At 33.4% G+C, this 120,225-nt stretch overlaps 14 protein-coding genes, 1 long non-coding RNA gene and 1 pseudogene across 23 annotated transcripts; 11 read left to right on the plus strand and 5 right to left on the minus strand.

Moving 5' to 3' along the window:
* The first annotated feature begins 1,736 nt into the window (after positions 1-1,736).
* LOC114421595 (F-box protein SKIP14-like) lies at positions 1,737-5,559 on the plus strand. The gene is made up of 2 exons (XM_028387606.1): positions 1,737-3,290; positions 4,372-5,559. The coding sequence occupies exons 1-2, from the start codon at positions 2,469-2,471 to the stop codon at positions 4,903-4,905; spliced, it is 1,356 nt and encodes a 451-aa protein (XP_028243407.1). The 5' UTR covers positions 1,737-2,468; the 3' UTR covers positions 4,906-5,559.
* Positions 5,560-7,106: 1,547 nt separating this feature from the next.
* Positions 7,107-9,572, plus strand: LOC114421885 (annotated as a pseudogene).
* Positions 9,573-10,561: 989 nt separating this feature from the next.
* LOC114421596 lies at positions 10,562-12,492 on the minus strand. The gene is made up of 2 exons (XM_028387607.1): positions 12,392-12,492; positions 10,562-11,714 (listed from the first exon to the last, which is right to left on the minus strand). Exon 2 carries the CDS (start codon positions 11,690-11,692, stop codon positions 10,742-10,744), a length of 951 nt encoding a protein of 316 aa, XP_028243408.1. The 5' UTR covers positions 11,693-11,714; positions 12,392-12,492; the 3' UTR covers positions 10,562-10,741.
* Positions 12,493-25,405: 12,913 nt separating this feature from the next.
* LOC114421597 (putative ABC transporter C family member 15) lies at positions 25,406-32,071 on the plus strand. Its single transcript, XM_028387608.1, has 11 exons — positions 25,406-25,589; positions 25,728-26,635; positions 26,765-28,194; positions 28,309-28,395; positions 28,485-29,078; positions 29,180-29,344; positions 29,548-29,842; positions 30,226-30,746; positions 30,829-30,892; positions 31,022-31,261; positions 31,480-32,071. Exons 2-11 carry the CDS (start codon positions 25,783-25,785, stop codon positions 31,596-31,598), a joined length of 4,368 nt encoding a protein of 1,455 aa, XP_028243409.1. The 5' UTR covers positions 25,406-25,589; positions 25,728-25,782; the 3' UTR covers positions 31,599-32,071.
* Positions 32,072-32,627: 556 nt separating this feature from the next.
* On the minus strand, positions 32,628-36,077 carry LOC114421598. Its single transcript, XR_003668553.1, has 4 exons — positions 35,822-36,077; positions 35,582-35,702; positions 34,208-35,473; positions 32,628-34,131 (listed from the first exon to the last, which is right to left on the minus strand). It is a non-coding gene; the product is annotated as an uncharacterized LOC114421598 (long non-coding RNA).
* A 2,803-nt stretch (positions 36,078-38,880) lies between these two features.
* Positions 38,881-42,280, plus strand: LOC114421599. Its single transcript, XM_028387610.1, has 2 exons — positions 38,881-39,991; positions 40,855-42,280. Exons 1-2 carry the CDS (start codon positions 39,269-39,271, stop codon positions 42,160-42,162), a joined length of 2,031 nt encoding a protein of 676 aa, XP_028243411.1. The 5' UTR covers positions 38,881-39,268; the 3' UTR covers positions 42,163-42,280.
* A 2,019-nt stretch (positions 42,281-44,299) lies between these two features.
* Positions 44,300-46,503, plus strand: LOC114422616 (lysine histidine transporter-like 2). Its single transcript, XM_028389066.1, has 7 exons — positions 44,300-44,471; positions 44,588-44,971; positions 45,080-45,473; positions 45,861-45,966; positions 46,069-46,160; positions 46,255-46,323; positions 46,405-46,503. Exons 1-7 carry the CDS (start codon positions 44,419-44,421, stop codon positions 46,501-46,503), a joined length of 1,197 nt encoding a protein of 398 aa, XP_028244867.1. The 5' UTR covers positions 44,300-44,418.
* A 5,370-nt stretch (positions 46,504-51,873) lies between these two features.
* LOC114421600 (probable zinc transporter protein DDB_G0291141) lies at positions 51,874-54,730 on the plus strand. Its single transcript, XM_028387611.1, has one exon. It carries the CDS (start codon positions 51,961-51,963, stop codon positions 54,415-54,417), a length of 2,457 nt encoding a protein of 818 aa, XP_028243412.1. The 5' UTR covers positions 51,874-51,960; the 3' UTR covers positions 54,418-54,730.
* A 925-nt stretch (positions 54,731-55,655) lies between these two features.
* Positions 55,656-58,758, minus strand: LOC114424403 (3-oxoacyl-[acyl-carrier-protein] reductase 4-like). The gene is made up of 10 exons (XM_028391241.1): positions 58,405-58,758; positions 58,264-58,317; positions 57,460-57,540; positions 57,322-57,367; positions 57,131-57,225; positions 57,031-57,063; positions 56,597-56,731; positions 56,421-56,514; positions 56,226-56,308; positions 55,656-56,037 (listed from the first exon to the last, which is right to left on the minus strand). Exons 1-10 carry the CDS (start codon positions 58,648-58,650, stop codon positions 56,005-56,007), a joined length of 900 nt encoding a protein of 299 aa, XP_028247042.1. The 5' UTR covers positions 58,651-58,758; the 3' UTR covers positions 55,656-56,004.
* Positions 58,759-63,870: 5,112 nt separating this feature from the next.
* On the plus strand, positions 63,871-70,385 carry LOC114421601 (PHD finger protein rhinoceros-like). 6 transcript variants are annotated; one of them, XM_028387613.1, is made up of 9 exons: positions 63,871-63,888; positions 64,010-64,121; positions 64,355-64,433; positions 64,699-64,942; positions 65,052-65,160; positions 65,389-65,509; positions 65,640-66,386; positions 66,738-68,661; positions 69,552-70,385. In XM_028387613.1, exons 4-9 carry the CDS (start codon positions 64,747-64,749, stop codon positions 69,983-69,985), a joined length of 3,531 nt encoding a protein of 1,176 aa, XP_028243414.1. In that variant the 5' UTR covers positions 63,871-63,888; positions 64,010-64,121; positions 64,355-64,433; positions 64,699-64,746; the 3' UTR covers positions 69,986-70,385. The 6 variants fall into 6 exon arrangements, with proteins under 6 accessions (XP_028243414.1, XP_028243417.1, XP_028243413.1 ...); XM_028387616.1 differs by lacking the exon at positions 63,871-63,888 and having other exon boundaries at positions 63,934-64,121; positions 64,666-64,942; XM_028387612.1 differs by lacking the exon at positions 63,871-63,888 and having other exon boundaries at positions 63,934-64,121.
* Positions 70,386-77,637: 7,252 nt separating this feature from the next.
* On the plus strand, positions 77,638-85,574 carry LOC114423082 (ATP-dependent DNA helicase Q-like 5). Its single transcript, XM_028389696.1, has 19 exons — positions 77,638-78,729; positions 79,310-79,363; positions 79,565-79,677; positions 79,754-79,966; positions 80,117-80,195; positions 80,455-80,508; positions 80,605-80,679; positions 80,870-80,923; positions 81,391-81,435; positions 81,522-81,616; positions 81,692-81,821; positions 82,634-82,732; positions 82,950-83,005; positions 83,259-83,361; positions 83,551-83,679; positions 83,984-84,153; positions 84,271-84,295; positions 84,405-84,520; positions 84,861-85,574. Exons 1-19 carry the CDS (start codon positions 77,713-77,715, stop codon positions 84,946-84,948), a joined length of 2,715 nt encoding a protein of 904 aa, XP_028245497.1. The 5' UTR covers positions 77,638-77,712; the 3' UTR covers positions 84,949-85,574.
* Positions 85,575-86,254: 680 nt separating this feature from the next.
* LOC114424508 (uncharacterized membrane protein YuiD-like) lies at positions 86,255-88,677 on the plus strand. The gene is made up of 5 exons (XM_028391366.1): positions 86,255-86,529; positions 87,032-87,188; positions 87,460-87,510; positions 87,734-87,826; positions 88,376-88,677. The coding sequence occupies exons 1-5, from the start codon at positions 86,432-86,434 to the stop codon at positions 88,442-88,444; spliced, it is 468 nt and encodes a 155-aa protein (XP_028247167.1). The 5' UTR covers positions 86,255-86,431; the 3' UTR covers positions 88,445-88,677.
* Positions 88,678-93,805: 5,128 nt separating this feature from the next.
* LOC114423062 lies at positions 93,806-97,182 on the plus strand. 3 transcript variants are annotated; one of them, XM_028389670.1, is made up of 4 exons: positions 93,806-94,032; positions 94,525-95,416; positions 95,932-96,013; positions 96,847-97,182. In XM_028389670.1, the coding sequence occupies exons 2-4, from the start codon at positions 94,611-94,613 to the stop codon at positions 97,060-97,062; spliced, it is 1,104 nt and encodes a 367-aa protein (XP_028245471.1). In that variant the 5' UTR covers positions 93,806-94,032; positions 94,525-94,610; the 3' UTR covers positions 97,063-97,182. The 3 variants fall into 3 exon arrangements, with proteins under 3 accessions (XP_028245471.1, XP_028245472.1, XP_028245473.1); XM_028389671.1 differs by lacking the exon at positions 93,806-94,032 and adding an exon at positions 94,065-94,164; XM_028389672.1 differs by lacking the exon at positions 93,806-94,032 and adding an exon at positions 94,188-94,279.
* A 3,639-nt stretch (positions 97,183-100,821) lies between these two features.
* On the plus strand, positions 100,822-108,009 carry LOC114421602 (cyclin-dependent kinase G-2). Of its 2 annotated transcripts, XM_028387619.1 has the most exons (8): positions 100,825-102,947; positions 103,379-103,514; positions 103,646-103,734; positions 103,922-104,033; positions 104,117-104,223; positions 104,399-104,983; positions 106,115-106,205; positions 107,219-108,009. In XM_028387619.1, exons 1-6 carry the CDS (start codon positions 101,254-101,256, stop codon positions 104,496-104,498), a joined length of 2,238 nt encoding a protein of 745 aa, XP_028243420.1. In that variant the 5' UTR covers positions 100,825-101,253; the 3' UTR covers positions 104,499-104,983; positions 106,115-106,205; positions 107,219-108,009. The 2 variants fall into 2 exon arrangements, with proteins under 2 accessions (XP_028243421.1, XP_028243420.1); XM_028387620.1 differs by lacking the exons at positions 104,399-104,983; positions 106,115-106,205; positions 107,219-108,009 and adding an exon at positions 103,814-103,838 and having other exon boundaries at positions 100,822-102,947.
* A 1,589-nt stretch (positions 108,010-109,598) lies between these two features.
* Positions 109,599-113,250, minus strand: LOC114421603. Its single transcript, XM_028387621.1, has 4 exons — positions 112,587-113,250; positions 111,559-111,990; positions 111,147-111,456; positions 109,599-110,127 (listed from the first exon to the last, which is right to left on the minus strand). The coding sequence occupies exons 1-4, from the start codon at positions 113,112-113,114 to the stop codon at positions 109,997-109,999; spliced, it is 1,401 nt and encodes a 466-aa protein (XP_028243422.1). The 5' UTR covers positions 113,115-113,250; the 3' UTR covers positions 109,599-109,996.
* A 1,107-nt stretch (positions 113,251-114,357) lies between these two features.
* On the minus strand, positions 114,358-119,476 carry LOC114421604 (lipoxygenase 6, chloroplastic). The gene is made up of 9 exons (XM_028387622.1): positions 118,995-119,476; positions 117,745-118,022; positions 117,218-117,455; positions 116,773-117,105; positions 116,602-116,687; positions 116,252-116,359; positions 115,859-116,160; positions 115,418-115,684; positions 114,358-115,257 (listed from the first exon to the last, which is right to left on the minus strand). Exons 1-9 carry the CDS (start codon positions 119,386-119,388, stop codon positions 114,498-114,500), a joined length of 2,766 nt encoding a protein of 921 aa, XP_028243423.1. The 5' UTR covers positions 119,389-119,476; the 3' UTR covers positions 114,358-114,497.
* Positions 119,477-120,225: the final 749 nt, after the last annotated feature.

Here is a 120,225-nt window from a genome sequence, read left to right on the forward strand (position 1 = left end):
ATTTTTTTATTAAAAATAGGTTTAATAATATATTATCAAATTTTCTGAAAAAGATAAAACTAAATAACAGTGTTTTTTTAATTTACAATATCAAAATGAACGTTTATTTTTATTCATGATATCATTTTGAGTAAACAATTTTAAACAAACTTTGTGTCCACTGAGATTAAGGCGGAACCTCACATCACCCAGGATATTTTAAAAAAAAATACTATTACTTAATAAATTGAATTCAAATATTTTAGATAAATAACATGCCTTGTTAATGGATAGAGATTTTATTTTTTATGATCCAATTTTCGTTTTCGAAATATTTTAATGTACGAATACAATTATACAAATTTCGCAGAAACAATAATTTCAAATTTAAATCATGATAATTATGGAAAGAAAATTAAAGACGTATCATTTATACTGAAAACCACGAATATTTTCTTTTTACTATTTAGGATTATTCTTTATTTTTTTAATTGTTTCATGTCGTTTACCAAAGATAACATAAAAAATTAATTGATTTTTCCATAAAAAAATAATTGATTTGATTCATTTCAACTTACTAATTTACTAAATGCAGTCAATGCGTTCTTGTAATATTTTATTTAAATTTTAAAATGACACATTGAACGATTCTTTTGTAACTCATTTAATATTAACTTTGTAAAAGTGAAGTTTAAAGATTATGTATAATTTATAAGATATTCGGAGCAAGAATAATATTAAATTTAATTGATATTAAATTTAAAATATTGACAAAATTCAATCCAATAAAGATAATAGTAACAGTAATAATCATATCAGTCCTTTTAACTGTAAATTTATGTTATTTTGTTTGCCATTAAGAAATAAGAAGATATTATTTAAAAAATTTATTTTTGACCTTTTTATAACTTTATTAAGTAAAACAAAAGAACATCATTAACTGCAATTGTTACCGTTGTAACTATTTAATAAAAATATATTAAATATCTTTTGTATTAAATTTCAACATTAAGTTGGCCATTGGAGATCTTTTTTTAACACCATTATGGCAATATCCTATTTCAAAATTAACAAATTAATACATATTTCATCGGTTTATTTTTATATATTTATATTCATTTATTTATTACTAAAAAGACTAAACCAATGACAGTTGTATGCACAAAATATTAAAACATTTTTTATTCATATAAAAAAGTACATTCAACAAATATGCAGCACGCAGTAAGAGGAATCCATTTACCGTTACAAAAATCAAGTTAGAAATTTTTAAAAACATTAAATATCATTTCACAAATAACTACTAGTACAAAATAAAATATCATTTCACAAGATTTCACAATTTACACATTTCAATCAATTATGAACCATTTTTTTTTAATGATTATCTTTATTAGATCCTTTAAGGATATATTTTTATCCATATAAAATTTGAATTTAAGAAATAGAAAAGAAATTATAAAAAAAAAAGAGTTAAAGAAAAGAAAAGTAAGAAAGAAAGAAAAAGATCAGGAGAAGCGTGAAGGCAGGTAGAAGAAGAGAGGTATTCCTTCTCCCGCCACATACCATAGAGATGCAAAGAAAGTGTCTAAGCACTTTCATTTTGGCGCCACGTGTTCCCTCCCCCACACCCTTCGAAATCTCCCCGTATTACATTCCACAATTTCACCGTTACCCTCTCTCTTTCTCATTTTTATTTTGGGCCCCAAATTTCTTTCTTTCTTTCTTTTTTATTCCTCATAGTAATATTTCTTTTGTGTATATATTATATTCGTTTTCAATCTCTCTCTCTCTCTCTCGCTCGCTACCGCGAACTCGATCGGCATCCATCGGCACCCACCCGAGGAGAAACGCGATTCCCTTTTCCCTTCGCAACTCCTTCTTCAGGATTCCAATTTCATCCCTATAAGCTTTCTTTCTTATTTTCAATTTAGGGTTTCTCTCATTATTCCTCTTTTCTTATTTCATCTTCTTCGGTTTCTTTTCGCACGCAAATTCTTTCGTTCTTCTCCTTTTTCCGTCCTTATCTTATCTCCTTTTTTCCCTTCCCCTTTGAATCCTCAGGCCTATCGGTTGTTGACGAGACAAAAAAAAAAAAGACAAAAAAAGAAGAGAGTAGGGATTTCGATTTGTAATTTTATTTTTTGTTCTGTGGATATATTCGATTCTATTTTTCGTCCTCTGATTATATTCTAGCTGTTTTTCTAGGGAAATTATTGTCAATTGGGTTATTCACAAGAAACTCTGTGAAGTTTTTGGTGCGTCGTTTTAGTTTGCCATCCGAAATTGAGGGTTTTCTTGTTAGATCTCTGCCGGTCTCACACCTTTTTTCTGTTGTTTTTTTTTTTTTTAGGTTTTCATATTTTTTTCCTTTTCTTCTTGTATTGTTTTGTTTTTTGAGAAGGAAAAAAAAAGGGTCTCGAAAAAAAAATTAGGGTTTGTTTATTGGTTTAGGGTTGTGTACATAGATAAGTAGATAGATACATGCGATGGCGTTGAATTTCTCGCATCGACCGATTTTTTCTGAGGATAATTTGGTTTCGCCGATGAGGATGGGGATTCCAGAGAAGAGTGTTGTTGAGAATTGCTTTGATTATGGGAGAGATAGGAGTGGTGGTGGTGCGAGCCACGATGACATTCTCGATCTTTTGCCGTCGGATCCCTTCGGCATGGACATCAGCACCACCGTCACGGCCATCACCGGGTGGCTCGAGGATTTGGAGATTGTTGATTATGGTGGGTACCGTAGGGATGAGCTTGGGGCGAGTGATGGCAATTACCAGCTTTTTGCTGGGTTGAATTTTATTTGGAACAATGCTATGAGATTCCATGCCTCATGTGTTGAGGAGAAGAGAGGGTTTGGCGAGAGCTGTTCTGTGAGAAATGATGGGGCTGCTGCTGCATCGAACAATTTTGGGTTTGGATCTGTTAATAATTATGATGAAGTGTCGGGTTTGCCTGCTACTAGCGGGTCTGGTGATGTTGTGAGACGGGGTGGAGGAGGAGGCGGGGGTGATGAGCTTGCTCCTCACCCGGCCTTGAGTTTTTCTCTTGGTTACCTGGGTTTGTCTGATCTGCTTGTTGTTGAAAGGGTGTGTAAATCTTTACATTCCACGGTTCGTGGGGATCCGCTTTTGTGGAGGAGTATTCATGTGGATCAGCCTTTGAACGAGAGGATTACTGATGATGTTCTTTTGCAATTGACCAACAGGGCTCAAGGTCATCTCCAGTGCTTGAGCCTGGTCGAGTGTACCAGGATAACAGATGATGGTTTGAAGCGGATTCTTGAAGGCAATCCCAAGTTAACCAAGGTGAGCATGCATTAGCAATCTGTGTCTGTTGGTGAATTTCAAATTGAAACTTGGTTAATCTAAAGTATGCAAATGTGGTTATATGTGCAATTAATTTGGATCACGTTAGCTGGTGCTGTTGTTTTATTTGGATTAAATGTCGAATTTTTTTATTTTTTTTTACAGCAGGATGAAACTGTCTTTTGGGCATTAGTTAAGGAATCAATCGTGAGAAGTTTTTACGAGTGTTATTAGTGCACCTTGACTGTTATTTTCAACACACTTGGGGCACTTGTTGAAATAATTTTCAATGTGGTTCCTGATAATAATTTTTTATTTATTCACTTTTTTACCCTTAGGGCACTTGTTTGCTCGACTCTTTTTTTATATAGTTTAGAATGTCTGTAGATTATGTGCAAAATATTTGACATTTATACCATCGTAATTCATAAGTATTTATTTCTGGATTTCTTTTTCTGTCTTCCATTACAGAAAATCAATTTGGGGTTATTTTAGAGGTATGTAGGTATATGGAATGCTTATTTTTGTAAAAAATAATTAAGCAGTATATGCTTGACTCCAACTGTATGAATATGTTGGTAATTTGCCTACCTAACTGTTCTAATATTCTATTGGTTGGCTATTTGTATCAATTAATGCATTGGTGGAAAAGGTGCTATACTTTTTTGTGGCTTGTATAGGAAGTAAACCCCCTATTTGAAGGGTATTCATGAAATAAAAATTAATCATTGATCTAGTTGGGGCAAATTAATTCTTCAACTTATATAAAAAAATATAATTAACTCTTCACCTGTCAACTTTGATTCATGCTAGCTTCTTTTACTGCTTTGATGCCATTCAGGTTAAATAATTCTTATGAATTTTACAGATATTGGATCGTTAAAGTAATTTTGACGATGTTTGTTATAATTTCATGTATGATGTGATTTATTGTTGGTCTGCTTGATAATTCCTGGCTTGTGTCTACTTTTATTGCATTAACTTCTCTGAGCATTGAATACTTTTGTGCTCAGCACAGATTCAGATTTTATTTTGTGTCCATATTTTACTACTAAGTAATTTTTTTCACAAAATTATGCAGTTGAGTGTTCCAGGATGTACAAGACTCAGTATTGAGGGTATTGTGACTATTTTAAAAGCTTACAACTCTATGGATACCCAAGGGGTGAAGCATTTACACATAGGTGGTCTTTATGGTGTTACACAAAAGCATTTTGAAGAGCTGAGGTTCTTGTTGGGGGCTGATAGTCCGCTGCTCCCACACTCTCACAAATCACACTATTATCGCAGGGGAAACTTGTACCTGTCCTGTGATGATGATCAAGCCATAGATATTGAAGTTTGTCCACGATGCCAGAATTTGAGGCTTGTATATGATTGTCCGGCAGAGAGTTGTCAAGGGGTGGAGCACACTACTCAGGTGTGCAGGGCATGCACTCTATGCATACCCAGGTGTAGCCAGTGTGGTCGCTGCATCAATGACAGTGAATATGAGGAAACATTTTGTCTGGAATTGCTTTGTTCTTCTTGTTCTAAGCAGCTAGTCAAATGTTCAGAAAGGGGAGATAGGAAGATTGGGTCAGATAAATCCGTTGTTATTCATGAGCAAAACTAGGGTTTTTGTCATAGTATCCCATGGAAGTCTTTGTGAGAAAAAGGTCCCTGATGGAAGTCATATGAAATGTTGGGTGCTGTTGGAGTTGTGTGACATTCTGTATTTTGTCTCTCGGAAGTAGGATTCTTTCGGGGATTGTCCTGTTGGTAGAGAAAGTGGGAAATGACTTCATTTTTGTGTTTCTTGCAGCTACTAGAGTGTAATCTGCAGGAACCAGATGTTACCATGATTATTATTGATCACCTACTGCATACTATGGATTTTCAGTTATGTGGCACGTTGTGATTATGAGGTTATGAGGGCTGCAGTCCGGATGTTGTGCTTTTCAACATCACATTCAAATAATATTTGTGATTGGCTTTTATGCATGCATAACCAGTTTGAACACTCTGATCATTTAGACTTGTGTTACTTCTTCATTAGCTGTATTGATAAATTCACTCTTGCCAGGTTGTGGTGTATGTACTCTGTTTATTTTTTATTTTTGCCATCCTTGGAGGAGAAAATAAGGAAAGTGGTATTATGATGTGTTCAAATATCCATGTTGATGTCACTTTTAGCTCTAGCTTGTATCAAGTGAAATTCATTTATGGTGGACTTGGACCTTAAAAAAATGAATACAATTTATTATCTACTTGGGTATTTTCTGGGAAATCCGTTTCTGTTCTTATTTTTCCTGCTCGTTATTGAAAGACTGTTTCCTTTTTATGTTGGTCTCTATTGTCTCTTAAACAAAAGTGGATGAATGATTTTATATTTTGATTATAGAAGTCTAACCTGTTGGGTAATAGTGTTGGACATCTTAAAAAATGGAATGATTCATGTGTTTACATGAATCCTGTGATTATTTTCTATCTAATTTGCATTCATACTGTCTAGAATTTCTCTTATAATTACAATCGTTTAGCGTATACTTGCCTTCTAAGAAAGTTATTCTTCCCCGTTCAGTTAAATTTAGAAAGATGTTACAATTTTTCAAGCATATGAAAACTTGGAGTACGATATTACATTCTTAGTATACTTGTCTTCTAAGAAAGTTATTCTTCCCTGTTCGGTTAAATTTAGAAAATGTTGCAATTTTTCAAGCATATGAAAACTTGGAGAGTACGATATTACATTTTTAAAAAGCTAGTAGCTTTCTGCTGCTTGGGGAATTGGAGAAACTAAGGCATAACACAAATGAAAAGGTGTGGTAAAAGTCATTCAAAAATCATAAATTAAGTCTTTGTTGCCTTGTCCTGATTGTAAAGCTTTAGGGAGGGAGGATTACTATGAATGTGCTTGCTTTCACGTTCAAACCACCTAAAACCCCATTTGCGTTAAAAAATGACCTCAAGTTTTGGTCGCAAACTGAGTTTTGATTCCTTACGCTTAGAAGCAACATTTTGTTATTCAAACATTCACAAATGGCTTATGTGTTTATTAACAAAAGTACCCCTATAATTTAGTATCACTACAAAAAAAGTGCTTTTGGTGACATTTTTCATTGAAAGTGTTGCTATTGTACTTTTGCGACATTTTACTAAATGTAGGATAATGTTTAAGTTGATAAAGCCTTTTAGCAAAAAAATTGCATATTAATTGCAACATTTTGAAAATGCTACCAATCTAGCATTTTGTAACATTTAAAACATGTTGGCAAGTTATTGTAACATTTAGAAAAATGCTTCTTGTAACATTTTAAAAAGGTTGCCAAGAAGTTTTTTTTTTGGAGGTTGCGAAGAAGTTATTGCAATATTTATAAAATTATTTTTGTAACATTTTAAAAATGCTGCTAAGTTATTGAACATTTATACAAATGTTGCAAAGCTATTGTAACATGATAGTGTACATAGTAGAAGGTTCAACTGCTGGCTTATTCTTGCACTCTCCATTCTACACATGAAAGTTGTATAAAAATATATATCAGACTATCGAAGTAAATATGATTTTCAATGAGAAAATATTGATCTATTGTAGTGTATACTTTTTGTCTAAGAATAATGAAAAAAGGAAAGAGTACAACCCACAAGTGTTTGTACGTTATAAATACATATCAATTCATCTGTTATTGTTAATTAGAATAGAAATAAAAAAATATACACAGACACAACCAATTTTTGGCATGGAGTCATGGATAAAAAATATACATATGAATTTGATCCTAATTGAGCATGTAAACATTCCCTGATTCAGAGTAAACGTAAAAGAGGAAGAATGTTTAGTCATAGCATTTTCATTAAGATTTTCTTATTTCACACTCAGTTTAATCATAGCAATTTCATTAAGCTTTTCTTATTCCCTAACACTTTGGCTTCAGTTACTTCTCATAGTAAGAAAAATGTTTTCTCTCATTGAGCAACCACAGCCATCAAGGACTCAAGCTGAGGAGAACAATGAGCACTCTCAGAAAATCACCCTTGGGTTGGTGTTGGATGGTGACTTTCCATTGCTGAAACCACCTTCTTCACATGATGGATTAATAGTCCCTGATATCAATTCAAATGGTCGTTCCTTCAGGTATTCATTAAATTGTATTGTTACATTTTTATATATTAGTTCTTTTCATATAATTCCATGCAAAGTGGCGTTCAAGTAAGACAAATTTTTTCTCTCTCTAAAAACTAGAAATTATTATGGTGAAAGCGAGAGGCATAAATCTGTGAAGGAATTCTACCGACAACAACACATAGGGCAAACTTATGAATTTGTAAGCAAGTTTAATTTCAACAATAATGTCAAAGAATTTTGTATTTATGTGTATTTCAGTATGGTATTATCAACTATCAAAACTTTAAACTTAATGTCATACACAAATTAATATTTACAATAACTTCTTAGGTAATATTCTTATACGTAACTAACTTATTGCAGGCTAAGAAGATGAGGGAGGAGTATGGGAAATTGAATAGAGTGGAAATGAGTATACGGGAATGTTGTGAGATCCTTGATAAAATTGTGGATGCCAGTGATTCCGATTAAGAAAAATCTCAAATTCAACATGCCCTGCAAACAGCTGAAGCTGCTAGAAAGGACTACCCTAATGAAGATTGGTTACATTTGACTGCTCTCATTCATGGTATTCATCACATATATGATCTTTTTTAAATACTAATTCTTAATTATTTATATTGATTTCACTTATTTACATTAGTGTTTCAAAGAGGCAGAATTTCAAAATAAAAAAATGAGAATTATTTTATCTTAAAGTAATATTGATAATGACTTGATTGTTTTCATTGGTTTACAGATCTTGGAAAGGTTCTTCTCCTTCCAAGCTTTGGTGGACTTCCTCAATGGACTGTTGTTGGTGAGAGTTGTCCACTAATTAATCCTATTCGTGATTGACCTTTCAACTAATTTTCTTGACTATATAAATGGACTTCATACAAATCAAAATTTATGAAAATCATATGATTACCATGTCAATGATTCACCAATATAGTTAGAATGACAATATATATATATAATTTTTATGATTTGAAAATAAAATTAAAGTAGATTTGTCACTAGCTCAATTACCATGCATTGCCTGCTTTTGAAGCAAGAAATTGATCAATTTATCATTTTATAGGTTCTAGGAGATTCGTTTTCTCTTGGTTGTGCTTTTCAGGAAGCAAATACTCACTTTAAGGTATGTACTAAATACTATTTTTCTCAATAAAAGAAACCTTGTATATGGCAAATATTTGTGATTATATATTCAGCTCACCAATATTTCTTTGAATTAATTATAGTACTTCGAGGGCAACCCAGATGGCAAAAATCCAGCTTATAATACAGAAAAAAAAAGGGCTATATGCCACAGGATTAGGACTGGACAATGTAATAATGTCGTGGGGACATGATGAGTACATGTATTTGGTGAGTCTATATAAACATGCAAATATTGATCTTGATGTTATAAAAAAATTGAGACAAAAATAATGTTATAGATTATTCATGATCTAATTTATGCACTTAACAACGCATTGAAATCTATATATGCAGGTTGCTAAGGGAAACACCACCACTTTACCTTCCGAGGCATTGTTCCTTATCCGATAACACTCTTTTCATCGTGCGTATTTTTACCAAGCTCTACTATGAACTAATATAACCATTCTCAAATGTATTTAACAATATATATAATCTTGCAGCTTTATACCAGACAGGAGCATACAAAGGCCATAGAGGATGTTAAGAACTTCAAGTGGCAAGAAATATTTCAGTAAGCTAATTATTTTTGCTTTAGGTTTTAGCATATCAATGTATATCTTGTCTTCACCTTAATTTACATATATAACGGAACTGATTACGTTTCTTATAAATTATGCAATATAAAACACAGCAAGTATGTTCTCTACAGCAAGAGCAATGTGCGAATTGATGTTGAAAAAGTTAAGCCATATTATATGTCGCTCATTGAGAAGGTGGGCATGAAAAACTTTTCAGATGCATGTATCTTAAGTTATATATTGTTCAATAGAAATAAACCTCCTTTCTCTGCTATTTTTTGTACTCATTTTTCTTTCTTGTGTTTGCAGTATTTTCCCCAAAGCTCAAATGGTAAAGACAACAGAAAGTGGAGATGAAGTGCAGGGACTAATGAGTAAGAGATTTTCGGTTTAGTTGTTTTCCTTGTACATATTTGCTTTGCCTCCATGGAATGAATAAGACTTCTAGAAGAGCTTTCTTCTAGTACCAAAATTAACCTTTATTTGCTTCTTTTTAAACTGTTTGCTTAAGGAATGAAATGAAAGTATATCGTTCAGAATGATTCCTGTGTTTACATGTATCCTGTGATTATTTTTTATCTAATTTGCATACATACTGTTTAGTATTTCTCTTATAATTAACAGCCGTTTAGCGTATACTTGCCTCCTAAGAAAGTTATTCTTCCTGCTCGGTTAAATTTAGAAAGATGCTACAATTATTCAAGCATATGAAAACATGGAAAGTACGATATTACATTCTTAAAAAGCTAGTTGCTTAATTTCTGCTGCTCGGGGAAATGGAGAAACCAAGGCATAGCATAAATGAAAAGGTGTGGTAAAAGTCATTCAAAAACTAAGGGATGGGTTTTTGCAAGATTTTAAAAAGTATAAATAGAGTATTTGTAAAATTGTTCTAGAGGTAAAATATCTCACTTCAAGTAAAAATGAATAAGTGTGGCTCTATATTTTGAATATCTAATCTATTGAATGTATCAGATAAGTTTTTATTTATTTGAAAAACTAAAGAGAATAAAAACTGTTGAGGTGGGTGTAAAATAACTAAGAAAAAATTGAGAATTGAACCACATTGAGAGACGACCAAAATGCTATTGTGGTAAAGAAAGAACGAAGATTATAATTATAACTTAGTTATATGCATCTCAATTCGCACATTTAATATAAGTTGATGCTGCTTCAAATAGATTTATCATTTTTAGTCATGTACTTGTGCACGGAGCATGTTTTTCCTTTTTCTAGTAGACATGCATGTCAATTTAATCTCTTTTTTTCGATAACAGTCAAATTAATCTTTTCACCAGTTTATCTTGAGGGTATTTTTTGTTTAAAAAATATTTTTTAAATTACATTGCTTTCAAAACGAAAATTTTCAAAAATATAAAAACCACTTTCAATTTTTTTTTCAGAAAAATAAAATAAAAAACAAAAAACCAATCAACTATATCACAAAAGCTTCACCTAGAAACGTCTAAGAGTGTAAAATGCCAGTTAGCTTTGAAGAACACTGTACAAATGCTGTTAGCTTTGAATACAATAGGGCGCCAAAGGCAGTAGCTAAAGCACCAAATCCGTCTCAGAAAGCAACTAACACATTGGGAAATGAAAATGTTTTGGATACAAAATGAATGCATAGTGAACTCTAATCAGCTATAAAATTCAACATGGCCTGCAAGTTCTCTGCAAAATAGCTTTGTTTCCTGAGCTAATTTTATACTTTTAGCAATTGCTACCCCTGTCTTTTGGTGAGTAGATGCAGGCTTATATGATTTCACCTCTTCTTCACGACCCAGAAGTAGAGCTTCCCTTGCCGGAACCACATTTTCCCACCAAAACTCGCGTAGCATATCATGTATCAAGTTCCAATACTCACGCTCCCTAAGCACGCGAAATATAGTACTTCCGTTTGGCGTCCAACAATACAAATCAACCCATTCACAATCCATTATTTCCATCTGGCCCTGAACTTGAGGCATGTAGTAGAAAGGCATTTTCGACCAAGGCAAGCCAGCCTCAGGTTTGCCCTTGTTATATGGACACTTGACTTCCAGTATCCCAAGTTGTGGAGGGCACCCAAGAACACCGTCAGGGGAGGCACCAAGCCAATCACAAGACTGCTTTGAATGAACAGCAAACCCCATTGAGCTCACCTCATTACCTGTGATCTTTTTATATTGTTCTACAGCTACTGCTTCTTTGAGTGTTCCCCATGCCATGGCATTATTTGCTCCCATGATTTGTGCCTCTGATGCAAACACTTTCTCTTGCCAGAGCTCAGGGCGACGACTCCCTTTCCAGAAGCCCAACGCAGTGCCAAATGTGCTGGTAGTAAGTTTGTCCTTGCGAAGGGCAAACCACTCCTCTGACCGTTGGGGGACATCGGCAAGCGAAAGATTGGAAGCCAAAACTTGAAAGGAAGGGGAATTAACAATTATAGGGTCAACTGAAGATATAAATGGTGAGGCACATATGGTAAAATTTCTCAAGATTCCTTTTGCATGCTTCCTCTTGGGAGATGATGATACACATGTTGTCCGGAGAATACCACTGAATCTAGTCATGTTGGAACAAGTTGCTGCTGACATTGTCATCTCCATTCATTCAAAATTTCTGAAGTACCTGACAGAAATTGTATGACAATAGCCACCAAGTAAGTTGGATGAGATAAGTTCTATAAAAATTGAAGTACACAATTTGATTTCAAACTTATGGGAGAAGTTTAAGTTTAATTCGTTTTATCTTCTTATTTTCTTCTCGTATGTAAGTTTTTACAAATTCAAACAAGGCCTAAATTGAAAGAGGAACAACAACACAACACTGCGTAAACTATGGAACATTTGGTACACTAGCTGCTGTTCTCATACTCACTCACAATCACACAACACAAAATAGAAATGCCAAATTTTTCCACATAAAATATACATTTACTTCTGCTCAGCTAAAAAGCACTTTTGTTATAATCAGTACAAAACAAAGGTATTGTTCTGATTTTATAATTCATCAATTCAGGTTCTCCACAGACCTGCCTAAACTGACCCACCCAAATACCCTAATTCGCTTAAAGATTAAAATCCTCAACCATGGAAAGCAGAACCATGATAGAGAAAACAATTTCAACTTCACAACTAAAGCAAAAGCGGATAATTAAAAAAAAGAAAAAAGAATCAGAGACGGAACGAACGATAACGATAATAATGAAAATACATTTCTCATTTGTAAACATACACAAAAAAAAAAAAAAAAAAAACAGATTTTCGTGGATGCTAACGTAAACCTAATGAAACGAACAAGAGTACCTAGGATTCGTCGAGGTGTAGAAATCCTAGGAATGAGTTGCAGAGTAGAGTTGAGTTTCTTTTCAGCTGCGAGCGATAAAATGAATGAAGTATGAAGCAAAGAATTAAACGATACAGTACAAATATCAATTCAATCGGTGTTCTCTTCCTTCGTTTGGGCCAACAGTAAGGGCTTTTGGAAATTGCTATAGCCACTCCTCTTTTATACTAATCACACTTCCTAGGCTTTTTCCATTGGTGTAGGCCCATTAGTCTGGGACCGAAAAAAAGTTGTTAGTAATTTCACTAATTTGGAGTCAATAATGGTTAGTCCTGGACCCAAAGAAGAAGAAAAATTGTCACTTTGCAATTTTAATGGCTTTTGACAAAAATGGTTAGTAATTTGGTTAAATAAACAATATGATTTTACCCTGATTAGAGACTATGGGACATCTCTATGATTTGGGTCTTTTTTTTTAGTATTTTGGTTCATGTTTAAATTTGTTCTCCCTGCAAAAGATTTTTTTGAGTATTAAGAAAAATCAAGGTTGGAATAATCTGAGCTAGCTAGTGTTTCATAGGTAGAAAATATCGGGGCAAAATAAATTTTATCATTTTTGAACTTGAGTTGTTTTTCAAAACTTAATACGGAAAATTTGAAGTACGTAATTAATCCTCTTGCATTTGAGGCGAACTATAATCATTAAATCTGAAACAAAACTATTAAGAGCATACATGAGTCTTTGCACAAAGTCTTGGAAGAGAGAGAGAGAGATGTACCATGATAGAGCTTTGACATAAATAAAGCAAAGAGGGAAATACTATATGATCATGGTGGAAAGAAGATTATGTAGAAATTTTTCGTTGATTAAAACAAAAAGAAAACATTTCTCCCTCTAATCCTATTTATAAAATTCAATTACCTAATGTAGTATAATAAAAGAAAATGATTAATTTAATTGATCATGTTTTAATTTTTTTTATTGTTGTCATTAATACTCATTTTTCTCTTTATCCTAATTTTTTTCTATTATAACCTCTCGATTAACTAAATATATTTTAGAATTAAATATATCTTAGTCTGAAAATAATTAATATAAAAAATATAATAAAATGACAAAAAAATCAAACAACACTTTTAATTTGAGTGTTGCAGATAGGACAAAAAGTAATATCATATTATCCTTAAGAGTTAAATCTATATCGGGGGTGGGGTTTCTCTTCTTTTGCATCCTTAAGTTATATACAAATGAAAGCTTCAATTGTCCTGAACCATAAATTACTTGCATTAAACAATATTGAATAGTGACACACAATTAAGCTTGGTGCAACGGCTGATGACAGATGTTGTCTTGAGGTTCAATTTCAAGCTTAAGAGACAGAGGGAGCTAAAAAATATTATCGCTCAATTTTGAGGTAACTTTCTGTGCAACTAAATAAGAGGATATAAAAATTAACTTTCTTTTTTTTTTTTTTCCCAAACAACTTACAAAATCTTCTCATTTTATGCTTTTATTCTTTTCTTTCATTTTTTTTCTTTTCATTTTCTCTCCTTAATCCATATAACATAAGGTTTGAAAGAAATTAAATTAAACCTTAAAATATATTTATATGAAATTTATGTATAAAAGTTGATTCTTTAAGATCTATTTAGAGAGGTTGTGAGTTTTTTTATATTTTTTATTTTTAAATATAATTTTTAAAATGAAATTAAAATGATTTTTAACTTAATTTTAAAAAATATTTATTTTCAAAATTAAGAAGAAAATAATTAGTGAATTTGACTTTTAATTTTTAAAAAAATACACTTCACAATGATCCTCTAAATCATCGTCATTGTTACTATCAACATTGACAATATCATTATCGTCATAACTAATAATGTTATCAGTATAATTTATCATGACTTGTGTCATTGTTACTATTATCATTGTTACTAATATTGTCATCATTATTAGATAAATTAGATAAATAGATAAATTTATATGAATCATTTTTTTTTTGTTAAATATAAAAATGAGTAGATTATGAAAATATTATAGTCTATGGTTAAAACACAATTTCATATGAAAAAAATCATATTTTAAAATATGACTTTCAAACGTTACAATTCTTTTTAAAATACGACTTTTCTGTATATTATAGTATTTTCAAAATCTACTCATTCATAATTTTTTTAAATTAACCTATTCACTTAAATTTATCTTATTATTGTCATAATATACTACAAACATGTCTTCTTCTCTAACAAAACAAACACATCCTTAATCAATTTTTTTTTAAAAAAAAATGAGTTTATTTTTAAATTAATAATTAAAAAAAGTAAAAATAATTTGTAAAAACTAAAAAACTGACTATAATTTAAAAACTTTTAAAGTTATAACTAAAAATCCCGGAGCTTGTAGAGTCTAGTCAGTGAATTTGCGTAAATTTAGACTAAGGTGCTATTCAATATTTACTCTCCAATCCTCTGATTCTGTGGACATTGTGACCCCATTCCATTCCATTTGGCTGAGTCTGCAAACCGAAAACCAAATAGGACAAGAGTAATTATGCATTTGGATTCTAATGACTAATGACTAATAATGCTTCGTCTTCCTCTTTCATCCCACATGCCTCCAAGTCATGATGTGACAATACTTCAATTAATGACAACATTCTGCTTCTCATTTGCTAATAATCCTTGGCCTAGCAGTAAATGTTTTGGTCGGGATTTGAATATTTAATCAACTAATCAACACAATAAATTATGCTCATCTATATATTAGATTTCACCAAAAAAAAAACTTAAATTATTTTTAAAGTTAATAAATATTTTCAACATTACTCCTAACAAAACAGTTTCATATATGCTTCACAAACTCTAGTCCCTTTTTTTCGAAAATGAAATTCATAAACTTAAAATAACTTTTAATAATTTTTGCGTTAAATCAAAAAATTTATGTCGAATAATTTTATAATTAAAACATCTAAACATAAATTATATTATTTCAAAATTTTCTTTTAAACACACACTTCAAAATCAATTTCACAAAATCAATTTAATTTAAAATTAAGTTTGTCAGCAATCATTTAAGTATGTACTGGTTGAGGATATCCTTGGTGCAAATAAAAAGCATCTATATGTTTATCTTTAAATTATATTTTCTTATGATTATCTTTAAATTATATAATCTTACTAATAAAGTTAAGAGTAAATAACATATTATAAAACAATAAATTAACAAAAAAATCTTTTAAGAGTATATATAAAACTTTTTGGAGAGACCTTAAATGATTCGGTGGGTTAAATTTTCATTCCTTATTATTATTTTTTTAATTTGCCTTTAACTAACCACGCCCAAGAAGACAATGAATTGAAAATTGGTTATAATAATTTTTAAACAATGCAAAATAATTTTGTAACTTTCAAAGGGAGCAAGATGGTTCTTACAGTTTTATTTTAAGAAATAAATAAAATTAATAAGAACAGAATTATAAATAAAAGTTTTTTTAAAAAAATATATAAATAAAAGTTGCCGTCTGTTAATGTTTCCCCAAATATTCCAAGAGCATCCAACGAATGAGTAGTAGCCGGTAATGTAAAAAAGTTTCATTAAAAACAAAAAACGGTAACGTCAAAATTAACTCAAGTATTTTAGTCGCCTTAATTTATATTAACACATGCAAAGTGCAAACTTCTCTCATTTTGATTTTTGACTCAACTGAAGTCGCAACTCGCAAGGCAAAAGTAAGAGTAATCGACAATCATTTGAAGTGAATTGTAACTAAAAAAATAAATGAACAACATGCAAGTGAGCTCATTGATAATTAAAAAGTGTAAAATTCAACAGAACAACAGAAAAAACAAATAAATTAAAGAGGGGGCCTACTTTAATTTTACCTAATGACCACATGGGTCATATGGGTAAAAAATATTAGAAAGGTCAAAATATTAGTCTAAAGACATGCTCTTATAGATCAAACAAGATTAATATGTTTTCACTATAATAAATAAATAAATAAAAAGTTTGATTTTTTTATACATTGAAAACAAGGGGCAATTAGCTAGGGTGGTCAAGGAATGAAATTTGAGTTTAATGGACAATTTTTTTCAGTAAAAAAATCAAATCAAATTAATTTTAAATTGTTTTAACTGATTTGATTTTATATCTAAATAGTCAAATTTAAAAATTAATTCAAAATTGAACTTATTTTAAAAAATTGATTCTAAACTAAACTAATTTTTAATTCATTTTAAAATAGTTTTAAGAATCAAATCAGTTTTCAATTTATTTTTAAATTATTTTTTTCAAATAAAAATACATTTAAATAAAAATCAATTCCATTAATGAAACTGATTTTATAAAAATAATTTGATTAACTGAATTGATTTTATAAAATAATAAACTTATTTTTTCTTAAATTAATTAAAAAAATCAATTTGATTTAAGTTATGTTATAATCCGATTCAATCCCATTGAGTTATTTTAACACGCGTGAAAGGCTATTGAAACAGTTAAATAGTTTTATAATAGGGAGTTGTTTGTTTATTAGTTTGTCTCTATGTGATTTTAAATTAAAATTTATCTAGGTATATGTGTTTGTATAGTTGTCCTTTATGATATTATCTCCTTCATCTGTTCATCAACCCTTCTTCTCTTCCTGCGTCACTGTTCTGTGTCGTGCACCGATGCACGGTGACACTACAATTCTTTACATCCCCTTCTCCTCCACCCAAATTCTGCCTGCCATCCCCACCTTCTTTGACGGCCTCTCAGCCATCACTGCATCGCTAGTATGAAGTCAACAACTTCACAAAATTGAAGTCTCATGGTTTTCTTCTTCGCCTAGGCCCAAGGCAATGTAAAAAAAAAAAAGGACACCCAAACAATAACAAATGAAAGGGAAATCATAAGGAAGATGTAATTATTACATAGGAGACCCAAAGCACATGCTTCTACTATCCACGGCTTTCAACCACCACACACAACCAATCAACACCAAAACTCTCCCTTTCAAATCCATTATCCGTCGATCTTGGGTGTCTAATTCACAATGATTTCTGTCCCTTTTAAAGTTGTTAAAACTACGTTATTTTTAGAGTTGTATTAATATTCAATTATAAAAATATTAATATAACTTTCAAAATAAGATTATTTTAAAAGGACAGTGAAAAAACAATTTGAAAAGAAATAATAAATAAATTAGATTCGAACAAAACAATCATAAAAAAAAATGAAGAACAATACTATCTTTTTAATTGATTAATGGCAAAACAGTCCTTCTCTATTAAAATATTAAAATATTCAGCATATTAAATAATTATTAATACCAGAAAAAACTTAAGGTAAATTTTTTTTTATGCATTGTACACAAGGAATAAAACTTCTCCACCACAGTCTATACTTGAAAACAAATATATATCTATTTTGTTGATAATTAAACTTTGTCAAGTCATTAAGTTAACGGATTTTAAAAAAAAAATCATTACCTAAACCAAAAGTGATTTGGGTTTGATTTAAACACTATGAAAACCTAGTTGCACCCAATCGAAGTTAAGGGCTAAAGGACATAGCAGTTCCATGTGTGGCCTTGACCCTCCTTTAATCTTGTCTTAAAAAATTTGTTACATGAATGAACTCATTGCGTTTAAGTTATTGTCCATTTTGTCTCTTGTATGCCTTCACAATTATCCTTTGAAAGACATCTTTGTAGGCTAAGGGAAAAATGTTTATACCACCATGGACTTTTTGGAAACTAGAAGACTTCTACAGTTGCACATGTGGCTTAGACCTTCTTTCCTAGACTAATGTTTCACTCAAATTACTCAAATATGTTGTATTGTTAGGTTAGTCTCATTTGAGGTATTATTTACTTTGACTTTCACACTTCACATATTTGTTTAGGAAGTTTCATGTGTGACTCAAGACACATTAACACAAATGTTCTACTTAAGTTCAATAGTATTATTAAGATCATTTTGATATATTTTTTTTTACTCTCATGAGTCTTCATGATTTTGTCTCTTAAAAGACTTCATGGGTTAAGAGGAGGTTGTTTTTCAATTGTCTTTGAACTTAATGTTTATTCAACCTAAGACATTTTAATGGGATGGAATAATGACCTCCTAGTCCAAGTTAAATAGCTAGAGGGCTTATCAATCATCCCAAGTGTGATGTTGGTCTTCTTTCTGAAACTAATGTTTCATTTAAATATGTTACATTATTAAATTTAACACATTTGAAATATTGTATGTTCTTTTCTTTTATATATATATATATATATATATATATATATATGTATATATATATATAAAATGAGTCTTCCCACAATTGTATCTCTTAAAAGGTTTGTGATTTAAGAGAGAGAAATACTTATAAACTATCAATATATGTAACTTAAATTCATATTTAATATAAAACTGTTTTGGTAGTATTTCGAGTCTGAAGTCCTTATTTTATATTATTTCATCATGTTAACACGACGATGCCAAAAGTTTCCAAATATGGTTGCAACAACCTCTAGTGGTCCAATGGCACTTCTCCCCAATAACAAAGGACAATAGGATTAGGATGGCATCCTGTTCTCTAAGGTGCTTTCTTCCACAGATGGGGCTGTACATGGATAGCCAATATTCTAAATGCATGCATCGACTTTTCTTATTTGATTCTATTCTTGATACTACTTCTAATTTAATTATGATTATGTACTAATCCCGCTCGGATGATATATATCCTGAGACTTTGGCCCATTGTCATTTTTCTTACATTGGTTATTCTAAAAGTAGCCTTTTTTATGAACTATAAACATATATAATATGATTATTTTTTTCCTGATGAATATGATTTATTTTATATTTAAAGTTAAAATTTAAATTTTGAATCATTCACTCATATGAATCGTGTTAATTATTAATATGTGAGATTATAAATAAAGAAAACTTTCATAAACTTTACAAAACTTATTTATGGTCAATGTCATTTATTTTGGTATTCTTTTGAAAGTATTAGTAGGAAATTTGTGTCGTGACTGTAGTGGATCTTAATTCCTTGGTTGTTGAACTTTGGCATGAAATGATGGATTAGTGATTTTTGGCAAGTGGTGCAAAGATGGCTGGCATGATGACCATGGCCACTTTAATTGAAATGAGATTCCACAGCCACGGGGGATAGGAATCGCATTATATGAATATGAATTGAAAGATTCTGATCTGATACGTGAACTAACTGACTCAGCAAAATTCTTTTTTCCTTTAATCGAAAATCAAATCACGTGTTAGTGTGGTAGTGCATTGGCCCCACGAGACTCACACACAACAAGCGTAGGTAGCTGTTGTGCGCGACACACGTCAACGTCCAACAAACACATGCCTCGCTCGCTGCGAAGATAAGTTCACAACTAACGACGGTGTGAAATCCACACTGCCAAATCATCTCACGTACGTACATCGTGACATGGAATCATGGATAAAGATTGTAACGAGTAAACAACACCCCCTCTTTTTCTTCTACATTTTCATCTTTTCTTTTTAGTGTTTGCTCATTTTTTAACAGTTGATTTGCTAGTTGCTAGGACCGTGGCAGAATCTGCTAAGGATATTTGTCCCCGGTTTTGAGAATGGATTTGAATTTTGATACTATGTATATCATGACTTTTGTAGCCTACGCGCAAGTACATTTTTTAGAATAATATATATGATAACTTGTTCTTTTATAACTTGATCGTAAAAAATCATTTTATTTGCGAAAATAAGATTCCATATCTAGCTATTTGATAGCTACGTGACTTTGGTCTTCAAAATTAACTGTAACATGTAGCGCTGCCAATTACTCTTCTCTCAATCCATTCTGACATTATTTCAGGCATTGTTTGGATGCAGAAATAGAGAACATATATATTTTTATAAGCTTTTAACATTTGGTTTAAATTTTTTGGCGGGAAGAGATAGAGGGAGCTAAAATTTTGTCTCACTCAATTTTTGAGTTTTAACACCTTACAAGTTACAATTAAGAGATTTAGAAATGAGAGAATTTTGTATGTTAATTGGAATGAATTATTCTGAATTATATAAATTTATCTAACCATTTTAAATATATAACACTAAATTAATTTAAGTTTTCCTTCTCTTTTTTGCCCTGTCCCCATAAACTAAATAAGATATTTCAACAAGTGAAGGATGTGTGTCTTTTTGGTAAGAGGATGAGAGTGATATTTGTAGGGGCAATATTTAACTATTTGTAACACCAGCGGTGATGTATGAGCTGGATTGGTGCTAGCTAGTTACACTACATATATGGCTCACATGTGACATGCCATGTGAAATAATACGAATTCACTTTTTTTTTTGGGTACATAATACGAATTCTCCTTGAATTGTTTATAAAATAATAATGCAACTACAGCAGAATGTTTCTAAATAAACAGGTGAACATATTGATATACAGCAGGATTGGAATAAAATATGGTTAGTCTCACTGTCCCAATTACGGCCATATTTATTGAAAATGGACACTTTATCTTATCAAAATGAATACCTAACACATTAACCTACCTACGTCCAATTATAAATCGCTCCATATACATAGTCATGGAATATGGATGTCATGTATAAGACATTCTTCAAACGTGTGTTTAATAAAACCTTGCATAAATAAACAAAAGATAACCCCTAAAAGCATCAGTATCCGGGGACCGTAAGGCATGGATTCATAAGAAACCATGTGGCTAGTGTGATCAGTGATTTAAATTATTGCATAAAGAAAGCTTGTCCTTTTCGTCATGTTAAAGTTTTGTTTGTCAACTTTGCCCTCCACTCACCATTCATATATGATGATATATTGATATTGATACATACATTAATTAGATAAGATCCCCATACTGATCGAATCCATTGCCAAAAGGCTTCGGTCCAAAAGACTGACAGAATATCATGCTAGGGCACGTACTAGTACTACTTGCTTGTGAGTTTTTTCATTAAAGTTGTAATATATAAAAAGAAATTGATGGAGTGTGATTGACAGGAAGGGTCTAAGGATTAAAGGGAGCAAGGATGAGTTTGAATTCTTTCACTAACATTTTAATAAAAATTACAATTAATATTGACAAATAAAAAAATATAAAAAGAAATTATTATCATATACATATATAAAGAAATTTCAACATATGTTTTTTTAAATCAACTTTACAAAACTTAAAATAGATTTTTTTTTTTAATTTATAGGAATCAAAGATATAACAAGAGAGTTTATATCAACTTAGATATTCTACTCAACCAATTAAGTTAAAAACCAATTAAGTTAAATTTTGATAGTAAAATGGTTTACAACAACTCACACAAGATAATGGTGACAGAGTGAATATATAGATGTGGATTGAGTGGATGCTTTGTTTAGGGTTAAATAAGGTCATTATTAATATTATATTATTAAATAAATTATTAGGCCCGTGCCCTACACAGGCTAGGCCGAAATAGCCTAACTCAATTTAGGTTATGCTTTTCAGAGTTCAACTTGACCTGACTTGCAAGCCTAATGGGCTGGCCCATCGGGCCGAACTCATTTTGACTGCTCTAGTGGCTATGAGCTTGATCAAAGGTGTTCTGGTATTCCTTATTCCTTTAAGCTATTCCTTATTTCTTTGTAACTTGCGTTTGGGGATAGCAAGGTAGCTGATCATGAGTAACGTATCAAATTATAAACATGATTAATGCAAGTAGGATATCAATTGTGGTGATTCGGCTTTGAACGGTTGCGCCAGCACGCGGCTACTGGAAGATGTTCGGCCATCACGTGTTTCATAACATGGATCAAATAGCTTTTATGGTGGGTTTGGAATTAATACACGTGGGGATCGAGGAGGTTAAAACTTGAATGGTTGGCACATGATCGAGGTGGAGTGCATGTAACGAAGATGAGGGATTTTGGGTTATAGCTTTTTACCCAAATTATAGTACGTAGTACAACCTTATACAGAGGGATATATATGCTTTAAATGGTATGGTGGTTATCTGAATATTTCGGTGGTTGGTCACATTGTAAGCATCAAGTAGGTTTTCAGTTTAAATGCTTTTGGATTTTTTCATGTAAATGAATAATGGTTGGGTATCCCTTATAACCAATGCTAATACATACCAAGTGGAGGGTGTGCTTGACTTAATTTGGAGAAAAAGTAAAGTATTCTAATATTATGGATACATTGCGCAACAGTTGAAATTTAATTTTACCTCTTCGATTATAGTTTCCCACAACCTTCCAAGGGACGACGAAATTGACCAAAAATTCGGGTCCAGGCAACTTTCTCTGGTTGGCCTTTGCGATAAATTCTTCCCTTCTCTTTCACTTCACCCATAATGAGAATTACACGTCATTAAATATAAATATGGATGACGGCAATTTTTTTTATGACTTTTCTATACATGTTTGGTAGGGTGTAAGAGGAGAAATTAATTCTGAATGCTTTCGGGAGCGAAATCAGTTTTAACAAACGTCACGTTCTGCCGCTTTCACTAACAAAAATGCAAAGAAGTGGAAATAAAAAAGAAAAAGGAGTGCAGTGATGAGTAAATAATGTGTAAATGATTAATTAGTCTCTCAATTTGTATTTTTCTGTCTCTAAAATTAAGGAAAACATAAATAAGTCTGTCAAATATTTTAGGATTTTATTTAAGTTCTTAAAAATAGTTCTTCTTTTTTTCTCAGTTTTGTTCTTAGTCTAGGATTTAATTAATAAAAAACATAAATTTAAGAACTAAAATAAGAGAGAAAAAAAGAGTTCATTTCAAGGACTTCAATGAAACTCTAAAAGTTTCATGGACTTTATTTGAAATTTTTTAGTTTCAGGAACAAAAATGAAAGTGAGATAAAAATTTAAGCACTAAATTAGTCATTTATTCAATAAGTAATATGATAAAAAAAATTAGAAAAAAAATGAATATATGTTTTTATAAGAATGATTTGACTATGCTTCATAAAAAATAAAGAATGCTTTGACTAATTACCCAAACAGATTCAACTATTTTAAAAAACTGGTTTTGTATCAATACAAAGGAACGTGTGAGGGGTTCCAAATCTAAAACGAACGAGTACTAATCACAGAACAAATTATTCATATACAGAGTGAAATATTAATATAAAAAGTAATAAGTGGTAATTTAACTATATTTAAATCTAAATGTCTGTCAAGATTTTGTCCCCTTTTTACCCTAAATTAATATTTTCAATAATTTGACCCAAAGCATTTTATTGGAATAAACTCATTCAAATATTATTATATGTTAATATTATAATAGCACAGTTTAGCAGCAAGTATACAATAATAGTGTCGATTATTCACATGCTAGCTAGGAAATATCTCGTACAAGACTAAAAAAAATATAACAATTTTTTATTGCATAAAAATTGAGTGAATCAAAGTGAATTTGAGTCTTTTTAGTTCGCGACATATGTTCTTGATATTCAATTCTTATAGATAAAAAAATTATAAACATATATTTTTACAACTTAAATATGTTCTAAATTTCAATAAATATAATTCTATCAAATTTTAGTCTTTTGCAGAAAAAATGTTATTTTTAGAATCTTGACATTATTAATATTTTTTGTCTTATCATCAATTTTCAGTTAGTTTAGTGCTGACATAATTAAAAAAATTAAAAATATTAATTAAGATAATTAAGCTAACGAAAATATTTTAAATTAAGATAATTAAATTATTTTCAAGTGTGTAATTCAATTTACTAATATATTTATTATTTATATAAATAATATAATTTAGTTTTAATTTTTAATATATTATTAACAGTAATTTTTATTGTTTTCAATATTGTTCTTACATTTTAATTCACTAATTTATTATTAGTATTGTACTTTTTTTATAAAAATATAATTAACTTAGTCGTTTATAGTTTTATTTTAAATATATTACTGTTGATATTATTCTTAATTACACAATAATTATACCAATTTGACATAAATATATTATATTGTTAGTTGACTTATCTGCTCCAGGCATGCGGAATACACATACGTACGTACAAAATAATCTTTCAGCAAAGGTTGGTGGACTGGACAGAGATTCCGGTGATAGAGACCGTGGTTGTTTACAAATTACAAATTTCTAATTTGTTTTGAATATAATTACTGTAAAAGCTTTTTGATTCTATATTATATTTTTAAAGATTTATATTATATTCATATCTAAAACAAAGACTAGAATAGTAATAAAAATGGTCAAATTAAGCAACTGTTTAATTTGTTAAACTTATTCTATTTAATAACTTTTATAAACATTAAGTTTCATGAATTTAACAATTAATTAATAAGATTATTCATTTTTATCAAAAATAGTCAAAATTTCATTTACACATGAAATATATTTTTAAACTTGTTTCTGTGCAAGTTTTTCTTAGGATTCTAGAGCATTCAAGTATGTATGTGTAACTTAATCCTATTTGTTCTTGAATATATCCTCCTCTTACCTAATACACATTCAGCTATCCTCAAGGATGATTTCATTGAAACCTCACTTAGGTGTTATCCTCTGAATATGCATCCTAGACAATCACACTAGTAACACATAACATGTATTTGGGATAAGACTAGAATATTAATCTATGTTGTTCCGATAAGATTGATCGACACTTGAGTCATAGATCACGATAAATCATAATCAATAAATATAACTACAAACATATTTATCACTCAAATTCAAGATGGCTGGTCAAACAATTTCACATTAATTGATTTTTTTCATATTTATCACTCAAATAGTCTATTTAGATCAATAAGACACTTATAAAATATAAAAGATAAAATTTTCTTTACCATTATTTCACATCAATTAATAATAGATGCATTTCATAATAAATAAATATTAATGGTAATATGGAAAAGTTTAGATGAATCCTCACATCTAAAAAGGAAATCAAATGAGTTCCTTGGTTAGCCATTAGAACAACTTTCTTTGTTGATATCAATGATAACATTAGAAGTATTTAATTATATTCAAAGTTTGGTACGGGAATATGATTCTATACCGTTCTAGTCCTCGATCTGTCTATGTGTAATCGTCGTGACTCGTGATGCGTCTTGTGTGCTCCATATATAGTCTATGGTTTATCATCTCATCTCTGTCAGTATCCAGTGCCTACTACTTACTGTCCATCTACCGACTCTACCCTCAATCTCATCACTAACACTTGTAAATTCTCCCTTGGCTTCCTCCCTATTTCCATAGCAAGGTGTGCCAATGCTTTTCATTTTTTCAAAACATTATCATCCTATGCTTTCTTTTCCTTTGCTTTATCACTTCTCTTTTCACATTTCTTTTTATTAAAGTTATTCAACAAGGCATTTTTCTTTTTTTTAACATTCTACAGATTCTGGCCTTCTATTTTCTTCTTCATCATTACACCACCATCACTCAAAAGAAGCATGATGGCCGTTTTGGATGCTCTGTTGGGAACGGTCAATGTGGCATTCTTGTATGCCATTTTGATATGGCTTTTGGTGGATAGTTTGAGACAAAGCACTCGTAATAACCATGCTCGTGTTGTACTGCATTATTTCAAACGAGGAGGACCAATGGTTTTCGCTGTATTCACTGTTCTATCCTGTGCTGTTATTTCTGTTATGAACATTGCCCTTGCCTTTTACCAATACAGCTCTAGGAGAATAATCGGATTTAACTCTGTTTCCTTGGTTCTAACTTGGGTTTTGGCCACTATAGTTTCGTTTTATTCAATGAGGACTAAAGTGAGGGAGAACAAGAGGTTCAGGTTCCCTCTTGTTCTGATCCTATGGTGGTTTTTTGCTTGTATCATAGATGCACTATTGCTGTCTTCAAAGCTGGTAAAAAAATTTGAATCAATCAACTTGTGGTTTTTCTTGTCAAAGGATAACGTAGTAGATTCGGTTTCTTTGCCTTTGTTGGTACTTCTTTGTTTCAATGTGTGTGCAAGGGAAAACAGTGATTTGGAACAAGAACAGATGTTACTTCAAAAAGAGGAGGAATCTTCTATGGAGGAAGAAGACGAACAGGCCTTTACAAATGCAAGCATGTGGAGCAAACTTGCATTTCGATGGTTGAATCCCATTTTTAAAACGGGTCGGATTCAAAAACTTGAACTTGGTCACATTCCTCCTGTTCCTCCTTCTGAAACGGCAGAAAATGCTTCTTCAGTGTTGGAAGAATCACTTCGCAAACAGAAACTTAAAGGAGGTTCCTTGACAAAAGCTATTGCCTATTCTATATGGAAGTCCTTGGCCTTAAACGCAGTTTTAGCTGGTATATTTTATATTTTATTCAATATCACTACTACTGTTCCTCTTTGGTTTTTGTGTACCTTTATTCAAGTTTAGTCACTCATGTACAGTGTATTGATTACTAATTTATATATTTTGTTTGCACTTGTAGGTGTTAACACAGGTGCCTCTTATATAGGTCCCTTGTTGATAACAAATTTTGTGAATTTTTTACTGGGGGATAATGGTGATTCAAGCATCCAATATGGATTGGTTCTTGCATTTATTTTTTTCCTTGCAAAGACTGCGGAGTCACTGAGTCAAAGACAATGGTACTTTGGTGCTCAACGAATTGGAATCCGGGTGCGTGCGGCTCTTACATCTCTAATTTATAGCAAGTCCCTATTGATGAAGTGTGCTGGACCAACACAAGGTAAAATCATCAATTTGATTAATGTGGATGTTGAAAGAATTGGGGACTTCTGCTGGTACATTCATGGAGTTTGGTTGCTTCCAGTTCAGGTCATTTTGGCCTTGGTAATCTTATACATAAATCTGGGTGGTACTCCTTCTTTTGCTGCATTTGGTGTCACCATATTGGTCATGGTGTGTAACACACCTTTGGCCAATAAGCAAGAAGGTTTGCACTCCAAGATTATGGAAGCTAAGGATTCAAGAATTAAAGTGACATCAGAGACCATGAAAAACATTAGAATTCTAAAATTGCATTCATGGGAAACTTCATTCTTGCAGAAACTCCTCCAACTTAGGGAAACTGAGAGGAGGTGGCTGCAGAAATACCTCTATACATGCTCAGCAGTAGCCACACTATTCTGGACATCTCCAACTTTAGTTTCTGTTGTCACCTTTGGTGCTTGTATACTGGTGAAAACAGAACTGACGACAGCTACAGTACTCTCAGCTTTAGCGACCTTTCGTATTCTGCAGGAACCAATCTACAACTTACCGGAGCTTATCTCCATGATCATTCAAACAAAAGTCTCCGTTGATCGAATCCAGGAGTTCATTAAGGAAGACGATCAAAACCAATTCATAAACAGGCATAGTTCAAAGATTTCAGCAGTTGCTATTGAAATTAAGCCGGGCGAATATGTATGGGAAACAAATGATCAAACCCACAAGAATCCAACAATTCAAATTACAGGAAAGTTAGTGATAAAGAAAGGTCAGAAGGTAGCAATTTGTGGGTCAGTGGGGTCCGGTAAATCAAGTTTGATATGCTGTTTGCTTGGGGAGATTCCATTAGTTTCTGGGGCAGTAACCAAAGTCTATGGGACTAGAAGTTATGTGCCCCAAAGTCCATGGATTCAGTCTGGAACTGTAAGAGAGAATATATTGTTTGGCAAGCAAATGAAGAAGGACTTTTATGAAGATGTTTTGGATGGCTGTGCTTTGCACCAAGACATCAACATGTGGGGTGATGGAGATTTGAACCCGGTGGAGGAGAGGGGCATAAACTTGAGTGGTGGGCAGAAACAGCGGATTCAATTGGCAAGGGCTGTTTACAATGATTCTGATATTTATTTCCTTGATGATCCTTTTAGTGCTGTTGATGCTCATACCGGAACTCATTTGTTTAAGGTTAGTAGTGCTAATGATTGGTGCATGTGTTTTTTTTTTTTTTACTGATGCACTTTCTGATGTAATGTTTATTTCTTTCAATGAACTTTACCAAGAATTGGAAATTCTGTGCAGAAATGTCTCATGAAACTTTTATATGATAAAACGGTTGTTTATGCTACCCATCAACTGGAATTCTTGGAAGCTGCAGACCTCATTTTGGTAAGCTATTGTATTGAACACTAATCTTTAGCTGAAGAAATTTCTTTACAAGTGTTTTGGGCCTTCACTATTAAAATACTTTTTGGCAGGTAATGAAAGATGGAAAAATAGTGGAGTCAGGAAGCTATAAAGATCTTATAGCATGTCCCAACTCTGAACTTGTTCAACAAATGGCTGCTTATCAAGAAACATTACACCAAATAAATCCATGCCAAGAAGATGATTCTGCTAGCTGCAGACCCTGCCAAAAAAATCAAATTGAAGTTGCTGAAGAAAATATTCAAGAGATCATGGAGGATTGGGGAAGAAGTAAAGAAGAGGAAGCAGAGACGGGTAGAGTGAAATGGAGTGTTTACTCAACTTTTGTCATATCTGCTTATAAAGGAGTGCTTGTTCCGGTTATTCTTCTCTGCCAAATTCTCTTTCAAGTTATGCAGATGGGAAGCAATTATTGGATTTCATGGGCTACAGAGCAGAAAGGCAGGGTCAACAACAAACAGCTTATGGGAACATTTGCTCTTCTATCTTTTGGTGGCACCATCTTCATACTGGGAAGGACTGTTTTAATGGCAGCTGTTGCTGTGGAAACTGCTCAACGCCTTTTTCTTGGAATGATCACATCAGTTTTCAGGGCACCTGTTTCATTTTTTGACACCACACCTTCAAGCCGAATTATGAGTAGGGTCAGTTTCACTATTATTTCTTTATTTGATAGATTATTGCTATCTTTTGATTATTATCAGCTTTAATCAGATTTCAACCATTCTCTTCTTGATGATTACAGTCATCAACGGATCAAAGTACTGTAGACACAGACATACCATACAGATTAGCTGGACTAGTGTTTGCACTTATCCAGTTATTGAGTATCATTGTGCTAATGTCTCAAGTTGCATGGCAAGTCATTCTCCTCTTTTTTGTGGTGTTTGCAATTTCCATTTGGTATCAGGTAAGAACTGTATCAATCTTTGACAATGTACACAAACTAAATCATATCATTTTCCCGTCAAAGTCTTATCAGCATGAACTAAAAAGATAATAGCATTAGCTCGTGTCATGATGAATCCTCCTCTTGTCATAAACATTTGCATGTGCTAACTCTTGCATGGCTCGATCTAGTTTTCTAGTGATGAAGTTATTTGTTTTTTATAGGCTTATTACATCACAACAGCCAGGGAATTAGCCAGGATGGTTGGGATTCGAAAGGCACCAATCTTGCATCACTTCTCAGAATCAATTGCCGGGGCTGCTACAATCCGCTGTTTCAATCAAGAGAAACTATTCATGACCAAGCTTAAGGCTCTAATTGACGATTATTCTCGGGTAGCCTTTCACAATTTTGGCACCATGGAATGGCTGTCTGTCCGAATCAATTTCCTCTTCAATTTGGTCTTCTATTTTGTACTTGTCATCTTGGTTACTCTTCCAAGGTCTACCATTGATCCAAGTAAGCTCCTTCTTCCCCTATTCATCTTATCAGCAGTGGTAGCAGTTACATGCATGCGTGTGAGAACCACTTTTCTACTGCATTATTTTAAAAAGCTCTAAAGAAGGACTTACACATTATTGATTAAGCTTGGGTTACAACTTTAAAACCAAAAAAGAAAACTAATTTTGCAGAAAAGTAGCTTGTTTGTATTAGATCCTTCTGGTTGTAACTGTGATGCCATGATACTCACATACTAGTGGTACTTTAAGATTGATGCATGTGGCAGTACTCAGTAATTGACATATGCTTCTCTTTCCTCTCTCACCAGTCTCCGTAATTCCCACTAACAAGATCCACTAACGAGTATATGGAAATGCTAAGTTGCTTCTTCTGATTTTCAGGCTTGGCGGGTTTGGTAGCTACTTATGGTTTGAACTTGAATGTCCTTCAGGCTTGGGTGATATGGAATCTTTGCAATGTTGAGAACAAAATGATATCAGTTGAGAGAATATTGCAGTTCTCTAGCATACCAAGTGAAGCGCCATTAATTATTCAAGATTGCAGACCTGAACCAGAGTGGCCAAAGGAGGGAAAAGTTGAACTACGTAACCTTCATATACGGTATGACCCTGCTGCTCCTATGGTCCTCAAAGGTGTCACTTGTGTCTTCCCCGCACAAAAGAAAATTGGTGTAGTAGGCAGGACAGGGAGTGGAAAATCTACTCTGGTGCAAGCCCTCTTTCGAGTGGTGGAGCCTTTGGAAGGATGTATACTTATTGATGGTGTAGATATTTCCAAGATTGGTCTGCAAGATTTAAGATCTAAGCTTGGTATAATTCCTCAGGATCCAACCTTGTTTCTAGGTACTGTAAGGACTAACTTGGATCCACTAGAACAACATGCTGATCAAGAACTTTGGGAGGTTAGCATTAGCAGTTAACATTAACACACTTTCTTGAAAATGCCAATGTTTATCTTATTAATGAGAGAACAACTATTTTCAGGTTCTCAGCAAGTGCCATCTTGCTGAAATAGTGAGGCGGGATCCAAGACTTCTTGATGCACCAGGTATAAATATTTTTGTTGAAAAATTGCGTCATTCAGGAGTATAACTTTAATAACCGTCCAACTCCACAGTTCTGATGCTTTTCCACCCCAATGCTGTTATTGATATGAAATATTCTTTCACTGATGTAGTGGCCGAGAATGGAGAGAATTGGAGTGTTGGACAAAGGCAGCTTGTATGCCTTGCTAGGTTACTACTGAAGAAAAGAAGAATTTTGGTCCTAGATGAGGCAACTGCATCAATTGACACAGCCACTGACAATTTAATTCAGAAGACAATTAGGGAAGAAACAAATGGATGTACAGTTATTACAGTAGCGCATAGAATTCCTACAGTTATTGATAATGATCGGGTTTTGGTCCTTGATGAAGGTATGTACTTCAATATATGTGGTCATACCATTAATGATAATGAAAACATTATCTCAGATTGAAGGTTATCTTCCAAAAGAATTTAATGAGGAGGCGGGGAACTAAAAATGAGTATTATGTTAGGTTCAATTTATTAAACTTGATGTTTTAAAGTATGGTAGCTTATTATTGCAACCGTTTGTGTAAGTTGCTGAGCACTACTATTTTGACTTGTACAGGGACAATTGTAGAGTATGATGAACCAGCTCAATTGCTGCAGAACAATTCTTCTTCATTCTCAAAGTTAGTCTCAGAATTTTTGAGGAGATCATCCCAAAGTAGCTTCCAGAAAAGATAGACAATGAGGACAGGCATAAGATATTTTCAGGAGGATAGTATAGCAGTGACAGACCACCATACTGTACATAGAGAAAAGTTAGGCCCAATGCTGAGCAGAATTGGTTCCGGCATTGGACCACAACTCAAGAAACACTGACTGATTACATTAGCAACTTAAGGATTAAGGTTAACATATATTTGGGGCTCCTGATGATCATAGTATATTCTTAGTTGCTGTTCTACTGTCAAGAACTTGACTGATTCTCTAACCAAATTTTCCTTTTCCAAAGAAATATGTACGTCAATATGGGACTTCACCTCACTTGTACTCCAACATTAGGTTTTGCAATTGATTATTGTTTAGATATTCGTGCAAAAGCAACGAAATATTGGAATTTTGATCAGTTCCAGTTTTAGAGCTTTCGCTAACATTTAAGAGCTCTTTGAATTTAAGAGCCCTGGAGGAGGCATAGCAGATCTTTTGTTGTTCTATATTCATTTATTTTAAGGCTTGAACAGGCTCCAAGACACCATTATCGTCAAAATATTAAAGGGTAGTACTTAAAAAATGACGTAACTTTTATATTTTAATCTTAATTATTAATGTAAGATTTTGATGTAATATTTAATGATTCATATTTACTTCACTTAGTCTCAAAAAAAAAAAAGAAGAGAAAATCTGTCACTTGATGCATCCGCCCAAGTGTGAAAAAATAAGAATAAGAATTAATTTTATAGTTTAAATATGTTTTAATTCCCGGTGCAAAATCTATTTTTATGATTTGTTCCTTGCATAAAAAAAATAGCAGGTAAAAATGATTAATGGATTAAGGAAATGATAACAATTATATATGGGGGGAAAACTGTGCATTTGTTCACGAATTCTTTGTGCAAAAAGATGCATTCAAGGGGTAGGAGATTTCTGATATGCCAAATGCAAACTTTACATACAAAAGACATTTAACTATTTAAGATATTCCAAATCCAAACTTTAACTAAAAGAGACAATTACAGCACTGCAAGTGCAATACCAAGTTATCTAATCACATCACCAAAAGAAAGAGCACCTGCAATGTGCATGTGCATGTGCATTTACAGCAACTGAAACAAAACCATCCTCTGGTGCATTTACATATTGAAAACACACCAAATAAAAAAACCAAGTTCTCTAATCACACCACCAATATAGAAATGGCACCAACTGTGCCCATGTACATAATGAAATCAAACCAAATTGCAAAAAAATAAATGTCTTTGAAATAACTTGAAATGTTGTAGTCTTCAACCATTGCTTGCAGTTTGCACTTGTAGGTGTTAACACAGGTGTTTCCAATAAAGACCCCTTGATGATCACAATTTTTTGGCAGATTTGTTGTCCTTCGTCTTTTCATTGATTCAAACTCTCTCTTCAATATGAGAAGCCTAACAGATTTGACCTTATTATTGCTGTCAAATCCATTTTGGATCTTGTCCCACATCTATTTAGGTGTTTCCAAGTCTTTGATTTTGGTGAAAATATGATTTCCAAGTCCTGAATGCAAGCAAGTGATAGTTTTATCCTTCTTTAGCTTCTGTTTGTCATAATCATTCATCTAACTCTAAGCAATAGTAGGATTTTCTCTCAATGGTAGTGGATCAACAACAGGGATTACAACGTTGCATAAGCTTTGAGATCTTAAGGGAAAAAAAACTTTATCTTCACAACTCAAATGTGATAGTTTTCACAATTAAACATTAGAGGATGAAGAATTGTCTGAAGTGAACATATTTTCACCACAACTGCCTGGAAATTGGATCACTTAGTAGTGTTTGCACTAAACCTCACTGTGTTTAGCGCTCAATCAAAAATTTGCCTCACTGACCATAAGAAATAAACTATGAAACCACTGTTGGAAATATTTAGTAAAATAAAATATAGAAATATAGGAACTTGCAGATAAGATAGAGATTAAAATTGAATTTAATAATTGCTATTGAAATTCATAAAACGAGAATGCATATGTATAGGCACATTCAATTTGAAATTCCTAAAAGATATAATCTGCTATCAGATTTATTTGAAATTACATTAACTAATTGAGACAAAATATAAAAGATAAAATCTGCAACAAAACAAAAATTCTATCTGAATTTATTCGAAAATCAAATTTCAAATAAGGCAAAATCTCATATCTCTAACAAAATCATACAATTTTATAGTCATAAATCTTTGCATGTGCTAATTCTTGCATGACTCAATCTAGTATTATAATGATGAAGTTATTTATTTTTGCAGGCTTATTACATCACAATAACCATGGAATTAGCCAGAATGGTAGGGATTCGAAAGGCGCCAATCTTGCATCACTTCTCAGAATAAATGCTGGGGCTGCCACAATCCGCTGTTTCAATCAAGAGAAACTATTCTTGACCAAGGTTAAGGCTCTAATTGACGATCATTCTCAGGTAGCCTTTCACAATTTTGGCACCATGGAATGGTTGTCTGTCCGAATCAAATTCCTCTTCAATTTGATCTGCCTAACTAATTCAGTAAGATGACACTTGCTGAGAACCTGAAAAGAGTAGTTCTTTCAGTAATAAGATAAACATTGGTATTTTTAAGAAAGTGTTGTGACTACTAATGCTAACCTCCCAAAGTTCTTGATCTGCATGGTGTTCCAGAGGATCCAAGTTAGTCCTTACAGTACCTAGAAACAAGGTTATACCAAGCTTACATCTCAAAACTTGCAGACCAATCTTGGAAATATCAACACCATCAATAAGTATACATCGTTCATAAGGGTCCACCACTTGAAAGAGGGCTTGCACCAGCGTAGATTTTCCATTCCCTGTCCTGTCTACTATACCAATTTTCTTTTGTCCTGGGAAGATACAAGTGACACCTTTGAGGACCATAGGAGCAGCAGGGTCATTCTGTATATGAAGGTTATGAAGTTCAACTTTTCCCTCCTTTGGCCACTCTGGTTCAGGCCTGCAATCTTGAATGGTAGACCTTGGCAAAGTAACGAAGATGGCACAAGAACAAAATACAAGACCATATTGAAGAGGAAATTGATTCGGACAGAAAACCATTCCAAGGTGCCAAAATTGTAAAAGGCCACCTGAGAATAATCATCAATTAGAGCCTTGACTTTGATCAAGAATAGTTGCTCTTGATTGAAACAGTGGATTGTGGAAGCCCCAACAATTGATTCTGAGAAGTGTTGCAAGATTGGTGCCTTTCAAATCCCTGCCATTCTGGCTAATTCCCTGGCTGTTGTGAGGTAATAAGCCTGAAAAAATAAATAACTTCATCACTAGAATACTAGATTGAGTCATGCAGAGATTTATGACAAGATGAGGCTTCATCATGACATGAGCTGACCCTATCATCTTTTCAGTTCATTATGATAAGATTTTGACAGATATTGGTCCCATAACCTTCAAAACTGCCAGAAACGACTAATAACTACGCCAAAACCAAACGTGAATCCATTCCATTTGAAATGCAAAATTACGCCAACCCTGTAAAGTCATAAAGAAGCACAGAACAGTATTGTATTCAGAAACCCTCCCCACTCCCACTAGTCCGATGGCAAGCCAAAAACTATTTCTTTTTTACATGAGAATTGAGATGCTGTCCAGGTAGCTTACAGCCTTACATGTTTATCTCTACTCTCTAGAGTAGATAAGCTAAATGGTTCTCTCAACAAGACCAGAGGGATCAAACTATTATTGATCAAAATATGAAAATGACATCATAGTAAAAGAAATTACATTGCATGTAATATGACTATAGGCTGCAACCAACCCCTACCAGACTACCACCCCAACCAAAGAAGATAACGACACACCTGAGCCAACAAATAATTACCTCTTTCTGGAGTAACAGTTGTTCCATCTCATTTTTCTCTCCTATCAACAAATCAACCAAATAATTTAACAAATAATAATTCAAACTTCCATAATCATATATTAATAACAATGATAAAAATATTAAAATGATAGAATATGTAAACTAACCTCTTCATCTGTCGAATGTCCATGTCCACGTGTCCCCAGTGTTCCAGTTGGGTAAACTTCTAAAACCTTGAGAGTTCAGACTCAACTTCTGTCAGTTCTGTGTTCCCATCCTTTTAGATACCTAAATCAAACACAAGTTCAACTATGTTATAATCTGATAAGAGAAAAACACAAGTTCATTGATTAGAAAATTTGTAGCAGTAAGATCGTGCATCTATGACGTCACAAGCAAATGCCTACCATAAAATACGGAATTGCGGAAACCTTTTGTTTTCCCTCACTCTGATCCTCTTTGAATAGAACAAGCCACGGACACAGAGTCCAAACTCATATCAAGAATGCTAAATTGCCACACTTGCTTTTGTCTAACTCACTCATTTACTCAGTTGAACCTTATAAAGAAGAAATCAAAAAGCAGAATCTGCAAAATGTTAATGGCGTATTCAATGATTGAATATAACGTTGTATAAAGATGGCACAGGCACTGGTTTCTGACACATATAATAAGCCATTGACTATATTTGCGGCTCACGTCATGGACGGGACGATACAATGATTCAAGCAGTTATTTTCACAACTATATCCATACCAATTTTTTTTTTTTTTAGGGGATATCATACCAATTAATCATCTCCATTTTGAGGCATAATTGTCTTTTTATTATGAAAAAAATATTGAAATGTAATACATATACAATAATTTATATAATAATAAATTTTTACAACATTTCATTTTGTCTATCTCTCCTTAATGATTATGACATGTAATAAATAATAAATAATTATGGGAGATAGACAAAAAAAATTGTTATTATACAAATTGTTGTACATATAATATTTCTCAAAAATATATTTTATAATATATCAGCAGATTTTAATGGACTGTTTTCTATATAAAAAAATACATTTCTGTATAAAACATCTAAACATTTTAATAGTGTTTTCTTTTACTTTTAATTAGTGTCTCGTTAATAATTAACTCCTCTAACTTTGGCCACCTTTTATTTTTGAAGCGCTAGCCAACTTTCATTTTCCCCATTGTCTCTGTCACTGTATCTCATTATTGAAACCATTGAGTTACAACTTTTCACTGTTTGCACTAGCAAGAATGGTGTGTAGACAGTACTGTACACAACCAAATCTATTATATACTACCGTAATAAAAATAAAAATAAAAATAAAAATAAAAACCTATTATATACACTAGAATGGTATACAATGGCAGTCCTTGCATATGTCAATAAATCAATTATATAACTGTTATATTGTTAGGTATCTTTATCGTTATAGTGAGTTTTTTTGTCTATAATGAAAAATATTTTTGTATAATATGTATCAGCAGATTTTAAACTTCTTATTTTCCCCGTTGTCTCTGACTATTGGTGTATCTCGTTGTTGCATTGAAATCGTCAATGAGTTACACTGTCATGCTATCTTTCCAAATTCTTTTTCTTATTTATATTCATCTAACAAAACAAAATGTCACTATTTATTTTAAATTAATTTATATATATTAACTTTTTTACGGTTTGAAAACCAATAGAATCAATTAAAATACAGTATGTAAAAAAGAATAGAATAAATTCTATTGACTAGCACGAAAACCTATTGCCTCAAAACTAACCATCACAACAAATTAAAATCGAAACAGTTATCAAAATTTAAGGAAATTATAGAAACATAAGTATTGAACCTCACGTCACCTGCCTATTGGCTAACAACAAAAGACTTTGACAAAACAGGCCAGGACAACAAACATCAAAAGCAATAAAGCCTCAATTATTAGGAACAAACAAGCCTGGAAATAATGTATTCAATGTCTTCCTCTTGTAATTACTGCACTTCTTGTTTTTTTTTTTTGATAAAAAAAATGTAATCAAATGTCTTAATAATAAAAGAAGTAAAAGATTATTCATTAGTTAGTAGTACAATGAAGAGTAGTAAAACCTTTTGTAGTCGCAAGCGACATTCTACGGGTCTGCTGCGTTTCTTCCGTTTTCATCGAGTTTGAGAGAATATAATCAGTGTGGGCCGTCTTCTTTATCTTTTGTGTCATTCAATCCCAAGGAGAATGTCCATAATGCAGGCCAACCTATAGTAATTGGTTTAGACGCACCAAAGGAAAAAAAAAAGAGTAATTAACTAATATACGTAGAACTTTATTTCTTTAAATTATATCAATAGTTTAAACAAACAAGGTAATCGTATTTAAATATTGACCATCATAAGAAATCTTCAAGGTTCAGGATACTAATTTTGTGAGCAGAACAAAAAAAAAAGATAGAGAACTTTATCTCTTTTGTAATAAATTTCTCTTAATTTGTACAAGATCGCATAAAGATTTTCTTCCGCTAAATTCATATGCAATTTAACTTGTAACAAAAAAGTATGTAATTTAACAACTTTTTAAATCGAATTTGCTTTACTCCTCTAATATTTATACAATATTTTTCTAACTAGCAAGTGTATTAGACGAACAGTCAATAAATATTTTTCAGTAAAAAAAAAAGTATATTTTACAGGAGGCAGTACATGCTAAATGCCATCTCTTTGGCATGTATAAGTCATGCCATTTGAGTCTAAGATGGGTACGTACCAAGAAAGGGCAACCATATCAATGATATCATTACATAAACAGTAAGATGTGCATAATTATAAATGTCACAATTATATGCTAAATGTCATAATTATTAAACATTATTGTTGTTATCTTTTTTAATACGACATGCATGCATTCCATTTAGCATATACACAGACAAAATGGTTAAAGTCCCTTTCTTTGTTCCCTCCCATCTTTCCCAAACAAGCCTCAAGGCGTAAAACTCACGTTATTATGTCCCTAGCGGCATCTCTATTTCTGGTGTGCAAAACTCACGCTCCAAATGTTGAACACCACAAAACTTAATAATGGCTACCAAATTTCAGAGCATGCCGATAAATTTTGATGTCCAAGTCTTGAAAATCAATTATGTACGGAAGGCAAAATTGCGCCGCCTTAATTAAAACGAAGAAGTAACAACAACAAAATTTGTGCCCCCTCTAAATCTCATTTTAATGTGCCCAGCTAAACGTGTGCTCCATGTCCCACTACAAATGATGACACGATCCTTGAAATTTCCCAAGTGAATATGAAAGCAACCTCCAGCATTGTGGGGTCTACGGAATTTTCAATAATTTTAATAAAAATATCATCTTTGGCTGTGATCTCACGCATCAGAGAATCTCAATCATTCTAAGCCTTCTTTTTAACTTTTCCTAAGTGCGTGGCCTCCCTCACAAATCCTATCTAGTGGCCATTTTCCTTTTGTCATCTAACACATTGCCATAACAGTTTATAGTTGTTGCTATCTCTTTTTCTTCCCTTGAGCGTTTTGCTTTGCCACCCTTCAGCCAGAACACTGTTTAAGTTCATGTCATGTTGGCCAACTTCGGATTCCAACTTTTGTTTCCTTGTACTTCACTGTTTACTAGGTTAATTAATCTCACTTCCTAGAATTTTCATTTTTCAACAACTTTTAGTCCAAGAGAATAAGCATATATTCTGTTAGTGGTGTGTGCTTTCACTTTTTGCTTTTATGACGGGTCTGATAGGCATCTTTTCACTGCTGTTTTGCAACTAGAATTGAACAAAGTGGTAGTGAGTGTCCTTTGTTGTAAAAGGGTCATCTCTAAAAGTACTACTACTACTATGCCTCCTTCACAATTCCCTCTTCGTTGGGAGAGCACAGGAGACCGATGGTGGTATGCATCTCCAATTGATTATGCTGCTGCAAATGGCCTCTATGATCTGGTCACTGAGCTTCTCCACCTTGACACCAACCTCCTCATTAAGCTCACTTCCCTTCGTCGAATTCGCCGCCTAGAAGCCGTGTGGGACAACGAGTCCAAGTTTGAGGATGTTGCCAGGTGCCGGTCCAAGGTTGCAAGGAATCTTATGATTGAGTGTGAGACAGGAAGAGGGCATAAGCATAACTCTCTCATCCTTGCAGGCTATGGTGGATGGCTTCTCTACACTGCTGCTTCGGCCGGGGATGTGGACTTTGTTCTTGAGTTGTTGGGGAGAGACCCTCTTTTGGTGTTTGGTGAGGGAGAGTATGGTGTCACTGATATGTTTTATGCTGCAGCCAGGGGAAAGAACTGTGAGGTCTTTAAGCTGCTGCTTCGTTCTGCTCTTTCAAGAAAGGAGTGCCTTGGTGGAAGTGAAGCAGAATTGGAAGAGAAGTTGGATGAGGGTTCTAAGGTTTTCAAGAGGGATGTGATGAATAGGGCCATCCATGCTGCTGCCAGGGGAGGGAATTGGGAAATACTGAAGCAGATTCTAGCAAGTGTTTCTGTTTCTCAGGTTTTGTCTTATAGAGATTCACAAGGATGTACTGTCTTGCATGCAGCAGCTGCAAGAGGCCAAGTTGAGGTGAGGCTCATTACTTAAGAGTGTGTTGGTTTTATGTAAATTCCACTTTCCAAGGCACATTTGAACTCCAATTCCACTCTTATGGATCATTGGCATTCAACATGAGTAAGAGCATGTTTGGAAATCCATTACTAAATTACATTTGAGGTAAAAGTAATTTTGCCGATGGACCGGGACCCTTGTTTTTGCATTCATTTTGCTTTTGTCTGTTGGATTTGCACTGGAACACGTGTCACAACATTTCCAACACCAAATCAAGCATGCACTAAATGGAAGTTCAAACACAACCCTTAGTAATTGGTGCATTTTTGGTTTAGGTGAAGATGTCCCAAATTATGATTTGGGCGAAAGTATCTTTTGCCTAAATCATGGTTTGGAGATTCTCAAAGAAAAACCAAAACACACTTTGAATGTGCTAGTAGAAAATTCGGAAGCCCTACTTGTTTAATGGTATTGTTATACTTAGAAGTCCTAAGGACAGAGATATTAGATCCTTAATAAATTATGGAAAAGCCTGGTTTATTTGGCCAGGGAGGCTTAATAACTACATAAGTAGAGTATGAAAAATGTTTATAGATACTACAGAACATCTAGTTCGTTCAATTATCAAGATTCACAATAGGTCAGGCTCCTCAAAGTTGTGAAATATAAAATATTTAGTGAACTGTTCAGATGGTACTACACACAATTGTGTGAATTCCTCTTTCAGTGATTCTCAATGCTTTATTCCAATCAGAGTTAAATGTTAAATATTTCTGGGGGCAGTTGATGCTACAAATGTTTTGTATGTCCAAACTTTTTGCATCTTCTTCACGGTCAATAAATTATTGTTACTTATTTTCATTATTTTAATGATGATGTAGGTGGTGAGAAATCTAATTGAATCCTATGATATCATCAACTCAGCTAATGCTCAAGGCAATACAGCATTACATGTGGCCTCTTACAGAGGTTACTTACCCGTGGTAGAGATTCTGATTGGAGCATCTCACTCGTTAGCAACGTTAACCAATCACTATGGAGATACTTTTCTTCACATGGCAGTGGTTGGTTTCAGAAGCCCTGGTTTCTGTAGACTGGACAAGCACACTGAGCTCATGAAGCAACTGACAAGTGAAAAAATTGTGAAAATGAAGGATATCATCAATGTCAGGAACAATGATGGAAGAACAGCTCTTCATGTTGCTGTGGTTCATAATATCCAATTTGATGTAGTGGAATTACTGATGTCTGTTCCATCAATTGATTTGAACATTTGCGATGCTGATGGGATGACACCTTTGGATCATCTTAGACAAAAATCACGATCAGTGTCTTCTGAAATCTTAATCAAGCAATTAATTTCAGCTGGAAGGATCTCTAATTATCAGGACTATGTGACAAGAAATGCCCTTGTTAAGCATCTTAGGACTCATGGTATTGGAGGCAGTCCTGGAACATCATTTAGAATACCAGATTCTGAGATATTGTTGTACACAGGCATTGAGAATTCATGTGATGACAATTATGATCAGGCAAGTGTAGAATCAAATTCATGGTCAAGTGAAATAAACAATTATGACTCGGCCAATTCGCCATGTAACAGCAAGTCTAGTTCTGTCAATTATGGGGCAAGGCACCTAAAGTTTCTGCTCCAAAGTTCTAGAAGAAGAGACACAAAAGAGGCAGCCTCAGATTTAGAAGATGATGTTTCTGTGAATTCTTTCAGCTCAAGGAACAACTTGGAAGACTTTCCAATTCCATTGAGGCAAAGATACTCAAAAATGTGTTCTCTTCCAAACAACAAAAGAACACTATCTATAAGGACTTATCTTCCAAGTCCTACAGCCAAAAAATATTTTCATGCAGGTCTAACGCAAGGCGTGATTAAGGTAAAGCCACAAGTGCCTCTACCTGTTCATTCAACATCTAATCTTTTTCAAAAACTATCTATCTCTTCTAATTCTACGAATAATAAGCAAAAACGTGTTGATATAATGGGACCCTCTTGCTCCAATCGACCAATGGATGGGGGTGGCACCCTACAGTTGAACTTTAAGCAGGGCACTTTCAATAGGAGATTGATGAACCGGTACTTTTCTTTTGGAGCACATGGCCAGGCTTTGGAAGATGCAAATAGCTGCACAATGTCAAATTGCAGTTCTAAGCATTTTAGTTCTTTAGTTGCATAAATGTTAAATAGGAGCTTCGAAAAAGTTTGGTTGATCACGTTTCAAAAGTTCATGTAGAATATGAAACAATAATAATTAATATTAATAATACTGATAATATATGTTCGGCGCTCAACTATACTTTGAAAGTCAACCGCCAAGTCCAAATTCGACTAGTAATGTTAGCCAATGCTTCTTAAGCTTTTATTGTCAGAATTTACCACTCAGCATGTAGTTGGTAAGTGTTTTTTGAAAATTCTCTAATAGTCTGATTTCTATCAAAAAGTTGTAAAAAAATTTTAAAAAAATAAAATTTAAAATAAACTCAACAAACTTGCATGTGTCTACCCTACCAAGTGTCATTTTCAAGCATAGTTCTCATGGTTGAGACTTTGGACCACACTATAAACCATATTAGAAATGCTTGCTACAATATCCGTAGCAGATGAAATCTTTTGGCAAAGACTAATAAGGTTTGAGGGAATGCAACTCAACCGCTGATATGTTTGGAGTAATAAGATTGATGTAGTGGTAAAAGGAGAATGTAGGGAATGGAGAAGATAAGGAGAGAAATATGGTGGATTTGATTTTCTGCTAATAAAAAGAAACTAACAATTAATAATTATATTTGTCAATAAAAAAAAAAAAAAAACTGCTGACATGGGGTGGGTATGAGAACTTTTGAGTTCTCTCCAGGGTTACTTTCTGTGTATCTTCAACCTGACATGGCAGCTACTGTATATCTAAGACTATAAGATAGTGCTTGTGATTTTGGGCATTTGGCCCATTCGGATAACAATTCTTTTTATTAAATTAGAAGTAATTAATAAAATTATAATTGTTAATTTAATTAATAATTATAAACAAACTTAAAAAATATGTTATAAGATTTTTTATATAAGTTTTATTTTTTGTTTTATAGATAAAAATATATTTTGATAAGTATAGTTTTAATTTCTAAGTTAATTTTAAATTTATACCATTTTACTTTAAAGATTAAAAATTAAAATAAAGTATAAATAATTTAACAATTCAAATAATAATACTAGTAATATTTTTGTTAAGAAAATAAAAAATATTAAATATTATAGATAAAATATAAAATAAAAATAACAAATTATGAAGTGAGTGTATGTTAAAACTTAAAAATAATCTTATAAATTAATTAAAAAATTATAGACTAAAAAAATAACAAAACATGTATCATCTTCTATTATTAGATAGAAAAACAGCACAGAGCAAGATTATAGACCAGAATAGGTAAAATGCACTGCAAGCTCTGGCTAGCAAGAGAGGAATGGAAGGAGAGAAGAAATGGAAAAAAAAAGACTCAACGCAAATCTTATGCTTAGGGTGTATAAGTGAAATCGAGAGAAAGGGGAAGATATTTTCTCACTTGGAAGAAAAAATGACATTTTCAAATGTTAAGATTTCACTATTGATTCTCTTTAACATTCAAATGTTATTATAACTTCTCGTTTTATTAACGGTATTTAATAAAGGACTAAGATCTCTTCTGGTAAAATTTATTTGGAGAGGATATAATAAATACAAGAAAAAAGAGACATTAATCGATATAATAAATGATGTAACAATAAAAATGTAAAAAAAAAAGAGAGAGAGAGAGATTTAAAAAAAGAAGAAGATGAGAAAAAGGTGAAAGAGAAGTTGGATATACAACAATAATAACTCAGATTTGTTAAATCGCCTATATTATCCATCATGTCACAAAAGACAAATTCCTTTTATCCAATAAATAAATGAAAATTGTGTAATGTTTGTGTGAATTTATGGAGTATGAAAGTGTTCTACAAAGAGGCAACTCCTAATTAATAGAAGAACAGAAACAACACACGTGCTGATAATAAAAAAAAACATGAAAAATGCTCATAACTCGGAACTCTGACACTACAAATCGAAATGCATGTTTGAATGAGTAATATATTTAACGAGAAACTAGCTAGCAGAAGTAGATCCACCAAACATGCTAGATTTATAGTTATGTTTCAACTACCATGTACTTTACGGATTTTATGGGAAATGCGGGTTTAAATGTGTAAGACCCAGTTGTCCCAATTACAACTTACGCACATCAAACTAGTGCAAGACCTTTGAAGTACGTGGTTGGTTGGGTAGAAAGTAGAAGAAGTGAGCAAGATGGAAACTGAAACTGAAAATGCTAATGATGCTGATATAAAGGCCATTAATGATTGGCTTCCTGTCACTGCCTCCCGAAATGCCAAATGGTGGTACTCTGCCTTCCACAACATCACTGCCATGGTTGGTGCTGGTGTCCTCACCCTTCCTTATGCCATGTCTATGATGGGCTGGTACCTACATCCTCTTAAACTTTAAACTATGATTGTAACTTGTACCTAGTCACACTTTGAAAAATTGATGCTTTATATATGATATCAAATTAGCAACAATTGTGATGCATTAACAGGGGTCCGGGGACAGTTATACTGCTCTTGTCATGGATGATCACGTTGTTTACCCTATGGCAAATGGTTGAGATGCACGAAATGGTACCTGGTGTGAGATTCGATAGGTATCATGAATTGGGGCAGCATGCCTTTGGAGAGAAGTTGGGTCTCTACATTGTGATTCCTCAACAACTACTTGTTCAGGTTGGCACATGCATTGTATATATGGTCACAGGAGGAACATCGCTAAAGAAGTTTCATGACACGGTTTGCCCCTCGTGTCAAAACATTAGGACCTCCTATTGGATTGCTATCTTTGGTTTTGTAAACTTCGTCCTCTCTTTGTGCCCCAACTTCAACTCTATTTCTGCTGTCTCTTTTGCCGCAGCAGTCATGTCTATCGCGTAATCTAACTCCTCTCTACCCTTCAATTTTATGTTTATGCATGTTGTTGTTTTTGGGTGTACTAATTTGATCCTTTTGAAAATTCCTTACTATAATATTATGCATAGTTACTCAACCATTGCTTGGGTGGCTTCCATTGGCAAGGGAAAACTACCAGATGTGGACTATGGCTACAAAGCCCACAGCACTGCCGATGGTGTATTCAACTTCATGTTGGCCTTGGGAGAGGTGGCATTCTCCTATGCAGGTCACAATGTGGTTTTGGAAATCCAAGCAACAATACCTTCTACTCCTGAGAAACCTTCCAAGAAAGCCATGTGGAAAGGAGTTATATTTGCCTATTTAGGAGTCGCCTTTTGCTATCTCCCTGTGGCCTTCATTGGATATTATATATTTGGCAACTCTGTCCAGGATAATATCCTCATCACACTAGAAAAACCAACTTGGCTCATTGCTGCAGCCAACATGTTTGTTATTGTCCATGTTATTGGAGGCTATCAGGTCAATTTCAATTTTTTTAATAAAAAACAAGAGTTTGATTGTTCATTTTGTTTCTATGTTGCAACCACTTTCCCTTTAATTCATGTGGTTTAAAACATCTTATTTTGATTTTTTATATTATGAAAGGTCATTTGAAATGAATCTGGATTAAATGGTTATGTCACTTCATTTTAAATAGTGTTTAGTCAATATTTAACTAAAATGACCAAGAGGTAAAAGAAATTGTAATTATATGTATAAAAAATAAGATGTTTTAAATTATAAGTACTAAAAGAAAATAATTGTTGTAGCTATGTAACCAAAGGTAATTAAACTTTATAAAAAAATGTTACATTGTTATGTTATTGTGGTTTTTTATATCTCATTATTATAAGTTGCCAAAAATAGGTATTCTCAATGCCGGTGTTTGACATCATCGAAACCTTTTTGGTGAAGCATTTAAAGTTTTCTCCTTGTTTTACACTCCGCTTTGTTGCTCGCACTGTATTTGTAGGTACGTGATAGTTATGAACTTTGTCTTTAGTTTTGAGTTATTAATTATAAATAAATAAATAAATAAATAGATAGACATTGTATAACTGTCCTTTTATTTCAGCAATGTCAATGTTAATTGCCATATGCATCCCGTTCTTCGGTTCTCTTCTTGGATTTCTAGGAGGATTTGCCTTTGCCCCAACATCATACTTTGTAAGTATAAACAAGACATTTTTTATTTATTTATTTTTTCTTTTTAATTACCAAGCAAAGTTGCTCAATTAGTCATATATTATTTTTATTGCAGCTACCCTGTATCATCTGGCTTAAACTCTACAAACCAAAGAGATTTAGTTTGTCTTGGATAGTCAATTGGGTACGTTAACTGAGGTTTTGAAAATTCCTTCTCGTGTCTAGTAATTTTTTTAGACTAACTTATTTTATTACTACATTGCAGACATGCATTGTGCTTGGGATGCTATTGATGATACTAGCTCCAATTGGTTCGTTGAGAAAAATCATTGTTTCAGCGGCGAATTACAAGTTCTTTTCGTGAATTGTTTAGAAGGCTATTTATTTGATGATAGTTTTAGTTAGCCTAGATTCTAGTAATTCTTCAATTGTCTCTTTTATCCATTTGCTGACCTTTAACTGTTAAAAGGTACTAAGATAATAATTCTATGATACTAAGATGGAGTAAAATAGAACATAAAATATAATTAGATGAAAACAAGAGTTAAATACATTCGGAAGTAGACTTGTCTTGCACATAATTCAATAGAGTTAGAAATTTCGACAAGCAAACTGAAAAATATCCCTTTTATTACAAATCCGCTTCAGTTTGAGGTTGAACAGGAATGTCAATTAGCATATATAACATTCAACTTCCCAGATGTCAGAGAGCCCTTAGCTGAAGTTACATAAGATTTTCCTGGCTTTTGATGCCTTGACAGAGGATGGGAATTTACAAAATTCAAAAGCTCTAGTTAGTAGAATATGAACAGAACCTTGATTAATGTCATCCAAGCCTCTCGAGTTTATCTATTCCACAAGTGTAACAAATGAAAAAGTATTACAAGGTTAAATCTCATATAGGCCACAAGAATCAAAAACAGTAACGAATCAGATATCAACAAAAATCCGATGAACATGTCATACGTTACTTAAACTAAAGAGAACTGTATTACGATTTCCATATCAATCATTCCTATCAATACCATCAAACCCTTGTGGAAACTGGACATTGAAAACATTAATAAGATGACATCTCCAAGTGAGTCCCCCTATTATAAGATTGCCATAAATATTAACAACCGGTAAATAATAACTTTTTAAAGGTAATTACTGGCAATTACAACATTGTCATTGTCGTTAAAATTAAAGCTCATTTTGCCGTAGTCAATGGAGATTAATACAAGTGTTCCAACAAATATAAGGTTCTCATAATTATCAAAGAAGAAATGAAATTAAAATAGTTATTACAAATAACCTATTTTTATAATTTTAAAAAGTTAGATATTATCATATTTACGATCGATATCCCTAAAAAATGACGGTTTCACGATAACCAAATAAAAAAATCCAAAATGTTTATCACTAACACCCTATTTTGAAGAAAATATTTAATTTAGTAATATAATTAAATTAAAAAATAAGAAAATTCGTGTTATTTTTATTTCTTACCTAAATTATTTAACATTTTCGTTGCATAAGTTATTTAATATTGCTAAGTCAATATAAATATGAATAATATATATAATTCCCACAGCTTAACAGGCTAGTCCAATTTGAAGTGTCAACACTCAACAGCGAGATGGAATTCCCAATCAAATGTGGGGCTACAGGCTATTTACGAGGAAACGTAGTACATTTTTTTTCTTTCCAAAAGTGACTTATTTATGAGATGATTAAATTGATTATTTTAGAATGAATTAATAAAATAGTCATATATATATATATATATATTATAGAGTATTGGTTAAAGAATCAAAGCTAAAAAAATGTATATAAAAAATATTATCAACACATCTACCAAAATTTTCTGATAAAAAAAAATCTACCAAAATCTTTCAACTTATGTTTTTGAATAAAATAATTATTTTTTGATTTCTTAGAGTATGTTTGGTTTGCATTTTTATTTTCTATTTTTATTTCTTGTTTTTATTTTCAAAATATTATAATTCTGAAAACATGTTCGATTTGATTTCTTAAAAATTAGTTTAGGTATTTCATCTATTCAATAAGAATGTATGCATGCTCTGGAAAATTAATTTAGACATTTCAACAAACACCTTATCAACAACAAAAACCTTATTAACCCTAGTCCACAAGGCTATGCCGTCACCACCCTCCACTGTGCTATCGAATCAACCCCTGTTCGCCAGCGTTACACCTCACCACCAAGCAATTGAGGACGCCACGAAACCTACCCAGAAGGAAACAAAATCATTGAAGCCCCAACATAACCACTAGCTAGACTAATTTAGGTTGCAATAGAGTTTTGGTGTGATAGGTGACGGTGCACAACATTTTGATAGTAGAGGTTAGGTCGCCGACGTTTGGGCTGATGATTGTGGAGGACAGGACGGTGCAATTAGTTTGGATTGTGGTTTGGTGTTTGGAGGTGTGGGTGGTGGCCGTTTAAGGCATTGATAATGGAGTTTGGAAGTAGGTGGTGGTGTGTTGTGGACTGGTGATGATTTCAGGAGATAAATGTTGAAGGAGAAGAAGGTAGAGGAAAGGTGGATTCAGAGTACTAGAGATGAGACTGCTAGCGAAATTGGTAATAATTACGACTCATGCGACCACGTTTTCCTTTTAAAGAAAACATTAAAAACGACAAATTCTTATTTTCAGTTTTCAGTCTTTTCTTGAAAACGTTTTCACTGAAAATATTTTCAAAATTTAAAACAAACACATTTTCAAATGCATTTTCTATTTTTACTGAAAATGAAAACAAAAAATGGACAAACCAAACACCCTTAATTATTGTCCCTATAACACCCTTTAACAAAATATAAATATATCAGAAAAATATTGTTAACATTTATCTTATATGTAAATAGATTATATATATATATATATTACATTTACATGTTTAATTCATTTTTATATATGTCTATCGTCTTATTAATTTAGTATTTTTAATAGAGAGAGAAATATGTTAAATTATTCCTTAAATGATCAATCGTATTTAAAGCTGTCTAACCTAATACGTAACTCGCAGAATAAATAAATTATGTCCCAAGTTTGAAAAAGGAAATCAAAACGTTAAACAAGTTAGAGCTTAGATTATTTTTTTTACAGGAAGCTTAGATTTTTTTTAAAGAAAAGTTCTTATTGTCAAAAATTTGGACAAATATAATATTTTCGTATTCATGCTATAAATATATTTGCCCTAAGAAAATTATCTCGTCTATTTTTTTACAGGAATTATCTGGTCTATTTTAAAATTTAATATATAGACCTTTAAATAAACTTTTGAATTCAATATTTAAGAAAACCATGTCTCTGATTAAAAAGAATAAGCATGAAATTTGATAAATATATCAAGGATAAAAAGAAAAAAATATAAAAAATTTAAAATTAAAAGTTAGTATTTTAAAAATATTACTTCATTTTAAAAACGCTAAAAACTATAAAAAAAAAAGTTACTAAAAAACTTGTTATCTAAAACTCAAATGATTTTTTTAACTAGTAAAAAAACTAAAAATTAATTAAAATATATTATCGAAAATAATCAAAAGGTGCAAAGCTCTAATTATTAAATTTTGTATTCAATAATTTGTTTTTTATCCGTTTACTGAATAATTAGTTAATCGATTACCAAACAGTTTTACTATATTAAAATGAGTTTTGGGTATCTTTCATGGTTTGCATTTGGTTTGGAATAGAAGTTTTCGTAATATTATTGTCACTTTGATACTAAGGCTACAACTTAATCTTTTAATTAACGGTTATTGTAAATTATTACAATATGTTTAAAGCCATCCATAATATTCATAATTACATGGTTCATGTTTTGTGTGTGAGACAAACCAAATTATGCGGATGTACTATCAGGCTATCGGCTATATGCGGATTGAATTAATCTTTGTCTAAGTCACGTGTATTTCATGTGATGCCTTTTTTTTATTTATTTACTTACAATGTATTAAGAGCTGACTTTGTCTGGTTCATCTCCTCCTTCTAAATTTTAACTCTACCAAAAAAAATTTGCCTGTATAAATTTTCCTAAGGGGAGCTTCTAGGCCTTTAATTTTAATAAAATTCCATTAAAAAAATGATTATCAATGCAAAGTTACATAAATTCTATGGCACAAGTTCTCAAATTAGTTTACCACGGATCTGACAAGTAAAAAACTAAAAATGCAAAACCCACTAATTCGAATGTAAATATAGTTGTTTCCAAAATGATTCGGCAAGCTTCAAATATATTGACTTAAAATTTGAAGCCATAAATGAGTAATAATTTTTTTTTGGAATCATTTAACTTGCCCTCAAATTTATTTCAACAGGTTCTTTTAGTGTTAGTTAATCGCTTTAGTATGTGATGTATTGATTGTTTCTTTAGGATCTGATCTCGTGTTACAAGTATGATGTTGGTTTGCACGTTCAAAATTTAAAATATTTATCGTATTGTGTAACTATAATTAAATGCTTATTTATTAATTAGGAAATGTCTACTCCTATGTTATTAAGTATTGTGTCATTAATTTTAGTATAAAAAAAAAGTATATTGTGTCATGAATATGCAAAAGTTGAATTGTTATCCTTCAAGTAAAATTGGATGAATGATAAAGTTATAAGAGACGGGGGCTTAAAACCAGAGTTTGTCAATAAGGTTGACAAATTGATTAACAAGTTAAACAACAATAGTATTTTATTAATGAAGGAGGAATTTAGTGTCATTGTATGAAGTGCATGGAGACGGGTGAAACTCCACTTATAAATATGGCTTTAAACCATATTAATTGTTTTGGACCAGAGAAATTGTTCCATATATTGACTTAGGGGGGAATTCAAGTACTACTAGAGGTAAACGAGGATAATTTTATGTTGTTGCAACTTATGATCAAAAACACGTTTTGATCTAGTGTTATTGATAATGGTAAATTTAATTAAGAGAATAAACCTAATAAATAAGCTCATTATAATGATTTGTTAACGGATGCAAATCATGAGTTTCTTAAGTAATAATGTAAGTTTAATCTTAAATCTTGACTATAGATTATATGATCCAAATTTATTTATTTCACTTTTCTCTGCTTCCTCTATCAGCCATTGTCCAACATACGCAGATTAATCACAATTCAAGTGTAGTATTTACATTCTCTTAAAAAAAAAGTACACTATTTACATTACTTCTAATATAACAATTTGTAAAACCCAATAAGACTTTGTAAAAAAAAAAAACGCAATAATCCTGTGTAACATTCTAAATTGCCAGTAACACGACAATAACCAAACAAGGGTTTAGTGACTAAAGCGATTCTTTATCTTAGTGAGTCCTTGAGAAACCTCAAATTTGGTTTTGTTTGGGGTTTGTGCGAAGTTGGATCCAACGTAAAAATTGGACTCAGAATCTGTTTAAGGTCTGTCTCATCTGACAGTGGAAAGGATTATTGGGATTTCATATACACTTGTAATGACACCGCCTCGGAGAAGGAAATAGAGAAAGGGATATGTGTCCAGTTCTCCGATCCATCTAATCTTAATTCCCTACCAAAAATGACACATTGTAATAAATTTCAGGATGAAAAATAGATCATTTTTTTTTCAAGAATTAAAACCAAATTTTGGTTTAGTTACGGAAACTAAAAAAATATTTTAGCAAAAAAGAATATAATTATACTAGTTTTTAGTTTTTTTTTTTAAATAAAAAAAACTATATAAATATAATTTTATTCCTTATTTTGTTGGTTGTGCATAAAGCAACACTTGAGTGAGTTACACCTTGCAATATCCCCTCTTTTGCCCGTAGACTCGCAGTCCACCCTACCCCGCCGCCACCATGGCCGATAACGATCACTCCCACTCCCACCCTCACCACCACCACCACCACCACCACCACCGTCCTCATCGCCTCTCAGTGCCTCCGCGCAGCACCACATTCGGCGGCACTCCGGGAACCCAGCCCGCCTTCTGGTACTCCTCAAGCACAACCCCAACCCCAACCCCAACCCCCTCCAAAACCCGCCGTTCATTCTCCTTCCCGAAATCGAAATCGAAATCGAGATCCTCAGTCTTCCTCCTCCTCTTCTTCTCCCTCCGCTCCCTCTACTCCCTCCTTCCCTTCCTCCGCTCCTCTCCTTCCTTCTCCCTCTTCCCCTTCTCCTTCCTAGTCTCCCTCCTCTCCTTCTCCCTCACCCTCTCCTTCTCCCTCTTCTCTTCTTCCTCCACCTCCTCCAAAGACCCCTTTCTCCACCACAAACCCAAACACCCTCTTCTCTCACCATCCCTCACACCCTTCCAGCAGAGAATCTTGGTCACCAAATCAATCCTCCTTGCCCTCGTCTTCCTCCTCCGCTTCCAGGCCCTCCGCTACTGCGGCACCGCCTCCATGATCCTCGCCGAGTTAATGGGCTCCATCGCTGCCCGGCCCAGAAACCCTTACAGGCACAACCTCCGCGGCTTCCTCTCCCTCTCCCTCGGCCTCCTCCTGCTCTCCTTCGGCTGGGACCGGATCGAATGCTTCCCGTTCTCTCCCGCTTGCCTCACCCGCCGGATTTGGCCCTTGATCCTCCCTTTCGCCTCCGGCTTTCTCGCCCACTACCGGCTCGTGGACTCCGGGACTACTCTCAAACAGCTCGGCCGCAAACGGGTTCGGTTAATTACTCTCCTTTTCACTACTGTTATTCTATTTGTTCCCGCAGTTGTTAGTTTCTTCGTGTTTGAGACAGAAGAAGATAGTGTTGCCTTTGGGAATTTGGCGTGGCCATTGGTGAATACTGTTGTTTTCGGTGTGCTTTTGAGTGAGAGTTATAGTGGTGATGATAATGATGATGATGATAGTTTCGCGAGTTCGAGGGAGTTTCTGGTTACTTTTGTTTGCACTTTGGTGTTGGAGCTTTTTTATTTCCCTGAACTTTCCCTCTGGGGTTTGTTGCTTTGTGGTTTGTTGCTATATGTTGGTGTTAGAGACTTGGATCCTTTTCATTCTTCCAATGAAGGGGAGTTCTCGGGTGACATGATTATGAAGCCTATCAGACATGTTTTGAGCGAGAGGAAGTCGCGGAAGATTGCGCTTTTTCTTCTAATCAATGCTGGGTATATGGTTGTGGAGTTTGCTGCTGGGTTCATGAGCAATAGTCTTGGCCTGATATCGGATGCGTGCCACATGTTGTTTGATTGTGCTGCTTTGGCCATTGGGTTGTATGCATCGTATATATCTCGTTTGCCTGCAAATAATCACTATAACTATGGTAGAGGAAGATTTGAGGTTTTATCAGGGTATACTAATGCTGTGTTTCTGGTTCTTGTGGGAGCACTCATAGTGGTGGAGTCCTTTGAGAGGATATTGGATCCTCAGGAGATATCAACTAATAGCTTGTTGGTTGTCTCCATAGGAGGGCTTGTGGTCAATGTCATTGGCTTGATATTCTTTCATGAGGAGCATCATCATGCTCATGGCCATGTATTATCTGGATCATCATGCTCCCATTCGCACGCACACACGGAGTCGCATAGTCACCACACCCACCATGATCATGATCATGATCATCTGCATAGCCATGGTCACGAAACAACAATCCATGGAAGCAATCAAGAATATATATCAGTTTCAAGTGATTGCCGAGACGATTCATGCCCTGGTGATCATGGCCATCATCATAATCATAACCACTGTAGTCATGAGAGGAAGCATCATGGTGAGTGTCATGATCATGAAGACAAACACAGCATTCCGAGCTTTAAGCATCATGATGCTGCCGCCCACTGCCATGACCATGGTGAACATCATGATCAAACTGGGCACTCTTGTCATGAAGATGCTCCACTTGTTCGTAAAGAGCATGACCATCGCCATATTGATCACAATATGGAAGGGATATTTTTGCATGTTCTTGCTGACACCATGGGGAGTGTTGGTGTTGTTATATCTACCCTGTTGATTAAGTACAAGGGATGGCTTATTGCTGATCCTGCCTGCTCAATTTTTATTTCTATTTTAATTGTATCTTCTGTGATACCTTTGCTAAAAAATTCAGCAGAAGTTTTGCTCCAAAGAGTGCCAAGGGCGCATGAGCATGAGCTGAAGGATGCCTTAATTAATGTTTCGAAGATAAGGGGTGTTTATGGCATTCAAAAGTTTCATTCCTGGAACTTCACAAACACAGATGTAGTTGGTACGATGCATCTTCACGTGTCAACAGATACAGACAAGACATCCGCCAAGTCGCAGGTTTTGCATCTGTTACGTAATGCTGGAATCAAGGATGTAACCTTGCAGGTGGAATGTGTTGGATAATTTCTTTCAAAATAGTTTCATCTATGACTGTTGTTGCTAGTGAAGGTTGTCCAGAGATTACTGACATACACTGATTGGAACAGAAATTCAAATTTCCTTGTTATTGTCATACAGAATGCTTCATAATATTACCACATCAATATTTGTCTGTTTTAATTTGTGAAGGATGATGATTTTTTGTTTTGGACCTGTTTGTCAGGATCCCGCAAATAGCAAAGTTGTAACTTGTTTAGGATACAGTAATGTAAAGACACAAGCATAGCTTGTAGATTAATAACTTAAACAACTTTTAATGTTACGCATTTTTACCCTCTACCGTCTTTTTAACTTCTTTTTTTTAACAATTCTTAACTTTGCTATGAATTTAAATATAACTTAAACAACTATTAATGTTATACATCAATGCCATCTTCCATTCAAACTCGGGTCCATCAAACCTCGCTAAAACTAAGCCATCTTTTGCCGCCTACACTTTGCAGTCAATTTTGCACAACTTGGAGAGGGAGCCATCCTTTGAAATCCACAAACCTCGCAGGTTCACCAAGCTACCAAGAGGGAGAGCCCGAAATTTTTGGTTTTTTATTTCCTTTACCTCTCTGCCTCCAAGACATCCAATCCTTAGCGGGTAGGTAATTAGGGTTTTTATTTCCCTTTCTTAGAGGAAAAATTGAATTTGATTGCACTCATGCATTCATGTTGCAACCCTTATTTATCAATTCAGGAATTTTATCACTTTGCACTCAGATGAATTCTATTAAAAGATGTGCGTTGTCTTTGATTTTTCCCTAGAATTTTCTTGTAATTCTTAGTAGATGGTTTAATGTTCACATGATTGATGTTGATGCCATTGACAATGATGTTGAATCTTTGCCTAGGGTTTTTGTTCAGGTTTAATTTCATTTAAATTGAGTTCCTTTTGCAGACAACATACTTAAGGCACCAAGCATCTTACGCTCTCAAGTCTGGCATACAGTTTTGTAATGAGTCTAGAATGAACATGTCTTGATGAGGCTCTTATTCTAATCTCGAGAGTTGAAATTACTAAATGTGTTAAGGATACTATCATAATGCATTATATTTGAGATCATAGTTGGTCTAGATCCCATGTAAGCAAGCCTTTGGCAGGTTTTATCTAGTGTTATTAAAACCAATTAGTGTAGCTGATCGATTTAATTAACAGATCGGAAATACTATTGACCTAATGGTGTCGTCATTGAATCAATATTAAACCGGTGAAATTCGTTCCAGGCCCCCAGAAACATCAAATAATTATTCCGAAATGACCGCAAGCATCTCATCATTAGGGAAAGATAAGGCCCAAAATTGGTAAATTGCAGGAAATGTAAAATGTAATGTGACCCATAAGAGTCACCAAAATGCAGCAATATGTCGAATTCATCTCAAGAAGCAACCTGTTAAAAAGCTCAACTAAACTTCTACAATAAGTCACCACGTATTACTAGCTTGAGCATAAATCAGCATAGAACAAACTAGCACCATGACAGAAGTTGAAATTCTGTGGCCTTTGAGATGAACTGTGAAGTAAAGAAGTTCAAGTTGCTATATACGGAAACAGATTCCTGAGACTCACATTGCCAAACCTCCATCAATGGTGAACACCTGTTAGATAGAAATTATGGTTTATTCAAACACTTGATAGATTAATTGGACCAAAGAAAGTAAATAAAATCAGTTACAAAAGATTAAGATGATGTTAGGACAGGATATCATAATAAACTCATTTTTCATTTGAGCATGACTTGAATATTTAGAAAACCAACAGGGAAATAAATAAATAAATAAATGACCTGCCCAGTGATGTAATTGGCAGCAGGATTAAGAGCCAAGAATTCCACAAGTCCAGCAACTTCTTCTGGTTGGCCAAGTCTTCCTGAATCCAAGGTGAAAACAGTAAGCTATTGGCAACGTGTACATCTTCATCTTCAGTTATTTAAAAATCTCATCAAATGTGCTTTAGAGTTAACAATATTTTGGTCACTCACCTAAGGGGATTAATTCCAATCTTTTTTTCTCAATGCCTGGTCGTAGATTGGCAGTCATATCAGATGCAATAAACCCAGGGGCTACTGCATTAACCTGTAATGAAATGCCGAGTTTTAATTAAATCTACCAACTGATAATTAACTTGCCTCTTTGGATATCAGGACCAAAAAATTACAGTGATGTTTCTGCTAGCATATTCCCTGGCAGCACTTTTTGTGAGGCCAATTACCCCTGCCTTTGCAGCACTATAATTGGCTTGTCCAACATTGCCAACCTGACCAATAACTGATGTAATATTGATTATCCTTCCCTGCAAAAGTACCAAGTAAACTCTGATATGAATATTATAGAGCTTAATTCAGCAACCACTAGATGTCATTTTGCAAACCCGCAATGGGTTAATAGCTGAATGCAAAACTTTTTCAGAAATATAACCTAGTAGCTAATCAATAATAATAACAGTATAACATACTAACGTCTAGTAAATTACATAAAACATTGTTGTTAGCATAAAGAAATGATAAAGGAGAAAATGTTGAATTGACAAAAAGAAGTCCAATTAATGGCCAAAGAGTTCTCTGAGGTTGTATTTAAAGTGTGATGTGTCACCTTCTTTTTCATCGTCATAATCTTTGCTGCTGCCTGTAAAAAGCAAACCATCAGCTCCTATATTTTGAATTTGAAAGGAAAAAAAAAAAAACAGCTATACCTGCATGCAAAGAAAAACACCAGTGAGATTCAGATCAATAACTTCCTGCCATTGTGATTTCTTCATTCTCATTAACAAACCATCTCGAGTAATTCCTGAACCCATGATATTTATTTTAGTATGAAATCTTAAATTAAAATAAATAAAAAAGTAATAGCACAAGTGCTTAATTTATTATTTATCCAAGCTACCTGCATTGTTTACCAATACATCAACAGTTCCCCAAGCATCAACTGCCTGCGGATGAAGAATTGCACATACGAATTAATCACTTAACCAGGTAGAATAATTTCATCAGTCTAATAAATCAAAGTAAAATATTTGCTCACAGTTCTAATCATAGATTCCACATCGGCCTCATTTGAAACATCTCCCTCGAAGGTAAGAGCTTGTCCACCAAACGCCTCAATCTGAAAGTAATAATCAAATAAATTAATTAATGCAGTTTAGTCAATCAGCATAACCGAGCTAGCTAGCTTGAACACTTATAAATAACACCAATAAATAAGAGTTCATACGATCAGTAAGCATATAACAATCTACAAATCCGATCAAGCTCGTGGATCTATCAATATGACTCAAGTATAACAATGACCTCTCTAGCCAAGGTCAGTTATATGGATCACACACACCACTGAAACTCAGTCAAAGACTAAATTCATGCAATCTACTCTCTTTCACCATTGGAATGATCATACTTACCGTTCGCACCACTGTGTTTTCAGTAGTCTTCTTGTCTAAATTACCTTAACCGATTTTCTATCATATTTCCCTCAAACATGTTACTCTAGTATCTTCTTGTGTACTATCAATTTGTATCTTGTAATTTGTGTGTGGCCACACTTGCTCACAAAGCATGAGAATAAAAAGAACCACAAACATAGAGAGGAAGGAGAGATATAAGGTTGGTCCAATGGTTAGAGAACGAGAAGGGAGAGGAAAGAGGTCGCGGATTTGAATCCGCCAACGGATATTTCAAACAAAACTAACAAATTAACATTTACAGATATAAAAACACTAAAACAAAAAAATAATTTACAGATACAAAAATAAAAAATAAAAACACTAAATTTCAGGACCAAAAATGTATTTAAGAAAAAAAAATAGAAAGGAAGAAAGTTTATTGTAGGTACCAAGTTGGAAACCTCCTCAGCTTGCATGGATGACCTGGCATAGTTGACCAACACCTGTAATAATAAAGTAGTAACCATGCAAACCCAAATAAGTGAATGACATGATGATGCATGGTAGTAAGTAGTAAGGAACTAACTGACCTTGCATGGGGCTTTACCCAAGGAAAGTGCAATTGCACGGCCAATGCCTCTGGAGGCTCCAGTGACTACAACAACAGGTGCTTCCATGTTCTTCTGGCTTGCTTCAAGTTCAAGCTGTTCTGATGAGGGAAATGAACCATTTGAATTGGAACGCTGAAAAGCCAAAACCTCACTTGGTACTTTCCGGGCACGTCCGGGTCCTTTGGTTCGAAAAAAGAGTGAGTTTGGTCGGGCCAGAGAACCCATCTTACTTGATTTCTGAGATATTGCAATTTGCAAACACAATATTGAGACTCATTAATTTGTGTAGTTGCCACCTTAATGATACATGCAAGTTGGTCAGGCTACGTACGATTTAGAACACACCAAGAGGCAATTGAATTTAATAAGTTGCTCGTCACTTATTTCGGGGGGCAACAACAATATTCGTTAATGTCAATGTCCATTACTCCAGCAGCTCCTCATCACTCTATTTCAGAGTATTTAGAATTCAAGTTGTTCCTTTTCTTAACAAGGTTTAGATAATTTGCTAGGGGGGAAAACTTGTTGAAAGGCTAAAATTCAATGTTATTTTTAAAATCAAAACGATCATTAGAATAACGAAGATATGAATTCATCGTTTACTAATTCAATTATAGTTAAATTAATGATATTATATAATAATATAAAGTTATAAGAAATTAAGTTAGATAAAATTAAAGATTAATATAAACTAAACATATTATGTATTTTAAATAATGAAATTTGAATTAATAAATATATATATATTAAATGAATATCTTTATTATAAAAAAATATTCACTTATATATAATTTGAAAAGTAATATACTAAAGTAGTATACTAATAAATAATTCACATAATCGTTGAAAAGAAATGATAGGAAAATAGTGGATGGTAAAACTATGCCTCAGTAACCAAATAACATGTGATTTGATTCATGGGAAAGAAAGTTTTCAATTTAATTTTCTGTGAGAATAGGTGAACCAGTCTACTCGTTAAAAAAAAAAAACAATAACAATAAGTCTAAACTATTGAATCATTAATTAATTTTTATAATTCACCCAAAAAATTAATTAAAATTTATAGATTTTACCTGCTCTTGACTGGTATGTCCAAGTAGAATTTCAATTTTATGAACCATCCATGTATGTCACTAACTAATTAACCGGTTCATTAGACTACGGTATACTGATCCAATTTTTTAAATTATGCTCTATAACTATAGAAAACCAGAGAGCGAAGACCATTCAAATAGCTAGGGCATGTTATTCTACTCGATCAAAACAAAAAATTAAATATTTTTTCATTCCTTATAAATATATAATTATCCGCTTTTAGTTTCACAAAAGAAAAAGACATAATTTCTTTATAATCCCTTATTTATCAAATTGTGTTAAGTCTGGTCCTTATTTTTCACCAAAAACATCTCATTTTACCCTTTCTTTTATGAAAATAAAGATTACAGATGACACATTTTCATGAATAAAAAAAGAAACAATTATTTGTTAAGAAACTAAAAGAAAATATTATCTTTACATGGTGTAGTCAACAACTTATAATAATCATAGGGGTGTAGTCAACAACTAATAATAATCACCTAATTCTTTTTTAAAGCTAGAGGACATTTATTAATAGCTCATTGCCATTTAAGAAGTCCTTATGCACATTTCCATTTCCTTCTAGACATTCAACGAAGTGTGACACACATGAATACAAGTCTATAGCTATCATCGTTGTGCTTTTTTTTTTAGCACCGCAAATTATAGTTGGTACAAATAGAAAAGTTGGGCAACTATGGAAATTGGAACATTAGTGATGATCAAACCCATCACCAAAGTTTTCAACTTAAAAGGAATATTGAAAGGTCGCAGTTTCAAACTTTCATCTAAATCCATAGCGATACAAAGACTTTGAGTATAACAAAATTGCCATCAATGAAACAACTTATGCACAAGAATATCATTGTGGAAAAAAATCCTTTGTAGAAATCTTTTAAATATTCTGTTTTCTTGTTTTTCATAACATAATTTGATTTTTTTTCTCTCGAAACTTTAAATTAAAAATTATCTTTATTTTCATGCATGTTTTTTGACAGAATATTCATACGTACAAGTTAAAAAAACTAAAACTATTTTAAGAACAGTAAAGGAACTTATATTTTCTTAGATTAATTAAGAGCAGTCAAAGATTTTCAAAAGGAGCAAATTAATTTTAATTCCATGCTGATATTCAAGCAGCAAGTAGTTACTAACTACTAAGTGAAATGAAAAGACATTAGTGAAGTAAAGGAACTTATATTTTCTCAGAATTAAGATTATTTAATCTCTTTTTTTAAATCCTCATCTCAGACATTAAATAATAAATATTTGATATTAATGAAATAACACATATTTATCTATTACAAAATATCCATGGTTTAAGATCATTTACAATAATTAAAAGCATACATTAGTCTCAGTCTCAAGAAAATGTAATTATATTCCAAATTGACTTTAATTAAATTGCTTTATTTACTATCTCTTCAATAATTTATATGCTATATTATTCAGTAAAAATGCTCAATGATAACAATTCTTTTTTAAAATAATTAATATTTTAAAACAACAGATAATCTAAGGTGAAATGATTTTTTTATATGATAAATACTCAGGCATTGAAATTAAATTATGAGTCTCTCTAGCGAATATTCTAAATATGTTGGTTAAAAATATTTTAATTAAAAATAATTAAAATCACGTGAAAAATAATGATAGAAATATAGTAATAATACTTTCTGTAAAAAAATAGTAATAATACTTTATGGCTTATTTTTTCATTTTAATATTTCTAATAAATATTTTAAGATGCAAATCTCTTGGTCTTGATGCATCGTCATGCTATAACCGTTGAGCTAACCCTGTCGGGTTATTTAAAGGGACTGCTATGATAAATGGTACCAAGTCTAAATCATCAATGTAGTCATGATTCACGATAAAAGGAATATTAAATAAGAGAATAGGATATGTATTACAAAAAATATATGTACCAAAAATTAAAAAAAAAATTACATTATTATCTAATCACAATAAATATATATATATATATAATAAATTTATTAAATTTAATAACAAATATTATTTCTAGTGTAAATTTTTTAAAACTAACAATTAAAGCCAATTAAATTCACAAAATAATAATCAAGGCACTCTAATTCCGTTGTTGAATAATATGCACCAACTGTTATATAAAAATAATTGGTATCCAAGTTCAGTTGCTACAAATAAATAAAATAATCACAAAATAGCTTTTTGAAGGGCTTCTCCTTGTTCTCCTTTAAAAAAAAATAATAATTAAGATGCATTATAAATTTTTAAGTGAATAACAAATAAAAACAAAATCTTGTTTTGAAATTTAATGAATAAAAAAGAGAAAAAATAGGTTAAGAATTGATAGTAAAAAATGATTTTACACTCATTCAATAATAAAAATTATCATATATAATAAATTTTTTGACTTTAAATATATATGATATAAATTGTGATAGAAGAATAATACTTGTGATACGTACGATAAAAATTTATCATTACTTTAAGCAAAACAACTTCATATCAATACATATCAATATTATGATTTAAAAAAATGTGTATGATAAAAATTTGGTAGGTATACTTTTTAAATATTTGTTAGAAGTTTGAATGGAAACTCATACTTATGAAAAATATACATCATAGAAAATTAATTCTTTAAATAGATATAAATATTTTAAGAGCTTAGTCTAGTTTTTTTTCTTTCAGGGAAATGTCTTAACTTTATCCAAAAAAAAAATTAAATGCTGAAGATCTCCATCCTTATTCCTTAAGCTTTTCCTAAAGGGAAAAAATAGTTATTTTTATGCAAACAACAGTGAGAATCAAATTTAAATTTTCATGCATTTATTTAAAATTCTTCCTACTAGACTGACCCTTAGTGGATTGAAAAAACTAGTTTTATATAAAATTGGTAAGTTCCTCTTTAAAAATGGTGAATATTGTGCATTGGCATCTTGTTTTCTATGCCCTGTTGTATTTGATGGAAAAACAAATGCCCACGACCGTTGGCAGTGTTAAACGAGGCTTGGGAAAGTGTGTTTAGGACCAAAAACGAGATAGAGGCATAAAGCAATTGAAATCATTAGCATAGCTAGCCTTTTAAGTTTCCTTCACCACCAACCAATTAAAGTGACATGATTCGCTAATCTTCGCATTAGTGTACACAGCTAGCTATTGGTTAATGATAACTCAGTTGTTAAGTTGACTTTATCCCATGTTGCCCCCACACAACTCTTTTCTGTCTTCTTTCCTTTCCTCTCAAGTTTTTTCTTTCTTGGCCTTTTCGTTTGTCACCAATTCACGCACTATTTTATAAACATTATTTTCCTAGATAGAAACCTTAGGCCACAAATAAACTAATTAAGACGTATCAACTTGTTTAAAATGCCAACCTCACCAAAATGATGCCCTTGACCGTGATGGTTCAGTCCTCGTGAGATGGACTTTATTATACACATATTGGGTGTCTTATACAGTGTCTCAAGATTGTTAGTACATTATAAATTATGCTAATTCTAAATAGAGGAATCTTTATAAAACCCATATTATTTTGTCCATTAGTTGGAAGTTGAATTATAGAAGAATATTTCTAATACTATAGTATATTTTATTTTTCCTTTTAGGGTGTTCAACGAGTCAAAACTTATTGGTTGCTCTACGGATTTATGTAACGTACATTTACTGAATGTGATAAGAAATTTAATAGCTTAGTTCCAAAAATTGACCCCAATAAATTCCAACGGCATTAATATTACTTTTGGTCCGTTCATGCGATGAAGGGTTCAAAAGTTCAAACTTGGCTTCAATGTACTAGTACTAGTACTCCGTAGGCATTAACTGAACATCCATTACATAACCTTCGATCAACACAATTATAATACGGGTCTAGCTAATATAAGAATAAGTAATAAATATTTTTACGACATTGACATTAAAAGGAAAATATATTTATAGTAGAAATCATAAAATAACCCAAAAAGAATAACTAATCATAAAATTTACGTATTTTAATAAAAATATTTATTCTTTTAATTCTTAACTGATGTTTAGACACTTGATTAACATATTTGTCTCATAGTATTACTAGTTAATGTCGCATTCAATCCCATTTTTGTTGGCAATTAAAAAGGTAGAACACAGTTCATAAGAATAACAAGTGGAACTAAAAATTCAAGACATAAAAAATGGACTAATCAACATTTTAATTCTTATACGCAAGCACAAAATTGTGAAAATTAGAAAACATAAAAAAATGGAAATCATTGGGAATCTACGAGGCATTGGTAACGGCAAGAAAAAAAGAATGAAAAGGAAGCTGAAAAGAAAAGGTTAAGAGAAAGAAAAAAAATAAAGGGAAAGAATGCTTGCTGTTTAGCAAAAAACAACAAATAAAATTTTGAAAGGACAACAACAAAGGTTTTGGTTGAGTATTAATATTGTTATTCTCAAATTGCAGTGCAATATTCTTATTTTTTCAGAGCTGAAAAAAAAAAGAGAATTGTTTGAGGAGAGAGAATAATGGATTTTTTTTTTTTAGAGTTTGTTGGAACCGTTGGATCACCCTGGTTCTGATCTGTACTTTTGGTTGCTCTGAAGAAGCCATGAATGCTGCTGTATATCCGGGTGTCTGAGACAACATTCGTCGCATTGTAATTGGCATTTAAGCTCTATTTTTTTGTTTTTGTTTTTATTGTTATTTTTTGTATTTTAATCTTCGAACTTGGGTGAGAATTTTTGGTGAACCAAGTTTGGCTGTGTGCTTTGAACTTGACTTAATGGGTGCTCAAGCTTGAATTTTTCCATTTGAATTGGCTACCCTTATGGCCGGTGATGGCAACGGCGTAATTGGGATTTGCTACTGACAAGTGTTCTTGGGTTTCAGGTTGAGGGGTATCTTCAACATTGGTTTTGGATGCTTATTGCATGAGTGTTCAGGAGTGTTACTCATTGCGTTTTGAATGGTACAGTTGTTTCTGTTAATGTTTTAATATGCCAAAATAAGTTTTGTTTGTTTTGGGGTATGTGGGCTGGTTGACTCAATCACATTGGGTATGAGTGTTTAGACAAGGAGTAATGAAACCTGAGGAGAGAGTTCATGGTGAACGAAAGTGGGGTTTTGCTGATATTGTTGTTTGGAGATTGAATTTGTTGTGAGCTTGTGGTATGTGTTAATAATCATATGTTGTTAGTTAGGGTGTTGAAGGTTTTTGTGCTTGGATTGTATAGAGAACTTGAGGTGACACTTGTTGTTGGACACTGCATTGGGTAGTGGAGATGCCACCATCCCTATCATTTAGAAGCTCTCCCGTTAGAGAGCCAAGATCAGACAGTCACCAGCGTGGGCGCAGTCTTGAAAGCGGATTGCCCTCAAGAGAGAAAGATGACGATCTTGCTTTGTTCAGTGAAATGCAGTCCAGAGAAGAAGAGAGTTTTTTGCTTCAACCATCTGATGACTTGGAAGACTCATTTTGTAATTTTCTTTTCTGCCATCTTGAGAAGAGAATGTATCTGTTTTTTGATTGCTTTATTTGGGTGGTACTCATGCATTTCTACCCTTTGTCTTGGATATTAATTTACAGCGTCAAAGTTGAGAAATTTTCCTGATATCAAGCTTGGGATATCCATTCCCGGTCGAGGAGAAACCAGTGAATTGCTTAATGCAGATGGTGATGAGAATGACTATGACTGGTGTGTAGTCTTTTCTGTCTTTTATAAATTTTACCTTGTTAAATTGTGTTTGTGTTGTATGATCAAATTTTATGATTTCAAGTCCAACTGTTTGCAGTTGTGTTTCTTTCACATTAATAGTGCACCATTTTGTTTGGTCAATAATTCATTTTTCTTTTTTGCAAAGGTTGAGAATTATATGTGCATATTACTTTACTGATGCCGTGTTTCTGTTTTAATCATTTAAAGGTTATTGACACCTCCGGACACACCACTGTTTCCTTCTTTAGATGATGAACCACGAGAATTAAATGTTGTAAGCAGAGGAAGGCCAAGGAGTAAACCTATTTCCATATCAAGATCATCTACGGTGTGCTTTCAAATCCATCTTATGCACAAATGCCTCTTAAATAAAAATTCCTTGTCTTTTTCTCCTCTTTATGAAAAATTTAGCTATTGTTTTACTCATTATCCATCTTTTGTTGGATGTCCTCTTCCAGACAGAGAGAAGTTACAAAAGCAGAAGGGGTAGTGCAAGTCCAGGTCGTTTAAGTTCATCCCCTCGTTCTGGGAATAATACATTGCAATCGAGGGGAATGTCTTCATCAACACCAAATTCTAGTCCAACTCAAGTTTTACGGCATGCTACTCCAACAAGAAGGTCATCTCCTCCTCCAACTAAGCCCACAACACCTGCTCCTAGACCTTCCACTCCTACTCCTCGGCGAATCAGCACTGGCTCCAGTAGTCCTGCACTCTCATTGGGGATTAGGGGAACTTCCCCTGTTAAGACAAGCCGTGGAAACTCTGCTTCACCAAAGATAAGATGGCAGACTAATATTCCTGTTTTCTCTTCTGAAGCTCCTCTCAATCTCCGTACCTCTTTGGCTGATCAACCAGCATCATATGTGAGAGGTTCATCTCCAGCATCCAAAAATAGTAGGGATTCTACTTCTAAATTTGGTAGGCAATCAATGTCTCCCACTCCTTCCAGGAGCAGCAGTTATATTCATAGTCATGATCGAGCCCAATCTAGTTCACACAGCAAAGGTTCTGTTGTATCTTCAAGTGATGATGATCTGGACTCTCTTCAGTCCATCCCAGTGGGTAGTCTAGATCGATTTGGTTCAAGAAGGGATGGTTCATTTTCAAACAGCAAATCTCCTTCAATTTCCAAGAAGTCAGCCAAGATGGTGTCCCCAAGTTCTGCTCCTAAAAGATCTTTTGATTCTGCTATCCGGCAAATGGTATTTTGTTGCATAATCTCTTAACTTGTGCATGTTTTCTTTCCTATGTAAGTTTATTTTTAAACTACACATGATAAGACAATTATTCAAGTAAATGGCTTCTATAAAGTCATGGATGAGTTTGTTTTTTGTGCTGCATATAAAATGACGTGCATGCACTTACATGATTATCAATTTATCATAACAAGGTTAACACATTTTCTGTTCTTAGTCATCAGTTTTTCTTGTAAAAACTTGTTCAGTCATCCCTTTTCCCCTCACCTTTTGCCTTGATCTTTTCTCTTATGCCTTCAAATAGTTGGTTGGAATCAAACTGCTTAATTTTGCTTGTTAACTTACAATGCTGTGCAGGATAGAAAAAGTCCTCAGAACATGTTCAGGCCTCTCTTATCTAGTGTTCCAAGTACAACCTTATATGTCAGAAAAGCAAATTCTGCACAACATTCCCTGGTATCTAGGAACTCCTCTGTCACAACAAGTAGCAATGCAAGCTGTGATCATGGTACAAATTTTGTGCCAGATGCTGAAGGGAGTGACCACAATCAAGATGATATGGCTTGTGAATCTAAGATATTATACACTGATATTCGTGAAGAAGTATTTTCCTTTGATAAAATTGGTGGATTAAATGCAAACATTGGGCATGAGATCAATAATGAATCAGTTGATGTCCTGCACAACAAAACTAGAGGCCCTGTGATTGCTTTAGACCCTACTGAATCTGAAGCTTCTTTTTATCATGGTATTGACAAAGAATTCAATGAAAGCTTAGAAACTTCCCATGCCATAGGGGACATTTCTGAAACTGGTGGTTTTGAGAATACAACAATTTGTTCCAATTGTGGTTGCCCTCTTGAGGCCACAGATCAAACTGAGAAGAATCTTAGGCTGTGTCCAAAATGTAGCAGGAAAACCACATTGTTGAGACATGTAATCCCGGAGGCAAATTTGGCTGTTTCCAGTGAAAATTCAGTGAATTCCACAGACATTCTTGCAGAAGATAGACCATCAGCCAAAACAGACCAACTAACCGTTGTGTCTGAACTGCCTCAAGAGACTGATGTGGGTAACATGAGGTTTCCCCTTGGTGAACCAGATGCTGTGGAAATTCAAACTTTTCCCAGTGAATTTATTCAGGACCACTCGCAACAAAATTCTCTCTCGAGTTCACTGGTGGAGGGAAGTAGGCAGATGCCTGCCAATCAGCTTGAAGTGGACCAGTCAGGGGTTGATGACAAGAAGCCCGATAATCATTCTAGCGGTCAGCAGTTGTATCTTTCCAACGATAGTTCAAATTTGAAAGTGGACCTCTTGGAAGGCACTGGCATTTCTGTACTACTGAAAAGGTCAAGCAGTAGCAAAGGACATGTAATTCAGGGCAGGACTTTTACTGCCACGACGCTATCTTATGATGATCTGTCTTTTGCAAGAAGCAGCATTAACAGTATTAGAAGCTCAACTGGACGTAGCAGTTATTCTACCACTTCATCTGCCGATTTCAGCTCAGCAAGACATTCTGATTTTCGTGTCCAAAGGCAGTCAAGTGGCAGGAAATTGGATGTAGACTATGGATATGATGTTAGGATCAGGCCTCCAAGCCCTGGTTTATCTTTTTCTGGAATGTCAAACCATTCTTACCATGGATTAGGTTTTGCTACACAAGAAACTTCCTCTGGCAATACAGAATGCAGCATCCTGGAAGAGATACCCCAAGATCTACGAGAAATGCAAGCTTCAGAAAATGCAGTAACAGATGTAATTGATTCTTCCTCTATGGGTTTGATTGTTGTCAGGGAAGATAATCTTGAATATCATGATTGTGGTAGAACAACTGATGCCTGTAGCTCAGGATTAGTAAGCCAAGCTACTGGTGTTCAGCATGATGACAATTCAGTGTCAGCATTTCCAAATCATGGGAGTTTTATTTCAAATGATAGTATTGAAGACCAGCCGAATAATGTAAGCAGTGTCTCAAATACGGAAACAACAGTTAAGGATCCAGAGTCATCCTTTGATGAGAAACATGATATGGAGAACTCTTGTGTTGATGGACTGGATGCTTTGGTAACTATCAACACTTCTACAATTGAAGAATCAGAAATAGAAGGGGAAAACTGTTGTCAGAAGGATACTGGTGTGGTGGATGTTGATCCATCGCTGGTATCAAAGTGCCCCATTGCAGACTTTCAGGAACATTCTGTTCCAAATTCTTCCAGTGATTGTCTTGCAGCTTCTGTTTCCGAGCTCCATGCCTCTGAGTACTCCCTTGGCATAGGTATGATGCTTGCTGAATGAAATTTCAAACAAAAGATATTGCCAATGATGATTGAGATGAAAATTTTCTATAAGAATCTTTTACTATTCTCTTGTATCTCTCAAATGCACTCGTCCATAGCCCACAGCTTGTCATATGCTAATTTTGGGCAATTTAAAGGGATACATGTACTTATAGAATGACTATTCTAGGTTCTCCTGCTCTATCTATTATTAATAGTTTGATCTACTCAAATTTTATAGTTTTGATTTCTAAGAGAGTAGGTTAGGATACCTTGAAAGGTTGTCTCTTGACATATTTTTATAACAGGGATAATACTCTTGAATGGTGTGCCTGATATGTTAGGATATCGCTATGTTGCCTTAAGATAGTCAGCATCAATTTAGTAGTGTAGTTTCCAACTTATCAGTTAAAAGTTGTGTTTGGATTAACTTTTTTGTTTGACAAACGCTAACCAAGGGAACTGGTTAAGGAATCAGAAGTCAATTTTTTTATTAGAAAGTGTAACAATGCATTCCCCTGTGATTCCCAATGCAACTCCAAGGTAATTTTCAATAAAAAAAAAAAAAAAAACATTTTATTTGTTGATTCCATAACCAGTGCCCGTAGGGCACTTGTAAGCAGGAACCTGTGTTTTATACTACTAAGTACTAACAGTGTGGCTGTGTTTTGCTATCTCTTTTATGAGATCTCTGAAATCTGATCAAATACTTTATTATTAGTGGGGGAGGATAAGTTCGCTTCTGTTTTCTATTGAAAAGAGATTCTGCTTCCCTATATTGTACATTGTTTCTTTAGTGCTTGTAATCTATTTTATCTACTAAAGCTTTATTTGGAGAAAATATTATTACTTGGCAAATTTCTGACGGATTTCTAATGGTTTATGCCAGAGGGATCCACAGTTACGGTGGAGTGTCAAGATGGAGGAAATGCTAGAAACCTGACACTTGAAGAGGCAACAAATACTATACTTTTTTGCAGCTCTATCATCCATGATCTTGCATATCAGGCTGCAACGATAGCAATGGAAAAGGAACACTCGGAACCATTGGAAGGTTCTGAGCCAACGGTGACTATATTGACAAAACCCAATTCCGATATAAAGGACTCTCGCAGCCGAACTGCTGGCAAGCGTGCTATGAAACCCCAGAAGGCAACAAGGCCAAAGATGGTGGAAGTTGATGTAAAATCCCCTTCCAAGATTGAGAATGACGAAAATATTGACGAGTCTTTGACACGCAATGTTGGGCTTCCTAACAAAATAGACAACGTGAAGCCCCTTCCAAATAAGCTTGAATCAAAGTGTAATTGCGTCATAATGTGAGAGTGCAAAGTTCAGATTGCCCTTATAATTTGTGCCGGCATTTCTTCTCTTCCTGTTGGCTTATATATACACCAGAGCAGAGCTTAGCCAAATGCTTGCGCATTTATGGCTTTAGGTTTATGGCTGTTTGGGATAATAGCCAATTGCTATTTGTTGGTTCCAATATATATATTGTAAGATATGCAGCTTTGTGTTTGACATAATTGTAAAGTTATTTTTTTCCCTTCCTTTTTTTGTTGGTAGGCCATTAATTTGAGGCAATTGGAGGATTGTGCTCCTCAAGTTGCTCCATTCTTCTTATTTGAGTTCCATTGAGATGAAGTGATCCATCAATGGAAGTGTGAAGTAGAACTCATTCAAATTCGTTAATATAGTGAAAAGCACACTGATTTCTTTGCTAGAAGTTTATCCACGTGCATCATACCTAGGGGTAGCAAATGGATGCATCGGATCAATGCTAATCCATATCTTAATGAATCGGATCAAAATAATCCATTAATTCATTTTGATTCATAAAAAGTATTTAATGGATCCAATGCGATTCGATCCATTCATTAACATTTTTTTCCATAGATGGATTGAATATCCATCCATAAAAATCATACTCCCTCCAATCCTACATTTCTAATCGAATTACGTATAAAAAAATAGTTAAGTTGGTTAACTTCTATTGATTTTTAATAAAATGGTACTGATCTACCCGTTTTACCTTTATTAACTAACCTTTAATTTTTGTGTGAGATAAAGGCACTAATTAAAAGAATCATTGTGCTTGTGTTGTTACGAGGCATGCATTTGGTAGTGTTAGTGGAGCACACCACTATCAATAAACATGTATTCTTTTTTATTAAAAAAATTGTTCCGATATTTTAAATGGAGGAGGCATTATTGTTAATTCATGGGAAGCTTAATTGATTCTGGTAGGAGTATCGTGCCATATATTTACTCCAGATTTATAAGATTTTTTGACAAATACATTTCCACCTTGAGATTGTGAAACACGGATGAACAAGTATTTTCACTAGATTGAAAATTTGAAATTTGCAATCAAAATTTGATTTCCTACCAAATTAAAATTTAAAAGCAAAAGATTGGCGAATTAGTATTTTTAAAAATGCACAAGGTAATCATAAATAAAAATTTGCAAATCAATATTGTTAACTAAAGGTGAAACTCACCTATTATATGAACCAAATCTGAAATATTTTGCATGGGTTTGACATCCATTTGATGTGTCAACCTGCTAACTCTCGAGACTTAAATGTGTTGGACCTTGGGGTTTTCAATGCCATTCAAGCATTGCAACACAAAGAAGCACCTAACACTATTGATGACCTTTTTGGTGTTGTGGTTAAAGCATTCAAAGAATTTCCAACTTCTAAATGTAACAAGGTTTTCTTGACACTACAATCATGCATGGTGGAAATCATGAAGGCAAAAGGATGCAACAATTATAAAATTCCACGTATTAAAAAAGAACGATGCAAAAAGGAAAGGTATATTGTCGGCTCAACTAAAATGTGATCCTTCATTAGTGGAAAAAGTCATTCTCTACTTGAGAGATGTTCATGGCTCAAGTTCATTTTGAGTTTCATGTTATTCTCTATTTCTAGTTTATCATGGGTAGAACTTTTGTATTGACATGTTTGTTCATCTAGTTTCCCATTCTTATGCTTTTATAGGAATAACTTTTTTAAATTGTTTATGGTGTTGTTGTAGTATGGAGGACTAATTTTTATGTTATGTTTACTATGGGGACTATTTAGGAGCATCAGGGAACGTTTTCGTTGAAATTTGGTATAAATGATTTTCTATTAAACTTAATCTAGTTGAATGACTCCAAATATTTGAGTATAGAGTTCAAGATATGAAAAAAAATGTCAACAAAAACAAATTATTTAATTTTAGAACTTCAGAGCATGTCAACACATGTAGTCTTTATTGATATATAGGATAAGAACTTGGGTAACCTATTATCCAAACTTGGGGAATTTTCAACACTTCAAAGCATTTGCGTGCACTATGACTTAGATTTTCAAGTAATTCTATAATTAAGAATGATTCTAGATGACTTATGCAATATAAATTTTGTTGAATTGGAAACAACTACACATCATGAATTTTAGAAAAATCTATGTATATCGTTTGATTGGAACAGGAAGTTACCACCAAGCAAATAACACTAGCTATCAAAGGTTCCTTGCAAAAATAATCTTTTTTACTTATATTTTTACTCATATCTTTACCTTGCAAAAATAATCTTTTTACTCATCAAGTATAGGAACTGATACTTAAGGAGAGGTCTATAAATTGAATCTAATACAAAAAAGAAAGAAAAAAACTCATTTTCTAGATTGGAGTTAGGATCACAAGTCTTATTTTGGAGTAAAATTCAATACACAAGCATACAAATTTATGGTTAGACATGATTGAATATTTTTTGTAAGTGGAGATCAGATAAAGCATGTAAAAGATTAAAATAATTGTAAAAAGTGTGTAACAACGCACGAACTAACTTTGGAAAATGACCATTATCTCATTACAAGTTTGCAACTTTTTCTTTTGGTGAGAGTTTGACTATTATGAGTGTGCAACCGTTACTTGATATGGAAATGGATCCATCTCTTAATGTCCAAATAAATCCATTTAAAGAAGCCACAAAAAATATCCTTGGCCAAGCTAAGTAACGTCAGGGTAGGGAAAATATTTTTAATAAGAAAAAATTCCATTAAAATTACTCCTTTCATGTTCTCTAAAAATCTCACTAGGCTTCCGAACAAAACATCAAAACACCCTACAATAAACCAATCACTTATCAAACAAAGCCCAATCCCAAACAAACCATGCTTCAAAATAAATTCGTAACATACTCCTAAAAAATTCTTTCTTTCCCTTATCCTCAACACCATCATCTTCAAAAGGAAACGAAAACTTGTTAAGATCAAAATTTGCAATCTTATTGTTTTTTAATACAACTGCAGAAGCCTGAGCATTCAAATCTTTATGTTTTGCAGATTGAATTTCTTTATATTTAATTTGTAGATTTGCTTCAACAACTTATTTTTCATCATTCTCATAATTTTTGTTTTCTATTGAAAACTTGTTGAGATCAAATTTTGCAATCTCTTTGTTCTCGAATACAATTGCAAGAGCCTGAGCATTCAAGTCTTCATCACCTTCATATGAATCTTTAAGATCCAATGCAACTACAAAAGAAAAGGAAAGTAAAAAAAATAAAAATTAAACAACAATAGCTAAAAAAAGGCTAAAATTAGAGAAAATGATTAAGAAAACTTTGATACTTGTTAAATATATGTCCATCAATGCTAAATGTTGATTCTGATGCAACTGTAGTAAGTGGTATACTCAAAATATCTCGTGCCATCAAAGAAAGTTCAAGATATTTCATTCCATTTCCAATACTCCAAAACATTCAAATCAACATTCTGCATATGATCAAGTTTATCTTCAAGCAAATAAGCTTCCAAATAAGATTCTTTCCTTGACGATGCACACAACTTGCTTTGAAAGCTTCCAAAACTCTTCAAATGGCTTGATGAGATAATGCTTGGACTACTTCTACTAGATCTTTGTGAACATGACAGATTTGCCTCATTTGGTGAGGAATTTTGATACTTTTGAAAAAAACCCTCTAACTTATCATATATTTTTTTTATCAATCTCACTCCCTTTTCATTTCCATACAACTTCACATACCAATATTAAACAAATTGCACCTTATATATAGGATCTAAGATGACACCAAAGGATAAAATAACGCTGTAAGAGTCTCAATATTTTTCAAATTTTACCTTCATTTTTCTAGCCATGCAATAGATTTGTTTTTCATTTTCAAACTCACAATGAAAAAGCATGCAACTTGTAATATCCCAATTTTTCGTAAATAAATTTAAAAAGCTTTTTAGTAAAAATAAATAAATAAATAAATATAGAGCAAATAATAGGCTGAGTACCCTAGGTATAAATAGTTATGTTAAGTCAGCTGCCTCCTTTTGGCCTCATTTTCGTTTTTCCTCTTCTCCTCTCAAAACCCTTTCTTTTTCCCGCAGCCCACCAAACCTGTCTCAGTAAAACAACGATCTTGAACTTGTTCATCGTTGGATCGTCGTGAAATTTGAGTATCATGTTTGAAACCCAATTCCGAACATTCTCACCGTTGGGAATTTCAAAATCATATCTGAGCTTAGAGAAAAGCCCTTCGCATTGTAACATTTTAATTTCCCGCAGAAACCCAAAACTGTCTCGGTAAAACTACGATCCCGGTTTCGTTAGCCGTTGGATTTTCATGAAATTTGGATATGTTGTTCGAAATTCAATTCCGCACGCTTACACCGTTGGGATTTGCGAGAAAATATTCGTGGAGGAAGAAAAAGGAATCGCATGAAGACAATACAAGTGGAAGTTTCAATCTCTTCTCCGTTTCTCTGACGTTTGGGAATTCTATCGGAGCAGTCAGAGGAATAATTGAAAGAATTTCAGGGAATCGCTAGAGATGTTGCTATCGCTGGCTGAAGACACGTGATTCCGCTCAGAGGTAAGGGATGAGTTATTCACAATTGGGGATTAATGAGAACATGTGTAGGGATCCTTAGAGGATTAAATTGGGGTTTTATTTTGGGATGTTTGTTAAATTACAATTTTTTCCTTTATGATTATAAATAAAATATTGATGTCCTAATGAAGACTGCTTGATAAATTGTGCTCTTGATATTTGTATGTTTCGACCTATGATTTTGATATAATTGTGTAATATTATTTGAGGGGTTTTAGTCATCATGTTGTGATGGTCTTATATATAAATTGTTATATTGAGGATATGAAATGATGATTCAAATTGTGAGTATGTGATGAATTGTAGAATAACATGTTTTTGAGATTATAATATTGTTATTGAGATTGAGTATAAGTGTAAAGTTGAACATGTGTTAATTTGTGAGATACGTGTAAACATGTGATGGTGGATTGTCACACTATGAGATGTGAAATTGTGAATGAGTTCTAGCTGTGGATAAGTGTGTAGTTAACACTTGATGTGAAATTACTTGTGTTGTAAGCTATGAATTGTACAATAACCCGACCAGTGTTATCTTGAGAAAAGCGTTGATGCGCAGTGTTAAAGAGAAAATGTAGGTTTCCTATTTAGGAACCAGTGTTAAATCGTAGCGCAATTGTGTTGAACGTGTTTAAAACACGAGTGTAAGGTCGTGGGTGTTGTATAATTCATTAGCAGTGTCTGCATGCAAAAATTATTTTAGGGGTTGGACCTGAATCAGGAGGGAGAGGCCCTGACGGACTCTTCGGAATGTAGGCCTTGGGGGTCACCGGGTTTGAGTGCTCCTTTAAGCCTATGCTGATCTCATATGGTTGGAGCATTCTCGCAAAACATCGTGACCCTGACTGGTCTTCCTATGATCTTACTTAGTGAGAGTGACCTGACAAACCCATGGTGTGGTGTGTCTTGTTATGTACTCCTAAGCGCCCCAGAGTGGTTTTTTACTGACATGGTACCACATTGCATATAGGATTAAGTCTTAGCATAACTATTGCATATGCTTGCTAATTGATGTGTTATTATATCTTGATCGAAGTGTGGGATTCTTGTGTAATGTGATTGATAATTGAAAAGTGAATTTTGAATGACGAAGTGGTGAAGTTACGTGAGCTATGTTTAAGCAAGTGGTATCTCATTTATATAATATGTATATTTAATTGTCTTGTTTCTCTATTAGCTATGAATGTGATAACTCACTCCCTGTGTGTTGTTGTGTTTGGATCCTGTGATGATCTTGAACTTGTGTTCGAGGGAGCAGATGAATAGGTGGATGACTATGAAGAACCTCATGCTAGAGGACACGGGAACACAACGCTCTGATAGGATGTGACATTAGGATATAGGTTCTATATTAATTGTATGAAGCTTAGACGACCTTGTTGAGTCGAGAATACTTTATTATTTATTTGGACAAGTTTAAATATGATGTAGAAGAAAATGAATGTGAGCCTTTTTCCCCTTTGAAAGACTTGTTTTTAAAAAAAGTTTTAAAAATACTTTTAATTAATATTTGAATTTTTTTATTCCTTATTAGTATGTATGTGAGGGACAGAGGGTGTCACACAACTTCATTAATATTAATCTAAATACTTCACATACCATAAAAATAGAGGTTGGCGGTCGGATAAGTGCTGCCTGAGAAAAGAGTGGTGATATCACAAAATGGCTTAAAAAACATTGCTGATTTTTCTACCTCAACCCACTCCTCTTCTAATAAGCAATTATCAAAATAAGGATCCATATATTTTTAGGATGGTAAAGGCTTCATGAAAACCTATAACACTTTCAAGCATGAGATATGTGGAATTCCATCTTGTAGGCACATATTGACAAACTTGCTTAGATGTCACATGTGAAAGTTTCTCTAAACATGCAAACTTTGACTTTTGTGGATTTGAACCCCTAATATATTTCACACACTCTCGAATTTTAATCAAAGAACTGTCGATCACCTTCAAACCCTCGTGGACAATCAAATTTAGAATATGTGCCCCACACTTAATATGAAAATAACCTCAATTAGCAACCAATCCTAACCTAAACAATGGATGTTTCTTCAATATCTTCATCATTGCTTTGTTGTTAGAAACATTATCTAAAGTGATTGTGAACATTTTTTTATCAACATCCAACTCTTTTAAAAGACTAAGTAGCTTCTCGGCCAAATTAGCACTAGTATAAGGCGGAGGAAAGTTAAAGAAAGCTAACACTTTTTTTATGTAACTCTCAAACCTTAGTAATAAAGTGTGTAGTCAATACCATATATTGATTGGTAGTGATTAATGACCACAGATCAACGGTTAAACAAATTTGTCCAGGAATGGATTGTAAGTGACATTTGAGAATTTCTTTTTCTTTCCTATATCTCTTCAAAACCTTTGACTTTGATATGTTTCAACATATTGTTTTAGCATGTGGGTTTAAAAAACAAAGCAAATCCCTAAACTGCTTCATGTTCAACAACAACAACAACAAAAAAAAGATAGCTATGTTTGATGATTACCTAAACAACCTTGTCCACATATACTTTTCTTGATCAAGAAGCAGATAGGAAGATATTCTCCCATCTACATCACATTTCTTTGCATGCTTTTTCGTATTTGAAGTCCCGCTATCATTTCTTGCGACATACTCTTTACCACACTTTTTACATTTTACTTTTGGAATTCCTTCACCATTAACAAACCTCTCAAAATAGTCCCAAGCTATAGATGTTTTAATTCTTTTTGAAACTAGGAGCTGAACTCAATTGGATTCTCCTCACAAGACATATTATAACTATGATGACACCATGCAAAAACACTTTTTTTTATTGTTGCCAAATAAGACAATCCAAACAGTCGTGTGCACAAACTGCAATCAAGAACGAAGAGTGGGAAGAAAGAAGGATGGTGAATGCGTGTTAGTGTGACACACAAGGAATGAGGTGTGAGAATTTTTATTATTCTCAAAAGTATATTTAAAATAAAATTTACAAAAAATTCCTTAAAACCCGAACAGGCCCAATAGGCCCAAAACCCGAAACACGTAAAAAAAACAAAACACAAAACTGGCGGGAACATTCGCGTTCGCGGGAGCTAGCTTTTATTCACTCATTCTCTTTTCTTTTCCTTCCCCATTCTTCATCTTCGTGTTCCGATTCAACTGAATCCAAATGGAGTCCGATTCCGACTCCGATGGATCTCACATCTCCGCAACTCCACCAAGAAAATCAACTCCATCACCACCACCACCACCACCTGTAGTAGTTTCAAAAAAATCCAGAATCAGAATCAAACCTTCAAAATCAAAACCAAAACCAGACCCTTCCGGATCCTCCAAAATCCAGTCCAAATCCGACCCGATCCAGCAAGCCACCCTTCTCTCCCTCCCCACCGATCTACCCTTCCAAATCCGGCGACCTTCCGACGCGCCGTCGATTTCGTACTCCATCGAAACCCTCCCCGCCGGCTACTTCTCCTCCTCCCATTCTGCTTCCTTCTCGAAAATTCGAAGACCTCTCCTCAATCTAGAACCTTCTGAAGTCGAACAACCGGTTTTTACTTCCGTCGCGTCTGACTCACGCGCCGAGGGCGCCGACTTGAGGAAGCGTGGGAAGAGCCAGCTTCCCAACCTGATTGGCTCCAGTGCGCCAATGCCGAGCGTGAAGCCGCGAACATCCGGAGCCGGCGAAGGGAACTTCGTGAAGCTCAACATGAATGGCAAGAGAAAGAAGTTCCTCAACAAGAGAGGGAAATTTGGCGGGAAAAGGTACAAGAGTTGGAGATTCAAATCGCAGCGCGAGAAGGAGGAGGAGCAAGAAGAGGCTGTTGGAGAGTTGAAACAGAGAGGGGGTTGTAAGAGGAGGGAGATTGATGGTGATGCAGTGGAGGAGGCTGCGACCGCAGCACGCAACGTGCCTTCGGAGGAGAATTTGGTGAAGCTGTTGAGATTGGTTCATGGTTATGATTGCTTTCGAGATGGGCAGGTTGAGGCGATTAAAATGGTTCTTGCCGGGAAGTCTAGTGTGGTTGTTTTGCCGACCGGTGCAGGAAAGTCGCTGTGTTATCAGTTGCCTGCTGTGATCTTGCCTGGTGTTACATTGGTTGTTAGTCCATTGGTAGCTTTGATGATTGATCAGTTAAGGCAATTGCCTCATGTGATTATGGGTGGTCTTCTATCCAGCACTCAGGTGTTGTAAACTCTTATATATTCTCCCTTGTGCAGTGTTATTATATACTTCGGTTAATTGGTTTTGATAGGATAAACTTCTCAATAAACACTTGTAAGAGAAAAAAATAAGAAGGTAAAATGAATTAAGCTTTTCATATAAGGTAAAATCAACTTATTGACTTTAACTTTTATTGAGACTCTCTCATTTAACTTTTTCAAAAACTGGTTTTAGCTTATGTGTAAGTTAGTTAATTTTTAACTTATGGGAGAACCTTAGGGTGTATTTGATTTCTATTTCAAAATTTGTCTTTCATTTTCAAATGCAACTAAACAAGGACAACTGGCGGAGGGTGGTGCAAGGTACAAAACAGACACTGAAATTAAGGGAGATTTGAATAAGATGAAAATAGAAGAAAACAGAAAACATCTACTAGTAGTTCTGTTTTAAAAATTTGAAAATAATTTTTAAAACTTACATGGATTTTGGATTAGAGATTAGTTAGTGAGTGGTATAGTCCTTTAAGTGCTTATTGCCATACAGGATATCATCATTTCATCTCTTTATGTTTAATTCATTTTTTTATGTCTACTTATGTTAGACACCTGAAGAAGCCTCTGAATCACTCAAGCAGCTTCGTCAAGGGGGGATAAAGGTAGGACTTTCAACAACTGAATGTTTGAATGCAACTTTGGCTCAGATTGTGTAGCACTCTTGCAGATTGTTTGCATACAATGTTGTTGATTGTTTACATGCCATTTTTGTATGACATGTTGTGTATTGAGGTTTATCTGTGGATGATGGTAGTACTCTTGCATAAAGCTAATGCTAATGTTTGAAATTTTAATTTATATAGGTGCTTTTTGTTTCACCAGAGCGGTTTCTGAATGAGGAGTTTCTGTCTACTATTTCTTCTTTGCCAGCCATCTCACTTGTTGTTATTGATGAAGCACATTGTATATCTGAATGGTGAGGGAATCCCAATGTCTTTTGGTGATTTAATCTGCTTTTCTGGTTGATCTTGAAATTTTGAATATTTTTACAGGTCTCACAATTTCCGACCATCTTTTATGAGACTTAGAGCATCTCTGCTTCATAAGACACTTAATGTTCGTTCTGTGCTTGCTATGACAGCAACTGCTACAACCACAACTTTAGATGCCATCATGTCTGCTCTAGACATTCCTTCCACAAATCTTATTCAGAAGGCGCAGTTAAGGGACAATTTTCATTTGTCAGTGTCTTTGGTCAGAAATAGGCAAGTCAGATGCTTCTAATTTCTGCTTCAGCTTGTATACTTTTGTCATATCAACTTCGAACATTTAAAGCTTGTATACTTTTGTCATATCAGCTTGTTAAACTTATACATCAATAAGCTTATATACTTTGAACATTTTGAACATAATAGAATGAAAGACCTACTGAATCTGATAAAGTCTCCTCCTTTTGTGGAAGTTCAAAGCATGATCATATACTGCAAATTTCAGGTGTGTATAAGGACTGTTTTTTGTCAACTTTAAAGTACAGGATGTTTTATGATTTCTTAAACTCAACTGTTATTGTATTGCAATATATTCTTGCTTCTAGCTCAGAGCATTTGATATGTATAATATTGTTGGCAGAAAAAAAAAAGTTAGTGAGATCCTTATGGCTCAGATTTAAAATGTTGTTTTATATAGTGGATAGTTGAATATAATATAATGTTTCTATATTGGTGGGAATTAATGACGCCTCTTCTTGTTCCAGTATGAAACTGATCAAATTAACAGATATTTGAATGATAACAACATCTTGGCAAAGGTTAGCTCCGAATTTTTCTTTTGACATTGCATGTCTTTATGTATAATCCTTGACACTGAGGGTTAAATTTGATGATTGATGTGATTTACCATGTAGAGTTATCATAGTGGTATCTCTGCAAAGGAACGTAGCTATGTACAGGAGTTGTTTAATTCCAACAAGATCAGAGTGGTGAGACAAATTCTATGGTTCAATCATTAATATTGTGAATTTATGACATGAATTTTTTTATACTATCAACTATACATAAAATTACTAACTTTTAATTATTTTACCATGCAACGCAGGGGTAATATACTAGTATTCTTTTTGTTTGCTTGTTTTATTTTTTGCCAACTGATACCTTGTATTTTTTGTGAAGGTTGTTGCAACTGTGGCATTTGGCATGGGACTAGATAAAAGAGATGTCGGAGCTGTAAGGCTTATCAACATGTTATGGCTTTCTGCATTAATTTGCATGAACTGGTTTATGACAGTAGAAGTTCCCTAGGATGGTATGCTCATATAGTGGTTCACTGATTCGCATTGTGCTCTTGTTGCATGGTAACCTGATTTTCCATGTGTCTTATGATTCAAACTTTTGAAGTCTGTCTCTATCAGGAACAACTGATTCTTCTTCAAAAGATTTTTATTTATGCTTAAAGTCCCAAAATGGGGACAAATGGTCTTGGATGGATATTTGAGTTCTTTCCCTGGTCTCTGTTCCTGCAAATCACTGGTAGTTACTTTAGTTAATAGTTCAGTTTACAAAATAAAGTTTTTGAGCATCACTCATATATGTTTCTCTTGTATTTTACACGCTACATATTTGTATTGCAATATAAATTATCTTGCATATTACAGTAATTCATACTGAAACTTCATTGTCATATCTGTGTTTAGGTAATTCATTACAGTTTGCCTGAAAGTCTGGAAGAGTATGTACAGGTATATGATTCCTTCTAAATTTTAGTAGTGGCATAGCAAGATATTCTATCATATGCTTTGCTTAATAAAGGGAATTGGTACTTTAGGAAATAGGACGTGCTGGAAGGGATGGGAGGTTGTCGTACTGTCACCTATTTTATGATGATGAGACATATTTCAAACTTCGTAGTCTAACGCACAGGTAATGCAATTCTTTTTTATTCTTAACTTTTTCTCACTGTCAAATTGTTCTTAATGCATTTTTTTTAATCCTCAGTGAAGGAGTAGATGAATATGCAGTGAACAAATTTCTGCGTGAAGTGTTTCCTGCTGACAAAAACTCCTGTGGGAAAATCTGTTCATTAATCAAAGAATCTGCTTCACGCAGATTTGATATGAAAGAAGAGGTCCTCTACTCTATACTACCATTCATTTGAATTTTTTTAAGTTTGATTTCTCAGACAAATGATTTTCAATTAAAATTTCAGACAGACTTCATAACATCCTCTTGATATTTTGATGATAAATAAAGAGGGGGGATAGCTCCAAATTTTCTGTCATTAGGATGATATCTGTAGGGTATGCATGCTATGCCAAAACACCATTTTTAGCCATACTGATTGTAGATTATGTTAGGAACCAAGAATTGAAATGAGAAAGAAAAGAAAAGATTTTATTGACCAGTAAGAAAAAAACAGAAAATAGGAGAGAAAACTCTCCTCCAAGAGTTTCCCCTTCACAAAGAATTTTTCCTTTAACAAAGAGCTAATACTTAATTTACAATGACAACTAATTTGCCTCTCTCCTATCCTTCTTCCCCTATTTATATCTAATAAACTCCTCTAACTAACTAACTAACTCATTAACAGACTAACTATCTTAACTAACTTTCCCTTCTCCTTATATCCTAACAGGTTATATCTGTGTTTGTACAAAAAATCTGGTTTTGTTTTATCTTTCTTTGCTAAGTCCTTGAGTCCAAAGAGATCAAGATTAACTTTAAACCAGATAAAGCTAAGGTGGGTTTCTGTACAGTGATTAGGATTTTTTCTTCTTGGACAATCATCTAGATATAGGGGTCAGTCATCTCTATCCATTTATATGACATTTAACATGCTACTAATGAAACCTGTTCCTGTAAGGAAACTCAAGATAATTATATGTTGCCTATTTTAGTCTAGGTCTACAGTTTAAAATGTCTTATATTTTCCTTTACCAGGTGATGCTTACACTTTTGACACGCTTGGAGTTGGGTGATGTACAGTACTTGCAGTTACATCCACAGATAAATGTAACTGGCACTTTGAATTTTCACAAGGTGCAGACTCACCTTTGCATGTAGAATTTGTCACGCAAGATGGATAAATTTATGAGTGCTATCTCTCTAAATCTATATATTTAAACTTGAATTTTCTGATAGGACATCTCACTCTTATACTACTTTTTGTTAATTTTTAACTGAAATCTGGAAAACTAAATATGGTTTCAGTAATTATTTAGTTGATTGTATTTTTTAACTTTTGGCACTATTGCAGTCTCCTCCGCCATTACTTGCTCAGAAGGTTTCTGCTATAGCTGTAATTCTAAAAAGGTAACAATAGTAAGCATATTACATTTTTTGGCCTTTCACCTTTCCCAACCTTTTCCCCTGTTTCCACTGGATGGTACTGATTTCCGACTGAGTTATGTTAATGTTGTAAACCTCAACATGGAGTCTGGCTGGCTCCAAATTTTCAATTTCTATAAAGGGAAGTTATATCTGATTGTGACCACTAAAAAAGCAGTTTAATTCTACTTACACTCATACTTCTGTTAAATTGAATCTTTTGTGTGTGATTTTTCAGATCTGAAACCAAGCATGGGCAATATATTTTTGACATTCCAACTGTGGCAAATGACATGGGGGTTACAGCAGTGGAATTAATAAATCAGTTGTACGACCTGAAGGTTTGGATTAGTGGATATATTTTTTATTGAGATTAATCTTGCCCATTTTTTTCTTTCAAAACAATGTTTCTTGTCTGATTCTGATTTGGGACACCTAACTCATTTGCTGTAGCTCTACCCTTCCTGTGTGTGGTACTGAAGCAATAATATAAATACAATCTGACCTCATTATTTGTGAAATATTCTCAGTTGATGGGAGAAATAACTTATGAAATGAAGGACTTGGCCTACTGTTATAGGATCATTGAAGTCCCAACAGACTTGTTATCTCTATCAGCAGATATTACCCGATGGTTATCGGAAGTTGAAAATTGTAAGGTAAGTAAATTCTGATAAACTTGTGAGATATTTATTTATTTAGGCATTTTTTTAAAATATGTTCATCTAGGATGTTGTATCCTCTGCTCAATTGTTTTCCTTTTTGGGATTCGAAATTGAAATGTAATGTTATGACATTGTCCCATATTCCTCTCATAATCAGAAGCCCCTGAACCTTGAATTAGTACTTCTCGGATAATTCGTTTTAGATGAAATGTTGCATCCATTGAGTTTGTGTAGTCAAATTTCATGTCCAAGTTATCAATGATTGATTCATTTTCTCATGGTTCTATTTTTTGAGTAGGTACGAAAAATGGATGCAATGTTTAATGCTGCATATTTTGCATTAAATCTATGTGATACGATGCAAGGTTGCAGTGGTGCCAATCATACACCATGCTTGCAAAGGAAAATATTGGATTACTTTTCTGGAGTTGATAATGCTGATTTCTGCAAGAAAATTGGTCAAAGCAGGTTATTTCTAATTTCTTTGAGCTAAGCTCCGTATTATAAAACAAAAATTTAACCTGTGACTTATATGCTAATTGCTACATTATCTTGTACTAAAATTCGTGGTATTTGCATGTGCAGCCCTTTCCTGCGGGCAGATATAAAGGTAAGTTGTCATTTGAGCATCCTGATAATCTTTAAAAAGTTTGATACATATATATCATGTTTGGAACAAAAAGTTTTAAAATCTTACCTGTTCCTTTGGGTATCACCAGGTCTTTCTGCAGAGCAATTCACAGGCTCGATTTACACCAAGAGCCGTTGCGAGGGTAATGCATGGAATTGCAAGCCCAGCTTATCCTTCAACAGCATGGAGTAAAACTCATTTCTGGTACATTAAAATTCATTTTTTTTCTTTCTATTTTATGACCTTAATACTGCTTGATAATTGGAAATAAATTGGGTGAGTTTGAACTGTTGTACGTTTAGTTTAGTTAGAAACTTAGAATTGTGTACACATGCATCAATATCAATAGACAAACATTAGTCATGATATGCTGTTCCAAAACTTTTAACTTTTGTTTGGGAAACAAAAAGAGAAGGAAAATCTAGAAAGCAGTAACCGTTCCTTTCATTTTTTCCCCTCCTATTTTTGTTTTTTATGGTGTCCGGGCTTTATATCATTCATTAGAACATAGTGCTAAAACTGAACATTTAATTATGGATTTCAGGGGAAGGTATACGCATATAGACTTTCAGGTAGTGATGGAAGCAGCAAAGGAAGAACTTAAGAATTTTGTTGGAAAAGATACACTCTAGCCGTTTAGAATTGATTGAGTTTACCATACAAATTTGGATCGGGGATCACCTAGTCTTTAACAGAATCCGTCCAAGACCTGCATTGATCCAAGGCCCAGAAAAAAAAAGCTTAATTTATGTGCCCTATCAAGTGGTTGGACTCCAATTGGGGAGTTCCGTGGCATGTTATTGTTGTCGTAAATTTGGCACCAGCACATGTCTGTCATCACATGTTGAGACAAACGAAAGGAAAATTGAAGCTCTGCCTCATTTGTGTCATTGATTTGCATTTGTCCAATTGTCCGTTGGGATAGCATGCGTCCTGTGGTTGGAGGAATCATGGATTTACAATCCTTTGCTGTCTGATATTTTGTTGTTATCACTTTGTCCTAGAGTCTGGTCTAAAGGAAAAAGCAGATCAACTCACTCAACTTTTAGTTTTTTCTTTTTCCCTCCTTTCTTGAATAGCACCCAATGCCAACAACGGCTTAACGGTGTTATTATTTGCTTACACTTAAATATCTTCTTTAAATTTCTGAGTATGTGCTCGTGTATACATAGTAATTCACATTAACACAACAATGACAAAATTATTTGACCTTTTTCACTATATTTTTGTGTCAAGTGGCATTCAATTGTTTATTTTATTCTGTTTGAATGAAATTTACATTTTCTTTTCCATTAAATTAGTTCTACACCATAATACCATTAGCGAAAAAATGAGTTTTAACTTGTAAATGCAGAATCCTTAAAAAAAACTTATAAATCCAGAAGCAGAAAGGTAACAGTGTCACTTTACAGAGTACAGAATGGTTCATAAATATGCACATGCAGTTAAAAATACTACTGGTAGAATAAATAATACATGAGGAGCAGTGGAATTTATTTATTATGAGCCGAAACCTTGACATTTTGAAGCGTCCCTAGTGCATTGCTTCTCATACATCACGATGTTTCGAATCTTGAAATTTCTTTTATTATTTTTAGGTACAAATATTCTTGGACTTAACGTACAAGTATTTTGATGAGTTTAATTTTTATATACGATCCATTAAAAAAATTATATTGTCAATTTTTAAAAATGATCATTTATATGATTTTTAAGGTAATTATATAAGATGTGATTTATCTATTTAAATATTAAATAGTAACTATATATTATCTTAATTATTTGTATTAAATTTTATTAAAATTAAACAGTAATAAGAATATAATTAAAGAATTCAAGTTTTTTAAATTTAGCTTTAAAGTTATTCTACTTGAATATTCTAAACAAGAGAAATATATTCAGGTGTGAAAGCCAAAGTATGACCGTTAGTTAGCATTTTGGAAGAAAAAAGAAGCAATCCAACCAACCAGTGAGAAGACATCATTTCATTTATCCTTCTTCTCAAATGAGTCTCTCTTTTTGTTCCTTCTAAGGCTAAGCCTTCCTAGATAGTAGATCCCTTTACACTTTACGGATTCCAATATTGTCAAACTCCCTGTGGATGAGGCTGCAGCCATGCATTCTAAACCCTCATCTATCACTTCCAATTACCCTCTCATTTCTGCCATTGTTGCTTTTGCACTAGCTCAATCCATCAAGTTCTTCACCACTTGGTTGGCATTCCCTTTTCTTTCTTTATGTTTCCTTAAAACTTAAAATCCAATTTGATCTGGTTGTTATGGTTCCAACATGTAGTTGTTGTTGTTTTTTTATTAACAAATGTTAGTTGTTAGTATTATTAGTTTTTGTTAGGGGGAGATTCGAACCCGCGACCTCTCCCCCCTTCCCTTCTCCCTTCACCACTAGACCAACCTTATATCTCCTTCCAACATGAAGCTGGTGCAGTTTAAGACCTCAAGATTTCACATATATCTTTGATATCCATGGACATGTGAAGTTTTTTAATAAACTAAACTCAACAACTAGATATATGTGTGTGTGTGTGTGTGTGTGTGTGTGTGTAAAAGTTAAAACTAAAGTGTAAGGGTATGGATGAATGTAATGGTTCAAAGAGAAATGGTTAATTTTTCATTTTGAAGTATAAAATTTGTTTTAAAAAAATAGGTAAGAGATGATCAGATGGTTTAAAAGTCTTAATGTTTCTTAGATATGCAGGTTTAAGGATAGAAGATGGGATCTGAAGCAATTAGTTGGGTCTGGTGGAATGCCATCATCTCATTCAGCAACTGTCACTGCTCTTGCAGCTGCTATTGGATTGCAAGAAGGCTTTGGAGGACCTCTTTTTGCCACTGCCTTGGTTTTTGCTTGTATTGTATGACCCCTCTCTTTAGTTCTTCAAATAAATCAATAGTGAAGAGTGAAGACCCCTTAAAGGGCTTGATATTTTGTTTACTAATTATTATGATCTGTGACATAAGTAATACTCAATCTATTCTTGCTCCATATCTGCACCTGTAGGAATAGACATTATGTTACTGTTAATTTCCCAAAAACAGTTAAAAATGCACCTAGTTTAGACAATCAGAAACTAAAGTAATAATGCTGTTGTGTAAAATAAGTTCTGAAAAACAGATTGGTGGCAGGTGATGTATGATGCTACTGGTGTAAGATTGCAAGCAGGACGCCAAGCAGAGGTTTGATACCTACCCTTCTACATTTACTACCTATGCCATTGTTTGTCATTTCCTTTACTTATATGCAATCTTCTGGTTTTTTTTTTTCTCACCACAGATGTGAGATAAAATGCCATGGAAGCCTTTTCTGTTTGCCTATGATTGCTGTGCCTTACAGCTTTGCTCCTTTGTTTTAGTTGGTTTTAGTGGATTATATTGAATTTGAATGAATGAATATTCCCAGGTTTTAAACCAAATTGTGTATGAACTTCCTGCTGAGCATCCTCTGGCCGAAAGCAGACCACTTCGCGAACTTCTTGGGCACACCCCCCCTCAGGTTCTCATTTTTCATACGATTGCTTCCTATAATTATGTGATGGACCTAAGTTTTACCAATGAAATTCAGTGCACCCTAGAATGACACTGCTTCAAAATGTTAAGGGCTTAAGCCTTCATAAAGTTATATATTTTATTTCAGTTCATTTTGGATTCTATCATATAGTACTACTTTATTATACAATGCCAAGTGAATGAACCTTTTCATAGAGATAATAATGTGCCAAATGATAGGTTCTACAGTTGCTGATTATGTTCATTCTGAGTTATAATGTGCTTCAGTTAATAATTAGCTATTTAGCTCATCTGCATTTACATTACTAGCCTTGTACACATGTTCCACTATTTCCACTTCCACGGTATATTTTTTTTTCTTCCTCATTTTATGTAATATTTCCATTTCCACCTTCTCCTTACCCCTTGATGCTTGTTAAAGTGAGCAGATATAAGTTCTTAAAAAGTGGGACAAGTAATTGACCACAGTAATATATTTTAGGATTAAATATATGTTTTTAATCCCTCAAATTTGGGGTATGTCTTCATATTGCAGGTCATTGTCGGTGGGATACTTGGACTTTTAACAGCAATTGGCCTTTTAAGACCTGTGACCAAGAATTGAGGCCTTTCTTGACATTACTAACGGGGAAAACAATGTCAAATCTTTCTCGACTTCAACTGTGGTCTCAAATTCTTCACTCAAAAACAAGTCTACATTCTCATGAACTTCACCATCTGATGTCAACAGCATGTATTAAAATCTAATAAACTACTACATTTTATTAGGTATCTAAGAAGGACTAATACATATTATTTGACATCATTCATTGATCAAAATCATTTGATTTATCAGAACAACCGTGGCCTTATTTTCAAACTTAATCTGTAGAATTTTTACTAATCACCTTAGAGGTATTTTAGGACCATATTTAGCTGGACATGAGAAAAAACCTTAGCAAAGGGAAGTGAAGAGAGCACTCTGAAATGATACCTCTGGAAGAACACTACATGCAACAATCACCAAAACCACTTCACAGGGAATTCCCGCTCACAATGAAAGATTATTCCCTTATAGATTAATACCTAGGGTGAAACAAAGCTTGTTCAAATTCATAATTATATTTTTCTTTTCTTGAAAGCAAGGTATTTCCAAAATCAAAAGTCAATAGACTAATCCTTTAATAGGAAGTGAAATCTAACTCCTATCATATATATGCTTCACAGGTTCAAGCTACTAATCATTTGTACCACATTTTCTGTGAGAGATAAGTATATGTTAATCCCAATATTACAGTGTATTTGATTTTTCGTTGGTGTAAATTCGCAAGCATGCAGACAGAAAAAAGAGAGAAAAAAAACTAGCTATTTCCCGGCAAATTTATATTGGCTCACTTTTAGCAAGATATCAAAATATCAAACTCACTTGTGACTTAACAAACTTAAAGTAACAAGCAAGTATATTTTGGGCTGGTAAATTATTGACCCAACTTATCCTATATCGTTTGCAAGTTATCACACTTAACACGCTGATGTATATTTTATTTACTTGTATAATTAAAGTTTAAAAGTATTAATGTTAAATAATTTATTTAATTCAGTTATATTTAAAAATTTAATTAATTTACATCAAAAAGTTGCTAACATAAGCTTCTTTTTTTACATAGTGATAGGAAGGGTCTAAAAACGTAAATGTAAAAAAAATATGAAGAAAAAAAAACCCCTCACAAATCATACCTAGTCCAAATTTCATATTGGGTTCACCTCATATTAACTGGACCTTTAAATGAGTAATAAAGTTGTCAGTCACTGGTTCTAATGACAGCAGCTTCCACTAGACAAGGAATTCATCCTCTCCCTCAAAGTCAAATTTTGCTAATTCATCTCAAACAGACTACAGCACCAGGGTACACTTACCATTCAATTATTTTCTCTTGCTAGAATTCCATTCCATAAATTTCCCAACCACAGTACTTCACAACTTGGATCTCGATCGGATCTCTCCATCAAAGTATGTGAAGGAGATAATTGTTAATAGCATCTCATACTTCCAATTTTGTTATACTCAAAGGAATATAAATATAAATATCTCATCTATAAGGATCCAATCATTTTAAATCTTATCTGTTTCCCTAATAACTTTATTTTTGTTGTTTTTCTTACCCATTTACTTTACTGCTTTGCCCAACATTTTGGCACTTCTATAGTCATCAATCATACCATCATATTTTCTTATTGAGGACCCTTAAGTTGGTAGCTGTCTATTTTGTTCTGCATCACAATCTAAATTCTAACATGATCGATTATAAATAGAAACAGAGGAAAGGGGGTGCAATTTATCAGAACTCGTATACAGTTCAATTTTTCAGGCCAAGACAATTTACCACCCAAAAAATGATTATGAAGAAAAGACTGAGAAGACAAATGTTAAAACAATAAAACGAAAGGTTTTTCTATTTAGATGAAACATGCACGAGGGTACTAGGGTAATCTTCTCTTCTTTGATGCGGTGACTCGTCCGTCTTCTACACATGTGATAAAAATGTCATATGTTGGCAAAAATGTTAAATATATTGGCAAAAATGTCCAACATATAGCTCTTTCTTTTAAAGTAAAAAGTTTTATTTTTAAATTTATTTTAAGTCTCTCTTATTATTGGATTCATCCTGCGAATAAATAATGTATGTTTCTTTAATATTTTTACCATTTATATACATATTTTAATGGACCCATGGTCCATGGGCCTTATCTTCAAGGCCAATAATTGTGCTAATCTTGAGATTAGTTGCTAAGCTTTTGGTGGTGATTTACATTTTCTTTAGAGTACGTTTGGATAGAGAATTTTGATTGAAAAAAGTAATTTATCAGAGAATTTAAATTTTTGTAATCTAGAATTCATTGTTTGAATGTTTTTTATGTGAATAATTTAAAATTTTGGAATTTCAATTTCCTTCTAAAATGTGAGAAATTGAAATTCTTTTTTTACAATCTTCTTCAAGAAACATCACCGTCTGAGCTCGTGGAACATTGATCGGATGTGAGCGTAGAGGAACACATATAACTAACACATCAACCATATCTTCTCTTTTTTTTCATTCATTTTTTTCATTCTCATAATTTTAATTTTTTTTATCTAAACACAAAATTTTGAAAATAAAAGAATTTCAATTGAAGTATTTGAAATTCTTATAATTTAAATTTTCTTAGAATTTTAAATTCTTTTATCCAAACACACTCTTAATTAACTTCTCCCATAGTAATCTTCTTGTACCATCCTGGGGTTAGGTCCTATTGAGGAGATATTCGATCTACGCCTAGTGGGTGCTTGACCTAGGTCAACTAAAATATATGTCTCATTCTTATCTTTCTAGGGGTGTTTGGCTATGGTTTGAGAGATTATCGACCATATCCTTAATAATGATCCGAATCCTATAGGCACACTAGTTATATTGTCAAATGACACCATTGTATTTTGTCACATATTAGATTTTTGACAAAATTAGTATTAAAAAAATTATAAAAAAGGAATTGCATGATAACTATGACTTGTTTTGTCATGTAAAATGTAGAAGACACCACTTTAAATGATATTTTTTATTCTCTATTTATCTTTTTTAGAGGATGTGTCAATCAAAGTGGAATCACTTATTTTGTACCTTTTCCAATAAGAACTAATGTACTAACAAAACTCAACACATATTTTCTACTAAATTATATTAAAATACTAAACAAAAATAATGGCAGTATACATTTTCTACAACATTTTTTAATAAAAGAAAATGATAACAAATATGTTATATAATATTTTTCGACTAAATTATCAAATAAAAATTACAGCAATATTAAAATACAAAACAAAAATAATGACAACACACATTTTCAACATTTTTTTGTGATAAAAAAAAATGACAACACATATGTTTTACTAAATTATAAAATAAAAACTAGAACAATATTAAAATACAAAACAAAAATAATGGCAACACACATCTTCTAATGATAACGTAGTAGAAAACTGTAGTAGATTGAAAAAAACATGGGTTACACGATCAACCCATGATTTTGATGATTAAAAAAAAAAACTCGATTAACCCAACATTTCCCCCGACACATTTAGTTTATAGTTTTTTGGTTATATTTTTTAGATTAGGTGTTGTAATTGAAATTGAATTGGATCGTTTCCAATAATAAAAAAAAAATGAATTGGATCATTAAAACACTCTTATCAGTTATCACCTATGTACCACTCTGGCTCTCATTCTCTTGTATGTGTACCAGCGTTCCTTCTCTTTAGATACGTTCTCTTTACAGTATTTAATTTGTTAATTCATTACTATCTTCACACATGCACCTAGACAACACAATGACGATCCACTCACAAGTCACAACCCTTTTGAGAGTCCAGTAGGTACAAGGAAGAAAGAACAGTTAATACTATAAACTAAATCCACTAAGTTTGTTGGGTTGGGGGAATGGAGCTGCAAGCATGGGTAAATAAGCAGAGCCAGCTTGCAGAGGAAATTTCCTTGTTAGTATGCCACTTCTGTTCTGTCAGTTGCTACTTCCCAGATGGCAGATATGGTTCCATACACTTCCAATCAACTCTTCACATTGCACCATGTGATTTTAAACACCAAGTTTTGATATTTTGAGACAAACTTTAAAATATCCTAAATCTTTATTTTATTTAAATTTAATGGTTTTAAAATGTAACTAATATAATTTGAATAAATGAAGATGCCAAGAAAGTGTAACTTTTTTTTTTACAATATTTGTAGTGAAGTTCAAATTTATGATCTCATTCATTGGACAGATCTTAATGGATTTTTCAAGAAAATGTAACTTTATTAAGTTTCAAAATGAATAATAAACAAAGTTATTCTTAAAATAATAACTTAATCCTTGGTCTAATCTTATCTTATTTGAATAAGATTATTCTCCAAAAAAATAAGTGTGAGATGACAAAAAGATTATTTATGTTAATACACCTTTAACTTAACTTTGCCCCTGCTGAGTTATTTATCTCCAAATGATAATAATTGTTACTTGTGAGTGGTGAGGATGGAGCCGTGTGAAAACAATCAAATTTATGAAACTGTCCGTATCATGGGCTCGTGAAAAGGTCAGGAATCAGGAGTATCACAGTTCGTCTATGTTTTTGCAAACATCCCACCGTCCACGTGTCACATTTAATATTATTTTTTCTAAATCTAGTAGCCGTTAAAAGGACAACCAAAGTTTTAACCTGCTTTCTCCAGGGAACATTACTATACTATTTTCCTATGGACACTTCAACCCCAAAAAAATACTGCTGACGCATTATTTATCATCATTTTTTACTTTAATTAAAAATACTATTCTTTGTTTCGTATTTCTTTTTTATATTTTGAGATAAATTAAAAGCCTTAAAAGGGATATACAAAAAAGGGTTTTTCTATCCTGTCTAAAGTTGTACATATTAAAGGGTTGAGTAGCACTAGTTATTCACTTTTAAATTAAAGGAAATAACTAATTAAAGTAAATAACATGTATCTTTTCCTTAAAATTAAATGTATCTTTAAATAACTAACAAGTAAGTTAAAATTATTTTTTCAAAAAAAGATTATCAATGCAAACAAAATTATTTATTAATTATTAATTATTTAATCAATACTTTTAAATTATTCATTAACCAGATCTTTTATTAGCAAATACTAAAATATATGTGATACGAATTCATATTATGTTTAATAATAATATGGTTTTATTATTTCTAATTTTTAAGATTAAGTTAAAAAATACTACTGTATTAGATAAATTTGTTAAAAATTACGATAAAAGTATATTTGCAAATTTAAATATTAATTTTTTCATTAAAAAATTCGTGTTTAATCTAGACGTTCACACAATAGTTAGAAAAATTCTGTGACAGTATATTGCTTAGTCATTTTCTACCAAAATACTACTTCCATGATTCCTCTGTCACCTTACATTGAAGATGAAATGTGGATTCCACCCCACATGGCACCTGCATTGTTCAGTAATAAAAGTCCACCAATTCCCAAGATAAATGACTATTCTATGCATCTTGACCATTCTTTATTTATTGTTGTCGAAACGATAAACCTTTTTTTCTGAAACCATGCACATTTTTTTGGTAGTATTATAATGTTCAATGGATCTGAAATTCATCTCTGCCTCTGCAACTCTCAGAATTTCATGCTGTGAAATAAGGTATCATTCTCTTAAATACTAAGCTTTACTCTGTGAACTCCATTTTCAGCTTCATTTACTCTGTTTTAATTCCTCTTACTGCATTTCCACACACTTAAAACAACCTTAGATTCCAAAGTTTTAACTCAATGAGTGAGTGTATTTTGCTTTCAAGCATTGTACATTAGGCTTTATTTAGTTCTTCTTGTTCAGCTCAGTTAAAAAGTCCTCAGAATTTTTAATGCTTGAGACTAAAGTATTAATTTGAGTAAGTTCAATAGGGTCTCCTTGTTGAAGCAACAAGAGTTACATTACAAAGCTATTTTAGCAGTTCTGAGTTTCATGTTTGTAAAGACAAATTAAATATACATTGAAGGCTCTATAGTTCTAATTTCTAAACTTCAATCTAGATTAGGCCAGTGTACTATATATTTTTTTCTTCAGATATATGAAACCGTGTTAACAAGGATTTCAAGACAATAACATAGATCATACTGATTTTTCCATATATAGGATCTGGAGCAGAAGTTGTAGATCCTGAAATTTTCACTGTGTAGAGTTTGGACCAAAGTTAGAGTTTTTGAGAGACATCTTTGAGAATGAGATACGTGGAAGACAAAGGGTGCTATAACAACAATGGACCAACACAAGAGACCCCAAATAGCAGTGCCATGTACTCAGAGTTTCACAAAGGAAAAGATGCTACTAGTGTCTCCAACCACCACCATCGAGCAACCATGGGAAAACCAACACCTTCTAAGTGGGACGATGCACAAAAATGGCTTGTGGGGTTGTCAAAAGGTGGTGGAGAGAAAAGCCACTCCAAAAGCAAGCCAAGAAACTCAAACGCAGATGATTTGAGACTCATAGCACCTGTGCCACAGAAGGAGAATGATTACTCAAGTAGCGAGAAGGAAGAGGAGGAAAATGATGCATGCCATGATTTCATCATGACTAATAATATTATTAGTGCTAATGCTACTGCTGCTCAATATGAAGCTGAAGCCAAAAGGGTGGAATGTGATGAGTCAAATTGGAGAAGCAATAATAACAATAATAAAAGGTCTTCAGAAAATTACACAATCCAAGTGCAACCAATATGTTTCAGAGACATGGGGACTGAGATGACACCAATTGCTAGCCAAGAGCCTTCAAGAACTGGGACACCAATTAGAGCCACAACTCCTGCTACTAGAAGCCCAATTCATTCAGGGGCTTCAACTCCAATGAGGGGTCAAAATGGGTCACAACATGTTGCTGAGACTACTAGGAAATGTGGAAATGGAGAAGGATCAACAAGCCCTTGCAAGAGGACTCATGAAGATCATCAAGCTAGAAAGTTGAGTCCTCTAGAAAGCCGAGCAATGGCTTGGGATGAGGCCGAACGTGCCAAATATATGGCCAGGTATGTAATTAGCTATATACCTTGCTTTTTTAATCAAATACTAAAAATCAATTAGTCTTTTTTTTTGGTGGATACTATAAATCAATTAGTCTATTAATTAGTGATAAATTTTAGTGAATAAAAATGTATTGTTTTTTTCATAATTACTTGTTATTAAAACTTTTGACTCTCCAGGGCGGATGTCAAAGTATTTTCACACATTTGGATTTTTTGGATAAATTATGAGACTAATCCTTAATCCAAGACTTAAAATATATTATTGTTTCCTTACGTGTAGCTAAATATTAGTGATAATTTCTTAAAAAATGCATATAAATTATTTCATTACTATTTTTTTCTAATATGTTAATACTAAAGTTTATTTCAATTATTATTAAACACTTACCGTAAATTGTACTCATGTTCAGAAAGATGTTCCAGGTTAGTTTTATGGGATGGTTCTTGGACCCTAGGAGTCAACGAATTAATGCTAATTGTTGAGAGTTAACAAAGTTTCTTGTTAAAACTTTATTCAGGTTCAAGCGTGAAGAGGTGAAGATTCAAGCCTGGGAAAATCATCAGATAAGAAAAGCTGAAATGGAAATGAAGAAAATGGAGGTGTACCATCTTTACTGGCTTAGTTCTTGTTCTTACAATGTAGCATATTATTATTAAGATGTTCTAAAATTGGCACTTCCAAAAGTAGTGTTGTGGTTTGGTATGTGGCATAGTAGTACAACCATTTTCCCTCGATTTGCTGTCAATGATTTTAACCTTTCCAACGCTGAAAAAGCTCATGAGTGAAGTAGACTTGAAAGGTCTGTGAAATAGACTGACAAAGAGAATTATCCCTGAAAAGAAACCATGGCATGGTAGGGATCTTTGATCTTTCATTTTTTCTCTTCTTCCTGGATTCTTTCCCGATGCAGAGTAGAATAGAAAAAAATATTTATATTTGAAACTCGATCGAGTTGTCACTAATCCACTGAAATTGCACAAGTGTTTTAAGTAAAGTAAGTACTGTCTGTAATTGATAGGTTCAAAGTACTCTACTGTTGCATAGTGTGACGCTGATAGAACCTCCTCTAGGTAACAGACATGCATTGCTTTCACGAGTGGGCTCTAGTTTGAGTAAAGTTGCTTTTCATTGCGTACAACCGTATATAATTTACGTTTGTACAGCTCCACACTTTCTTGTGTATGTAGAATTATTATTACTCTCTGACATAAAAAATGAATATTAGTGTAATGTGTAATATGGCTAACAAATAATCATGTACTCTAAGCACATGATTAAGGATTTTATAGAAATATTTATTGAGATCAATGTCTTAAATAATCTTAGTATCTGATTTTCGATTTGAGATGCTCAGGTTTTTTTGAAAAAAATTAATTAAAATTGCTTGACACCATTTCTATTCTTTAACAAATGGGTTTATTTGAATTACTAGGTGAAGGCTGAGAGAATGAAAGCATTGGCACAAGAAAGGTTTACAAATAAACTAGCTTCGACTAAGAGGATAGCTGAAGAGAAACGAGCTAATGCACAAGTGAAGCTGAATGACAAAGCTTTGAGGGCTACTGAAAGGGTTGAGTATATAAGAAGGACAGGACATGTGCCTTCTTCTTTCTCTTTAAGCTTTAAGTTGCCTTCCATTTGCTGGTAGTAGCAATTTTGCAACCAATATATGTAATATCTTGTCGTGTGAAATATAAAACCTTCAGTACAATTGGTAAAATTTATCATGAAGCTGTTGACATATATAAGGTAATGTTTCATTAAATTACACTTGGGTGCATTTCAAATGTAAATTTAAAAAAATGGTGAGTCTCACATCTTTATATTTTAATTTAAATATTTCATTTTTTTAAATCTGAATTCACTTTTTCACGGATCTTTCATTCTTTTAAATTAAAGAGATTCTTAGTTGTTTATAAAAGTGCAATCAGAATTGCACTCTTATTTAGCATTTTGACGTTGCACAATAGTTTCATTTGTGATAATTCACGTGGAATCACAGTTTATTTTTTTCTTCTTATAAATAAAATGTTAACATGTTAATGAATTTGCAAGTTAAAATTGTGGTTTGACAAAGTTCATGGTCAAAATAGTCTGATGCTAATAATTAGTTTTATAACAGACCCATTGAAAAAAGAAAGCTGTAAAAGTGACCTAAATGAGTTAGAACATGTTTTATTTATCATTTAATTTGTTTTACACAAATTCTGAGATAAAATCTAACAGTCCAATGAAAACTAAAAAAAAAAAGAATGTAAATGTTTTAACAAAAATCCTTTTGCTACCAATATTTGTTTGCAATGATAAATCAAACATACACTTAATGATTGGAAAGGAAATCCTGGTCGGAAAAGGAATCCAGGTCTTCACTCCAATATGTAAATGATAGTGCAAGGATTCTTTTATATGGTTTAATTAAGAGGACCATGCTACATCAATAAATGTTGCAAGCATTTTATTAGCGTCATAAAGTTGATTTTAAATTGTTGCTTGTGATAATTTTGATTCAGACAAATACCAATTTGAAGTCAAATATATTGTCATTTGTAGTAATTTTTCTATTAAGCTGATCTAAACCCGAACGTTTAGCATCTCATTAGGTCCTCTTTGGCAGGCATGGTCTGCAAAGCGTTAAAAATGTTACTGTTTGTAGCATCCATCTATGATCAGAGCAGTGCCTAGGTTGTCTTAATAATTGTAAAACACCCGTGCCAAAATTTCCCATTGCACTCCAAAGTGTTATTCAGATGAATAGCTATATAGCAGTAGCATCGTTTCTTACATGACTTGGTTTTTGAATGTGTGTAGTTGATGGCTTGATGCAGAGGCAAAACCTAGCTACTTTGTGGCATGCGAACACTATACAAACATCTCGTGTCTTTCATGCTCCCTTGCCTAGCTCACGCCGGCTGATAACGTTTCACAGAATTGGGCATTTAGAAGCACATGGACACATAACATGTTCAGCCAAAAGTTATTAGTATCAGGTGTTCTATACTTAGTTTTAAAACCAAAGTCCAAAAGTATCCGAAAGTTTCATTTTATTCCAAATTAAATTAATACCATGAAAAATAAATTAGTTGAATATAAAATAAGAAGTTATAATAAGTACTTTCTAACTACATACCTAAAAAGTGTATTCTCTCCAAAATAAATAAAAAATAATACCATAATTATCCGAAAATTGTCTTCTCTACATCTTATGGTAGATCCTCATTAAACATATGTATAGAAGTCATTGTTTGTTGATATTCATGATGTTGAAACCCTCGTTGAGTTTCCAAACTCGTGTTAGCTTTTTCTTCCTAATATTATACTAAATGTTCACAATAATATATCGCCATGGGCCAATAAAAAAAAAAAATCTTGTCATGGGTAACACTTACACAATTAACAGAATATTCACTTATCCAAATGAATCTTAAGTCGGCACCCAGCATTTTCGCATTTATACGGATGAAGTTCATCTTTATTGATTTTTGGGTTTTTTTTTTAATTTTTTAAAGTTTTTTTTTTAATTATTAATATGTTAAATTATTCATTTCTGTATTAATTTTTTTTTACTATTATAAAATTTAATATATATTAAATTTTGTAATAATAAATATTTTTTATTTATAAAAAAATATACGGATTAAATAATTCTTATGATTTATATCAAAATTAATTGTTATAAAATTTATTATTTAAATTTACAAGTGTATTAAATATACATTATAAATTTTAGTGTTATATATAATAATATTATTTATTTTATAATGTAATTGACTCATTATTTTAATTGATTAAAACATTGTGTTAATAACTTGAAAGTCACATATTTAATTTTTGTTTGAGTCATTAATTTTAAATTAATTCATCACAAATATTTTTTAAAAAAATAAAAAAAAAAATTTTACCAAAAATATTGGGTGCATCTAACAATATTCTTACCATTTTCATACTCAAACAGAACAAGCTTTTTTTTAAGCTAAAAGTTCAGTTTTCTCCCTAACAGGAAAAGGTTGTCCGTTGCCAAAATCTGTCTTAGAAAGAGACTGATGAAGTTGCAAATAGGCGTCTTAGTTTGTCCACCTCTACCATGTGGTTCACAAGGTTACTCCTTTACTAAAGTTGAAGTAGAGAATGCAAAACCTTCCTCAATCGTTCCTAGTAATTAGTGGAAGTTACTCCCTCGTTTCTATTTACGAGACTTAAAAGTTAAAAATAATATTTGTTCTTTTTTTATAAAGCTCACTTTATAATATTTATTCTATTAATTAATTTTAGATTAAAAATATTTTTAGTTAATAAAATAGAAAAATTATATTATCAAACAATTAAAAAAATAAAGAAGTATTAATGAGAAAAATAATTTTAAAAAAGTTATAAATCTAAGATAATTTCATTGTTAGAAATTAAATTAACCATTTTTCTTATTTTTAATGAATTAGATGATTAAGTCTTATAAATAGAAACAAATAAAGGATTAACTAAGAAAAGAGATTCTCACAAACACACAAAAACAAAAAAAATATAAAAAAATATAATTTCTAAAAAAGAAGAAATATATTCAAAATTATGATAAAAGATTATAGGGGCTATAATATAATTTGTCCCATATTTTGCTTAATCTTCAATTTTGATTCTCCAATTTAAAAATAGAAACATTTAGTTTTATAGTTTTTGAAAATTTGCAATTATGATGAGATCCTCAATTAATTAAATTATTTTTAATAATATCTTAAATGAATATTGGGATTAGATTCAATTGAATAAAAAAATAAAATATATGTAAAATTGAATAAAGACTAAAATTATTAATTTTTGAAAGTTGAGGGGCTAAATATCTCAAATTTAAATGAAGGAACAAAAAATACAAATTAGATAAAATAGGAAGAATAAAATTATATTTTATCTTGTGTTATGTCATGATGTTTTTTTATTGGATGTTTTGTTTTAAAAACATACAAAATGCTATAAATAAAAAATAAGCTAAAATATTTTTTCATCCTCTTAAAATATATATTTATTTTTAGATCGAGGTTTAGTTATAGATATATAGTCGAACTTACTATTATATTTTTTTACAATATTATTTTTGAATATCTAAAACTTATTTTAAAAAAATGATATATATTAATTTTACGAAGATAAAAAAAAGTTATACACATGTTTTTTTTTGTTTTCCACATATCTTCTTCTTTGAAGATAAAAATAGTTAAACATTAAATGTTGGCATTTTTATAACGGAAATTTGAAGCTTAATTGACCGAGAGACTAATCCTAATCCTGATGGAACCTTTAAAAAATTTTGTAGGAATATAAAACAAATATTTTTAATTTTGCTAGGACAAAAGATGTATTTAAGAAAAAAACACGAATTATCGTATTTGTGAAAAACGGAGTGTCCCGATAATATCCCCGTTTTTTTGTCACCCTTGTTTCTTTTGGGCCCAATTTTCTTTCTTGCTCTCTCTCTTCTCTTCATCGCATCGCTTATTCGATTGCGTTGCCTCTCTCGTTCTCTCCCTTTTAATATCCAACTTCATCATTCGTCGGTAAGCCTATCAATCATTCTCTTATTCTTTGCCTGTTCCTAATTTTCTAGGGTTTCCTTTCTAATCCCCTCTTTACAATCCTATTGTATTCCCCCTTCGTATTTTTTCGATTTTATCTTCTTCTTCCATCTCCAATCTCCATCCGATCTCTCGCGCGTTCTTCAATTTTGAATTCTCGGGGATTCGTTTTGTTTTGGGTTTAGGGTTCTATTAAACAAAAAAATACAAAAAAAACTGTTGCAAAGGGTGGATTAGGGTTTTCCCTTGTGATTCACGAATTTAGGTATATAGAGAAATATATGGCGGCTAGCAGACATGGCGGTTACCGCGAAAACGAGTTCAAAGAGCGCGAATCGAAGTTAGAAGTTTCCAGACGCGGATTCGCGAATTCGAAAGAGGATTACGATCGTGTTAGGAATGGTGGTGGCGGTGAAGTTGTGAGGGGTGGGTCAAGGGATAGGGTTAGGGTGAGGCAGAAGGATATTAAGGAGAGGGAAGGTGTTAATGGTGGTGGTTATCGATCCTCTTCGAGTAGGAGTGACTCTGGCAGCAGTGGCCTTGGTCCTCGCCGGTGTGGTTTCTCTGTCAAGGCAGTTGATAGAGAGCCTGGTGAGCTTTCCAGTGAGAGTGGTTCTGATGATGCTATTGAATCGGAACCGGGGTTAAAAGGCTCCGAGGTTGCGATGTTGGAAGAAACCAGGACTCTGTCTCCGCCAGTGCCGGAGAGAAAAAGGAAGTTTTCGCCCATAGTGTGGGATCAGGATGACAAGGAAGTCAACGAGCTATCCAAAGTTAGGGTTTCCGCCTCTGCGGTGAAGGTGGCTGCGCTTCCTCCTCCACCTCCGTTGCCTAAGGTGTTCCGTCAGTCACAGTCGCCGAATGCTCCGAATAGTGGAGTTGAAATAGTTCCTGTCAAGAACAGGGAAACTGAGGAACTTCAGTTGAATGCAGCATCTAATGTTACCTTGTCCTCTCCTTCAGGTTTGCATTCATTGCCCCCAAAAGGGAAGTGGGATAATGATCAGGAAGCTGAGCATCCAGAAGGCGAAGATTATGTTCCAACTCGCAATATATCGTCTTCAAGATGGGCAGCTGGAGATAACTCTCCTGTTGATGAGGGTGAGATCCTCAATGATGAGGAAATGCCCAAAAGTAGGTGGAGGGTGTCTCCTGATTTATTGGATGGTAGGCTAAGGAACAAGCTATTGAGCCCTGAGGAATCTAAGGTAGAAGGTATTGAAAGAGCTAGAGCCAGATCATCTGAATCTGAAGAAAGAGGTGCCCGTGGGAGAACTTCCAGTGGTGATGATTACCCCGGGTCAGAGAAGGATGACTACATGGAGGTTGATGTTCAAGGTGGGAAAAGTGAAACCAGTATCAGTCACTCAGACACGGATTCTGAAGATGAAGATGATGGCCGGGAGACTCCAGAACCTACTGCTCAACCTCAAAGAACATTCAACATGCTTCAGGGTTGTAGAAGTGTTGATGAGTTTGAGAGACTCAACAAGATAGATGAAGGAACATATGGTGTTGTATATAGGGCTAGGGATAAAAAGACTGGAGAAATTGTAGCATTGAAGAAGGTCAAGATGGAGAAGGAAAAAGAGGGCTTCCCACTGACTTCTCTCAGGGAAATAAACATTCTTCTTTCTTTTCACCACCCATACATAGTTGACGTTAAAGAAGTAGTGGTAGGAAGTAGCCTTGATAGTATTTTCATGGTCATGGAATATATGGAACATGACCTTAAAGGACTAATGGAGGCAATGAAGCAACCTTTTAGCCAGAGTGAAGTGAAGTGCTTGATGATCCAGCTTTTAGAAGGTGTGAAGTATCTTCACGACAACTGGGTGCTTCATAGGGATTTGAAGACTTCAAACCTTCTTCTAAATAATAGGGGTGAGCTCAAAATTTGTGATTTTGGCTTGGCTCGTCAGTATGGGAGTCCTTTAAAGCCATACACACACCTGGTGGTAACTCTTTGGTACAGGTGAGTGCTAATTTGCTTCTATATGCTATTTGTTTCTCACGAATTTTCTCTTTATGTGTATTCACATCATGTGTATTACATTTTAAAGTATAGTTGAATGTTTTCTAATGAATTTTGAAACCATGTAGTTATATAGCCATGTTCAATGTTTGTAATAAAACTAAAATTTGTTTGAAGCTATTATGCAATAATAATAAAGTAACCTTATTGCTGACTTCTTGTTACTTTAGGTTCATATATAAGTACTTATCCATCCTTTTTTTATGCAGCATCGATGCTTTTACATGAGTGTACCTGTTAGTCTGTCATCACACTATGGTGTTTCATTTGTTGCACTTGCTTTCATTTTACCTGTTTATCTTAATATCTTTGACTAAATTCTCTTGCAGTGATGAGATAATTTACCTAATGGTTGTCTATATATTTTTCAGGGCACCTGAACTTCTTCTGGGGGCAAAACAGTATTCAACAGCCATTGACATGTGGTCTTTAGGTTGTATAATGGCTGAGCTATTGTCTAAGGAACCACTGTTTAATGGGAGAACAGAGTTTGATCAACTTGACAAGGTATGTGTAATTTTTTTTTAATGTTTGATAATTCTTGCTATCATATTTCTCTTTCCTTTTAACCTTTTGGTGTCTTGTGCTTAACCAGATGGTGGTTGTTTTACCCTATTGACTTGTTATTCTACTTGTAGATTTTCCGGATTCTTGGCACACCAAATGAAACAATTTGGCCTGGGTTCTCCAAATTACCCGGAGTCAAGGTCAATTTTGTCAAACACCAGTAAGTGCTTACGATTTCCTTTATTTAAAAAGTTACTGTTTGATTATATTGTGCTTATGTTTTGCCACTGTTTTCTCAGGCTTTTCCAACTTTGGGTGGTTCTGGTCTGACTATCTGGCCTCCCTTGGTGATTTGTACTGTTGAACAAATTTTCTATTTTGTATTAACAATGGAATGTTCCTTTCAGGTACAATCTCCTGCGTAAAAAGTTTCCTGCCACATCATTCACTGGATCTCCTGTTCTTTCTGATTCTGGATTTGATTTGTTGAACAAGCTTCTAACTTATGACCCTGAGAAGGTAAAGGTTACATGAGCTACATGAATTAATTTGGTAACAAATATTTGTCTGAATATTAATGTAAGACCTACTATTTTATGCAGCGGATCACTGCCGAAGATGCTCTAAATCATGAGTGGTTCCATGAAGTTCCTCTCCCCAAAAGTAAAGAATTCATGCCCACATTTCCTGCTCAACATGCTCAGGACAGGTAATTTGACCTAATTGGAAATGCTGGAGCAATTTTTATAAGAAATTTTTTTTGTTTATGTTCTCTAGTCTGGATAAAAGAGGGAAGTTGTGTAAAATATTTGCTGAGTCTATACTATATAACATTTATCAACTTTTATTTTTGACAAGTTTTCATAATTTCATCATATAAATAGGCGTGTGCGGAGAATATACAAGAGTCCGGATCCTTTAGAGGAGCAGCGTCGGAAGGAGTTGCAGCAGGGTGAAACAGGGACTGGTGGGATTTTTGGCTAAGAATGGTGCTTACAACACTCCGCTGAATGGTTCAGTGTATGAGGTGAGGGTATGCACTGAATGGAAGTTGGAAGCATTGTTTGTTAGACGATCACTCGTGCTGTTTTTTAGCAGGAACTTGTTGGTTTGACAGAGATGTATTCTTTTACCTCCTGGGAACCAGATTATTTCAGGTTAACATTCTTGATGCTTGATCATTATATAGAAATGCATCTGGGACATGACTTGCTTCTCAAGGTGTGGCATTATTGGCTTCTAAAATTAGGAATTGTCAGTGTCAGCTGAAACTTTGTAACATATCCATTGGCATATTGTATAAACAAATTTATCTGGTTGAGTATTAAAGCACTATGGATTTTCTAGCAGCTATCTCTTCTTTCTTTTTTAATATTCACATTGTGTTTGCAAGAGACGGTTGGTGTGAAGTGGAAGAGGACCTTCTGTGCATCATACCAAAGAAATTGAGTGACATTATGCATTGAAAGGTAATGCATTCCTTTGATATCTTGGATATTAAGGAATGGGGATATGTATTATCTGTGAGAGAAATAATGTCTAGAATATGAAGTTATCCTACTTAGCACGGCAAATTTTTAATGTTTGTTAGTTTTTTTTTTTTTGGGGGGGGGGAGGTTAGAGGTGATGGAGGGTTTAAAATACTTTTGTTGTATATTTGTTCATCACAAGATTGCTACTTGCTCAAATTATTGGTCTATTATATAAGTCAGCAGTTGCATTTGAACATTCTTTTGAATTTAATTTTGTGAATGACATGATTTACCATGAATTATTTTAATTGTGATTGCTTTGGATTTTAAGTGGCTGCAACCTCTTCTCTGAGCACAATGACGAACTCTTAAAGGAAATTACATTCTATATTTTTATTGGATCAAAGGAGTAATGAATTTTTATTATACAAAAATTTATTTGCTGTCATTGGTGAATGTTTCAGATTATTGTATCTAAGTGAGGTGAATTGCCAAGAATTTCATGGGTTCCCGTGGTTAATGTTTGGCCATGATATATATATATATATATATATTGCATTAGCTTTGTTTATGAGCTATTGTATTTTTTATTTGGCCTTTAAATTGTGAACACTAAGCCTCAATAAATGTGAAAAATGAGTCTTTCTTTTTTCCTATCATACCTACTGTTAGAGAATTTTCTCCAGCTGTGTTTGAAAACATATTTGTGCTTTTCTTGGTTTGAACAGGCGCTGTCTTGTATTAATGACTTTTTCTTTTGCAAATTGTATTGACTATTGAGGCGAGGCCAAACTGTCAACGAACAATTATTGATGTTCCTTAAATTTCTAACTTCACTTCTTTTTTTCCCTGGGTTCTTGTTATTGAACTTTAAGCCTATTATTTAACCTTTTTTAACAATGCTTATTTTATTTTTCATCCTTCTAGCACATGAATAGGAAATATACAACTTATTTTGAGCTTTCCATGCCCTTAGTGTTCATTCTCTAAAATTGTATAAAATTCTTTAACGCAAGTGGAAAGTTAGCAAAAGTTATGTTTTTATCATATGTATTCATCGTCTGAAGATTGAAGTTTTCACAAGTACAAGAATTTTTTTATGATATTTGTCTGCAAATGTCACTGCAGTATCAAGTAACAAAGCAAGCAGGTTGAGGAGGTTACCAGTATATCCTAAAGTATAGAACTTCAATTAGTTGTTCCTTCAGTCTCTCTAGAGGTACAATGCAAAACTTGGTTTGTTATAATGTGTTTTTCCCATTGTTTTATCTTTATAGATTTTTAAGATCTGAATTATTTACTTTTCCTATGTTGTAGTAATTCCTTATTTCTCTTCTTAAAATAGGATATGATAGATTATGACATTGAATTATCATTGATTGCTTGAATGTTCCGTTAAATTTTTGGTAAAGTGTTTTGATTAAAACATCTTTAGGAACAATTACTAATCTGTGTTTAGAAACTTAACTCCCTACCTATGGGTAATTATGAAATTACCCTTTAACTAGTTGGAAGAAAATTGACCTGGGTCAATTTAATGCAAATTTGTGATTCTTTCTGGCTCTTACCTAACTTACTATTTATGTTTGTTTCAGTAAATTTGAGGCTTTTCCTCGGCTAAAATCTATGTTCACTTTATACAAGTTACCACTAAATACTATGTTTCCTCTACTCAATTTGCACCCTGCTCCAAATGACTATTAGTTTGCTGACGCACTGACGTTGTAGCAGTTTCAAATGATGAATTTTGTCACCAGAAAATTGGCCTGTTGTCTAATATTGTGGCAATTATTCCTTTGCTAGTTTTAAAATATGACCATGAGGTGTTTTGCTGTTGAATCAGGAGGCCATAACTAGATCTTTTTTGGTTCAATGGAGGCTTTTAGTGCTGCTCAAATTGATAGAGCTGGTCTGTGATGAAACTTAAATCCTAATTGGGAATTAAATGTTGGTTGTTTTGATGTTTGCCCATGATTTCTTTCTTGATATTCCAATTATATCCTTTTACCCGTTAAAGGAGTCAAGTAGTCAACTGTTTCAGCTGCCCCCCGGTTACACACTTTTAGACCGTGATAGAACATCTTTTACTTTTTGAACATTGACATCATGGGTGAGGGGGGTTTGTTAAATTTAAGATGGGATTCACTTGTTTTTCTTTAATGATTTCTACAATAGTTGATGCATTTATGTAAAAGCTCATAATATAATTGATAATTCTATTAATTGGTACAGCTGCGAGATGGGGTTGCTAAGAGATGTAAAGCATCCACTTCTCATTCAGCATCAATTTACTGGATGGGCGATAACGCAGTAAGCATAAGCTGTATTTTTTTTTTCTTTCAATAGGTAGAGGGCAGGTTGACGTGAAGTATATTAGGTTTGCCTAGTTTAAGTGTGGGTTGGTGGGGTTGTATTTCATAGATTGCCAGTGTTTTACGTGAGAATGAACTTTTGGTAAATGAAGACTGGAGTATGTTGAAGGATTTAGAGAGATGGTTAAAATGGGCTGGTTGACTATTTTCTAGGGTTTTGATGATTGACATTGGTCGAAACATAGAAAAGACAAGATTTACTTGCTTATGGTGCTTTTCTACAATTGTTTTTAAGTTGCAAAGTTCTCTACAAGAGCAGTACGGGAGACACCATACCTAAATGTTGTGGCATGATGGGAGGGAGGATGGAGATTTAAAGATCGACGTAAAATACATGAGGTGTGCTGAAGCAATTCATCACACGCCATATTTGGTTTCAGTTTTATATTTTTTCTATTAACATTTTATCTCATCTTTGCAAGGCGACATCAACTGAAGCATTGTCCACGACAAAATTAGAAGGCATTATATTTAGATTTTTATTTTATTTTTTTATTTTAATGATGGGGTTAGGGGCGAAAATGGCGATGCTGATTGTCGTAGGGGGCGTATTATCCTTTGATGGGTCAAGATGTTTGGGTTTGATTTATTGAGACATGCATATTGGAAAATTTTGCACTGAATTATAATTATATTAATTATATCGTGCCATCTAGCTATGTTTATAGGATGGGTTATGCAGTTTAACTTGATCTTTATCTAGCTTGAAATTAGGGGAATCAATACGTCCTGATAAGACTGATGCGATGCATTTAGCTCGTTTTTAAAAAATATTAAACACTGGATCGAGTTGAAATAACACGTTAGTTAAGATTAAATTTGAGCTGAGATGAGGTAGTGTGACTGTACTGGTAGTGGCTATAAATTTGTTTACCTGTGTTTTTCGTGAAGCATGAGTTCCATTTTTCTACACGAGACAACGAGATATCCAATTTGAATTTGTTGTTGTGATTTTTTTTTTTCTGTAGTTGTTACACATTTTTTTATAAAAAATTAGGTAAAATAGATGAAAAATAAAATAAATATTCGTTTGCATATCTACTTGCATTGAATCGTAGTCGCAGTAAATTACACTTGTGTGTTTTGTGCAGCGATTTGATTTCAGAATATTATTAACACCCAAAAAATAGGGTTAAAGATAATGAAAAATGTTAATAATACACCCGTACTTTTTACGAGTTCTACTTATTTAAGGAGTTTGTTTATAATTTATAATAATAAAGTATTAAAAGTCCTACTGTATTTTGAATATGCGGTAATGTATGCTAGTGTATCACTATTTCCTTACAAGTAACGATAAACCCACAGAAAGTTATTGGATATTTTGGTGTAATTTAACCATTAGGTCATGATTGTTTGTTAAGCTTTATTTATCAAATAATCCAAAATATGGACTTGAATCTATTAACAAGTACTTGTGGTAAAAGCATCAATGTTTGTGTTACAAAAATCCATTTTGATATATTTCACGAAAAGTAATCTTAATCAAGCTAACTAAAACAGAGTGACAAAGCTCTCATTCCGAATATAAGGACTCAAATTAGAAAATAGATAAAACAACACCATCCTAGTTGATTCTAGAGCAAATGCATCTTTGTTTAAGTAACAAACAAAAACATCAATTAGCAATCGATTAAAAATAAAATAAAAATTAGTAAATTTTGCTTTGCTAACAATTTCGTCAAAAAAATGAAAGAGGGTTGGTGCACGAGCCATCAATAATTATTCAGTTGTCTTTCGAAATACGCAAAACATCATTTTCTCATCGCTTAATTTTAATGCCACTTGTTTCGGAGATGAAGTATGGGAATAGGCTACTTGCTTCATGAAACATGTTATAGGCTGATCGGGCTACCAGGTCAGCAACTCTATTATTGCCTTAACCATATCTCAAATAATAATTATACAAAAAATCACTGTAATCTAACTAGATCAGAATTTGCAAGCAACATTACTTAGTGATATGACTGTCCACCGACACTTGCACACCCAACACGATTGGCTCTTATGTTCTCTCCATTCCTAGTTGAAAATTTAAACCTTTATGTCCTAGTGCCCAACACGTTTCTTCCAACTACTCCAAAGCAAAACACATAGGAGTTCAACATGAGAACGCTCTTATAAAGATCACAGATGTCCAGAGCATGGAATCTTCAACGCTGGGGGAGACATGACTATAGCTACAATCCTTCCATTTCAAATGAGATGGTGCAAACCTTAGGTTATGAATCGGAATAATTTGAGAAAGACTGCTTCCAGGAGCCCAAGCAGGTAGAAAACTGCCAAGTATCTTTAAGGTGGTATGAGTTTAAGGTAAGTTGTTTGATTGCATAATGTGCAAATTAGAAGTCACAAGATCCACCAAGATAAGTATGCTGATAAGCAGAATGACGAAAAGAATTTTGGAGACATTTGTGTTGCTGGGGATTGGGGAAGAGGCCAAGGCATTTAACAGTAGTGTGCCTGGTCAAGTCCTCGTGTGGACAACAAACACTGTTTATCTACTTTGCATGGCTACTGTGTGCATGCAACATTCTGGCTCGGCATACTAGTGTAGGACTTTCAATCAAAATGATAGTGATAACCCAGAAGACCTAAAGCTCAAGGGTTTTTTGGTGTCATTGTGCAAATTTTATCCTTAGATTAGAGTCTGACCAAGAACAAAGGTAACCAGACTTAATTCAAGGAAAAATATTGTGTTGACTAGAGACCGGTCGACTGTCCATCCAAATATAGTGATTCCTCCTGGATTCGTCTGCAAATACATCACTGCATATTTGAAAGAATCAATAAGCATGTGATTCTCCTGGTAGGCATAAAATAAGCTAACAGAATGCATTCAAGTGTTGAAACCAGAAAGAACATGATTTCTCAACTTAAAAATACATTCCAAAAGCAGTTATGTAGAAACTAGAAAGTGTTGTGCAATTTAGCATGACTGCCAAGATATCGATAGTAAATAAAGCTATACATATGAACAAGGAAATTTCAGTACACTAATCTCACAAAATACAAAAAAAAAAATGAGAAAATTCACATTTGTGAAATTTCTGATAAAAATAGTGATTACATAGTAACTATGAGGGCAATAGAATGACCTAGTAATCCATACATGTAAAATGAAACTTTAGGCATTCAGTATTTTCTAGAGAGATGACATGTTTATTGCACATTACATTACATATAGAAGATGGTTCTGAGAAGCTAATTTGCTAATCTGATAAGATAGTATCATAAATAAATGCTTGCATAGCCTGCTGTATTAAAATGAAGTAGCCATATGAAGCTAGTTTTAGTCCATGAACATGAGAGATAAATAACACAAATGATTACCAATCAGATATGACCTTAGTGGAAATAGAAGACATATATGATATACCCTTTCCTTCTCTAGGACAAGTCAACTACCTATTTAGCAGGACTAAATGTTTTCAATGTGCCTTGAATGTACAAGATACAGATTTTACAATATAGGAATCACAAATTAATGGATCCAGAAAACTGCTCTCTAACATACATGTTTTTTTGGATCTTTCCAAGTTGTAATTTTACTAATATGTGCTTGAAGTATTATTTCATCTCAAGTTGGTCCCACAACAAACCTATACCATTTACAGCATTTCATGTAACATTATCAGATTATTTTAGGTTCTCATGCAAGATGAAGTTATAAGATAGCACTGATGAAGCATATATGATGGTTTCTATAAGAATTTTACTTTTATCATGAATTAGAAAAACTTGTAAAATTCATCAGTTTACAGAGAGAAGGTGGTTGAATTACACACCAAAAGCTTGTCTCTTGTGATGTGAAGACACATAGGAAGTCCATTGGGTATTTGTAAACATTCCAGCATAATCCATTGACTCTAGATCACTTTCAGAATAGTCTACTTGTATTGCATTTAAATGGTTTGCAGCCTCCAAGCTCCCTGCACTAGCTGAGCTTCTCAATTGAGAGGGTGCATCAGACGATGTGCATGTTAGCATTGCATGCCACCTGCTTGCAACGGAAACAATATTTTGAGCTCTGTGAGAAATTCTTGTCGCAGCATGCAGACAAATAATGATGCCCACCACCTGAACAAGTGTGGATACCTAAAAGAAACAACAGTACAAAAAGAAATGGTGAAATGAAAGGAATTAGTTCCTTCAATCTAAATGCGTATTAATACTTTGAACATAAAGAGTTGGACTTACAGCAAAATCTCCACCGTTAATGAAGGTAAGCATTTGACCATATCCAGTGACCTGCAAAAGCGTCACAACCTGGCTTGCTGTGACGACCAAGAACTCTAGAAGAAGATAGATTCTGAACCTATGACTTATTTTGGAGAGATGATAGCGCAACCGAATGTGCTCCTCCATAAAAACTAACACATCACTTTCCCTTTGCAAGAGCTTCCCATAATCATCAAAGTGGATCACTTGCAAACTACAGACCAAGTGAAACAAAATGCAGGCTGACAGAGAGATTGTACTCATATAAGTCCAAGAAATAATCAAAGCTGATAAAATAGCAAGCGAGAGCCACCAGGACCCATGTTGTACATAGAAAATGCGAATGATTTCTCGCACTGTCTTCAGAATGAAACACGGCAACACCCACAGAAAAAGCATGCGCATAGATCCCTAGTGACAGTAAAAAAGAAAAAAAAAGAGAGTTTAATAGGCATAAAAAAAATGTACTGTGAATTAATCAGAAATCATAATGGTATGACTTGAAAGGTAGTTTTTATAGAAGGTAACGAGCTAACCTTATAAGGCAGTTTATGATCGGATTACACTATCAGTGCATGTAAGTATTATTTTACAACAAAACTTAACTTTGCTTGCTACTGTTCTCCAATCAGAATTGGAGTTTCACCTGGGAAATTTATGTTGACATTTAATGCAAACCTTTATTGCCCAAAATGAAACTCTAAATTTGATTGGTAAACATCAGCAAAAACATCAAGGAACCTTAATGGGGAATAGTTAACTTTCATCTTCAAAATTGACAGAATAATAACATGTTAATAAAAATGAAATAGAAAGAACTGAAACATTACACAATAATCTTCCATGATTTGACTCATCTCATAATAATACTAAAAGAAAAAGCAGCGAAAAATTCTGGTTTCGAGCAACAACCGTAACGACACCAAATACAGTAGAAAAATAAACACGTTTTTTCATCAATAACTCGTGTCAAGTAAAGTAATCAAGCTAGCGAAAAGGAAACTAACCGAAATCCGAGCGACGTAGTCGCGGTGAAAGCAATGCATCTTCCCGGAGTAGCGGTCAACGAAGAGGAACCGTCGGAGACCGTACTTGCGGAGGTTGTGGGAGAGGCAGAGCAAGGAGACGGCGGCGAGGCTGGCCTGAAACGCGACGATCGCCATCTCGAAGCTCTGAATCTCGTACCTGTCGCACTCCGGACAGTCGCACATGGACAGCGCCAGCAGCGGCGCCACCACTCCCACCGCCGCGAAGACGCTCCACGAAACCACGAAGCTCAACGGCGAGTCCTGGTTGAACCCTAACACCGTAAGAAACCGGTCCAACCGCACCAGGCTCGCCTCCACTTTACTCTGATCCTCCTCAATCTCTCCGTCAGCGTCAACTTGAACGTCTTCGTTCTTCTTATTCACATTATTGTTATTGTTATTATTACTATTTCCCTCATTCTGGTTCTGTAGTTGTTGCTGAATTGAAATTAAAAGCGGTGTTTGACTCAGAGGGGGTTCCTCTGTTTGTATTTGCAGATTGGTCATCTTTGTTCTTTTGCGGATCTATCTAAATCAAATTTTACGACTAAGAAGGGATTAATAGGAACCCAGCCGTGGCATTTCGGAAAAGCCTCAGCCGTTGGATGAACCATTTTCGATTGCTGATTTCTTAAGCACTTAGCAAAGCGGTGACGTGGGAAAGAGGATTCAATTATTTTCTTACTCTGCTTTTATTAACGCTAACTCATGCATCATGCATCCTTTTCCTTTTCTTTCTAAATTTAAGAAAATCTTAATAAATACGTACGTCTTAAAGGTATTTATTAAAATATAATCAATGAGTTTTTTTTTTTTTTTAAATTAGAAAGCATGATAAAACTTAAAATTATTTACTATTATTATTGATATTTTTTTATAAATTTTATTTATATTTTTAATTAATACCTTAAAAGTATTTATTATTAGTATCTTCTTGAAAAAAAATATCTTCCATTCTTCTGAGGTGGAGAAAGTGACAGTGCACAGGATCTTAGACCAGACAATGCCCGCATAACGAGGACTTTAGATTTCTTCAACTAATTAAGGATTTACTTTTATTTGTATGATTAAAGTATATTTTTTATACTTATGAAGTGTTTTTTTATGTAAAATTAAAATATGTTATTTTTATTTTCATAAGATTTAATTGTATTTAAATTTATGATTATACTTTTTTATATTATATAATTGGTGTAAATATAATATTTTTTTTACATATATTATTAAAAAATTTACAGGAATAAAAAATATTTTTTTTTAATTTTATGAGTTTACAACTTTAGTTTCCAAAAATGTTGTTGCATATTTGATTTTCTATATTATTAAATTTTAGAAATTTTAAGCTACTATTTACCTTAATTTTTTTAATGCAAATTGATGAGGTGATGTTGGCATGGTGATGTAATAAATATAGAGACATTGATAATGTGCAGAAGTAATAAAAGGAATAAAATTTTAGATTATAAAGGATATGTTAACATGCTTAGAATTACATATTAATGTCACATTATCACTTACATATCATATCATTAATTTGCATTAAAAAATTGACTACATGATGAATTTTTTTTAAAAAAAAAATGAAAGACGACCAAATGTACAATAAAATAATGACTATTGAGTTTCCCTAATATCTCTTTTTACTAAGTGGCGCTCCTTGTTTAATATTTGTATCTTCTGCATATTTCCTTGGTGACGCCGTGATTTTTCATTTTGACGCACGAATAAAATGTAGTACCAAGTCCAAACAGGCACAAAATGAACTGTGTTTAAAAGTATGATTAGAATAGAAAATATATCGTTAACATTTCTTTCCCATAAAAATATGTATGTTAATACGTGGTTTCCGCTAAGAAAATAGGATAAGATGACATAATAAACAACAATTGATCATATAGATATGCTGTTGGGAATTCCACGACCGGTTACCCCTGGCCCTGACGAGGGAAGCAACAGTTCATAGGGAGGGACACCAGCACCACTTCTGTTTCTCAAACGGGGGTCCTTGTTTCTTGCATTTATTATTTCCTCTATTTCCTCCAGTCTAGCAGAAAATTTATTAAATAATTCCATGATTTCATGATCATTGATCCAATGATTCTGCAGAGGTTTAAGTTGACCCAAGTACTCTTCATCAGGTGAATGAGTGGACAGTGTGTCCTGAACAGCCATAACTTTGGTAGCTTGAAGTTGAGTAGGTAGTGATGATAGGAAAACAAGCTGAGGATTTTGAATAAACTTCTCATAATCTGGATCATTCTCCTGAGGGATGAGTTTTCTCATGAGGGTAGGGCGGTTAGGCACATATCCTCCAAAGGGGTATTGTCCAAAGTTTATGGCAGCATGTTGGCCTGAAGCAATCCATATCATTGTGGTAAGTATACCGGATAGGTCCTCTTTGGTATCGAGTTTAGGCCACCAAGGTTCATTTTTTTTGTCAGAGTGACCCTTTAACTTGATTTCTCTCCACCATGCTTGGAGCTCAACATCAGATGTGACTGAATTTGGATCGGAGTAGAAGTGTGCTACATAAGATTCTACCCATTCTTTTATGGCTGACCAGATCAAGAGTCCATCTGCAGCATAAGGGTAGTCATCAATCACAAGTTTTACACCACAGGGCATTGAAGGGTCATCTACTGCCATGCCCCTGAAAAAAAAAAATAGAGCATTATTAACATATTGATAATATGTTATGTCCTATGCACAAAAGTCAAAATGTTAGCAAAATTATGTTACTAATAAGAGCAAAAGGGACAACAAAGGAAGATTTAAATGTGGGGTTTTTAAAGCCTTAAAATCAGTGTTACCTCCGAATAAGATCTGCTGGCAGTGACTCCATGTCAAATCGCCACAATTTCTTGTAAGCTGCTGAACTAAGCTCCATGGCATACTTTCCTGGACTGAAAGATGCCTCAATTATACCACCTCCATTTATCAGATTTTGCCGAGCTAGTGCATTAATTTCTAATGTGTAGCGCATATGAGGGTGTAGCAGCTTGTAAATTGGATGCATTGAGCTTAGTTGTCTACGAGTAGCAATAATATATGGCTCCATGCATGCATGAGTTCTCAACCTGCACACAACAAATTTCCACTGTATTTTACTCTTGGCCAAATGTGAGAAAATCCACCATTTCTTCTGAATAAGTCATTTATGAATCTGAGTTCAATCTAAATTTGCAAAAATAAACTAAGTAAATCTAGCCATTTATTCTATAATTTAGAATTTCCATGATAAATTGCCTTACCAATGATTTACTAGTTGATGGATGCCAGCATCATTTGAGCATACATGAGCTTTTGCCAACTTCCAAATCCAGTGTGTTGTGGCATCATGCCCTTGTGTGTAAATTCGTTTGTTTTGTGGGGAAGAGTGCGTTTGAGGAAGTGAAAGCTCAATTGCTATAGGGCGCAAAATACCAGTCTTTGTATTGAAGAGAATTGTCCGAGAGGCATAAGCTTTCCTCCCAGGCAAAGAGTTCATCTTCTTGATGAACGGCAAAAGCATATCATGGTAATCAAGGATAAACAGTCTCTTTTCCTCAATAGCCTGCCAACATAAAAATAAATGGTAGCAGAGCTAACAAATTTCTGGGAGATAAATAGGTCAAGCTCAAGTAACAACAGAAAATAGAGAAAACCTGTTCCAAGTTCATTCCACCAAGTTCTTGCTCTAGAAGTTCCTTTGTTATTGCTGATTCAGAAGGGCCATAGAGAGAAGGATCTAGCTTGCTGCGGATGGGAAATTCCTATGGAAAACAGAGAGAACTGCTAAAGAAATGACAAAGAAAACAAACTAATACTCCTATAACCTCCTAAATTGGAGAAATTATTACATGATCTAGGATTACCATGTTATCAGACAATCTCCACGTAATACATAATTAATTTGTCGTAAATTGATGAGTTTGGTGGCGTGTTACGTGGAAATTGACCGAACTATGGACAGTACCACACAATAATTTCTTCCTATACAGGTATGAAAAACTACCTTCAACAGCTCAATATTCACTGGATTGACCCCAGCTAAGGTCTGTCTTGCAAATTCATTGTCCCGCAACCAACAAAATTTATCCCCTGGAACCATACAAAAAGGAACAAGTGAATGGATGTTGTTTTTGGCGAATTCAAAGGTTGTGTTGCATTTGCTTCACTAGCATACCTTTTATAACCGCAGGGATCTCATACTTCAACAAACTCTCCCCAGCACTCAGGACTTGTTTCATCACCTTGCCAACTAAGAGATTTTCCATTACCCCTTTTTGCTCTTCATCTCTCAGAACAACACCATCGATATAAAGCTTGTCAATGTCGGAGAAGCACTTGAAAGGAACGTCTGAACTCGACAGAGTGGCTGCGAGCGATGGCAAAAGATTGTGGAACAGAGCTTTCAACCTTCCAGCAGAGAAAGTGTCCTGTTTGATCTCCTCAAAAGTTTCATCCCGTGGCACATAAACAGGATGAGGCTTTTCAATTCTACTCTCAGACAGTGGATCTAATTGCATTGACATTGCACCAATTACACACCCCATTAGACATGCTATTTGCTCATTCCAAAACCCAACACAAAAAGTAACTAACAAGAAAGCAAATTTATTGAAGTGTACCAGAGAGAGTGGGAGGTCTTCCAGTTCTACAACGACGAGGGTAAGGCATTTCGTGACCCCCAAGGACTGGCCTAGCAAGTTCCTCATCCTTATCAGGGTTGCCCAAGTCATTGTACGTAGCATAATCATAGATTCTATCATGTTGCTTTCTTTGCCCGTGTTGGGTACCCCTTATGCTTAGCAAGTCCTCGCGTCGAAGATCTTTGATGCCAGCCGGTGTTTGCGACGGTAAGTATGCCTGTCCACATAATAGTTTTTCATTAGAATGATCATTAAGCGTTCATGGTCTCGACAAATCTTCATGTGTAGTCTAATTTTTTTATTTTTTTTTTATCTATGGTCTCGATCGGTCCATCTTTGCATGATTCTTAGTCAAGTTTTTGTGTTCATGGTCTCAAAAAATCTTTGCGTACATGATAAATAATCGACGTTCCCACTGAAGATTAGACAAAACATAGACACGTCATGCAATAGTTTTTCATTGGTTTAGTGTACTTTATAATAAGAGGGTTTGAGTTGTGACTCACTTTGTTCTTGAAAATGATTCTGGTTTCGGGGTTGTCGTTACGCGAATGAATCCACGTGTTTGCTGGGAAGAAAATGGGTCCTCCGCTGAAGCCATGAACGATGATCTCAACTAGGTAGAACTCTTTTCCATGAAGATTGGTGACAAGAACAGCACCGGGGCATCCAAAGTCACTTGGTACGCTGAATTCAGCAGAGTATTCCACAATGTAAGCAACGTTCGACGGCTTCGGTAGCCACCCTCTCACGTAGGATTGCACGCTTTTCCCAGAATTAGTAACTAATTATTTAAATAGCGCAAATCAGAAAAAGATATAATAGATAGGACAGACTACACAAGAAGTTAATTTAACATGATCACATCAATATTGGTTACAACGTCAAATCTTAAATCTTCTATTTCATTTAGTGAAGAATATGAAAAAAAAATAAAGAACAAAAATAATTATATGTTTTTTTTAATTTAAAGAGAGAATCCAATCAAAATAATAATTTTTTATTTATAGTAGTTTATGAAATTAATAATACTTCTTTAATACTTACACTAGTATCTTAATTGAGAATTATTAATTCTTTAATACTTGCACAAGCATCTTTTCTCATCTAGATTCGGACACTTTTTATTAACCAAGGTTTTTTTCTTTACGCACAAAAAAATATTTTAAAAATATATTTATTTTTAGAAGAGAAGAATGATGTTCAGCTTAAGACAAATAAATGTTTGGATTGCAGCTTGTAAACTTAGTTTTCAATAGTTTTTTTATAAACAAAACTGAATTTTGAAACTAAATTTTAATCTCAAACATACTGTTAAGGAGTAATCAAATATAATTCTAAATTAATTTTTCTCTTAGAGATACTTTTATACTGTCCCACGGAAATCCATACACAAGTCTTCTTCGGACTAAAATTAAAGTCATTTTATATTTACAATATCGTTACTAAACCTTGTCTTACTTTAGATCTATTCAGACGATCGAATCCTTTATGTTAAAATATATATATTCAAAGATTATGTCTACTTAATTAGTTATATAAAAAATTATGTTAATAATGTGATAATAATTGAAAGCAATCTTAGACAAGATATTTTATTACTGTTGGAAATATTAAAATAAGAAGGTGGTTCCATGGCAGATGAGTAGATCTAAGACCAAACAACTTTTTTCCTTTTGGTTGAACAAAGGGACATGAAATCGAAATCAAAAGAAAAAGAAAAAAAGAGTTGAATTAAGTTGAGAAACAGACGTACCAGGGTGAATTTCCTCGCTGATGAGTTGAATCTGGATCCCTTGACCGAAGCCGTTGACCATGTTCTCCCACTGATCCCCAAGCTTCTCAGTGATATTTTCCTTCATCTTCTTCCTTATTGTCACCACTGCCTTCACTTGTATTCCTTCTTCATCAATGCCAGAGCCAGATGATGCCACTGAACTCTTCCCTTTCCTCTCTTTGCTGTCCAACGAAGGAGACGTCGTCGTCGTCGATGTCGTCTGGCTCTTGTCTCCGCCGCTGACCGCCGCTTTAACATCCACGCTTCGCCGCACGGAGGCTGGGAACTGGATCCTCCGGCGGCGGTTGATGGCGAGGGTCGCCGGAGATGGGCGGAGGGAGAGATCTGAGGGGAGAGGCTTGAGCGCCAACATTATGGGTTGACGGATGATGGAGCACTATTCTGCCGTGATTACAAATACTATAATTTGCATGTGCTGTCTTCTCTACCATCCACTATTCATAATTTCATATTCTTTTATATAGAAAAAAAAAACACTTAACAATAATGAATAATTCTTACCTCACAACAAATTTCCTATCTCGTGTACTAGGTAATTATTAGAAACAATTACACTTGAGCCAATTAAAATTATATTTAGGATAAAATTCTCTTTTTAAATATTTAACATAATTTTATATTTTACACTCAAACTCAAAATTACTAATTAAATTATAATAATCCTATATTAATTAATCATGTGTCCTATAATTATATATATATATATATATATATATATATTCATAAACGTTTTCCTGTATCTCTTTATATATCTCTTACATTAAAATGTAAGATGGTTGATTTTTATAATAATTATTTTTAATTTTATATAATTTTTTAATTAACTATTGATGTAAAAAAGTATACCAATTAGATATATTGTAACTAAATTCTTAAAATTATTTTCAATTTTTTAAATATTTTTTAATGTACTAAAGAAATGTGATAATCAATAGAGGTAACAACCGCAATGGAAACGCGAGAATGCTACTTTAAGAGGTCTATTTTTTTTTTTAATTTATTACTTTAAGAGGTCTATGATTGCTCATGTTCGAATAATTTTTGTCTGAAATATTCTTTAGATTTTTATAAATCAAATTAATAATAAAATTTTAATAAAAAAATATTAAATAAAGTAACAAAGAACACTTAGAATAGCACTAAACATCCCGAAACCAATTATACCTGATTTTGTTTTCAAATAATGTTA

Source organism: Glycine soja, chromosome 8 (genome assembly GCF_004193775.1).
Source record: "Glycine soja cultivar W05 chromosome 8, ASM419377v2, whole genome shotgun sequence".
Classification (NCBI taxonomy): domain Eukaryota; kingdom Viridiplantae; phylum Streptophyta; class Magnoliopsida; order Fabales; family Fabaceae; genus Glycine; species Glycine soja.

Bases quoted from the DNA above. Each gene is read 5' to 3' on its own strand.
- LOC114421595 (XM_028387606.1), top strand. From the start codon at position 2,469: ATGGCGTTGAATTTCTCGCATCGACCGATTTTTTCTGAGGATAATTTG. The intron at 3,291-4,371 runs GTGAGCATGCAT...AAAATTATGCAG, and splicing joins GCAATCCCAAGTTAACCAAG to TTGAGTGTTCCAGGATGTAC.
- LOC114421596 (XM_028387607.1), bottom strand. From the start codon at position 11,692: ATGGAGATGACAATGTCAGCAGCAACTTGTTCCAACATGACTAGATTC.
- LOC114421597 (XM_028387608.1), top strand. From the start codon at position 25,783: ATGATGGCCGTTTTGGATGCTCTGTTGGGAACGGTCAATGTGGCATTC. The intron at 26,636-26,764 runs GTATATTTTATA...TTGCACTTGTAG, and splicing joins CTTAAACGCAGTTTTAGCTG to GTGTTAACACAGGTGCCTCT. The intron at 31,262-31,479 runs GTATGTACTTCA...TGACTTGTACAG, and splicing joins GGTTTTGGTCCTTGATGAAG to GGACAATTGTAGAGTATGAT.
- LOC114421599 (XM_028387610.1), top strand. From the start codon at position 39,269: ATGCCTCCTTCACAATTCCCTCTTCGTTGGGAGAGCACAGGAGACCGA. The intron at 39,992-40,854 runs GTGAGGCTCATT...ATGATGATGTAG, and splicing joins CTGCAAGAGGCCAAGTTGAG to GTGGTGAGAAATCTAATTGA.
- LOC114422616 (XM_028389066.1), top strand. From the start codon at position 44,419: ATGGTTGGTGCTGGTGTCCTCACCCTTCCTTATGCCATGTCTATGATG. The intron at 44,972-45,079 runs GTAATCTAACTC...TATTATGCATAG, and splicing joins GCAGCAGTCATGTCTATCGC to TTACTCAACCATTGCTTGGG. The intron at 45,967-46,068 runs GTACGTGATAGT...CTTTTATTTCAG, and splicing joins TGCTCGCACTGTATTTGTAG to CAATGTCAATGTTAATTGCC.
- LOC114421600 (XM_028387611.1), top strand. From the start codon at position 51,961: ATGGCCGATAACGATCACTCCCACTCCCACCCTCACCACCACCACCAC.
- LOC114424403 (XM_028391241.1), bottom strand. From the start codon at position 58,650: ATGGGTTCTCTGGCCCGACCAAACTCACTCTTTTTTCGAACCAAAGGA. The intron at 57,368-57,459 runs GTGAGCAAATAT...CTTCATCCGCAG, and splicing joins TGGAATCTATGATTAGAACT to GCAGTTGATGCTTGGGGAAC. The intron at 56,038-56,225 runs GTCATTTATTTA...TCTATCTAACAG, and splicing joins CCAATTACATCACTGGGCAG to GTGTTCACCATTGATGGAGG.
- LOC114421601 (XM_028387613.1), top strand. From the start codon at position 64,747: ATGCCACCATCCCTATCATTTAGAAGCTCTCCCGTTAGAGAGCCAAGA. The intron at 64,943-65,051 runs GTAATTTTCTTT...ATTAATTTACAG, and splicing joins TGACTTGGAAGACTCATTTT to CGTCAAAGTTGAGAAATTTT. The intron at 65,161-65,388 runs GTGTGTAGTCTT...AATCATTTAAAG, and splicing joins GATGAGAATGACTATGACTG to GTTATTGACACCTCCGGACA.
- LOC114423082 (XM_028389696.1), top strand. From the start codon at position 77,713: ATGGAGTCCGATTCCGACTCCGATGGATCTCACATCTCCGCAACTCCA. The intron at 83,680-83,983 runs GTAAGTAAATTC...TTTTTTGAGTAG, and splicing joins CGGAAGTTGAAAATTGTAAG to GTACGAAAAATGGATGCAAT. The intron at 84,296-84,404 runs GTAAGTTGTCAT...GGGTATCACCAG, and splicing joins TCCTGCGGGCAGATATAAAG to GTCTTTCTGCAGAGCAATTC.
- LOC114424508 (XM_028391366.1), top strand. From the start codon at position 86,432: ATGCATTCTAAACCCTCATCTATCACTTCCAATTACCCTCTCATTTCT. The intron at 86,530-87,031 runs GTTGGCATTCCC...TTAGATATGCAG, and splicing joins ATCAAGTTCTTCACCACTTG to GTTTAAGGATAGAAGATGGG. The intron at 87,511-87,733 runs GTTTGATACCTA...GAATATTCCCAG, and splicing joins AAGCAGGACGCCAAGCAGAG to GTTTTAAACCAAATTGTGTA.
- LOC114423062 (XM_028389670.1), top strand. From the start codon at position 94,611: ATGAGATACGTGGAAGACAAAGGGTGCTATAACAACAATGGACCAACA. The intron at 95,417-95,931 runs GTATGTAATTAG...AACTTTATTCAG, and splicing joins CGTGCCAAATATATGGCCAG to GTTCAAGCGTGAAGAGGTGA. The intron at 96,014-96,846 runs GTGTACCATCTT...TTGAATTACTAG, and splicing joins TGGAAATGAAGAAAATGGAG to GTGAAGGCTGAGAGAATGAA.
- LOC114421602 (XM_028387619.1), top strand. From the start codon at position 101,254: ATGGCGGCTAGCAGACATGGCGGTTACCGCGAAAACGAGTTCAAAGAG. The intron at 103,515-103,645 runs GTATGTGTAATT...TTCTACTTGTAG, and splicing joins AGTTTGATCAACTTGACAAG to ATTTTCCGGATTCTTGGCAC. The intron at 104,224-104,398 runs GTAATTTGACCT...TCATATAAATAG, and splicing joins GCTCAACATGCTCAGGACAG to GCGTGTGCGGAGAATATACA.
- LOC114421603 (XM_028387621.1), bottom strand. From the start codon at position 113,114: ATGACCAATCTGCAAATACAAACAGAGGAACCCCCTCTGAGTCAAACA. The intron at 111,991-112,586 runs GTTAGTTTCCTT...TACTGTCACTAG, and splicing joins ACTACGTCGCTCGGATTTCG to GGATCTATGCGCATGCTTTT. The intron at 111,457-111,558 runs GTAAGTCCAACT...TGTTTCTTTTAG, and splicing joins TTAACGGTGGAGATTTTGCT to GTATCCACACTTGTTCAGGT.
- LOC114421604 (XM_028387622.1), bottom strand. From the start codon at position 119,388: ATGTTGGCGCTCAAGCCTCTCCCCTCAGATCTCTCCCTCCGCCCATCT. The intron at 118,023-118,994 runs GTACGTCTGTTT...TTAAATAATTAG, and splicing joins CAGCGAGGAAATTCACCCTG to TTACTAATTCTGGGAAAAGC. The intron at 117,106-117,217 runs GTACACTTCAAT...CAATGCAATTAG, and splicing joins AAGACCTCCCACTCTCTCTG to ATCCACTGTCTGAGAGTAGA.